The 130,743-nt window shown below is 44.4% G+C and overlaps 4 protein-coding genes across 7 annotated transcripts in view; 2 read left to right on the forward strand and 2 right to left on the reverse strand.

The window, feature by feature from the left end:
• LOC121537809 (serine--tRNA ligase, cytoplasmic) overlaps positions 1-5,472 on the forward strand; it is a 7,865-nt gene extending 2,393 nt beyond the window's left edge. Inside the window, exons 6-11 of the mRNA XM_041845409.1 lie at positions 1-57; positions 202-423; positions 665-794; positions 4,151-4,308; positions 4,431-4,560; positions 4,785-5,472. The exon at positions 1-57 is cut by the window's left edge and continues 99 nt beyond it. Coding sequence (XP_041701343.1) covers positions 1-57; positions 202-423; positions 665-794; positions 4,151-4,308; positions 4,431-4,560; positions 4,785-4,951 — 864 coding nt within the window. The 3' untranslated portion in view covers positions 4,952-5,472. The remainder of the gene's footprint in view (positions 58-201; positions 424-664; positions 795-4,150; positions 4,309-4,430; positions 4,561-4,784) is intronic.
• Positions 5,473-13,756: 8,284 nt separating this feature from the next.
• On the forward strand, positions 13,757-18,338 carry LOC121537810 (transmembrane protein 106C). Of its 3 annotated transcripts, none has more exons than XM_041845412.2 (8): positions 13,757-13,989; positions 14,904-15,159; positions 15,284-15,347; positions 15,500-15,659; positions 15,788-15,928; positions 16,102-16,151; positions 16,516-16,569; positions 16,701-18,338. In XM_041845412.2, the coding sequence occupies exons 2-8, from the start codon at positions 14,952-14,954 to the stop codon at positions 16,819-16,821; spliced, it is 798 nt and encodes a 265-aa protein (XP_041701346.1). In that variant the 5' UTR covers positions 13,757-13,989; positions 14,904-14,951; the 3' UTR covers positions 16,822-18,338. The 3 variants fall into 3 exon arrangements, with proteins under 3 accessions (XP_041701346.1, XP_041701345.1, XP_041701344.1); XM_041845411.1 differs by lacking the exon at positions 13,757-13,989 and adding an exon at positions 14,015-14,070; XM_041845410.1 differs by lacking the exon at positions 13,757-13,989 and adding an exon at positions 14,016-14,165.
• Positions 18,339-18,489: 151 nt separating this feature from the next.
• Positions 18,490-74,625, reverse strand: LOC121537812 (tensin-2-like). Of its 2 annotated transcripts, none has more exons than XM_041845413.2 (28): positions 74,269-74,625; positions 52,558-52,663; positions 52,192-52,229; positions 35,036-35,074; positions 34,662-34,703; positions 34,515-34,564; positions 33,116-33,299; positions 32,234-32,284; positions 31,722-31,844; positions 31,352-31,416; positions 31,021-31,104; positions 30,090-30,202; positions 29,663-29,723; positions 29,426-29,501; positions 29,146-29,275; positions 28,700-28,765; positions 28,484-28,600; positions 26,806-28,353; positions 26,498-26,660; positions 24,816-26,362; positions 24,588-24,719; positions 24,381-24,476; positions 24,106-24,183; positions 23,739-23,819; positions 23,195-23,363; positions 22,930-22,998; positions 20,784-20,813; positions 18,490-20,196 (listed from the first exon to the last, which is right to left on the reverse strand). In XM_041845413.2, exons 1-28 carry the CDS (start codon positions 74,620-74,622, stop codon positions 20,055-20,057), a joined length of 5,754 nt encoding a protein of 1,917 aa, XP_041701347.2. In that variant the 5' UTR covers positions 74,623-74,625; the 3' UTR covers positions 18,490-20,054. The 2 variants fall into 2 exon arrangements, with proteins under 2 accessions (XP_041701347.2, XP_045063274.1); XM_045207339.1 differs by lacking the exon at positions 74,269-74,625 and adding an exon at positions 66,173-66,319.
• A 16,076-nt stretch (positions 74,626-90,701) lies between these two features.
• On the reverse strand, positions 90,702-108,076 carry LOC121537813 (eukaryotic translation initiation factor 4B). Its single transcript, XM_041845414.2, has 12 exons — positions 107,688-108,076; positions 104,137-104,342; positions 103,477-103,593; positions 103,256-103,310; positions 97,738-97,887; positions 97,046-97,097; positions 96,880-96,964; positions 92,443-92,617; positions 92,103-92,334; positions 91,891-91,985; positions 91,467-91,675; positions 90,702-91,120 (listed from the first exon to the last, which is right to left on the reverse strand). Exons 1-11 carry the CDS (start codon positions 107,860-107,862, stop codon positions 91,488-91,490), a joined length of 1,530 nt encoding a protein of 509 aa, XP_041701348.1. The 5' UTR covers positions 107,863-108,076; the 3' UTR covers positions 90,702-91,120; positions 91,467-91,487.
• Between the last annotated feature and the right edge of the window lie 22,667 nt (positions 108,077-130,743).

Here is a 130,743-nt window from a genome sequence, read left to right on the forward strand (position 1 = left end):
AAAGAGGTCATGCAGGAGGTGGCCCAGCTCAGCCAGTTTGATGATGAACTTTACAAGGTATGATGGATTTGAAACGAATCCTCCTTCCATTCATATTGCGGGATAGGGCATGTTAAGACAAATATGTAGATTTTATGTTAATTTTGATATGTGGGTGTTTTTTGTAATGTATTCACTCCTCCTTCCCTGCTTGTCTCTCAGGTGATTGGGAAGAGCAGTGAGAAGTCTGAGGACACGGCCATAGATGAGAAGTACCTGATTGCCACCTCGGAGCAGCCCATCGCAGCCTTCCTGAGAGACGAGTGGCTGAAGCCAGAGGACCTGCCCATGCGCTACGCCGGCCTCTCCACCTGCTTCAGACAGGAAGTGGGTTCCCACGGCCGTGACACCCGAGGCATCTTCAGGGTGCACCAGTTTGAGAAGGTCAGTGGACATTTTCTCAAAGTAGACATGGTGGGTGTGTCAAGGTCAGTGTAGAAAAGGCCACAGCTTTGTTATAGTGCTTTGCATTTATAGGCCTAATTGGAGAAGGATAAAGTCCTGTTATTATTGATAATTTACTGATCATGTCAAGCGATACACATTTTCCAGAACAGGTCATTGTTTGTTTGGGTGGGCCTTTGCTAATGATTTTGAAATGCTAATCAACCCCCCCACCCCCCAGATAGAGCAGTTTGTTTTTGCCTCTCCTCATGACAACAAGTCCTGGGAGATGATGGATGAGATGATTGGGACTGCTGAGGAGTTCTACCAGACACTAGGGATCCCCTACCGCATCGTCAACATAGTCTCAGGTAGGTCCTGCAGATAGTCCTCCCCAACACGTCTCTTCCTCTCTGGGACAGAGGCTTAATGATCAATTGCGTATGGCAAATCCATACGCGGTTGGCCAAAATATATTTTTGTTTAGGATCTTCCTGAAATTAAATCCATAGAAAGGTCCTTTTTGGAGGAAGGATGATTGGCAGACCTTTTGGAGTCCAAAATGATTATTGAGAAATAATTGATTGAAGTTGGGAATTACCCAGGGTTTCTGTAAGACAACAAAACAATGAGGCTGTAGTTGCAACAAATCCTGTCTTGGTGTCATTTGAAACCTTACCGTGTGCTCTGAAATACGAGTTGTGTTAGATTAAAGGGATAGTGCAAGATTCTGTGTGCAGTTTAAAGGGAGTTGAGGGTAGTTTTGTGCGCCAATGCTAACTAGCGTTAGCTCAATGACTGGAAGTCCAGTGTTTCTCCTCTGAATTGTTTCCAGCAGTGGTGGCAAAGGTAGGGGGGCGGGTGGGTGCATTGTTGCTACTAGCGTTAGTGCAATGACATGTTAGCTGTTCCCATAGACTTCCAGTCATTGTGCTAAAGCTACTAAGCATTGGCTCGCGAAACCGCGTTCAACTTACTTCAAACTGCACGCCGGGCCATACCTAGTGTTCAAACCATACATTGGTATCCATAAGTCAATCTGACTCTGGGTAAGCAAAATAGGGCTTAAAAGTCCAATGCAGCTGTTTTTATCTCAATATCAAATAATTTCTGGGTAACAATTTAAGTACCTTACTGTGATTGTTTTCAATTAAAATGATCAAAAAGAAACAAAAGTAGCTTCTTAGCAAAGAGCAATTTCTCAAGCAAGAATTTTGCTAGGACTGTGGGAGTGGTCTGAGTGGGGACGGAAAAACTGAAACCTAGCTGTTATTGGCAGAGAGGTTTGAAACTCTTTCTTATTGGTCTAAACTAATTTACCGCCAAAGCTCCATCCCACCAAAACAGGCTGACATTTCAGGTAGTCTTTTCAAACAGCTCTTCCACTATAAGGCATAATTATTCTCACAATTTCACAGTATTATTCCAACCTCAATGTGTGTAAATATAGAAAAGACACAAGGAAATCACGTTTTTTGACTGCACTGGGCCTTTAAAGGGATACTTTGGGTTTTTGGCAATGAAGCCCTTTCTACTTCACCAGAGTCAGATGAACTCTGCATCCAGTATGAAGGAAGTTGGAGGTAGTTTCACGAGCCAATGCTAACTAGCTTTAGTGTAATAACCGGAAGCCTATGGTATCCACGAGTTCATCTGATTCTTGGGAAGTAGAGAAGGGCTTCATTGCCAAAATCTCTACGTATCCCTTTAATTGCCAGAATCTCTACGTATCCCTTTAATTGCCAGAATCTCTACGTATCCCTTTAATTGCCAAAATCTCTACGTATCCCTTTAATTGCCAAAATCTCTACGTATCCCTTTAATTGCCTGAATCTCTACATTTCCCTTTAATTGCCAGAATCTCTACGTATCCCTTTAATTGCCAGAATCTCTACGTATCCCTTTAATTGCCAGAATCTTACACTATTCATTTGACTAACCATCACTCATAAACGTTAACTTGCCGTTTTTAATAAGAACTTTCACATTGTAAGGTATTACAATGACCTTGTATCCTGTGTGATTTATGTGACACATAACAGACATTTCCCTTGCAAGCTGTTTTTGGATGTCTTACTAGTTACAGTGGGGAGAACAAGTATTTGATACACTGCCGATTTTGCAGATTTTCCTACTTACAAAGCATGTAGAGGTTTGTAATTTTTTATCATAGGTACACATCAACTGTGAGAGACGGAATCTAAAACAAAAATCCAGAAAATCACATTGTATGATTTTTAAGTAATTAATTTGCATTTTATTGCATGACATAAGTATTTGATACATCAGAAAAGCAGAACTTAATATTTGGTACAGAAACCTTTGTTTGCAATTACAGAGATCATACGTTTCCTGTAGGTCTTGACCAGGTTTGCACACACTGCAGCAGGGATTTTGGCCCACTCCTCCATACAGACCTTCTCCAGATCCTTCAGGTTTCGGGGCTGTCGCTGGGCAATACGGACTTTCAGCTCCCTCCAAAGATTTTCTATTGGGTTCAGGTCTGGAGACTGGCTAGGCCACTCCAGGACCTTGAGATGCTTCTTACGGAGCCACTCCTTAGTTGCCCTGGCTGTGTGTTTCGGGTCGTTGTCATGCTGGAAGACCCAGCCACGACCCATCTTCAATGCTCTTACTGAGGGAAGGACGTTGTTGGCCAAGATCTCGCGATACATGGCCCCATCCATCCTCCCCTCAATACGGTGCAGTCGTCCTGTTCCCTTTGCAGAAAAGCATCCCCAAAGAATGATGTTTCCACCTCCATGCTTCACGGTTGGGATGGTGTTCTTGGGGTTGTACTCATCCTGCTTCTTCCTCCAAACACGGTGAGTGGAGTTTAGACCAAAAAGCTCTATTTTTGTCTCATCAGACCACATGACCTTCTCCCATTCCTCTGGATCATCCAGATGGTCATTGGCAAACTTCAGACGGGCCTGGACATGCGCTGGCTTGAGCAGGGGGACCTTGCGTGCGCTGCAGGATTTTAATCCATGATGGCGTAGTGCGTTACTAATGGTTTTCTTTGAGACTGTGGTCCCAGCTCTCTTCAGGTCATTGACCAGGTCCTGCCGTGTAGTTCTGGGCTGATCCCTCACCTTCCTCATGATCATTGATGCCCCACAAGGTGAGATCTTGCATGGAGCCCCAGACCGAGGGTGATTGACCGTCATCTTGAACTTCTTCCATTTTCTAATTATTGCGCCAACAGTTGTTGCCTTCTCACCAAGCTGCTTGCCTATTGTCATGTAGCCCATCCCAGCCTTGTGCAGGTCTACAATTTTATCCCTGATGTCCTTACACAGCTCTCTGGTCTTGGCCATTGTGGAGAGGTTGGAGTCTGTTTTATTCAGTGTGTGGACAGGTGTCTTTTATACAGGTAACGAGTTCAAACAGGTGCAGTTAATACAGGTAATGAGTGGAGAACAGGAGGGCTTCTTAAAGAAAAACTAACAGGTCTGTGAGAGCCGGAATTCTTACCGGTTGGTAGGTGATCAAATACTTATGTCATGCAATAAAATGCAAATTAATTACTTAAAAATCATACAATGTGATTTTCTGGATTTTTGTTTTAGATTCCGTCTCTCACAGTTGAAGTGTACCTATGATAAAAATTACAGACCTCTACGTGCTTTGTAAGTAGGAAAACCTGCAAAATCGGCAGTGTATCAAATACTTGTTCTCCCCACTGTATATGTCTGAGCCTCTGTGTCTGTCTGCTCCAACCCAGGTGCTCTGAACCATGCAGCCAGTAAGAAGCTGGACTTGGAGGCCTGGTTCCCAGGCTCCGCAGCCTTCAGAGAGCTGGTCTCCTGCTCCAACTGTTTAGACTACCAGGCCCGTCGGCTGCGTATCCGCTACGGACAGACCAAAAAGATGATGGACAAGGTGAGAATGCCCAGTCTTTACATAGAATACCCCCCGGATTTGCTTCCATAATCAAAGTCGTGGTAAGATGGAATATTTGATATTTGAACCAGTTTTAAAACCACACTTCCTGTGTTCTTCAGGCTGACTATGTGCACATGCTCAACGCAACCATGTGTGCCACCACACGTGTAATGTGTGCTATCCTGGAGACGTACCAGACCGAAGAGGGTGTCATCATTCCAGAGGTACTCCGGAACTTCATGCCTCCAGGTGAGCCATAGTATTCTTTTTAACAGGTTTTGTGAAGGGGCCTGCAATACTTGTGCCCTATGCATGGAAGATGGCGGTCATGAAAGGTTGTCTTTCTCACAGAGTACTTATTTTACTAAATGTCCCTAGATTTATAGTTGTTTTTATGCGTATTTGATGACTAGTATTGCCATGAAAGCTGTGTGTGGATGTAATTTTCTTTCCTCTTCTATAAATGTTCTTAGGTATGACCGAGATGTTGAAGTTTGTGAAGCCTGCCCCTATTGACGTGGAGATGTCCAAGAAGCAGAAGAAGCAGCAGGATGGCGGGAAGAAGAAGAAGCAGGGAGGTGGAGACCAGCTCCAGAACCAAGTGGAGAACATGTCTGTCAATAATAATAATGATTCTTAGACGTCATCATCATCCCAGTCCTTATGCTCCCTTCACTTGTTATCACAGAGCCCTGTTCTACTGTAGAACCAGAGTACTAACTGAAAGATGAACTGGAAAAGGGAAAGAGGCTGTTAACAGCTTGGGGGGCAATGGTAATGTTAGGTCTGCTGCATGCAATTATGGTCAATGTAAGATCCAAACAATGTCTATCAAGTCAGATCTCTGGAATTCTGTGAAATTTCATTTGAGGCACTCTTGCGACATCTTGTATTCAAGTTGATGTATAAAAGGTGCTTTAAGAAAATACGGTTGCTTTCATGTTCCAAACTAAATTGTAATTATTTTACTGCATATCACCATAGATTACACACACTGGACTATGTCTGTTTTGGGCTTTCTGTGACCCCCTCTCCCCCAAACCTCCCCATTGTTGCTTGCCTTGAGGTCATTTGCTTCTAATTCCGTCTGTATCTACTATTGTAAGACGAGGCATTGATAAAGTGGTGCACTGTAACAATACAAGATCTGAATGACTCTTTCCTAATGTTTATTTTTTTCTCCAATGACATGAGAGATGTTAGTGCCTGCAATAGCGATATCTGCAAACCATCAGATAGCGTCTGAACTGAAGGATATAAGATGAATGGCAATAAGGGATAATTTCATTTTGGTTAGTCGTTTACCTCCCTAGACCTTACACGCAAAGCAAACTCCCCACCTGAAGTTGAACAACTACAACAGTGTGGAGTTATTTAAAAAGGGTAAGATCACACATTTAACAAGAGTTTTGTTATTGAGTAAAGGTGCTTTGCACGTCATTTATGCCCAGGGATCATGAGAACCAGTTGATTTAGTGGTGTAATATCCTGAAACACTCTACTTTCGTCTGTTGTTCAAGGAGCACAGCCCTGCCACAGCCAGAGTAAAGATGAGGGATATCTCTGACTGTGATAATGAAAGCAGTTAAAGTGCACACTTAGAGGTTTGAAACATAACTGACGTCAAAACAGCATGCATAATGTTATACTAATCAATGAATATATTTGTCCTAATGCAATATATATATCTATTAGTTGCTCTGCTATTGTTATTGAGGGTGGGAGAGAAAAAAATCTCAATTGATTTTGTGAATGTTTTTGCCCTCTGTGACTGGCACTTTTGGTGTGTGTAAGTTTCTGGGTCGTGTTGATGAAGCCGTTCAGAGCCTGAAGGTAAGCATTTTTCTTTGTCTAATGTTAGATTACTAGTGTGTCATTGAAGTACTGTATGACTTGACAAAGTACGATTGGTTTGTCAGTGGTGGAAAAAGTACTCAATTGTCATACTTGAGTAAAAATAAAGATACCTTAATAGAAAGTCACCCAGTAAAATACTACTTGAGTGAAAGTCTAAAAGTATTTGGTTTTAAATATACTTAAGTATCAAAAGTAAAAGTATAAATCATTTCAACTTTCTTATATTAAGCAAACCAGACAGCACAATTGTCTCTTTTTTTTTACGGATAGCCAGGGGCACACCAACACTCAGACATAATTTACAAACAAAGCATGTGTGTTTAGTGAGTCTGCCAGATAAGAGGCAATAGGGATGACCAGGAATGTTCTCTTGATGTGTGTGAATTGGACCATTTTCCTGTCAAAATGTAACGAGTACTTTTGGGTGTCAGGGAAAATGTATGGAGTAAAAAGTACATTATTTTCATTAGGAATGTAGTGAAGTAAAGGTTGCCATAAATATAAATAGTAAAGTACAGATACCCCCAAAAAACTATTTAAGTAGTACCAGGGACGGCCTGTTCAATAGGGCGATATGGGCGACGCACTGCCAAACGGGAAAAGGAAGGGATTTTTTTTCTAATCAATTATATCACGGCAACAGTAGTTATCAGTGTTCTAATCTGATCTGACTGCCACTAAATGTCAAATCAGGCTAAAGTCGTGCTTCAAATGGCCCCGCCCGTTTTTGGGGCGATTTCAGTCAGGTTGAAAATCGCCCAGAAGTCTCTCATAGCCTGTCATGTAAAATCTATTTTTTCAAATTTCAAAGCTTTCAATACAATCTCTATGGGTGTCTGTGGGCTTGCACTTACGCGCTTTCGTCATACGTGACGTAACCATGAACGTAACTAAGAAAATAGCGGCTAGCAGCGTCTCTGTTGCGACCTGCAGTGTGGCGTTATCTTATGTTTTTAATTTGTACACTTAGTGGCGTTATTTTATGTTTTTAATTTGTACACTTAGTTTACAAACATTCTGCCAACCATGGATTTCCAGTGGTGGGTTTTGGACTGATCTTGTTGATCGTGTACATACCCGCTACGAACGGACTAAATAATGAAAACGCTGCTGGCAGCGGAATCCAATACAGCTGGGAGACTTGGCTGGATGACAGAGTCCCGGACAGAGAAGTGGAGCCGGCTGGCTTCACCCTGGTCAGAGCGGACCGCGATCTGACAGTCACAGGGAAAATCGATCCTGGTAAGAGAGCGACTCTGTACCCCCGACATTGAACTGCTTTCTGTGTCACTGCGACCTTACTATCTGCCCCGTGAGTTCCCCCAATTGTTTGTTACCGTTGTGCAGGGACGGCCTGTTCAATAGGGCGATATGGGCGACGCACTGCCAAACGGGAAAAGGAAGGGATTTTTTTTCTAATCAATTATATCACGGCAACAGTAGTTATCAGTGTTGTAATCTGATCTGACTGCCACTAAATGTCAAATCAGGCTAAAGTCGTGCTTCAAATGGCCCCGCCCGTTTTTGGGGCGATTTCAGTCAGGTTGAAAATCGCCCAGAAGTCTCTCATAGCCTGTCATGTAAAATCTATTTTTTTCAAAGCTTTCAATACAATCTCTATGGGGGTCTGTGGGCTTGCACTTACGCGCTTTCGTCATACATGACGTAACCATGAACGTAACTAAGCAAATAGCGGCTAGCAGCGTCTCTGTTGCGACCTGCAGTGTGGCGTTATCTTATGTTTTTAATTTGTACACTTAGTGGCGTTATTTTATGTTTTTAATTTGTACACTTAGTTTACAAACATTCTGCCAACCATGGATTTCCAGTGGTGGGTTTTGGACTGATCTTGTTGATCGTGTACATACCCGCTACGAACGGACTAAATAATGAAAACGCTGCTGGCAGCGGAATCCAATACAGCTGGGAGACTTGGCTGGATGACAGAGTCCCGGAGAAGTGGAGCCGGCCGGCTTCACCCTGGTCAGAGCGGACCGCGATCTGACAGTCACAGATCGATCCTGGTAAGAGAGCGACTCTGTACCCCCGACATTGAACTGCTTTCTGTGTCACTGCGACCTTACTATCTGCCCCGTGAGTTCCCCCAATTGTTTGTTACCGTTGTGTACTGTTGATAATCACAAGTTTACTGGAGAACTGAGACCAAGTAGAGACTTTGGACAGGGTGGATATGGTATAATAAAGGCAGTTTATTCAGAGGTAAAGATATCTGGAATCGCGTGCACGGACTCGTTCGTCAAACTCTTAGGGAGCTATCTGAAGAGAGCCCCGAAAACATTGTGTGCAGACATTTTATACAATAAATGATGTAGGTTGAATCTGTAGTTCTGATCTTCTGATTGGTCCTGATGAGTTGGGCGAGGTCCCCTCCACTGTTGCATTGGCTCTGAGTCGGGTTCTCTGTCTTCAAATGTTCAGCCTAAAGAGAGGGGATTTTTGTTGTGTGTGTGTGTGTGTGTTTAACAGTGATGATGTGTGTGTGTGTGTGTGTTATCAGTGATGATGTGTGTGTGTGTGTGTGTGTGTGTGTGTGTGTGTGTGTGTGTGTGTGTGTCCTCAGAGCAAGAACTCGTGAGTTGGAAGAACTGAGAGACCTATGGCGTGGGTGTTGTCCTTGGCCACCTGCTGACAAGGCTGACAAGATAGGACTCTTTTGTCCATTGTTATAGGATAGGAACAGCATTGATTGAAAACAAACGCCCAACACAAAATGGGTCATGCACAAGATTTTAGTCAGACCAAGCTATAACATTATATATTTACTACGACAGTACATTCAACCAAAAGCTAATATAACAAAGGCATCAGAGATTATTTATAATCTGTCACAGAAACTGGAATCCATCTCCCCAGATCAGTCAATAAATGCTTCTGGTATTGACTTATATGCTGCCCCTGTCTTCATGTTGTTGCTGGACATATCTTTTTTTAAATGTGTGTAGGTCACCTAAATCATCAGAAAAATTGCCCCTCCTGAGAATTTTTTCAGGAGCCGCCACTGAGTAGTACTTAAAATTATTTTTACATAAGTACTTTACACCACTGGATTTTGTAGATAATATATTATCATTTTTCAAGGCACATGAAAGACAAGCAATTATATCAGCATCTTTAACTAACACGGTTTCAATGAACAGTGTTTCAAAAGATCAGATTGATTTAAATATTCATTTTCAGTGGTTGAGCAAGGCCCTGTCCTTTGCCCTCCATTAGATGCCTGACACGGAGTCGACAGAAAAGCTGCAGAATAAGAGCAAGTGTTTGTTTTTGTCCATGAGCGGGATTGACATTTTAGAGCACAAAACCAAGGTGAGAACCTAGGGTCCGAGTCCAACTCCAAGGGAAGAAGAACCTAGCGTCCAACTTCAAGGTAAGAGCCTACCCTGTAAGCAGAATTACGTAGAAAATACATAAATCAAGGCGGGGCCGGACCAGACCAAATCGGAACATCTATATTTGGGCCGGATCGGATGTCTGTGGACGTCAGTAATTGGTTCAGATTTGTTTCGGACCAGACCAAAAATCTATGTCCGTGGACGTTGACATCAAGGACTACACCAAAAAAAGATGCTGCCTGACGTCAAATGCTTAACATTTACATTTACGTCATTTAGCTGACGCTCTTATCCAGAGCGACTTACATTATTATTTTCATACTGGCCCCCCGTGGGAAACAAACCCACAACCCTGGCGTTGCAAACACCATGCTCTATCAACTGCGCTACCTCCCTGCCTGCAATTCCCTCCCTTACCCTGGACGACGCTGGGCCAATTGTGCGCCGCCCCATTGGTCTCCCGGTTGCGGCTGGCTGCAGCAGAGCCTGGATTCAAACCAGGATCTCTAGTGGCACAGCTAGCACGTGCCTTAGACCACTGCGCCACTCGGGAGATTCGGGAGACTTAATGCGTAGGGTCCAACTCCAAGGGAAGAGGCTCCAACTCCAAGGTGAAAGGCTCCAACTCCAAGGGAAGATGGAGGGAAACTGCTTCATTGTGAAGTCTAAAAAGGACATGTACACTTGGTTTACAGAAGTAATTGGGCCCCTTACATGTTTACGTGTTTCTATGTTGTGTAATACAACTGCACACTCCCCCATCCTCCCTCTTCCAATAATCTTCCATTCGCTTTCGCTTTCGCTTTTTATCACTTTCGTCTTGTGTTCCCTAGTTTATGCTGTACACATGCCCCCTCTCCTCTGTGTCCTTCTGTGCCGTCCTCCCGACCCCACCCAAAGGCCTTTGGCTTTGTGGCTAAACACCCAGCTGCAGATATGTACAACTTTTACCTGCTCCAGAGCAAGACATTTGTGAGTAGAGTGAAATCATTGTCTTGATTTCAGGGCACATCACTAAAAACATCCATGGGTTGGACATCTCTAACTTTTTTTTATTTTCTTGCTCCTCTCCCCAGTCTCACCTGCTGGTGTTCATTATCAGAGATGCGTTACGGAGAGAGAGGAGTCTCAGAGGAGAGCGGTAGGATCTGATTGTGGAGATGCTGAGCCACAAGATTGGATTGAAGAGACTTAGTTGGTATAAAACTAATAACAGTTTTTTAGTTGTGTCAACTGTTTGTTTTTATACGGTGTATTTCACAATTCAATATTTTTAGTCCTACAGAGGTAGAATGCTATGCTGAGGATGAGACTCAGTGCATCAGGAGATGTCAGTGAGGAAGCAGTAGACATATACACACACATCAAATCAAATCAAATTGTATTGGCCACATGCACCGAATACAACAGGTGCAGACATTACAGTGAAATGCTTACTTACAGCCCTTAACCAACAGTGCATTTCTTTTTAACAAAAAAAGTAAAAATAAAACAACAACAAAAAAAAGTGTTGAGAAAAAAAGAGCAGAAGTAAAATAAAATAACAGTATGGAGGCTATATATACAGGGGGGTACCGGTGCAGAGTCAATGTGCGGGGCCACCGGCTAGTTGAGGTAGTTGAAGTAATATGTACATGTGGGTAGAGTTAAAGTGACTATGCATAAATAATGAACAGAGTAGCAGCAGCGTAAAAGGATGGGGTGGGGGGGCAGTGCAAATAGTCCGGGTAGCCATGATTAGCTGTGCGGTAGCAGAGAGAACAGTCTATGACAAGGGTGGCTGGAGTCTTTGACAATTTTGAGGGCCTTCCTCTGACACCGCCTGGTATAGAGGTCCTGGATGGCAGGAAGCTTGGCCCCAGTAATGTACTGGGCCGTACGCACTACCCTCTGTAGTGCCTTGCGGTCGGAGGCCAAGCAGTTGCCATACCAGGCGGTGATGCAACCAGTCAGGATGCTCTCGATGGTGCAGCTGTAGAATTTTTTGAGGATCTGAGGACCCATGCCAAATCTTTTCAGTCTCCTGAGGGGGAATAGGCTTTGTCGTGCCCTCTTCACGACTGTCTTGGTGTGTTTGGACCATGATAGTTAATTGGTGATGTGGACACCAAGGAACTTGAAGCTCTCAACCTGTTCCACTACAGCCCCGTCGATGAGAATGGGGGCGTGCTCAGTCCTCTTTTTTTTCCTGTAGTCCACAATCATCTCCTTTGTCTTGGTCACGTTGAGGGAGAGGTTGTTGTCCTGGCACCACACGGCCAGGTCTCTGACCTCCTCCCTATAGGCTGTTTCGTCGTTGTCGGTGATCAGGCCTACCACTGTTGTGTCGTCGGCAAACGTAATGATGGTGTTGGAGTCGTGCCTGGCCATGCAGTCATGGGTGAACAGGGAGTACAGGAGGGGACTGAGCACGCACCCCTGAGGGGCCCCCGTGTTGAGGATCAGTGTGGCAGATGTGTTGTTACCTACCCTTACCACCTGGAGGCGGCCCGTCAGGAAGTCCAGGATCCAGTTGCAGAGGGAGGTGTTTAGTCCCAGGATCCTTAGCTTAGTGATGAGCTTAGAGGGCACTATGGTGTTGAATGCTGAGCTGTAGTCAATGAATAGCATTCTCACGTAGGTGTTCCTCTTGTCCAGGTGGGAAAGGGCAGTGTGGAGTGCAATAGAGATTGCATCATCTGTGGATCTGTTGGGGCGGTATGCAAATTGGAGTGGGTCTAGGGTTTCTGGGATAATGCTGTTGATGTGAGCCATGACCAGCCTTTCAAAGCACTTCATGGCTACAGACGTCAGTGCTACGGGTCGGTAGTCATTTAGGCAGGTTATCTTAGAGTCCTTGGGCACGGGGACTATGGTGGTCTGCTTGAAACATGTTGGTATTACAGACTCAGTCAGGGACATGTTGAAAATGTCAGTGAAGACACTTGCCAGTTGGTCAGTACATGCTCGGAGTACACGTCCTGGTAATCCGTCTGGCCCTGCGGCCTTGTGAATGTTGACCTGCTTAAAAGTCTTACTCACATCGGCTACGGAGAGCGTGATCACATAGTCATCCGGAATAGCTGGTACTCTCATGCATGCTTCAGTGTTGCTTGCCTCGAAGCGAGCATAGAAGTGGTTTAGCTCGTCTGGTAGGCTTGTGTCACTGGGCAGCTCGCGGCTGTGCTTCCCTTTGTAGTCTGTAATAGTTTTCAAGCCCTGCCACATCCGACGAGCGTCAGAGCCAGTGTAGTACGATTCAATCTTAGTCCTGTATTGACTCTTTGCCTGTTTGATGGTTCGTCGGAGGGCATAGCGGGATTTCTTATAAGCGTCCGGGTTAGAGTCCCGCTCCTTGAAAGCGGCAGCTCTACCCTTTAGCTCAGTGCGGATGTTTCCTGTAAACCATGGCTTCTGGTTCATACATACACACACATACACATACACACATACACACACATACACACACACACACATACACACACATACAGGCTCTGTCGTAGCCGGCCGTGACCGGGAGACCCATGGGGCGACGCACAATTGGTCCAGCGTCATCCAGGGTAGGGGAGGGAATGGCCGGCAGGGATGTAGCTCAGTTGGTAGAGCATGGCGTTTGCAACGCCAGGGTTGTGGGTTTGATTCCCACGGGGGGCCAGTATGAAAAATATAATGTATGCACTCACTAACCTTAAGTCGCTCTGGATAAGAGCGTCGGCTAAATGACGTAAATGTACGTTTTACAGCATGCTTCCCAGTATTTTGAGGAAGTGTACTTGTTGCTATGGCGTCTCAAGAGGGGCAAACAGTAATGCCGCCTTTTCTTTGTTTTTCAAGCGAATGTATATTAAGGGAGTATAAGAACGCAATGTTCACTTCGCCTAGCCGAGTTCTGCAAGAAGGAAACCAAACCTAGTATGCTGAAGCCTTTATGCAACACACGTTGAAGATGTATCGCATAACTCTAACTATAATGTCTGAATAAAACAGTAAATACTAGTTGGATATGTGTTGTCTTTAATATACTTTATTTTCCAAGGATCATGCACTTTCTCTCTACATTTAGTCTATGAATATACATCACAGGAGGCTGCTGAGGGGAGAACAGCTCACAATAATGGCCGGAACGGAGCAAATTGAATGTATTTGATACCATTCCACAAATTCCACTCCAGCCATTACCACGAACCTGTACCACCAATACCACCCCAAATTAAGGTGCCACCAACCTCTTGTGATGTACATTACTTTATTTCAATATTATTATATTTTTTTGTAGGGATGTGCAAAACGGAAACTTCTCAAACTTCTTCCAATATAAAAACTGTAGGCTTACGACCTGGGTTGCACTGTATCTTTAAGAACATTTTCAAGCGCCCACTAGAATGAAGCAAATCGCAAACTCATCAACAACAACCGGGGTGGAAACATTAGGCCAAACAGATTCAAAACGTTCCGTTTTCCAACTAAAACTATTGGACAAATTCAGGTAGGTCCCGCCCCGTTTAAGAAACGTTTTGCTGAATAATTGGCGGAATGAATACACCCCTGCACAAGAACGAACTGCAACGTGAGTGTCACGAACTACCGGCAAAACAACACGATCAATAACTTGATAGCCTTGCCTGAATGTTCTTAGAAATATCGTCAACCAAATATATATAGGTAAGACAACTATTATGTCTGAAGACGCAAGCCTAGTGCAGGTTGTGCACCTTGGTAAACGTTGACAGCTAGCTAGCTAACTTTGCTTGATAGCTAACAGCTTGATAGCTAACAGCTTGATAGCTAAGCTAGCTAGCTGGTTACCTTATGTAACTTTACCGCGCTAGCAATATAGCTCACAGTCTCAGCTGCAGTGGCACTAAGCTTGCTCTAGTTATTGTGTTTTGATTCGACTAACTAACTGCTAGTTACTTGTGCTGTTATTGGACAGACTACTTTACTAGCCAATGTGTAGCTAGCCATTGTATTGTGATAGTGTTCATAGCTATGTTCTTAATTTTTTTATGTTCATAACTATGAGCCTATCCAGATACTTCCACGTTTGACGTTTAGAGGCCACGCCCTACGCCATCTATTCCGATTGCCATATCTGTGCTATGGGGTATAGTAGGAGTGCCTGGGACATTATGTGCCCTGAGGCCGGACATACTGGCCAACATCTATCTAGTCTGGAAATCCCAGAACTAGGGCAACAGCACTGGAACATTGTTTATATTGTGAGAGGCAACCCGTCTGTAGTATGGAGACTAACCAACATCAATCGCCTTTGATCAGGGATTTCTCAGTAGGCTAATCATTTTAAATACAATTGCCAAACGTTGATTATTAGCCTAAATAAATATGTCCTGCCCTTTACTCAACAACTTTTTGCTGCGTGATCTTCTTGTTGTGCCCCAGGGTCTGTCCTTTGAAAAAAGGCTGGCTTGATTATCTGCCAGCCAGCTCATGGGCACTCAATGGTCCCGAAGCGAAAGCGACAGCAGTCTTCTGCTCGTCCCGGAGGTTGGGACAGGGTGGCAGAGGGAGGATGATGATGACTCGCTGGATGGACTGGACAGACAGGAGGACATTGCTCGGTTCCCTTATGTAGAGTTTACCGGCAGGGACAGTATTACCTGTCCAACATGCCAAGGCACTGGCCACATCCCCTCAGGTGAGGCATTTTCTGTCTGGATTCCTGTCGGCTGGGCATTGATTGCTGAACTGATGTGGTAGGGATCATTATGATGGTGTTCTCCCATTTGACTTGTCTCTCTCCTGTGGTCATTGTCCTTCAGAGCAGGTCAATGAGCTGGTGGCTCTGGTTCCCTACAACGACCAGAGACTCCAGCCCCAGAGAACGTAAGTTTTACTGCTAACCCTTTTTCTCACCAGCTCATAACTGGATTGGTCACATACATAACCATCACATTCTGTCATGTTTGGTTGCTACACAGTTTGTTCTTTGGGCAACATTGATTGTCAAAGTAAACAGGAAGTGCTATGTTTGACAGGAAGCTGTATGTGGTCCTCTCGGCGGTGCTATGTCTCCTGGCCTCCTCGCTGGTGGTCTTCTTCCTCTTCCCCCGCTCTGTCGTGGTGGAGGATGATGGGATACGCTCTGTCACCGTACAGTTTGATCACGTCAACGCTAAAGTCCTCATAAATATGACAGTAAGTCAATAAATCGCATGAAGATGTACTCTGTTAGTTGGACTTAAGATGGTCATTTGGCTCAAACTGTGCCTGCTGTTTATGGTGTGTTCTGCTGACTGTTCATTTTCACCGGTCCTGTTTGTCAGAGCTCCTTGAACTTCACCAACTCCAACTTCTTCACGGTGATGGTGGACAGTCTAAGCTGCCAGGTTCTCTATATGAAAACAGTCATAGGCACCATGCAGCTAGATAATGTCATCACCATCCAGCCCCTGAGCCAGAGACAGGTAAGGCCTGCTGTAGTCTCAGACGCAGTGAACCATCACTTGGGACACATTCATTCCATGTTACGTAGTTTAATGATTGGCTTGCTTCAAATATACCTGTTGTTTGCATTTCCTGCCTAAACTTCAGTTGACTTCTGGTCTTGATTCTTTTTAACATCTTTTTTTTGCTACAGGTGAACTTCACAGTCAGCGTTCAGATCAGTGGAAGCACCTCCTATGTTTAGTAAGTTAAAGGGACCTGTATTTAGTTGTTTTTGTTTCAAGTCCTGTCATTGTTAATATATCAAATCAAAATGTATTTGTCACATGCGCTGAATACAACAGGTGTAGACCTTACCGTGAAATGCTTACTTACAAGCCCTTAACCAACAATGCAGTTTGAAGAAAATATAGTTTAAAAAATATTTCGTAAATAAACGAAAGTAACAAAATAAAATAACGAGGCTATATACAGGGGGTACCTGTACCGAGTCAATGTGCGAGGTTACAGGTTAGTCAAGGTAATTGAGGTAATTTGCACATGTAGGTAGGGGCAAAGTTAGATTTGTGATTGTGAAGAGGTTCTAATCACTCTTTCCACCCTGCAGTGCCTTCTGCACCATGGCAAGCATCAAGGTTCACAATATCGTGGTTATCATGCAGTAAGTATATCCTACCTCCTTATTGTGAAACCGTATCACTTCCATTTCTACCTTTTGCCATTTTGTCTTTATGATATTTACTAGGTTTTTTAAATACAATTGTTAATCAGAACTGTGTTCTTTGTTCCCAGGACGTCTGTGAAAACCTCCTACATGATGCGCACGGCCCAGAATACCCTGGAAGCCTACCGCTACATTGACTGTGGTTCAAACTCCACGGTTCACCAGCCCCCACGCCGACTGTGGCAGTAACCCTCCCTCCCCCACCACCAGCCAGTGGTTAGGCCAAGAGTCCAGCAGCCAGGGACACAGGGACCAAGGTGCTGGGAGCCAGGCCACAAGAACTAGGGAATATTCCCAATAATTTCAGTCCAAGCATTTGTTTTGACTTCAGGATCATTAGGCTTCATCACTTGCCTACGTAAATGCAACAAACACCAGCTCCTCAGTAAATTATATTTAGCTGTTGTGCATTTGGCTGAAATTCAAAGGTATGACTAATTTACAGGCTGCTGAAGCTGCAACGATCTTGATTTTCCGTGGGAATTAGTTATCCTTGGCTTGAGCACAGTTACTGGCGTTACTACTGAGTTATAACTGTGTATCCTGCTGTGTTAGTCCTTGCATTTGTAACATTGAGAGCGTCCGCTCAAATTTTAAGTGTCCTTTGGTGTGGGTTCATGTGATTTCAGGGACTTGGCGTAGTAGGAATGTATAAAGTGAATGACATTTTATTTCGCAAAAAGGGAGATTTGCTCCCTGCTATTTATATCTGGGACTTGACAAGACTAGTCGAGGGATGTGCCTAAGACAATTTATTTGCACCTCAAAAATGCTACATAGGGCTATTGTTTGATATGTTTCTCTACGTCATTTATTTTCTGCTTTTAATAAGAGACAGTTACTGTCAGGAGGTACTAATATAAGTTATAACACTCTGTTTGGGAAATCTGGTTTAACTAATTTTTCCACTTACAGCCTGGTTTACTAAGCATTTATACCAGTACAAGATTAAACAGAAGAGTTATAATATAAGACGGTAACGTCCATAAAGGCAGGTTCATGTTTTTTATGGGATCGTACATTTTACTGCCCTTTAATTATGGGGGAAACTGCAAATGTTTTGCTAGAGCATGATCAGCTAGTAAATCCAACCCTTATGTCGGAAGTACAACGTTGTTGACATGATTGTAAAAAAAATTCCTACTAACAGCATGGTCTTGCCAAGTACGCAGCACACTAGCACAGTGTATGGACCTCTGTCCGGAGGTCCAACCTGGACTTAATAACTCCGTAATGACATTAACCAGGTCAGCATGACTAAAATGTCATTAACTCACTCACTGTCCTATTGTGTTGGGTATCTTCATAATGTCATTTTACATTCCAAAGCACAGCCTCTTGTTGTCATAGACCTTTATAATAAGCTGATGAAATGACTTGAAATTTGGTTTCAGAGTTTGGTATTTCGAGAGCGTTAAAAAGCAATAAGCTTGTGTGGCTTGACAATGACAGCAATGTGTTGGCAAGAGCACAACCAGATCTGAGACCAGGCAAAATGGAGAAAGGTGAAAGGTGAAAACAGATGGTGAGATGTAAAAAAGAAAAAGGAAAAAAAAAAAGTGATTTGTATGATGGAATATGACTGAATCATGCCTTTTAGTGGATGTGATTGAGGAAATGTATATATTTTTCAATGCCAAAATTCTAAAATGGGAAAAAATGAGGGTATGGTCAACTAATAAAGATGGTTACTTTTTTTAATGAGAGCTTGTCTGTGTGTCGCCTCTGTGTGACATTTTTGATTTCGGTCCTGATTCTTGCTCTTGAAAAGTACTTGTTTCTAAGCAAAATACACAAGGCTTTAAATTCTTGAGTACAGTTTAGAAACCTAGTGATAGTAAATCCAATGAGCAGAAGTCAGATTTGGTACCACAACTTTTATTATTTTTATTTGTGCATATAAAGCTTTCTTAAAAAATATCATATAACAGATTATTTTCCTTACAAATGTTTCCTTTTGACTTTCCCTTTCCTAGCTGCATGTGAGAAAATATATTACTACATATAAAGATGAATAAGAAAACAGACCACAATATATTACCGTTGTCATACAAAGTAGTGTCTTTCTGTCTTACAAAAACAATGCAAAACACTAAGAATACAAATACATGAAGCATAAAAATATGAACTATTAAAGCTTAATACAGGAGTGCTTTGTATTTGGTTAAGTACATAGGACCTTAGACAACTGTCTGATTGGTGTGAACTTTGTACATAAAGTCATTCAGGTAAAAAGATATGTGAGCGTTACATTGATGTTGTGGCAAAGACAGGACCTCATCCTTGTCTTGTTTTAAATGTTTGAATATATTTCTCAATAATATACAATATAATAAGGAATATTATTTGCCTCATAGTTTAGATAATTGACCCACAAAATATGTGTATAATAGAACAAAATGACTATTTGCAGCAATATTAATATTGTGTATATATCTTGACCAAAAAAATCTGTGGTTATACAATACATTGGAGAATACAATACCCCATGATCTCTGGTACTTGCCATATCTGTGCCCTAACCCCTAGCCTCCACATACTTTACCATATCTGTGCCCTAACCCCTAGCCTCCACATACTACCATATCTGTGCCCTAACCCCTAGCCACCACATACTTTACCATATCTGTGCCCTAACCCCTAGCCTCCACATACATTACCATATCTGTGCCCTAACCCCTAGCCTCCACATACTTTACCATATCTGTGCCCTAACCCCTAGCCTCCACATACTTTACCATATATGTGCCCTAACCCCTAGCCTCCACATACTACCATATATGTGCCCTAACCCCTAGCCTCCACATACTTTACCATATATGTGCCCTAACCCCTAGCCTCCACATACTACCATATATGTGCCCTAACCCCTAGCCTCCACATACTACCATATCTGTGCCCTAACCCCTAGCCTCCACATACTTTACCATATATGTGCCCTAACCCCTAGCCTCCACATACTACCATATATGTGCCCTAACCCCTAGCCTCCACACACATTGATACCCTAACCACATTCACTCTGTTGCTTGCACATTTTAGTTTGACTTACTCTTATGATTGTCGAAGGGAGAGTGACAGGGTTGAGGCAAGACCTTTGGTAGGCTAGGCTACTTATTGATACCTTAGATAACTGACTAACAAGTGACAACAAAGCTTTGGTAACTTGAAGGCAACTATCAATGGCGGCATTATAGACATTAGAAATATAAACAACGATTACATTTAGATTATCATTCAAAATGGCAGTCATGTTTGAAATGTTGAGGCTTTTGGGTCAAAACTCAGTCTTTGAAAAAGAGGCCACCACCACTGGTGCTTTGTGGGTCTGTAAAGCGTTTCTGTAGCCTCCTGACTCTCTTTAGGAGTTGTAACAGTGTTGTTGCGGTGACAGGTCCTTGGCTTGGTCCTTCTCTGTCTCTCTACCTGCGCTGCGGCCCTAACATCACCTTGTTGATGAAGTTAACGATGGCTGAGGCAGGCTGCTCCGGGTCGAGCTCGGCAAACAGATGACACATGTTCTCTGCCACGCTGCCTGGCTTCTTGGCTACAAACCCAAATACCCTATTGAACAGGAGGAGGAGGAGGACGAGAGGGAGAGGGGAACGGAAAGAGATATTAGAGGAGGAGAAATACACACTTACTCAGACATAGTGATACCCATTCTTACTGGTTTGATATGACGACTGAGACCTCTTTGATCAACTCTTGAGAAGGAAACAGGGTGAGACTGATGTATGGGCCAGGTAATTACAGTTACGGTAGTAGAAGGTAAAACCTGGAGGAATAATATTAGCCTTGTTCAACCATCCTGATCCATTCTGTTTCGCCACTCGGATTCAGTGAAGTGAAACGAAACGAGAGGCCAGCGGTCAGGATGGTGGATCAGGTTAGCGTAATATCTCCTAAGCTAAAATACGGTATTTTTTAATCATCATACCCCACAAATTTCATAAAGCCTATTGATTGGCATAAAACAGAAACTGTGAGCATAGGTATTTGTGAACATGAATTTGCGACTGTGAGCATGTTTACTGGGATGATGGCCAAGGCACAGAAGCAATAAGGTAATCAAACATCTTGTCAATACATATAAAGTGCAAACACATTACGCTCCCAAACCAACATGTACAGACACGTAGAGCACTTACTTAGACGTTGTGCTGTCTGAGTTAGTCCACCTGAAGCAAAGAGACAGACAGACCGGACTCAGACCCACACTGACAGACAGAGCTCTCAAACGAGCACAGGCATAGGGCCAGTCATACACATACCACACATTCTCTCCGTCTCACACAACACACAATTCAAGCTCATACAGATCCATGCGCAGGTTTACAGCAGGATTAATGAAATATGGTGATGATGGAAATCCCTGTGTTCTCTTGTTTAAATGGATGATTTAGATACACTGTGTGGTCAGAATGTTTCCATTACATTGAGGATATGGTACTGATGTGATGCTGCCTGGCACTGGTTTCAATGACATCTCAGTCGTCAGTGGGATCTACAGCCTATCTGTCATATCTGGGTTGACTGTGGTTGCAGTGGTGTAAAGTAAATAAGTAAAAATACTTAAAAGTACTACTTAAGTAGTTTTTTTGGATTCTGTACTTTACTATTTATATTTTTGACAACTTTTACTTTTACTCCACTACATTCCAAAATAAAATAATGTACTTTTTACTCCATACATTTTCCCTGATACCCAAAAGTTACATTTCTAACTGTCCCCCAGGGCTCAGTTCTAGGCCCTCTCCTATTCTCGCTATACACCAAGTCACTTGGCTCTGTCATATCCTCACATGGCCTCTCATTGCTACGCTGACGATACACAACTAATCTTCTCCTTTCCCCCTTCTGATAACCAGGTGGCGAATCGCATCTCTGCATGTCTTGCAGACATATCAGTATGGATGACGGATCACCACCTCAAGCTGAACCTTGGCAAGACGGAGCTGCTCTTCCTCCCGGGGAAGGACTGCCCGTTCCATGATCTCGCCATCACGGTTGACAACTCCGTTGTGTCCTCCTCCCAGAGTGCGAAGAGCCTTGGCGTGACCCTGGACAACACCCTGTCGTTCTCCGCTAACATCAAGTCGGTGACCCGATCCTGTAGGTTCATGCTCTACAACATTCGGAGAGTACGACCCTGCCTTACACAGGAAGTGGCACAGGTCCTAATCCAGGCACTTGTCATCTCCCGTCTGGATTACTGCAACTCGCTGTTGGCTGGGCTCCCTGCCCGTGCCATTAAACCCCTACAACTCATCCAGAATGCCGCAGCCCGTCTGGTGTTCAACCTTCCCAAGTTCTCTCACGTCACCCCGCTCCTCCGCACACTCCACTGGCTTCCAGTTGAAGCTCGCATCTGTTACAAGACCATGGTGCTTGCCTATGGAGCTGTGAGGGGAACGGCACCTCCGTACCTTCAGGCTCTGATCAGTCCCTACACCCAAACGAGGGCATTGCGTTCATCCACCTCTGGCCTGCTGGCTCCCCTTCCTCTGCGGAAGCATAGTTCCCGCTCAGCCCAGTCAAAACTGTTCGCTGCTCTGGCACCCCAATGGTGGAACAAGCTCCCTCACGACGCCAGGACAGCGGAGTCACTCACCACCTTCCGGAGACATTTGAAACCCCACCTCTTTAAGGAATACCTGGGATAGGATAAAGTAATCCTTCTACCCACCCCCCCCCCCCCCCCAAAAAAAAATAAAAATAACAAACATTGTAAAGTGGTTATCCCACTGGCTATAAGGTGAATGCACCAATTTGTAAGTCGCTCTGGATAAGAGCGTCTGCTAAATGACGTAAATGTAAATGTAAATGTAATGCTTAGCAGGACAGGAAAATGGTCCAATTCACAGACATCAAGAGAACATCCCTGGTCATCCCTACTGCCTCTTATCTGGCAGACTCACTAAACACAAATGCTTCGTTTGTAAATGATGTTGGAGTGTTGGAGTGTGCTTCTGGCTATCCGTAAATTAAAAAAATAAGAAAATGTCACCATCTGGTTTGCTTAATATAAGGAATTTGAAATGATTTGTACTTTTACTTTTGATACTTAAGAATATTTTAGCATTACATTTACTTTTGATACTTGAGTATATTTTAAACCAAATACTTTTAGACCTTTACTCAAGTAATATTTTACTGGGTGACTTTCACTTTTACTTCAGTCATTTTCTATTAAGGTATCTTTACTTTTTCTCAAGTATGACAATTGGGTACTTTTTCCACCACTGTGTGGTTGTGATTAGGTAGTGTTCTGTGCTGTCTGGCTCCAGCACCCACCTCCTGTCCTGGGGGTCGATGCTGCTGAAGGTCACACTGTTGACTGGGTAGTGTCTCCTGAAGAACACCCTATAGACAGACAGGCAGGCAGGCAGGCAGACTATTCAGTGGGACCATTGATATCACAATCATCTCCACTAATCTACCACAATTCATCCATGCAACCTTTCTTCCGGTTTTCTTTACTGATCGCTAATGATATACTGTATATGTGTGATGGGCCTCAGACAATTAGTCCATATGAACAGGTCATTGGTCATGTTACCTGCGCTGGCTGTCGGTCAGTGTGATGCCCTGTGAGGACACTTTGAAGTGGACCACTGTGGCTGCTGCCCGGGGGTTCTGTGCCAGGGTGGCTCCGGTTGCCTTAGAGATGGCCTGGGGTCCGGTCAGTGACTCAGTGTCCACAGAGTTCAGATAGAGCACGTTACAGGCTAGACAGGACAGGGCAGGAGAGGGACAGTGACTCAGTGTCCACAGAGTTCAGGTAGAACACGTTACAGGCTAGACAGGACAGGGCAGGAGAGGGACAGTGACTCAGTGTCCACAGAGTTCAGGTAGAACACGTTACAGGCTAGACAGGACAGGGCAGGAGAGGGACAGTGACTCGGTGTCCACAGAGTTCAGGTAGAACACACGTCAGGCTGGACAAGAGAGGGGTCAGACAAACAGGGATGGAACCATGCGGATCACTTTAGAGCACTGTGGTGATCATAGATGTCACACACTTCAGGGTCTCCCACCAACAACAGCAGGAATGCAGCCATTTGTGATTGAACATTATATGATAACTGATTCACGGGACTCACCTGCACCCTGTTTGAGCAGGTCTGAAGCTGTGCTCATGTTACTGGCAGTCGACTGCAGCTCCTGCATTTCTCCAATGGGATCTACAACATGGGGACGTAAACAAGAGATAAAGGCATCTGAGTCAATACTCTGTCTCCATCTGGAGGACATGGCTGGAAATGTTCCCACCAGGCCAGAAGTCAGTCATTCTATGCATTTTCAGCACAAATTGTCTAGTGATTTGATTGTGAGAGGGTACTTAGCATCAATGGTTATTAAACAGCTTATTTTTTACTTAGGTGTGGACTGGTTCCCATGACAATGACTTCAGCAGGCTAACTCATTACAGTCCATAATGGGTTGTTGGGATGTTGAGTTACTGCTGACCTTTCTCTGGGATCCGTAGGGAACAGGGCAGGGAGATGGGAGTGATGGAGTGCTGGTATACTAATGCAGATAAACTCCCTGTGGAACACACACACACACACACACACACACACACACACACACACACACACACACACACACACACACACACACACACACAATTAGGCTAAATGCTCCATTGGGCAGAGCAACTATAGAACATATCGCTTTAAATGACTGAAAACTAACAATGTAGCCCAAAACTGAGAGTAGACTATTCTTTATGAACAGCTCACCAAAATGGGGCTCATTCTGACACCCTTTGATATTCACTCCACGGGGGCCAGTCTCAATCAGGAAGTGTCGCACCAGCTGCTCCAATGGATCGACCACTATGTGTGTGTTACGGGAAGAACATGATTAGCTAGCAGAAATTGAAGTGCTTTGTGTCGAGGAGATATAGGTTGCAGGATGTAGGTTCAGGGGCAGTTGTTGAGTCATACCTTTGCTGCTGTGGTTGTTGAGGTTAGCGGGCGGAGTGGCCACCTTCAGCGCCAGGCCATAGGCTCCCTGGAAGGAGTTGCTGTCCCGGATAAGAAACGCCCCTGGTTCTCTCTCCTTCAGCGCAGCTATGGCTACAGGAAAAGAGAAAATTGACATAAAATAATGTTCATGCATATTACATAACAGTCAGCTTTCTTTATGAAAAGTAAAAAAGTAACTGAAGTTACCTTGGTCCCTGGAGATGCCAGGCTTGTACCAGAAGCGTGAGCTGTCCTGGACAAACTTAACACTGACTCTGCCTGCCATCTGCCCCTCCAGAGAGAGCGCTCCCTCTCCTTGGCCTGCAGGGGGCGCCATCTCCCCCACCGTTGGAGAGAAGGTCACATGGTGCTGTGAGGGGGTTGGCCTCAGGGTCCTCACCCCGCAATTGGGCGACCCTGGCTGGGCAGACTGCACTCGTTTCTCTGGGAGTGGGCGCTGGGGGATGGTGACAGCAGTGTAGCCCGAGTATGGCACATGCGGGACATATTGGGGACAGCAGCCTGTGGCAAAGGTGGGGAATGTGGGGGTGGTGTGTCCCTCAGGGGCTGGCGAGTGCCCGCTGGTGCTGCCCTCCATGCCAGGGTAGTGCTGCAGGGATCCTGGGGGCTCAGTGCCCAGCATCAACCTCCGGCCCAGGGTGGCGAAGCCGGGCACAGGAGGTTCTGAGGAGGGGGAGCCCTCCAGACTGCTGATGGGAGGATGGGGGGAGGAAGGGGCCGAGGTGGGGGTGGAGCTGGATTTAGGGACCTCTGGGGTCAGCTTCCTGGGGGGACATGCTCCGTTCAGCTGGCCCTGGGCTGGGATGGGCCCTGGTGAACCAGGTACAGGGTTGGAGTTGGGGGACTGGGACTGGGGCTGGGCAACAGGAGGCAGTACAGCAGTCTCTGTAGGAAGGGTGGTCTTTGGACTAGTTGGAGTAGCTTTCTCAGTGGGGGTCTGAGTGGGTGTAGTGGGGTGGCAGTGGTTGCTGGGCTGGCTGGTTGTAGGTGAGGGTGAAGGTGTAGTATTGTGGTTTAGGGGCGGGTGGGGTGAAGGTGTAGTATTGTGGTTTTGGGGCTGGTGGGGTGAAGGTGTAGTACTGTAGTTCTGGGGCTGGTGGAGTGAAGGTGTAGTATTGTGGTTTAGGGGCTGGTGGGGTGAAGGTGTAGTATTGTGGTTCTGGGGCTGGTGGGGTGAAGGTGTAGTGCTGTAGTTCTGGGGCTGGTGGGGTGAAGGTGTAGTGCTGTAGTTCTGGGGCTGGTGGGGTGAAGGTGTAGTGCTGTAGTTCTGGGGCTGGTGGGGTGAAGGTGTAGTGCTGTAGTTCTGGGGCTGGTGGGGTGAAGGTGTAGTACTGTAGTTCTGGGGCTGGTGGGGTGAAGGTGTAGTGCTGTAGTTCTGGGGCTGGTGGGGTGAAGGTGTAGTACTGTAGTTCTGGGGCTGGTGGGGTGAAGGTGTAGTGCTGTAGTTCTGGGGCTGGTGGGGTGAAGGTGTAGTACTGTAGTTCCGGGGCTGGTGGGGTGAGAGTGGTTGTGTTGCTGTCGGTGTGGTGCAGTGGCTGTTGGGTTGGGTGGGGGAAGGTGTGGGTGTGGGTGTCACGGATGTAGACTGTAAAGGGTCAGGGATGTGTTGCTGGTTGATCTGCGACCCCTGAGCAGCAGCACTGCTGGGCCTATCCTGAGACTGGGCAGACTCACAGTCACTGTTGACTATGTCAGTCGATCGAACTTCATAATCTTGCACACCTAGACTGAGGCTGAAACAAACAGAAAGTCATATTAAAGAGGTATGCAATATATTCTTACATGTAATGTTGGAATGTTTATTTCATCTACACACAAGACTGATATGTGACTTGCAGATGTTAAAAAGAAGACAACAGAATAGGCACCTTTCTTCTGTGCACAGAGGGCTGCTGGTGAGAACAGGGGTGGGCGGCCCAGAGAGGTCAGAGGGCGTGGAACACGGGACATCTCTTGAAGGATGCATCCTCTTGAAGGAACCCTGGGAGATGTAGTCCCGCCAACTCACGTTCTCACTCATCCCTCTTCCATCTCATGGAAGACAGAGAACAGAGAGAATTACTTTATGTGACAGAACTGACATTTGAATAATTATTTCCTACATTGGTTTAAATGTATTTCATGAAATCATCTTATATGTTGTAGCTAATAAATAAACCAGTGGGAGTTGTCTCACCTGTCTGTCTCTCGGAGGGGTACTGCTGAGGGTGGGCTTCGGGGTGGTGGTCTGCTGGCCCTCTGGTGTGGCTACAGGGGCCTGACAGGGCGGAGGGAGGGGGCAGAGGGGAGGTGGACTCAGACTGGTAGCCTGAGGCGTAGCCCCTGCTCTCAGAGGGGGAGGGCTGGTAGGGGGAGCAGAGGCAGGCCTGGTGCGGGGTCTGGTAGCCACTGCTGCTGCTGTTGCTGTACTTCAGGTCCAGGTGGGAGTGGCCGTGGGAGCGAGACGGCTCCGGGTACGCAGGGTGGCCGGACGGCAGGGGGTCAAAGGTGAAAGCAGGTAGCTCGTGGCCCTGAGGCCCGTAGGCCCTCCGGTGCCAATAGTCGGCCTCTCTCTCCCTCTCCCATTGGAGCTCTGCCTCCCTGTCCCTCTCCCAGTGCAGTGACATCTCCCTTCCTCTTCTTAGTCCTGCTGCCTCCCTCTCCCAGTGCATCTCTGCCCCTCTAGGCAGCTCAGACTCCTTTCCTCTCCTCAGCCCTGCTTCCCGATGCTGTAGTTCTGCCTCTCTGTCCCAGTGGAAGCTCTCTCCTCGCTCCAGCCGCAGGCCGTGGAAGGCTGAGTCCTCCCTCCTGATGAGGCAGTCCCGGCAGGGGCAGCCAGGGGGTGGCAGGCCGTCCAGCAGCAGCATGTCTTGGTAGGACCCGGAGGACTTGGGGTGGTGAGGGTGGTGGTGGGTGTGTGAGGGAGGGTGGTGGTACGGACCATAGTCATCACTTCTATAGAGCAGGCGCCCAGGATGAAGGGTGTGAGGGTGGGAGTGGGCGTGAGAGGACAGGTCCTGGGATGGATAGGGGTACAGAGAAGGGTGATGAGAGGGGTGACGAGAGGGTCCCTCACGGTGCAGGTAGTGTGGAGGGCCCTGCTGGCGATCCCATACCAGGTCAGGGGGAGGCAGGGCCTGATGAGGGTGAGGGTGGGGGCTGTAGTTCTGGCACAGGTCTATGTGTGAGGGGACGGTGGCAGGGTTAGCCAAGGGCGGTGACCCAGGATGGCCGTTGGTGCCCAGGGCTCTGTCCCGGCAGTAGCCACTGGACATGAGGTGCAGTCGGTCACAGTCGGGCTCAGCACAGCGCTGGGAGTGGTAGCCCAGCCGGCAGGAACAGGAGCGGCCCAGTCTCAGGGTACCTGTACGCTCAGAGGGCGAGGACGAGGACGAGTCCCCATCGTCCAGGATGGCAGTCTCCCTCTCTCTGTCCAGGCCGTCCCTCTCCCCCTCGATGCCCCCCAGCAGTCGGTCCAGGTCCTCTCTCTCCTGCTGCGTGGGGGGCGGGGGCCCTCTGAGCTCCTCTGGATGCTCTGGGATGGCAGACGAGTGGCCGGAGTGGCCGGAGTGAGTGAGAGAGTCAGAGCTGGGGGAGAGCAGCTGGCTCTGACTGGGCCTTTCCTCGCTGGTGCCTACTGGACTCCCATTGGTGGAGGTCAGGGAGCCGGAGCCTGGGGCTGAGCGATGCTTCTTTATCTGGGCGTACAGACTTCCGTCCACTGGACCCCTGGTGTGGGCTATGTCTGAGAGGGGGAGAGAGAGCAGAGATTTAACATAGCTTCAGAGTACAGTATCGACAGCACAGTATTAACTGCGGGCTGAATGTATTATTGAGAGTGTCTCCCTGGTCCTCTGTACTGCTCTGTACGGTACCATCGAGGCTGTCTTGATAGCGCTGGTTGAAGTTCTCATAGGAGTCCCGGCGCACCACTGGATCAGCTGTGTTGTAGTCCACTGTGACAGCGGGGTCATTCCTCTGGTACTCACGCCCTGAGGAGAGAGTTCATGTTATTAGACAAGCACATCAATACAAACTTGTTATTGTGTTCCCTGGCACTGTTACACTGTAAATGCATAGTTCAAACAAACCTTTCATCTTCTCTGGTCCAGTGGAGAAGACAAACTCCACAGTGGCATCCGAGGGGAATCGTTCATCTGAGAAAATACATTTTACTGTTTTCCTTTAAATTGTGTCAGTAATAATCCGATTGGGATCATTACTGCCACATAATCTCCTGGTGCTTTTTCAGTACAGGGCACAACTTTTCAGCTGGGAGTAATTTAACATTTCACAGAACGTAATCACATTAGGGGAATTAGGAAATTATTGTGTTCAATATACAAGGAAGCAATGGACCACTACACATTCAGTGTTGTTGAGGGATTGATTCATTTTGACACATCTGCTGTATACAGGCATTTCTACTGAGCACTTCTCTTAACCACCGACCTAACAAAACAGATACCTCTGGTTAGTCACCCAGGCCCTGTACAGAGAGACCCTTTCCTCTCCCAGAACCCCCGCTAGTTCGTACCAGTACAGGCCTCATCCAGCTCCCCCTTGCCAAACCATAGCTGCGTCCCGTGGATGGTGCAGGTGTGGAACTGCAGTCTGAACACTGTGTCCCTCTCTGCACCCCGGGCCCGTCTGTGGTAACACTTCACCTGCAGGGGGAGACAGAGAGGTAGGGGAGGGAGCAGAACAACAGATCAGTGAGATGAAGAAGAGGAGAATCATATTACTTGATGGACTGCCAGTGGCAAGGCGGTGACTTCACTTGAGAAATAGTGTACTAGTCTAGTGGTCTCACTCACCATGATGTCTCCCTTCAGCAGCAGTGCTGGCTCAATGGTCACACATAGTCTTCTGCCCCCAGAACCCTGCAAGTCACTGTGGACAGACAACAAACGACATATGAATACAAACAGATAGGTACACACAGACAAGGAAATGTAGGCCTAAAGGCACATCCTGTCCAAGTTAGACATTAGTATTTTCTGTCAGTGGTGTTGGTTGATAATACTGTATGACATGAAGTGATGCAGACTCACTATATCCCTGAGGTGTAGACCAGCTGCATGGACTGGTAGAGCTTCAGGAAGGGGAAGTAACCTGGGCAACGATAAAGAGAGGTGGTGTTCAGTGTTACACAGTGGAATGTGCTGACTGTCTCTGTCCCTATCCGTCAAACAATTAAAGATAAACAGCCCAGTGTGTAGTGTGGAGGGTGAATTTGACCATCTGAAAACACTGCTATCATTCAAAGGGCCATATCTCAGAGCCTTCTGCACAGACAGGCATTCACAGACACACACACACACCTGGCGCATGCACGCACGCACACGCACGCACACACACTACTATAAAGACAGACTCAGACAGACTCAGCACCCGAGTGTAGCGGTCTAATCTGAGGATGGGAGGAACCAAGTGTCAGTCAGGGGAAACAAGTCTGTGGTGCCCCTCACACGGCCTCACCTCCTTCGCCCTGGAAGTTAGGAAGCGTGGGGATGAGGACCTGGTGGAGGAACAGCGGACTGCTGTTCATCTTGATCGCCCCAGAGAGGAGCCCCCCAAAGTAGTAGATATACCTGAGAGAGAGAGAATGGGAGTGAAGGAAGGAAAGAGGGAAAGAGACAGAGAGAGGGAGAGAGAGAGGGAGGGGTGGGGTGATTAGTAAAGGCTACATCACAAAAGGCAACATAAAAAACAACAACAAAAAAACACTGAATCCTGGTGAAAAAGATGCATGAAGTAATATATACACTGAGTATACCAAACAGGAACACCTTCCCTAATATTGAGATGCACCCCCCTCTACAAGGTGTCAAAAGCGTTCCACAGGGATGCTGGCCCATGTTGACTTGAATGCTTCCCACAGTTGTGTCAAGTTGGCTGGATATCCTTTGGGTGGTGGACCATTCTTGATACATACAGGAAACTGTTGAGCGTGAAAACCCAGAAGTGTTGCAGTTCTTGATCCAAACTGGTGCGCCTACTACCATACCCCGTTCAAAGGCACTTCAATCTTCTGTCTTTTCCAATCAACCTCTGAATTGCACACATACACAATCCATGTCTCAATTGTCTCAAGGTTTAGAAATCCTTCTTAAACCTGTCTCCTCCCCTTCATCTACACTGATTGAAGTGGATTTAACAAGTGACATCAATAAGGGATCATAGCTTTCACCTGGATTCACCTGGTCAGTCTATGTCATGGAAAGACCAGGTGTTCTTAATGTTTTGTACACTCAGTGTATACCTCAGAGAGCGGGAGGGAGGGAAGGATGAGGGAGGGAGGGAGGGAGGGAAAGAGCGAGAGAGACATACATTTACAAGAGCTTTCACAGCACTCATAAGGGGCGTACTTGTTGGTTAGTAATATAGACAAAATGTAGATGGTGTTTACCTGTTTTGTGATGGTTGGAGGGAGGAAGATACCTTATCCTCGCAGAACTTCCTCATGGCCAGGGTGCTGAGGGCCTGGTCTGCCCTGCTCAAACACAAAAACACAGAATTAAAGCGACACACTGCACAACAAGAATACACACTTCATATAGAGAATTATACAACATGTACATAACGTTCCCATTATGGGCTTAAAACCAGGCTCTCTAAGAGCCAGAAGTACATGAATGCAGCTGGGTTGAGCCAAAGAACAAGCCAGTTTCCACTTCTACAGCATTTAAACCATGCTCAGCCTGGAAACTGTGGCTTTGGATGCAGGACAGGACACTCACCCTGCAGAGATCTTGCTATAGTGCATGTAGGCTGCAGTAATCACTCCTGTCTTGCCCTTGTTGCCCTGAAGGAGAAAGATCAGTGCCGAAAGAACATGAAGTGCCAACTGTTTTTAGCCTTGAGGAATAACCTGATTATTATTGTTTTAAAGATATGAATGTCACCCCTTACAAGATCTCATAGCAATTTCAACACTTCACAGTGAAAAAAAACACAAAGATTACATATTGCACTGATCAAAGAGCCTCTGTGAGTGAAATATGCGAGTCATCTATGTGAAGCCAGCAGTCTGGTTTTTAGTGTTTCCTTCAAAAGCCCCTAAAAAACTAAACAACACTTTAAAACCTAGTCAGAAGCCTGAACCCTGACCTTGCAGTGCAGGACCACCACATGCTGGGGGTCAGAGGTCAGCCAGGTCTCCATGGCCTTACACATGGCACATATCTTGTCCAGAGGAGGGGCATGGAAGTCAGGCCAGCCAAAGTCATGGACCTGGACCACATGGGAAAATAGTGAGGAAAAGTACATTAATATACTTAGTCTCAGAAACTGATACAGTATTAATATTATTTTTTGAATATTTTTTCCCAATTATTTAACAACAGAACACTACAATACAGCAAGAGTAAGTACTACAACAAAAGGTAATTCAACCCTCCCCACCCCCCAAAATAAAAAATAAATTAAAACAATGACAAATTACAAGAAATACCAACATATACACAAAGCAATACAAACAGTACATTACAGAGAGACAATAGCTACATTGATCTACAAGCTCACATCCACCAACCCCAATGGAAGTGTTTCCATATAGTCCAGGAAGGGTTGCCATATTTTCACAAGGTTGTAGTATTGATACAGAAAATAAAAAATGATACCTTTGGATTCATGCGGGTGATGTCATGGTGTCGTTCAGAGAGGTTGAAGAGCTGAAAGGAAAATTCATATTCAAATGAATGATGTGTGTCCTCAACAATCAGCCCAGCAAGCAGAGGTGTCATGTCCATTGGGGGGCACAGGGGCACGTGCCCCCTCAAATGTGTCCTTATATATAAAATCATATTTTTTTGTGGTTATTTTGTTGTTGTTGTTGTTTCTCTGTAATACAACTAGCCACCTAGCCATTTTATGTTGGATTTGGCTAACCCAGCTACGTTCCCAATCTCATCTCCCAACTAGCTACCAAGAATCCATTTCAGGCTTTCAATGTTAGTTAGAGTAGCTAGCTTGTCTAACTATCTTAGCTGTCCTGTCTGCTGGCAAGGTTGGTAGACTTTAGAAAAGCAAGCAATTACTAAATGTACTGAATAAGACTCACATTCCTTTCAATCTTTTATCCAGATTTTAACAGAGATGCAGAGAAGCATATTTAGTTTCTTTAGAAAAAAGAACCACCAGTCAAACAGACAGCAAGGAAACAAAATGATTATGGCTCTAGATTGCAGGAAATGGTTGTTTCAGGTGTTTGAAAAATGCAAAAATTCTCTAACTTCCGAACAGGGGGTCCTAGCCCCCCGCCGGACCACCCCCCAGCCATCCTCACGCACTTTGTGCCCCCTCAGATTTTTGGGGTGCATGATGCCCCAGCCAGCAAGTAACACATAAAACCCCATATGAAAGCATCACTGAGTGTATAGCTATCCATACCAGCATACCACTTAGATGCCCAATGCATTCCTTCATCTGAAGTGCTATGCTGGTAGTGTGGATATTGGAACCTAGCCCATGTCTACATCAGCGGCAGGATGTACTGTACTCACCAGAAACTTGTCCTGGTGCTTGGACTTGAGCATGGTGGTCACCTCCTTGAGGTTGAGACGGTAGCGCTGCTCGTCCAGCAGAGGGGGGAAGAAGACGGAGATGATCCTCTCTGTGATGTACGTCAGGTCAAAGTCATAATGACGCTCCATGACTCTCTCCATCACACGGTCCACACTGACACTCCTGATCAGGGAGAGGGAGATTGCCGGGGGTTATGCAGTGGTCTATAGATTTATGTTCTGTTACTGCTTTGAGCTCTAAAACAACACTGAAACCTTTCATTTTCAGACTCCCTTATATTAATTAACCCAGCGTTCACCAAACTAGGGGCCGCGACTGATTTGAAGAATGGGGTCAACAGAGAAACTGAAAAATATGTAATGCACCACTGACAGACCACACTTAGGCAGTGCAGTTGGAGAATGAGAGGAGATGGAGAAAGAGAAGAGGTAGAGAAAGAGAGGAGGTGGAGAATGACAGGAGACAGACAGACAGAGAGACAGACAGAGAGATAGAGAGAGAGAGACAGAGAGACAGAGAGACAGAGAGACAGACAGAGAGAGAGACAGAGAGAGAGAGAGACAGAGAGAGAGAGAGAGAGAGAGAGAGAGAGAGAGAGAGAGACAGAGAGAGACAGAGAGAGAGACAGAGAGAGAGACAGAGAGACAGAGAGAGAGACAGAGACAGAGACAGAGACAGAGACAGAGACAGAGACAGAGACGGAAAGAGAGAGAGACAGAGAGGAGAGAGAGAGAGAGAGAGAGAGAGAGAGAGAGAGAGAGAGAGACTGGGGAAGAGAAGAAGAATGAGGAGTAAGAGTTAGTGCTCCAGTACATCCTCCTCCTCCTCCTCCTCCTCCTCCTCCTCCTAATGCTCCAGTACATCCTCCTCCTCCTCCTCCTCCTCCTTCTCCTCCTCCTCTTCCTCATCCTAATGCTCCAGTACATCCTCCTCCTCCTCCTCCTCCTCCTCCTCCTAATGCTCCAGTACATACTCCTCCTCCTAATGCCCCAGTACATCCTCCTCCTAATGCTCCAGTACATCCTCCTCCTCTTCCTCATCCTAATGCCCCAGTACATCCTCCCCCTCCTCCTAATGCCCCAGTACATCCTCCCCCTCCTCCTAATGCCCCAGTACATCCTCCTCCTCCTCTTCCTCTTCCCTTCATCCTCCTCCTCCTCCTCCTCCTCCTCCCCCTCCTCCTAATGCTCCAGTACATCCTCCTCCTCCTCTTCCTCTTCCCTTCATCCTCCTCCTCCTCCTCCCCCTCCTCCTAATGCTCCAGTACATCCTCCTCCTCCTCCTCCTCCTCCTCCTCCCTCCTCCTCCTGATTTGAGAGAGAGAGAGAATGTGTGAAATTATGAATTGAATTAGGGTATGATAGAGAGCTGAGTTACCTGGAGAGGGTGCTCCTCTGTTTGTGGTAAGTCAGAGACCTTGTGGAGCCCTAAAGACAGAGATAAATTAAATTAGCACCATTCTGACACTGATAAGAGGAACAGCATCAGCATTAATTTGTGGAGAGGAAGAAAGAACACTCTTACCAGGTGTTGGATGTGTCGGGATGGAGCAGTCCCTTTGCGCTGCTATAGGCAACAAGAAGAGACATACGGTAATGTAACAAGAACAGGCATACGGCAATGCAACAAGGAGACATAAGGTAATGCAACAAACAGGCTTCTTCCCTGATGGCCCACCTATACTACTTCCTGTTACAACCTACTTCTAGAAAACGCTCTCCTCATTCGAGAACAAACCAAGCCCACTCTACTAGCCAAGGAAAAGAGAAGCTTCTGCCATTTTCCAATATCACTGCAGATTTAGGGATGGTTACAGCTGGTTGTTTTCAAACTGAAACTGAAGGAATGAAGTGGACTATAAAAGAGAGAGAGAGAGTGAGAACGAGTGGTCAACTTACCAGATCAGACGGGAGAGCTGGAATGCAAGCTGTGGTCACCTGAAACAGAACAACAGACCATTTTTCCAACGAGAAACAAGATTGAACCAAACACACAGTCAAACATACACATAGCGTTCTGAGGCTATCCGTTAAGTCTCGCTTTTCCGCCGGCGGTTTTTGTTGTTGTTGTATTTTCCTCCAGGAAAGAGGGAAGGGAGTAGTGGGACCACCGAGGATGATGGGCCGGAGGAAATGCTCTCTCGCTCAGACAGACGGAGAGATAAAGAAAGAGAGAAAACAGAGAAGAGAGAGAGAGAGAGCGAGAGAGAAAGAGGGAGAGAGAGAAAGAGGGAGAGAAAAAGGGAGAGAAAAAGGGAGAGAGAGAGAAAGAGAGAGAGAGAGAGAGAGAGAGAGAGAGAGAGAGAGAGAGAGAGAGAGAGAGAAAGAGAGCCCTGTCATCCCACGAAGATATGTTCCCACCTGAATGTAGATTACAGTAGAAATACCAGGGAAGTATTGTATGCAAGTCCCAACACTCTCAGAGGCGTTTGGTGGGACGGTCTGAGGCTGCATCATTTATCTTGCTAATATACTTCTCCTTGGTGTCACTCACACAATGGCACAGTTGTAGCCTGGGAGCATGTGCACATAATCACAAGTGCACCAATGCGGTCATACCCATACTGATTCACACAAACAGACAAAGGGCTACGAAGTACAACTAATATCCTGGTCAAAAACCATGCATTAGAAACTTTTGCTTTGACATCACTACAGCCTTTGCTGTCTTGCATGCACTCAAGCACACTCGCATGCACGCACACACACACCCACACACACACATGCACACACACAATTTCCCATGTGCAGTGGGCTCCAGATCTTGACCTTTGACCCAGAGGAAGTGGAAACGCTGTGGCAGCGGTGGTGGGGCTGAGGCAGGGTGGAGGTCCACATTCATGCTTACGTAATGGCTGAGCTCACTGCCGGCCAGTGTGTCCCAGCGTTTCCGCTCTCCAACCCTGTTGCGCCTGTTTGTTTGGCCACAGGAAAGGGCAAGGGCTTGTACATCTCATTGTGTACAAAGGGAAGTGACAGACTTGGATAGGAGTGTGTTTGAGTGTGTGGGTCAAATATAACTAGTGTTCTTGTGTGCATCTCTAAGAAAGTGTGTGGGTCTCAAACCTCTTGTTGTCATACAGAAGATAGAATAGGCCAAGCAGGGTGGAGGGGTCAACAGACAATGTGCTGAAACGAGACACACGACTACATCAGAGAGCTTGATTCAGTCAACTTCATGTAAACACCACTGCTATATTCTGTCAATTCTTTTTTTATTCAAGAATCATAGCAGATCTTACCCAGTGAGCATATTTTAAACGTCTTTTCAACCCCAAAATAAATAGTCTCCCGAGTGGCGCAGTGGTCTAAGGCACTGCATGTCAGTGCTAGCTGTGCCACTAGAGATCCTGGTTCGAATCCAGGCTCTGTTGTAGCCGGCCGCGACCGGGAGACCCATGGGGCGGCGCGCAATTGGTCCAGGGTAGGGGAGGGAATGGCCGGCAGGGATGTAGCTCAGTTGATAGAGCATGGTGTTTGCAACGCCAGGGTTGTGGGTTCGATTCCCACAGGGGGTATGAAAAAAAAATAAAAATAATAATGTATGCACTAACTGTAAGTTGATCTGGATAAGAGTGTCTGCTAAATGACTAAAATGTAAATGTAATAGTGTCCTGGCTATAGGGTCCTGGCTGCAAGGGTCCTGGCTGCAAGTTAGGCTTGTGAAACTGAGAACACGTAACTAGAAGGAACAAGAACCATGTACAGTTCTGCTGCTAACATGAAACCAGTTTGAAAGATCAACATAGAAAGCCAACCAGACAGCACTCTATTTTTCTCTCTCCAACTGTCCCTCTCCTCTACCTCAACCTTTTCTCTCCCGCCACATCCTCTCTTTCTCTCGTTCTCTTCCAAACTGGCTCTCTCTCCCCCCTCTCTTTTCCCTGTCAGACTTTCCCTCTCTCCGGCAGCATCCCCCCCGTCCCTCCCAGCCTGCTACACTCTTCTCTCAGAGCGAGCGATTGGGCCTGCAGCAGGGGAGCGTTATGCCAAAAAACACACCAGATTCCATCTCCTTGGCCAACACTTACGAACACGCTTCCTGCAAGTGCTCTCCCCTTCCCCTCTCCTTACTCCCTCTCTCACACTGTGTACCTCTCCCTCCTCTCCCACTATATCTCTCTCCTAACAGGCCCAGCTGGTAAGGCTCACGGTGCTAACTCCTCTCTCCCTCTCCTAGATGTGCCACTGGTCCAACCAATGTCTTTGAACCATCAAAGCCAGGAACCATGGCTAATGCACTCACTGTGAATGCATGTGCAGTGCTATGAGAGACTAGCTGGTGATGAGGTAACATTACTGGTATGTTATTAGAGTGAGTGATGAGTGAGTGAGTGAGTGAGTGAGTGAGTGAGTGAGTGAGTGAGTGAGTGAGTGGGTGGGTGGATGGGTGAGTGATTGGGGGGAGAGAGCCTGGAGAACAGGGGATAGAGCCTGGAGAACAGGGGAGAGAGCCTGGAGAACAGGGGATAGAGCCTGGAGAACAGGGGAGAGAGCCTGGAGAACAGGGGATAGAGCCTGGAGAACATGGGAGAGAGCCTGGAGAACAGGGGATAGAGCCTGGAGAACAGGGGAGAGAGTCTGGAGAACAGGGGATAGAGCCTGGAGAACAGTGGATAGAGCCTGGAGAACAGGGGATAGAGCCTGGAGAACAGTGGATAGAGCCTGGAGAACAGGGGATAGAGCCTGGATAACAGGGGATTGAGCCTGGAGAACAGTGGATAGAGCCTGGAGAACAGGGGATAGAGCCTGGAGAACAGGGGATAGAGCCTGGAGAACATGGGAGAGTGCCTGGAGAACAGGGGATAGAGCCTGGAGAACAGGGGAGAGAGTCTGGAGAACAGGGGATAGAGCCTGGAGAACAGGGGATAGAGCCTGGAGAACAGTGGATAGAGCCTGGAGAACAGGGGATAGAGCCTGGAGAACAGTGGATAGAGCCTGGAGAACAGGGGATAGAGCCTGGAGAACATGGGAGAGTGCCTGGAGAACAGGGGATAGAGCCTGGAGAACAGGGGTGAGAGTCTGGAGAACAGGGGATAGAGCCTGGAGAACAGGGGATAAAGTCTGGAGAACAGGGGAGGAGGCAGATAGGAGTAATGAGGATGTGAACATCATGTAAACAATGTCATTAGTGAGCAGAACTGGGGCCAATTCCACTTCATCAACTCTGACTCCACTCAACCCATTCATTCATGTTTTATTCAAGTGTTGAGCCAAATCCTGGTAGTCTCTTTTACTCCATCAAGCCCATCACCAAACAGAAATCTAAAACAGTTTTTACAGCATAATAAAGCTGTATGTGTAACCATAGAAACTTCACTGGATTTGTACACTCTGTATCCGCCATAACTCTGTGGTAACCAGAGTGGTAACCAATGATGTATATAAACTCTGGTTTGCTGATGGTATGTATTGGCCAATGAGAGGGTTTGAAGCCACCGGTCGGCCTAATTGGACCTCCCCTGAAGAAGCAGTCCTCCATAGGAATGAATGGAATTCTACAGTATTGTTTCAGGGACAAAATTACATGTATTGAATTATTTTTGTTGTTGTAGTGGGGCAGTAACATTAGAACTTTCAAAAAAGTATACTTTACGGAAAATGTTTGTATATATTTTTTCATTTTTATGTTTAGCTCACATAATTTTAAAGTATGCATTAAGGTGTTTTTAATAGAATAAATGTGGCAAAAACAAATGTAGACATTAATAAATGCCTTTCTATACCTTCCAAAATATTTTTTTAAATTGGTGGGGTAGTGCCAAGATGGAGGCACAAAACAGCGCCCCCTGTTAGTCATCTAGTGTATACACTATCGGTCAAAAGTTTTAGAACACCTACTCATTCAAGGGTTTTTCTTCATTTTTACTATTTTCTACATTGTAGCATAATAGTGAAGACATCAAAACTATAAAATAACACATATGGAATCATGTAGTAAGCAAACAAGTGTTAAACAAATAAAAACATATTTGAGATTTGAGATTATTCAAATAGCCACCCTTTGCCTTGATGACAGCTTTGCACACTCTTGGCATTCTCTCAACCAGCTTCACCTGGAATGCTTTTCCAACAGTTTTGAAGGAGTTCCCACATATGCTGAGCACTTGTTGTCCTGTTGAAAAACAAATGATAGTCCCACTAAGCCCAAACCAGATGGGATGGCGTATCGCTGCAGAATGCTGTGGTAGCCATGCTAGTTAAGTGTGCCTTGAATTCTAAATAAATCACAGACAGTGTCACTAGCAAAGCACCCCCACATAATAACACCTCCTCCATGCTTTACGGTGGGAAATAGACATGCGGAGATCATCCGTTCACCCACACCGCGTCTCACAAAGACACAGCGGTTGGAACCCAAAATCTTCAATTTGGACTCCAGACCAAAGGACACATTTCCACCGGTCTAATGTCCATTGCTCGTGTTTCTTGGCCCAAGCAAGTCTCATCTTCTTATTGGTGTCCTTTAGTAGTTGTTTCTTTGCAGCAATTCGAGCATGAAGGCCTGATTCACAAAGTCTCCTCTGAACAGTTGATGTTGAGATGTGTCTGTTACTTGAACTCTGTGAAGCATTTATTTGGGCTACAATTTCTGAGGCTGGTAACTCTAATGTACTTATCCTCTGCAGCAGAGGTAACTCTGGGTCTTCCATTCTTGTGGCGGTCCTCATGAGAGCCAGTTTCATCATAGCGCTTGATGGTTTTTGCGACTGCACTTGAAGAAACTTTCAAAGTTCTTGAAATGTTCCGTATTGACTGACCTTCATGTCTTAAAATAATGATGGACAGTCGTTTCTCTTTGCTTATTTGAGCTGTTCTTGCCATAATATGGACGTGGTCTTTTACCATCTTCTGTATACCCCCCTACATTTTTATATTTTAGTCATTCAGCAGACGCTCTTATCCAGAGCGACTTACAGTTAGTCAGCGCATATATTTTTCATACTGCCCCCCCCCCGTGGGAATCGAACCCACAACCCTGGCATTGCAAGCGCCAAGCTCTACCAACTGAGCTACAGGAGGCCTACCTAGTCACAACACAACTGATTGGCTCAAACGCATTAAGAAGGAAAGAAATTCCACAAATTAACTTTTAAGAAGGCACACCTGTTAATTGAAATGCATTCCAGGCGACTACCTCATGAAGGTGGTTGAGAGAATGCCAAGAGTGTGCAAAACTGTCATCAAGGCAAAGGGTGGCTATTTGAAGAATCTAAAATCTAAAATATATTTTTATTTGTTTAACACTTTTTTGCTTACTACATGATTCCATATGTGTTACTTCATAGTTTTGATGTCTTCACTATTATTCTACATAGTAGAAAATAGTACAAATATAGAAAAACCTTGAATGAGTAAGTGTTCTAAAACTTTTGACCGGTAGTGTATATAAGTCATTGGTGGTAGCACTGTTCCACATTGAGTCATAGAACCTCGTGACATATCAAAACAGACAGCGGTCTAATGGAGCGGTCCTTGAGAACCACATGGCAGGAATTTCACAACCAGATTCTGGTCATCTCATCACCAGCCCAAACCATCTGGTTCTTCTCAGCTTTTCAATTAGCATAGGAGAAAATCACACACAGAAATGGCACTTGTACATTCCTATGACTTCATCGATGTGTTATGCACATACAGTGGGGAGAACAAGTATTTGATACACTGCCAATTTTGCAGGTTTTCCTACTTACAAAGTATGTAGAGGTCTGTAATTTTTATCATAGGTACACTTCAACTGTGAGAGACGGAATCTAAAACAAAAATCCAGAAAATCACATTGTATGATTTGTAAGTAATTAATTTGCATTTTATTGCATGACATAAGTATTTGATACATCAGAAAAGCAGAACTTAATATTTGGTACAGAAACCTTTGTTTGCTATTACAGAGATCATACGTTTCCTGTAGGTCTTGACCAGGTTTGCACACACTGCAGCAGGGATTTTGGCCCACTCCTCCATACCTTCTTCAGATCCTTCAGGTTTCGGGGCTGTCGCTGGGCAATACGGACTTTCAGCTCCCTCCAAAGATTTTCTATTGGGTTCAGGTCTGGAGACTGGCTAGGCCACTCCAGGACCTTGAGATGCTTCTTACGGAGCCACTCCTTAGTTGCCCTGGCTGTGTGTTTCGGGTCGTTGTCATGCTGGAAGACCCAGCCACGACCCATCTTCAATGCTCTTACTGAGGGAAGGAGGCTGTTGGCCAAGATCTCGCGATACATGGCCCCATCCATCCTCCCCTCAATACGGTGCAGTCGTCCTGTCCCCTTTGCAGAAAAGCATCCCCAAAGAAAGATGTTTCCACCTCCATGCTTCACGGTTGGGATGGTGTTCTTGGGGTTGTACTCATCCTTCTTCTTCCTCCAAACACGGCGAGTGGAGTTTAGAAACAAAAAGCTATATTTTTGTCTCATCAGACCACATGACCTTCTCCCATTCCTCCTCTGGATAATCCAGATGGTCATTGGCAAACTTCAGACGGGCCTGGACATGCGCTGGCTTGAGCAAGGGATTTTAATCCATGACGGCGTAGTGTGTTACTAATGGTTTTCTTTGAGACTGTGGTCCCAGCTCTCTTCAGGTCATTGACCAGATCCTGCCGTGTAGTTCTGGGCTGATCCCTCACCTTCCTCATAATCATTGATGCCCCACGAGGTGAGATCTTGCATGGAGCCCCACACCGAGGGTGATTGACCGTCATCTAGAACTTCCATTTTCTAATAATTGCGCCAACAGTTGTTGCCTTCTCACCAAACTGCTTGCCTATTGTCCTGTAGCCCATCCCAGCCTTGTGCAGGTCTACAATTTTATCCCTGATGTCCTTACACAGCTCTCTGGTCTTGGCCATTGTGGAGAGGTTGGAGTCTGTTTGATTGAGTGTGTGGACAGGTGTCTTTTATACAGGTAACGAGTTCAAACAGGTGCAGTTTATACAGGTAATGAGTGGAGAACAGGAGGGCTTCTTAAAGAAAAACTAACAGGTCTGGGAGAGCCAGAATTCTTACTGGTTGGTAGGCAATCAAATACTTATGTCATGCAATAAAATGCAAATTAATTACTTAAAAATCATACAATGTGATTTTCTGGATTTTAGATTCCGTCTCTCACAGTTGAAGTGTACCTATGATAAAAATTACAGACCTCTACATGCTTTGTAAGTAGGAAAACCTGCAAAATCGGCAGTGTATCAAATACTTGTTCTCCCCACTGTATGTAAATATGATTATATTGGTACAGGAACCAATTGTTGTCTTCACATAGCGTTTATCCACGACAATTATAATTTATGCTAATTAGCCAACTGTAAGGCCCTATAAAATCGGTTAAATTTTTTGCCTAATTCTGTTTTTTCCCCTCAAAATTCAGTTTCTCTGTTTTGTTTTTCCAGGTTTCCAATTGTCCATGTTTTTTCAGGATTTCGCTCTCAAAATCACACTTGTTTTATATAAAAACAACAAACTGGATGTTCTAAGTCCACAACAATGCTTAAACCACTTCAGACCTTTGAGGTCTGGGAAAAATCTAGACATTTTCATTTTTAGGTATGGATACCCTTTAATTCAAGTGTGCACCAGCAAGACACTTGTTTGGTTAGCGGTGTTTCTGTAGCGCTCATGTGATTGCAGAGTTTGCTAAACAAATGGCCACTGGATTGATGCAAATAACCATGATATCATTCTGCGACCCTCTGTGATGAAAGGGAAGCCAATCAGCATTGAGAGCTGATGCCAGATGACCTTGTGCTTTCATCACAGAGGGTCTCGTCAGAGCGTTGGTGATGTCATAGTGCCCAACAGGCATGGGGCTGGTTAGTGTCCCTCAGGCAGCTGTCCATTCTCATAGACTCTCCTGATAGAGAATATAGTGGGGTGTGTCTAAGGTCAAATGATCAAGTTCCATTGGAGGTACCTGACTGAATATCTCCAAGCTAGGTTCTCCCTTCAAACACACCATCCCCAACCCCCAGTCAATCCTTTTTACTAAGCTGGTATGAGCATTCTGAAGCAGACCTAATGAACGTTCTGAAGCCGACCTAATGAATGTTCTGAAGCAGACCTAATGAACGTTCTGAAGCAGACCTAATGAACGTTCTGAAGCAAACCTAATGAACGTTCTGAAGCAGACCTAATGAACATTCTGAAGCAGACCTAATGAACGTTCTGAAGCAGACCTAATGAACGTTCTGAAGCAGTCATAATGAACATTCTGAAGCAGACCTAATGAACGTTCTGAAGCAGATCTAATGAACGTTCTGAAGCAGACCTAATGAACGTTCTGAAGCAGACCTAATGAACGTTCTGAAGCAGACCTAATGAACATTCTGAAGCAGACCTAATGAACGTTCTGAAGCAGACCTAATGAACGTTCTGAAGTAGTCCTAATGAACATTCTGAAGCTGACCTAATGAGTGTTCTGAAGCTGACCTAATGAGCGTTCTGAAGCTGACCAAATGAACGTTCTGAAGCTGACCTAATGAGTGTTCTGAAGCTGACCTAATGAGCATTCTGGGATGGGGACCTAATGAGTGTTCTGAAGCTGACCTAATGAGCATTCTGAAGCTGACCTAATGAACGTTCTGAAGCTGACCTAATGAGTGTTCTGAAATAGACCTAATGAGCGTTCTGAGGCTGACCTAATGACCGCTCTGAAGCTGACCTAATGAGCGTTCTGAAGCTGACCTAATGACCGTTCTGAAGCTGACCTAATGAGCGTTCTGAAGCTGACCTAATGAGCGTTCTGAAGATGACCTAATGAGCGTTCTGAAGCTGACCTAATGAGCGTTCTGAAGCTGACCTAATGAGTGTTCTGAAGCTGACCTAATGAGCGTTCTGAAGCTGACCTAGTAATGCCCCTTAATCATTGCAAGGTGTGCTCTCTCATCCCTCCCTCCCTCTCTCTCTCGCTCTCTCTCTCTCTCTCTCTCTCACTCTCTATCTCTCACTCTCTCTCTCTCTCTCTCTCTCTCTCTCTCTCTCTCTCTCTCTCTCTCTCTCTCTCTCTCTCTCTCTCTCTCTCTCTCTCTCTCCCTCGCTCTCTTCCATTCACTCACTCTCTCTCTCCCTCCCCCTCTCGCTCTGTCCAAACAGCTGAGGGTGGGTACAGGACAGAACAGAACAGATATGACAGAGGTCACATGTGTCCCTCTGGTATTTGTAATTACTGTGTGGGACTTCCAGTCATGGAGCCAGTGTCAACAGTGACCACAACAACCCCTCTCCTCTCCTCTCCTCTCCTCTCCTCTCCTCTCCTCTCCTCTCCTCTCCTCTCCTCTCCTCTCCTCTCCTCTCCTCTCCTCTCCTCTCCTCTCCTCTCCTCTCCTCTCCTCTCAGTCATGGAGCCAGTGTTAACAGTGACCACGACAACCCCCCTCCTCTCCTCTCCTCCACCCCACCTCCTCCATGTGAAACAAGTATTCAAAGAGCAATGCTGGACAAAAATAAACAGTGGTAAATAAACAGAACTGAAAAAATCTGCAAGGCAAAATTGCCAGAGATCAACAAAGGAAAAATCCCATAGTAGTCTGTTCAATGTCTTTATGAACCTACCAAATGGCAATAACCTGGACGTGACTCCACGGCAAAGGACACATTTCCATGGTCTGCCTCTGACTGTGGCGGAGAGAGGTAGAAGACATTCTTGGGATGATAGGGAGACTTTTCAGCACTCAGAACAGAAAATAACAGAACAGTGGCCAATTACCCTGGCCTATTTCCCCTCCACCAAGGGTCATCTGGCAGAGCCCCAGACCTGCTAAGTCAGCTGTCATGCTTATGGTTTTAACGCTGATCAGCATCACACTGACTCACTCATTAGTATGCCCACATTAAAAACAAGCCACGCTATCTACCCCGGCAATTACCATGACTCTGTGACAAGGTGGTGACTCCGACTCCCTAACGATGATGAAACAGACATTCTATTTCTATTTTACACTTCCTGTCGTTGATTTTAACATAAACTAATTTAGAATATTCCTCCCAAAATAGCAGAAATGTATCTTCCTGCCTATTTGGGCAGCTCATCATGGGCAACATTACCCAACCCTTAATCCTGGAACCCCCCTCCCTCCCCCTTCGCTCCCTGTGGACAACTCCAGCTCACAGAGAACTACACAGAGAACACACTTTTGGCGTATATAGTTGAAGTCGGAAGTTTACATACACCTTAGCCAAATACATTTAAACTCAGTTTTTCACAATTCCTGACATTTAATCCTAGTACAAATTCCCTGTCTTAGGTCAGTTAGGATCACCACGTTATTTTAAGAACGTGAAATGTCAGAATAATAGTAGAGAGAAAAAAGTAGAGAAAAAAATAAATATAAATAAAAATAGAGAGAATTATTTATTTCAGCTTTTATTTCTTTCATCAAATTCCGAGTGGGTCTGAAGTTTACATACATTCAATTAGTATTTGGTAGTATTGCCTTTAAATTGTTTAACTTGGGTGAAACGTTTCGGGTAGCCTTCCACAAGCTTCCCACAATAAGTTGGGTGAATTTTGTCCCATTCCTCCTGACAGAGCTGGTGTAACTGAGTCAGGTTTGTAGGCCTCCTTGCTCGCACATGCTTTTTCAGTTCTGCCCACACATTTTCTATAGGATTGAGGTCAGGCCTTTGTGATGGCCACCCCAACACATTGACTTTGTTGTCCTTAAGCCATTTTGCCACAACTTTGGAAGTATGCTTGGGGTCATTGTCCATTTGGAAGACCCATTTGCGACCAAGCTTTAACTTCCTGACTGATGTCTTGAGATGTTGCTTCAATATATCCACATAATTTTCCTTTCTCATGATGCCATCTATTTTGTGAAGTGCACCAGTCCCTCCTGCAGCAAAGCACCCCCACAGCATGATGCTGCCAACCCCGTGCTTCACGGTTGGGATGGTATACTTCGGCTTGCAAGCCACCCCCTTTTCCCTCCAAATATAACGATGATCATTATGGCCAAACAGTTCTATTTTTGTTTCATCAGACCAGAGGACATTTCTCCAAAAAGTACAATCTTTGTCCCCATGTGCAGTTGCAAACCGAAGTCTGGCTTTTTTATGGCGGTTTTGGAGCAGTGGCTTCTTCCTTGCTGAGTGGCCTTTCAGGTTATGTCGCTATAGGACTCGTTTTACTGTGGATATAGATACTTTTGTACCTGTTTCTTCCAGCATCTTCACAAGGTCCTTTGCTGTTGTTCTGGGATTGATTTGCACTTTTCGCACCAAAGTACGTTCATCTCTAGGAGACAGAACGCGTCTCCTTCCTGAGCGGTATGACGGCTGCGTGGTCCCATGGTGTTTATACTTGCGTACTATTGTTTGTACAGATGAACGTGGTACCTTCAGGCATTTGGAAATTGCTCCCAAGGACGAACCAGACTTGTGGAGGTCTACAATTTTTTTTCTGAGGTCTTGGCTGATTTCTTTTGATTTTCCCATGATGTCAAGCAAAGAGGCACTGAGTTTGAAGGTAGGCCTTGAAATACATCCACAGGTACACCTCCAATTGACTCAAATTATGTCAATTAGCCTATCAGAAGCTTCTGAAGCCATGACATCATTTTCTGGAATTTTCCAAACTGTTTAAAGGCACAGTCAACTTAGTCTATGTAAACTTCTGACCCACTGGAATTGTAATACAGTGAATTATAAGTGAAATAATCTGTCTGTAAACAATTGTTGGAGAAATGACTTGTGTCATGCACAAAGTAGATGTCCTAACCAACTTGGCAAAACTATAGTTTGTTAACAAGATATTTGTGGAGTGGTTGAAAAACAAGTTTTAATGACTCCAACCTAAGTGTATGTAAACTTCCGACTTCAACTGTAGGTGTATTTTTTAAGTGGGATCGTTCATGAAAGACAAGAGATGAGCCAGCTGTAGGTTGTTGACTTCGTGGTTGGATGACCGACAGCAGGAAGTACAAAATGGGAAGCCATAGGGAGAAACAAGAGAGGAAGCCACAGACAGAAGCACACAAAATTCTTCATTCTGGTCACTTTATTTTCCAGGAAATGCTTTATTCTGGGAAGAGAAGACCAACTGGTCCTGAGGGAGCACTGACAGGACAGTGAAGTAACTGTTCTGGACGACTGTGTGATCTCGCTCTCCATAGCCGATTTGAGTAAGACCTTTAAACAGTTTAACATTCACAAGGCCATAGGGCCAGATGGATTACCAGGACGTGTACTCAGAGCATGTGCTGATCAGCTGGCAAGTGTCTTCAATGACATTTTCCATCTATCCCTGACACAGTCTGTAATACCAACATGTTTCAAACAGTCCACCATAGTCCCTGTGCCTAAGAACACCAAGGTAACCTGTCTAAATGACTACCGACCTGAAGCACTCACATCTGTCGCCATGAAATGCTTTGAAAGGCTGGTCATGGTTCACATCAACACCATCATCCCAGACACCCTGGACCCACTCCAATTCGCATTCTGCCCTAACAGATCCACAGATGACACAATCTTGATTGCACTCCACACTGCCCTCTCCCACCTGGATAAGAAGACACCTATGCGAGAATGTTGTTCATTGACTACAGCTCAGCGTTCAACACCATAGTCCCCTCCAAGCTCATCACTAAGCTTAGTACCCTGGGACTGAACACCTCCCTCTGCAACTGGATTCTGGACTTCCTGACGGGCCGCCCCCAGGTGGTGAGGGTAGGAAACAACACATCCGCCAAGCTGACCCTCAACACGGGGGCCCCTCAGGGGTGTGTGCTTAGTCCCTCCTGGGGTAGTGCGTACGGCCCAGTACATCACTGGTGCCGAGCTCCCTGCCATCCAAGACCTCTATACCAGGCAGTGTCAAAGGAAGAAACTTAAAATTGTCAAAGACTCCAGCCACCCTAGTCATATACTGTTCTCTCTGCTACCGCACAAAAAGCGGTACCGATGCACCAAGTCTGGAAACAACAAGACCCTGCACAGCTTCTACCCCCAAGACATAAGACTGCTAAATAGTTAGTTAAATAGTTAACCAAATAGCTACCCAGACTATCTGCATTGACCCCCTTTTGCACGAACTCTTTTGACTCATCACATACACTGCTGCTACTGCTTCTGCTATCCTGTTGCCTAGTCACTTTATCCCTTCCCATATGTACATATCTACCTCAACTACCTCGTACCCCTGCACATCGACTCGGTACTGGTACCCCGTGTATATAGCCAAGTTATCGTTACTCATTGTGTATTTATTACTTGTGTAATTATCTTTATTTTATTTATTTCTCTCTGCATTGTTGGGAAGGGCCCGTAAATAAGCATTTCACTGTTTGTCTACACCTGTTGTTTACAAAGCATGTGACAAATAAAATACCATTTTATTTATTTTTTTACTTTGTCACAAGCATTATGGCAACACTTGTCTGTTAAAGGTTGTCAATTCAGTCATAATGAGAGCACAGTGGTTCACAGGTGCCTAGTGAATGAGGATTCCTACAGATTTATGAAGAAATTGCGTGACAGGAGGTAACTGAGGTGTTACATACCCCAGTCAGACATTCAGGATTACAGTGAAAAGCAGCCAAATATGTTCAAGGTCTTGTAGAGAGCAGCTTAACAGTGTTTAATGTCTTGTAGAGAGCAGCTTAACAGTGTTCAAGGCCTTGTAGAGAGCAGCTTAACAGTGTTCAAGGTCTTGTAGAGAGCAGCTTAACAGTGTTCAAGGTCTTGAAGAGAGCAGCTTAACAGTGTTCAAGGTCTTGTAGAGAGCAGCTTAACAGTGTTCAAGGCCTTGAAGAGAGCAGCTTAACCGTGTTCAAGGTCTTGAAGAGAGCAGCCTAACAGTGTTCAAGGTCTTGTAGAGAGCAGCCTAACAGTGTTCAAGATCTTGAAGAGAGCAGCTTAACCGTGTTCAAGGTCTTGAAGAGAGCAGCCTAACAGTGTTCAAGATCTTGCAGAGAGCAGCCTAACAGTGTTCAAGGTCTTGCAGAGAGCAGCCTAACAGTGTTCAAGATCTTGTTCTAATTACAGAAAACAAGGTGAAGACAGCAAGATCAACACAAAACAGATCTGGCCAGATACTTACCTGCACGCTCAGGTCACATCTCTCTCTCTCTCTCTCTCTCTCTCTCTCTCTCTCTCTCTCTCTCTCTCTCTCTCTCTAACTATCTCTCTCTCTCTCTCCCCCTCCCTCAATGACTGTGGTAAAGGTAAGGTTATTACAATAGCTGCTGTTGACTAGCGTAACATAGTGGCATGTATTTTTATTGAAATCAGACAGATTTTCATGGACAATAATTTATAAAACACTCAGGGCCAGACGGATGTTGTAGCATGTGTATTTGGGGATTGTGTTTGCACTTCTGTATGTGGTTTGAATGAGCCCCAGGCAGCTGCCTTGGATCAGAGCTTCCTAAATCACAACCTTTCATGGGTGAGCCCCCTCAGCTCTTAAGGCCAGTTGAGAGGACAGACTCCCACACCCCCGAAGGCTGGCCTGGCCACTCCCTTCCTGGGCAGGACCGATGGCTATCACTGCCTGGGCAAGGCACCGGCCACCACCAGTCAACAGGCCAGCCTCAGCTATTCAGCTATCATCTCCAGACCCAAACACAACCAGGCCACAAACAACAGAGCCTATACAAAACACAACCAGGCCACAAACAACAGAGCCTGAACAAAACACAACCAGGCCACAAACAACAGAGCCTATACAAAACACAACCAGGCCACAAACAACAGAGCCTGAACAAAACACAACCAGGCCACAAACAACAGAGCCTATACAAAACACAACCAGGCCACAAACAACAGAGCCTGAACAAAACACAACCAGGCCACAAACAACAAAGCCTATACAAAACACAACCAGGCCACAAACAACAGAGCCTATACAAAACACAACCAGGCCACAAACAACAGAGCCCATACAAAACACAACCAGGCCACAAACAACAGAGCCCATACAAAACACAACCAGGCCACAAACAACAGAGCCCATACAAAACACAACCAGGCCACAAACAACAGAGCCTATACAAAACACAACCAGGCCACAAACAACAGAGCCTATACAAAACACAACCAGGCCACAAACAGAGCCTATACAAAACAAAACCAGGCCACAAACAACAGAGCCCATACAAAACACAACCAGGCCACAAACAACAGAGCCTGAACAAAACACAACCAGGCCACAAACAACAGAGCCCATACAAAACACAACCAGGCCACAAACAACAGAAACTATACAAAACACAACCAGGCCACAAACAACAGAGCCCATACAAAACACAACCAGGCCACAAACAACAGAGCCCATACAAAACACAACCAGGCCACAAACAACAGAGCCTATACAAAACACAACCAGGCCACAAACAACAGAGCCCATACAAAACACAACCAGGCCACAAACAACAGAGCCCATACAAAACACAACCAGGCCACAAACAACAGAGCCTATACAAAACACAACCAGGCCACAAACAACAGAGCCTATACAAAACACAACCAGGCCACAAACAGAGCCTATACAAAACAAAACCAGGCCACAAACAACAGAGCCCATACAAAACACAACCAGGCCACAAATAACAGAGCCTGAACAAAACACAACCAGGCCACAAACAACAGAGCCCATACAAAACACAACCAGGCCACAAACAACAGAGCCTATACAAAACACAACCAGGCCACAAACAACAGAGCCCATACAAAACACAACCAGGCCACAAACAACAGAGCCTATACAAAACACAACCAGGCCACAAACAACAGAGCCCATACAAAACACAACCAGGCCACAAACAACAGAGCCTATACAAAACACAACCAGGCCACAAACAACAGAGCCTATACAAAACACAACCAGGCCACAAACAACAGAGCCCATACAAAACACAACCAGGCCACAAACAACAAGAGCCTGAACAAAACACAACCAGACCACAAACAACAGAGCCTGAACAAAACACAACCAGGCCACAAACAACAGAGCCTGAACAAAACACAACCAGGCCACGAACAACAGAGCCTGAACAAAACACAACCAGGCCACAAACAACAGAGCCTGAACAAAACACAACCAGGCCACGAACAACAGAGCCTGAACAAAACACAACCAGGCCACAAACAACAAGAGCCCATACAAAACACAACCAGGCCACAAACAAAAGAGCCCATACAAAACACAACCAGGCCACAAACAACAGAGCCCATACAAATCACAACCAGGCCACAAACAACAGAGCCCATACAAAACACAACCAGGCCACAAATAACAGAGCCCATACAAAACACAACCAGGCCACAAACAACAGAGCCCATACAAAACACAACCAGGCCACAAACAACAGAGCCCATACAAAACACAACCAGGCCACAAACAACAAGAGCCTGAACAAAACACAACAGTGTGGAAATAGTATCTTCCTGACCAACAGCATTGTTTTGAGGAAACACAGCCAGACCTTTACAAACCACAGGACAAGAGTGGCCTACATACTATGCCAGGTCTACTGCAGACCAGTTTGTGCCCATTCCTTGATAGAAATCATCAAAGATGAAACTGATATTAAAAACCCAACTGGCTTTGGACTTGTATTGGCTTGCTACTTTTCAAACCCATCCCCTTATCCTCTTGGGCTATTTCCTCAGATGGAAAAGATGGTACGAAGACTGGAAAGCAATCTCTGCCACATGCCTTCTTCCATAACGCATGGCGCCAGCCGCTGCAGTCTGCCAAGTCTCTCCCTGCCCCTGGCCAAAGCTGGCATTCACTCCTCCATCAATGACCCTTTCAAATAGGGCTTGGGTGCAGTCGGTCACATCAATAGCTGCTGGCTCATAGCAGGGACAGGGAGGATACGCTCTTAGAAAAAAGGGTTCCAAAAGGGTTCTTTGGCCGTCCCCATAGGAGTAACTTTTTCTGGTTCCCTGTAGAACCCTCTGTGGAAAGGGTTCTACATTGAACCCAAAAGGGTTCTACCTGGAACCAAAAAGGGTTATTCAAAGGGGACAGCTCTGGATAGCACCTTTTTTTCTAAGAGTGTAGAACAAGTTGGGCAAGTTACGCAGGAGTGAATAGGTTAAGAATCTTACCTTTGCCTCGCATTTCTTGTGAGTGGCTGTTTTACACACTGGAGAGAGAAGGATGGCAACAGAGAGGGGGGTAGGGAGACAGAAGGGAACAATTAGTCAGCTTCCATCATCCAGGTTCATTTGGTGTATTCGATGTAGCATGTTAGCTGATCTGAAGGTCCTTGAAAACGAGCAGCTTACAGTGAGTCTGCAGCATGAGGGCTCTGACAGAGAAAGAGAGAGCTAGAACTGACAGCTGAACAGGATCCTCTATGGAGGAGGAGGGTGGAAAGAAAGAGAGAGAGAGAGAGAGCGAGAGAGAGAGAGAGAGAGAGAGAGAGAGAGAGAGAGAGAGAGAGAGAGAGAGAGAGAGAGAGAGAGACTCACCTCGGCAGAAGGACCCCGTGCTGTCCACACTCTGACGACACACCCCACACTGACGGTTCTTCTTAAAGGTCTTCACCTTGAAGAAATGGGGCTCCCCCTTCCCTGTCTACCAACACACAGGTACACACACAGTCAGAAACCCAGTACGTAGGGAGTCGCGCACACACACTCTAGGGTTGTTGGTGTGTTGCTCCAGAACCTCTATGGTTGGTTGTGTAATGGAGGTAATCATCTAGTAACACGCCCACGATCCTACTGTGTTTCACGACATGAAATTGGCTTTGAACATGAGACTGCAGGGGGTTGGGAGTTGCATGTTTCATGGCATGGTAACTAAGAAAATGTCAACATACACTACCGTTCAAAAGTTTGGGGTCACTTGGAATTTTCCTTGTCTTCGAAAGAAAAGCAATTTTTTTTGTCCATTAAAATAACATCAAATTGATCAGAAATACAGTGTAGACAGAGTTGCAAAGAAAAAGCCATATCTCAGACTGCCCACCTTAATCTTTTCTTTTTATTGGCCAGTCTGAGATATGGCTTTTTCTTTGCAACTCTGCCTAGAAGGTCAGCATCCCGGAGTCGCCTCGTCACTGTTGACGTTGAGACTGGTGTTTTGCGGGTACTATTTAATTAAGCTGCCAGTTGAGGACCTATGAGGCGTCTGTTTCCCAAACTAGACACTCTAATGTATTTGTCCTCTTGCTCAGTTGTGCACTGGGGCCTCCCACTCCTCTTTCTATTCTGGTTAGAGCCAGTTTGCGCTATTCTGTGAAGGGAGTAGTACACAGCGTTGTACGAGATCTTCAGTTTCTTGGCAATTTCTCGCATGGAATAGCCTTCATTTCTCAGAACAAGAATAGACTGACGAGTTTCAGAAGAAAGCATTGGAACACAGTACTGATGGTTGCTGATAATGGGCCTCTGTACGCCTATGTAGATATTCCATAAAAAATCAGCCGTTTCCAGCTACAATAGCCATTTACAACATTAACAATGTCTACACAGATTATTATTTTATTTTTTTATATATTTCTGATCAATTTATGTTATTTTAATGGACAAAAAAATTGCTTTTCTTTTGAAAAAAAGGAAAATTCTAAGTGACTCCAAACTTTTGAACGGTAGTGTATGTGAACACATGGTTGGTCTGCTCTTACACACAGACACACCCCCTCTCTCTGAGTCATGAACTGAGGTAAGAAATAAGTAAAAAAGACCACTCAGATATACTGAGGGCAAATCCACCAGGTAATGTAAACCCTCAGAAGTGTCCATGCTTGGCCGTGTGTCCGTGTGTCCATGTCCATGTGTCCCTGTCCATGTGTCCCTGTCCGTGTGTCCTGTCCATGTGTCCATGTCCATGTGTCCCTGTCCATGTGTCCCTGTCTGTGTGTCCATGTCCATGTGTCCATGTCCATGTGTCCCTGTCCATGTGTCCCTGTCCGTGTGTCCTGTCCATGTGTCCATGTCCATGTGTCCCTGTCCGTGTGTCCCTGTCCATGTGTCCATGTCCATGTGTCCCTGTCCGTGTGTCCCTGTCCATGTGTCCCTGTCCGTGTGTCCCTGTCCGTGTGTCCCTGTCCGTGTGTCCCTGTCCGTGTGTACCTGTCCGTGTGTCCCTGTCCGTGTGTCCCTGTCCATGTGTCCCTGTCCGTGTGTCCCTGTCGTGTGTCCCTGTCCGTGTGTCCCTGTCCATTTGTCCCTGTCCGTGTGTCCCTGTCCATGTGTCCCTGTCCGTGTGTCCATGTCCATATGTCCATGTCCGTGTGTCCCTGTCCGTGTGTCTCTGTCCATGTGTCCATGTGCGTGTGTCCCTGTCCGTGTGTCCATGTCCATGTGTCCCTGTCCGTGTGTCCCTGTCTGTGTGTCCATGTCCATGTGTCCCTGTCCTTGTTTCCCTGTCCGTGTGTCCATGTCCATGTGTCCCTGTCCGTGTGTCCCTGTCCGTGTGTCCATGTCCATGTGTCCATGTCCGTGTACAGTACACTGCCTCAAAGCCAGTCTGTTTTCATGGGTCTGGAAATCAGACTGATAAACATCAAGAACCTTTGTTACGGCGTTGTGTGCTTTCCCTCTTCAGTAAATGGGCTGTTTGAACACTTTTCCAATCTCCTCTCCCGCTACGACTGTGCACTATTTGACAGCTGACATGAGACTGTGCTTACTTGTTCAATACGCCACTGTGTGGACAACCAGGGCAGGCACCATCCGCCTGCCTCACCACCCCCATCCACGGCCCCCCTCACCACTGACCCCAAGCATGCCAGGCATGAGACTAAACCACTGGCTCTCTGACAACTGTCTGTCTGTCTGTCTGCCACCATGAAGTGGACCGGGAACACAGTTTAAATAGAGACGGTGATTAACTGCAATCCTATCAGTAGAATGATACTGAGTAAAATACTGTGGACAGTTTCACAGAATGGGCATGGTTTCACCTGACAGACAGATACTGGGCATGGTTTCACCTGGCAGACAGACACTGGGCATGGTTTCACCTGGCAGACAGACACTGGGCATGGTTTCACCTGGCAGACAGACACTGGGCATGGTTTCATCTGGCAGACAGACACTGGGCATGGTTTCACCTGGCAGACAGATACTGGGCATGGTTTCACCTGGCAGACAGACACTGGGCATGGTTTCACCTGGCAGACAGACACTGGACATGGTTTTTCACCTGGCAGACGTACATTGCGCATGGTTTCACCTGGCAGACAGACACTGGGCATGGTTTCACCTGGCAGACAGACACTGGGCATGGTTTCACCTGGCAGACAGACACTGGGCATGGTTTCACCTGGCAGACAGACACTGGGCATGGTTTCACCTGGCAGACAGACACTGGGCATGGTTTCACCTGGCAGACAGACACTTGGTATGGTTTCACCAGGCAGACAGACACTGGGCATGGTTTCACCTGGCAGACAGACACTGGGCATGGTTTCACAACATTTCTGCTGAGGACACTATCACCACTTGGCAGACAGACAGACTGCAGCTCCTGCATACCCTGGCACAAGAGGTTGGTGTCACCTTAATTGGGGAGGACGGGCTCGTGGTAATGGCTGGAGCAGAATAGGTGGAATGGTTTCAAATACATCAAACCCATGGTTTCCATGTGTTTGATGCCATTCCATTTGCTCCGTTCCAGCCATTGTTATGAGCCATCCTCCCCTCAGCAGCCTCCTGTGTACCCTGGGTTGCGTTCAGAAAGGTGCAATGTACTGACTGTCGCAGAGCTAAAAAGCTGACACGATTCCTTACTTTACTTTTCATAGAGAAATCTCTGTCATTGGGAACATTTCACAACATTGTGCCATAGTGAACGCGGTCCTGGATACTGACATAAGCATCAGCATCCAGCCACTGCTGGTTAGCACTCAGTCAAAAACAATGTGCAAGAAGGGCCCCTGATAGCAATGAGGTGTAATTAATGAAAATGTCCCCCCATGCAAGACATGTCTCATGAAATCCTTACATTTATGTCATTTTGCAGACACGCTTTTCCAGAGTGACTTACAGGAGCAATTAGGGTTACATGCCTTACTCAAGGACACATCGGCAGATTTTTCACCTAGTCGGCTCGGGGATTCGAAGCAGCGACCTTTCAGATACAGGCCCAACGCTCTTAACTGCTAGCCTACCTGCCATCCTTCTGTATGAGATAATAGGAGGGATTGGCTCTCGTTGGATAATCAGCTGCCAAAATATAGATGTGAGGAGAGGGGGGAGGAAAAGAGAGATGTATTCATTTTTATTTAACCTTTATTTTGACAGGGAAGACATATTGAGAGTTAAGTATCTTTTCCAAATGTGCCCTGTATAATACAATATAAATACACATTAAACACAAAATACAGTACCAGTCAAAAGTTTGGACACTGGTGAAGACATCAAAACTATGAAATAACACATATAGAATTATGTACTAACCCAAAAATATTATTCAAAGTAGCCACCCTTTGCCTTGATAACAGCTTTGCACACTCTTGGCATTCTCTCAACCAGCTTCATGAGGAATGCTTTTCCAACAGTCTTGAAGGAGTTCCCACATATGCTGAGCACTTGTTGGCTGCTTTACCTTCACTCTGCGGTCCAACACATCCCAAACCATCTAATTTGGGTTGAGGTCGGGGGATTGTGGAGGCCAGGTCATCTGATGCAGCACTCCATCACTCTCCTTCTTGGTAAAATAGCCCTTACACAGCCTGGAGGTGTGTTGGGTCATTGTCCTGTTGAAAAACAAATTATAGTCCCACTAAGCCCAAACCAGATGGGATGGCGTCTCGCTGCAGAATGCTATGGTAGCCATGCTGGTTAAGTGTGCCTTGAATTCTAAATAAATCACAGCAATTCCACCATGAAGGCCTGATTCACACAGTCCGCTCTGAACAGTTGATGCTGAGATGTGTCTGTTACTTGAACTCTGTGAAGCATTTATTTGGGCTGCAATTTCTGAGGCTGGTAACTCTAATGAACTTATCCTCTGCAGCGGAGGTAATTCTGGGTCTTCCATTCCTGTGGCGGTCCTCATGAGAGCCAGTTTCATCATAGCGCTTGAAGTTTTTTGCGACTGCACTTGAAGAAACTTTCTCTTTGCTTATTTGAGCTGTTCTTGCCATGTTATGGACTTGGTCTTTTACCAAATAGGGCTATCTTCTGTATACACGCCCAACTGATTGGCTCAAACGAATTAAGAAGGAAAGAAATTCCACAAATTAACTTTCAAGAAGGCACACCTGTTAACTGAAATGCATTCCAGGTGACTACCTCATGAAGCTGGTTGAGAGAATGCAAGAGTGTGCAAAGCTGTCATCAAGGCAAAGGGTGGCTATTTGAAGAATCTCAAATATAAAATATATTTTGATTTGTTTAACACTTCTTTTGGTTACTACATGATTCCATATGTGTTATTTCATAGTTTTGATGTCTTCACTGTTATTCTACAAATTAAAACATAAAAATAAAGAAAAACCCTTGAATGAGTAGGTGTGTCCAAACTTTTGACTGGTACACTCATTAAAATACAAAAACACAGTCATGCTAAGCACAAATAAAACATCACAAATCACCCAGAAAAACAGTTACATTCCTCCACAAATAAATCCCCAATCAATACTTTAATTTGCTCGAACGGCACAAGAACATCAAGATTAAATGTATTTTTAATTATGTTCCAGCAATACGGTGCATTAAAACTAAAAGCAGATTTACAAAACTTGGTGGAGACCCTAGGAACCTCAAGCGTTAACCAATCCTCAGCTGTCTATAAGTCAACAGCAAAGTTAGATAAGACAGAAGTTTATGAAGTAGCCCTTGTAAACAAAAAGGGAGTAATGTAGAGATATACAGGTCTTTAGTGAAGTCTAGCCAACCTTGTGATACAGGATACAGTGATGAGATTCAAAACGTTTACCTGAAACAAAACGAAGGGCAATATAGTAGATGGCATCCAAAGATTTAAGAGTAGTAGCAGTTGCACTTTGATAAATAATATCACCATAATCAAGAACAGATAAAAAGGTTGACTGAATAATCTGCTTCCTACTGCTTAGAGAATGGCACGATCTGTTTCTGTAGAAAAAGCCACATTTAAATCTTAGCTTCTTAACCAGCTCATCTATATGTTTTTTAAACGTCAAATCCATATCAATCCAAATGCCGAAGTATTTATATGCAGGAACACGTTCGATTGGAGAACCATCTAATGAGTGAACATGGAGTTCATCTGAAACATTCTTGCGAGAGTTTAAAAACAACATGTATTTCATTTTGCCCGTATTAAGCGTTTCACTGTAATGTCTACACCTGTTGTATTCGGCGCATGTGGCAAATGAAATTTGATTTGATTAAGCACAAGTTTTAAATCAGCAAGGGATTGCTATGTATAGGCCTAAACCCTGATTGGTTTACATTCAAAATAGATTTCTCAGATAAAACAAGCAAAGTTGTAAATATACCAAGGATTCAAGAATCTTAGCTAGACAAGGAAGCCTTGAAATGGGGCGATAATTATTAAGATCACTACTATCCCCGCCCTTATGGAGTGGCAGCACATGAGATGATTTCCATACTTTTAGAATATTTTCTGATAACAATGTTAAATAAAAAATGTGGGTTATTGAGCCAACAATGATGGGCGCTGCACACTTAAGCAGACCAGGATCCAATTGGTCGGCACTTGTGGATTTCTTGTTGTCTATTGCTAGCAAAGCATCCAGGATTTCTAAAAGAAAAGCTTTGACTATGATTTATCTGATCATTCAGCAAATTTCCCCTATCAACATCCAGCCCAATATCATTGTGAATAGGCTTAGAAGTTATTTCAAAGAGATGGCCAGCTGAAATAAAATGGTGATTAAATGCATCAATGATGGCATTTTTTTTCCATAATGAGGCCCATGTCTGAATTCATTTGTTGTGGCAGAGAGGAGGAAGTAGAACCCTTCAGGGATTTGACAGTTTTCCAGAATTTAGCCGGGTTCCCACTACAATTTGAAAGAGAGGTTACATAATAATCAGATTTAGCCTTTCGGATTTGTTTTACACAATGATTCCTTAGTCGCTTACAAGCTTGACAGTCCGGGCCTAAGCCTGTGTTCCTGGCATTGACCCAAGCACTATCTCTTTTGTGAATGACTCTTGATAATTCCAGAGTGTACCAGGCATTAGACCTACCTTTAAGCCTTAATTTTTGGAAGGGAGCATGATTATCCACAATAGTATTGAAGACATCTGCAAAGAGGCTCAAAGCTAAATCAGGTTCAGGGATAGCTGAAATACAATCAAGGTCCCTAAAATAAAGATCATGTAAAAAAGGCTGTTCAATTAAGTTTTTTAAGTTCCTCTTTGTTATGACACGAGGCTTAGATATTTGTATTCTAACTTCTCTAATACAAACAACTGGGCAATGGTCACTAATGTCTTGGGCGAAGACACCAGTAGAAATATATTTCTCTGGTGTATTCATTAAAATAAGATCAATCAGAGTTGACTTTGAAGGATCTCTAGGGTTGGGCCGTGTAGTCACCAGCTGGGTTAGGTTTAGATCATTACACATGTTTATTAGATTGTCTGAAGCCTGCATTTCCCAATCATAATTTAGGTCACCCAGGATAATAACTTCTGATTCAGTAAAAGAAGACAACAAACTAGTTAACTCCTCGAGTGCACAAAGGTTAGCAGAGGGAGGACGGTAGACCCCTATAATTATGGAAACATTTTCCCCAGACAAAGGCTTAAAGATAGTAGCTTAAAATGTTTGGCAAGGGAAATGGATTTCAGTAAAGACAAAGATACATTATTTTGTATAGAAATGGCCACTCCACCATGTCACGCCCTGGCTCTGGGGACACTGTTATGTTGAGCCAGGGTGTGTAGATCTAGGTATTTCATTTCTATGTTGGCCAGTGTGGTTCTCAATCAGAGGCAACGAGTGTCAGCTGTGGCTGGTTGTCTCTGATTGGGAACCACATTTAAACAGGCTGTTTGCCCACAGTGGTTGTGGGATCTTGTTCGTGTTGGTTTGTGTTTGACCATTGACTGTCACGTTATCGTTTTGTTGTTTTGATCGTTTATCATAAATAAAGAGTATGTTCGTCTGCAACGCTGCGCCTTGGTCCTCCTCTCTTCCCGACGATCGTGACAGAAGATCCCACCCAGACTGGACCAAGCAGCGTGTCCAGGAGCCATCGCCAGGGAGATCTCTAGCAGATCTCCTTCGCCTCCTCGACTGGGTCAAGCCGGGTGAGGAAGAAAAGGGCTGGACTTGGAAGCAGAAGGGCGAAAGTCTGGCGAGGGACATGGAGACCTGGTCCACGGGTAGGAGAGACGCCCAGAAAATTTTTAGGGGGGGCTAACGCCGTGGACGACGGGCCAGCAGGAGACCGCGACAGAGCGGCCCAGCGGGTTGGCAGAGGAGGCCGCCAGGTTACGGGGGCCACTGGTCGAAGAGGGGATGGAAGGTGTAGAGGCACGGCGAGAGGTACTGGGGTGTGTTACCAGTCCGGTCCGGCCCATTCCAGATCCCTGCGTGGGGCCAGTGGTGTGTGTCCCCAGTACGGTCCGGCCTGTTCCTGCTCTCCGCACCAGGCCAATGGTGCGAGTCTCCAGCCCGGTCCAGCCTGTTCCTGCTCCACGCACCAAGCCAGGGGGTGCGTATCGTCAGCCCGGTCCGGCCTGTTCCTGCCCCCCGCACCAAGCCTATGGTGCGCGTCGCCAGCCCGGTTCGGCCTGTTCCTGCCACTCGCACCAAGCCAGGGGTGCGAGTCGTCAGCCCGGTCCAGCCCGTTCCTGCTCCACGCACCAAGCCAGGGGTGCGTATCGTCAGCCCGGTCCGGCCCGTTGCTGCTCCACGCACTAAGCCAGGGGTGCGCATCGTCAGCCCGGTCCGGTCCGTTCCTGCTCCACGCACCAAGCCAGGGGTGCGCATCGTCAGCCCGGTCCGGCCCGCTCCTGCTTCCCGCACCAAGCCAATGGTGCGCGTCGCCAGCCCGGCACGGCCCGTGGCTGTTCTCCACACCAAGCCAGTGGTGGGCGTCGTCAGTCCGGCACGGCCTGTGCCTGTTCCACTGGTGCCTGGTCCGGCACCGGTCAGATGCGTTAAGCCGGAGCTAGAGCAATCCGCTCCATCAGTGTGCTGTCCAGCTCCGGCCAGCGGGGCCAGACCGGACCAGGGGTACTTTGGGGGGTTGGAGAGGGAGTGGGGATCAGGCCCGGAGCCGGATCCGCCGCCAAGGCGGAGTGCCCACCCGGTCCCTCCCCTGTGGTATTTAGTTGGCGCGGTCGGAGTCCGCGCCTTTAGGGGGGGGTACTGTCACGCCCTGCCTCTGGGGACACTGTTATGTTGAGCCAGGGTGTGTAGATCTATGTATTTCATTTCTATGTTGGCCAGTGTGGTTCTCAATCAGAGGCAACGAGTGTCAGCTGTGGCTGGTTGTCTCTGATTGGGAACCACATCTAAACAGGCTGTTTGCCCACAGTGGTTGTGGGATCTTGTTCGTGTTGGTTTGTGTTTGACCATTGACTGTCACGTTATCGTTTTGTTCGTTTATCATAAATAAAGAGTATGTTCGTCTGCAACGCTGCGCCTTGGTCCTCCTCTCTTCCCGACGATCGTGACACACCACCTCTACCCTGTCTGTCAGCTCGGAACACATGATAACCCTCAATATTATTTTCAGAGCCCAGAATGTCCCCAGAGATCCAAGTTTCAGTCAATACTAGAATGTCCGAATTCGTCTGCATAGCCCAGATTTTAATGTATTCCAGCAACTACACTCCTAATGTTCAGATGCATCAACCCAAGTCCTTTACAATTTTTAAAGACACATGGAAACTCCAACTCAAACAAGCTACGTTCAATAGGCAGTTGCAGGCCCTGTCTGATGGTTGATATATATATAGTTGGTATGGCATAAGATTGCATAGAACTGCACCATTTGGTCTATCCCTATTAGTAATAGAGGAAGGAGAAGAAATTTGAATTACTTTTCCAAAGTTAGCACCATAAGGCCTGAGGCCGCAGCCAATGTCAATATGAGGAATTCTCATAATAACCAATGACGGAATGTTATAAACTGACTTACATGGGCTTTGGTTGCTATCGTGCAACATCCCAAGCCTTCTACGTGATTTGAAAACCGAGGGGGTTTTCAAGTTTATGGAATTCACATTTGAACTAAAAGCACTGGGTGAGCAGACCATAGTGGGCTTCTCTTTTGAGCTAACAATAGCAGATCTAAAAGTGGAGTTCAAAAGAATGGGTAGAAGATTACAACTGACAACACCCCTGGCAGTATAGACAACAGTACGAAGATAACGCGTAGAGGATGGGAGGTATTACCTGAGCTTGGTCTGGAGAGGAAGGAAGAAAAGAGAGATGTAGACTAGCGTGTTTAGTGAAACTAGAGTTGATTCAAATCAACTACAGTATCTTGGTTTTCCCTCTGTCTTTACAATGTTTGTCTAACTCTCTGTGATTTTTATGATTCTTTAGTTTACGTATTTGTTGAAAAACATGCTTACATTCCTGCAATGCTCCTCATACTGTACTTCCTCTATGCAAACTTTTGTTTTACAAGTTTGCGATTTTCACCAGCAGGCTATATCCCATTTACCTTCATGGTAAAGTAGGCCTAAAATGGGCATGATAACGTCTTACCTCGTCAGCCGACCAAATAGAACTTCAAACTGGGCCAAAAAAAAATGCAGACAGTCACCTGTGACAACCCCTCCTCTTTTAAAAATACCCTTCAAGTACACACCGGTGAGTTTCTACCTCACAAACCAGACTGTATGTGTAGTCAGTCAATGTAACGGGACAAACCTTACCGCCAACACCCTGAGTGTCCCGTCTGCTCTGGGACAGCCCCCATCCCCCTACCACCTCACCCCTCAGGAATCAACAGCAGTAAAGCACACAAGAGGGTCCTGTTCTCTTATTTGTTGTCGTCCGGCTCAGAGAACCAGAAGTTCTTCAGTCAAATAACCGCTTTTTGAAAATAATAATATAATAATGATAATAATAATAATAACAATAATAACAATAATAATAACAACAATAATAACAATAAGAATCCTATTATAATAATAACATAATAATAATAATTATTATTATAATAATAGTAAATATAATTATAATTATAATTATAATTATAATAAATGTATGCATTGGCTGGATATGGGGCCTAAACAGCAGTGATGACTGGTCTGTGTAGGTGAGTCCAGAGAGAGAGCATCATACTGTGCATGAAATCTGGGCCTGCATCCACAAAACGTCTCACAGTAGGAGAGCTGATCTAGGGTCTGTGCATACAATCTTATTAATTATGGTCTAAAAGTCTAAACTGATGCTAGGTCAGCACATCTAGTCTGATAAGCTTTGTGGATACAGGCCCTGGTCTCTGACTCTGACCATTACAACTGACTGTTGTCTTTGTGGATACAGGCCCTGGTCTCTGACTCTGACCATTACAACTGACTGTTGTCTTTGTGGATACAGGCCCTGGTCTCTGACTCTGACATCATGTAGTCATCATGTAGTAAATTGATTCCAGTAGCATAATACCGTTTGTAATACGCCATCCCCCCTCCACTATGCATCTGTGTGACACATACTGTTAGTGTGTGTGTGTGTGTGTGTGTATGTATGTATGTGTATGTGTGTGTCTGAAATACAGCCCTTCTCCCTCCATTAAAAGCCAGTGTGTCACAGATGGAGATCAAGTGTGTGTGTGTGTGTGTGTGTGTATGTGTGTGTGTATGTGTGCGCGTATTTGTGTGTGTATTCCCATTCCCTTACAGTAATAGAAAGTCTACAGATGCGGGTGTGTGTGTGTGTGTGTGTGCATGTGCACATGTTTGTGTGTGTGTTCTCTGTGCAACCCCCCTCCACAGAAGGACAGCGTGTCTCAGAAGGACAGCATGTCTCAGAAGGACAGCGTGTCTCAGAAGGACAGCGTGTCTCAGAAGGACAGCATGTCTCAGAAGGACAGCGTGTCTCAGAAGGACAGCGTGTCTCAGAAGGACAGCGTGTCTCAGAAGGACAGCATGTCTCAGAAGGACAGCGTGTCTCAGAAGGACAGCGTGTCTCAGAAGGACAGCGTGTCTCAGAAGGGTGGGACAGGCAGCAGAGGGAACGGAGAGCTTGTTCCTGTGTAGAGGTCAGTGTTGCGCCACGACACACTTCCTGTTTTCTGCTCCCTGTTTTCACCACATGATTTGTTGGGAGAGTTGTCTGTCTGAAGAGGACCCTCCTCCCCAGAAAAGTTTTTTCTCCTCCTTTCGAAATGTCAGAGAGAAGACAACATCCTCCCCAGACCTAGCTTACAATGTTCTGGGATATCCAAGACGACTTACCATCCCCATCCTGATCCTACTGCTCAGGGGCCGTATCCATATCTCTCAGGGTAGGACTGCTGATCTAGGATCAGCTCCCCCCTGTCCACTGTAATCTTAATCATTATGATCTCAAAGGCAAAACGGATCCTAGATCAGCACTCCTGGGGAAAAACGGATCCTAGATCAGCACTCCTGGGCAAAACGGATCCTAGATCAGCACTCCTGGGAAAAACGGATCCTAGATCAGCACTCCTGGGCAAAACGGATCCTAGATCAGCACTCCTGGGAAAAACGGATCCTAGATCAGCACTCCTGGGAAAAACTGATCCTAGATAAGCACTCCTGGGAAAAACGGATCCTAGATCAGCACTCCTACGCTGAGATGCTTAATAAATACTGGCCTTGAGATGGTTCTACTGTGTCTCTGCTCCTTTCTCCTTCTAAGTCTGAACGGCAACACTGCTGCTGGAACTGGGCCCTACCAACTACTGATAAATGACGTGCAGGTCACTGCAGTAGACAGCAGCGCAAGTCTTTTAGCAGTAGGCCTAACACTGTTATCACCGCCAAAGGAAAGATTGGACAATGTTATCGTGTTACTTATCCACTGTGGTTTCCCTCATGTTATTAATACTTTTGACATGGTAACATGATATTGGAGGAGATTGATTGGATGATACGTAAAGCACAAAAGCACACATCCACATCTCCCCTTGTCACACACACATGCACGCGCACATGCACACACACACACGTGCACACACACACACACACACATAAACATATACACAGGCAGACACACACACAGACTATATTGGTCAAGCCATTGTTTGCAGCATCCTCTTACTCATCTGGTAATCCCAATGCCCTCTCCACAGCATAGGACAAACACACACACTCACACACAACACGTGCACAAAAGCATGCACACACACACACACCTTTAAGGCGATCACCAAACACTTTCACAAATGTATGCTATTGGTAAAGGATGGGAAATTGCTATGACGCAGTAATAAACACAGAACACCTTGGAGGTGGAGAGACAGGAATGGGAGGGGTGCGCATGGAGCCATAGGTTCATTTTACCACTTAGTTGTAGTTGTATCTATCAGCTCTGCAAGAATACCGCGCAATTATATCGGAATATACGGTAATTGGGCACATAGACAAGACTACACTGAGACTATGACGACCTTTATCTCATTGCAAAACCACATTATTAGTAATCTGCTTTAGGAGGAATTTCACTTAAGTGTACTTTGCCAGAGGATAATTATCATGTGGCAGAGTCTCGAACATCTCATTCAGTCGGACAAATGACCTTATGTCGGATGTGCTGGTGATACAATGTAACGGTAGCTTTTGACTAGTGGGGTATTGTCAGATAACAAGCAAGAGCCGTGTAAAGAGTTTGATTTTGGAAAGATGACAAATCAACTTATCTAACCGCGCAATAACATTTAAAGAAAACGTTTATAAAAATCAAAACAGCACAAGAACATTAGACAAACAACTATAAGCTATTTGTTATTTCAGCATGATAACATTTTGACGGAGATGGCACGCGCAGTGTGAGCAACTGAATGGGGTGAATATACAGTCAAATACAGGATGCTTGCGCGCTCCCCCCCCACACCCCCCGATGTAACACTTTGATTCCATCACGAACCTATGCATTATTTGAAGGATCATACTATTTAATAGTAGGCATACAATAAACAAGTACATTTCAATAATAACAATGACTTTCCCATTATTTTCTTACCTTATTCATTTCTTTTTCTTTTAAGTCTTTGCCTCAAGGCATAGGTCCGAGTTACGATTTAAGTTCAAAAGTTCTCTTACATTCCCAAAATAGTCCTCAAAACATATTTTGCGACTGAAAGTTATCTTGTTTCCTTTGGTATCCTTCTGGTCTGTGGCTATGGGTGGAGACATTAAAGGAAAGGCAATTGTGGAATTGTATTACTGGAATTCCACTCTGTGATTGGTCAGATCTGGGAGGGGAGAGTTAAGATATTTCCCCAGGATTGGCCAGGAATGGGAATTAGATATGTAATTTCTGGGGGCAAGTCAAAGTGGTCTGCAACATTACACATTAACCAGCATGAGTTTTCTGTTATTGGTAGTGGTTGCTTTGGTAGAATTGTGGTAAGATAATTATAGATCCAAACTTGTAAATACTCTCCAAACACAATCCCCCCAAAATACACTCTCTCTCTCTCTCTCTCTCTCTCTCTCTCTCTCTCTCTCTCTCAGACACCGACACACACAGACACACACACTTTTAATGTATCTACACAAGTTGTAAGATTAGACATGGGCATAATTAAATGAGATAGGAGCCTAAAGACACCCCCCATCTTTTGAAATAAACTCACTTGGATAGACAATTTACAGTTGAAGTCGGAAGTTTACATACACCTTTGCCAAATACAGTGGGGAAAACAAGTATTTGATACACAGCCGATTTTGCAGGTTTTCCTACTTACAAAGCATGTAGAGGTCTGTAATTTTTTATCATAGGTACACTTCAACTGTGAGAGACGGAATCTAAAACAAAAATCCAGAAAATCACATTGTATGATTTTTAAGTAATTAATTTGCATTTTATTGCATGAGTATTTGATACATCAGAAAAGCAGAACTTAATATTTGGTACAGAAACCTTTGTTTGCAATTACAGAGATCATACGTTTCCTGTAGGTCTTGACCAGGTTTGCACACACTGCAGCAGGGATTTTGGCCCACTCCTCCATACAGACCTTCTCCAGATCCTTCAGGTTTCGGGGCTGTCGCTGGGCAATACGGACTTTCAGCTCCCTCCAAAGATTTTACATTACATTTACATTTTAGTCATTTAGCAGACGCTCTTATCCAGAGCGACTTACAGTTAGTGAATACACACATATATATATATATTTTTTTTTTATACTGGCCCCCAGTGGGAATCGAACCCACAACCCTGGCGTTGCAAACGCCATGCTCTATCAACTGAGCTACATTCCTGCCGGCCATTCCCTCCCCTACCCTGGACGACGCTGGGCCAATTGTGCGCCGCCCATGAGTCTCCCGGTCGCGGCCGGCGGCGACAGAGCCTGGATTCGAACCAGGATCTCTAGTGGCACAGTTAGCACTGCGATGCAGTGCCTTAGACCACTGCGCCACTCAGGAGTACTTTTCTATTGGGTTCAGGTCTGGAGACTGGCTAGGCCACTCCAGGACCTTGAGATGCTTCTTACGGAGCCACTCCTTAGTTGCCCTGGCTGTGTGTTTCGGGTCTGGAGAAGGTCTGTATGGAGGAGTGGGCCAAAATCCCTGCTGCAGTGTGTGCAAACCTGGTCAAGACCTACAGGAAACGTATGATCTCTCTAATTGCAAACAAAGGTTTCTGTACCAAATATTAAGTTCTGCTTTTCTGATGTATCAAATACTTATGTCATGCAATAAAATGCAAATTAATTACTTAAAAATCATACAATGTGATTTTCTGGATTTTTGTTTTAGATTCCGTCTAAACTCAGTTTTTTCACAATTCCTGACATTTAATCCTAGTAAAAATTCCCTGTATTAGGTCAATTAGATTCACCATGTCAGAATAATGAAATGTCAGAGTAATAGTAGAGGGAATTATTTCTTTCAGCTTTTATTTCTTTCATCACATTCCCAGTGGGTCAGAAGTTTACATACACTAAATTAGTATTTGGTAGCATTGCCTTTAAATTGTTTAACTTGGGTCAAACGTTTCGGGTAGCCTTCCACAAGCTTCCCACAATAAGTTGGGTGAATTTCGACCCATTCCTCCTGACAGGTTTGAGTCAGGTTTGTTGGCCTCCTTGCTCGCACACACCTTTTCAGTTCTGCCCACAAATGTTGTATAGGATTGAGGTCAGGGCTTTGTGATGGCCACTCCAATACTTTGACTTTGTTGTCCTTAAGCCTTTGGAAGTATGCTTGGGGTCATTGTCCATTTGGATGACCCATTTGCGACCAAGCTAACTTCCTGACTGATGTCTTGAGATGTTGCTTCAATATATGCACATCATTTTCCTTCCTCATGATGCCATCTATTTTGTGAAGTGCACCAGTCCCTCCTGCAGCAAAGCACACCCACAGCATGATGCTGCCACCCCCGTGCTTCACGGTTGGGATGGTGTTCTTCGGCTTGCAAGATCCCCCTTTTTCCTCCAAACATAACGATGGTCATGATGGCCAAACAGTTCTATTTTTGTTTCATCAGACCAGAGGACATTTCTCAAAAAAGTACGATCTTTGTCCCCATGTCCAGTTGCACACCGTAGTCTGGCTTTTTTATGGCGGTTTTGGAGCAGTGGCTTCTTCCTTGCTGAGCGGCCTTTCAGGTTATGTCGATATAGGACTCGTTTTACTGTGGATATGGATACTTTTGTACCCGTTTCCTCCAGCATGTTCGCAAGGTCCTTTGCTGTTGTTCTGGGATTGATTTGCACTTTTCGCACCAAAGTATGTTCATCTCTAGGAGACGGAACGCGTCTCCTTCCTGAGCGGTATGACGGCTGCGAGGTCCCATGGTGTTTATACTTGCGTACTATTGTTTGTACAGATGAACGTGGTACCTTCAGGCATTTGGAAATTGCTCCCAAGGACGAACCAGACTTGTGGAGGTCTACAATTTTTTTTCTGAGGTCTTGGCTGATTTCTTTTGATTTTCCCATGATGTCAAGCAAAGAGGCACTGAGTTTGAAGGTAGGCCTTGAAATACATCCACAGGTACACCTCAAAATGGACTCAAATTATGTCAATTAGCCTATCAGAAGCCATGACATCATTTTCTGGAATTTTCCAAACTGTTTAAAGGCACAGTCAATTTAGTGTATGTAAACTTCTGACCCACTGGAATTGTGATACAGTGAATTATAAGTGAAATAATCTGTCTGTAAACAATTGTTGTAAAAATTACTTGTGTCATGCACAAAGTAGATGTCCTAACCGACTTGCCAAAACTATAGTTTGTTGAAAAACAAGTTTTAATGACTCCAACCTAAGTGTATGTAAACTTCCAACTTCAACTGTACTGCAGGAGCCAAACTATTTCCATGTTACCATTAGCACAAGAACTACACCATGTGGAGGGAAGACGGAAGTGCAACAAGTTTGAAAGTGCGTCAGTGTTGTGGCGTAGCACATTTTCACACAATCCAGAGGTGGTATTATGAGTTCCAAATTGACTCTTACATATATATATATATTTTTTTACATGTTTTAGTCATTTAGCAGACGCTCTTATCCAGAGCGACTTACAGTTAGTGAGTACATACATTTTCATACTTCTTCATACTGGCCCCCCGTGGGAATTGAACCCACAACCCTGGCGTTGCAAACGTCATGCTCTACCAACTGAGCTACACGGGACCTATTAACCCCTATTCCCCAGCCACGTCTGTCAATCTGAGAGGATTGGATAGGTGGAAGCAAGATGTCGATATTTCTACCCAGCCAATCAGAAGCCAAGATTAAACTATTTATTACCATAATGCTCAAGAGAATAGTGATAAATACCAATAATCTGTGCTATTTGCCAACCCATGTATCCATACCATTTCCACAACCATGCCATACATGCAAAACTATTCATAATAACATGATTTAGGACTATTCGTCAATAGGAGAGTAAACCCATTCTCACAGAAACATGACTCTAATGACTGAGTATCCGTGTTCTAGACCTATGTCTACATAACCCACACATCGTTTGAGTGTAACTCATAGGAATCCCAGAACAACACATGGAGTAATTCAGTTCAGTCTTTAAAAAAAAACTAAACGCCATGGAATTTCCGCTCGTATTAAAACGGAGGGACCGGGGACATTTATTTGTCTGCAACTTTTTTTCTGTTGGACCGTGGAGGGGAGTGGAGGAGAGGGGGAGACAGGGTGAGAGAGGGGAGGAGCAGGCAGGCCACAGGAGAGTTTAACAAAATACAGGGGTACCTCCTCCAGCTGACAGGATGCTGGGAATCTGGGACTTGAGCTTGGGGGATGGGGGACAGAGGAGGGATTGGGGATTTGATTACAGCTGTTGAATTGGCCGTAGCACAAACATTCTTGTCACATCCTCCAATGCACATAGACATTTATAAAGAAAGATACAAGGACAGAGGCAACTACAAGAGGGGGGGAGCAACAGCTTTTTAACCTCTAATAGGAGAGCGGCTAAGCCTGTGTAATAGCAGATCAGGCAGAACTGCCTCCCCACCATCACAACTTTAACTGTGCAGAGATACTGAGAAACGGAGTCCCAGTGAGCCAGACCGATCCTCATCAACACGGAACAGAATAATACCTCTAAAGTAAGATAGACATCAAGTGCTTTTAGCTTAAGTTCACAGAGCATAGCACTTTGGGGGATAGGGGAAAGGCATGGAGCAACATGGAGGTAAATGAGAAAGGTTTAGAGAGTGGGAACATCGGCCAAGAGGAAATGGGGGTGGGGGAGAGGGGAGCTGTATTGCTTGAGGAATGATTGGGTAAGACAGCGCTAAGCCAAAGGTTGATAAGGTACAGCTGTGCAGACAGAGAGAGAGAGAGAGGCAGAGAAAGACAGACAGAGTGAGAGGGGGAAGAGAGAGAGCGAAGGAGAGAGAGAGAGACGATAATTATATATACGCACGTGAGAAAATAGAGCTAGTCTGAGAGGTTCTCTGTGGGGTTGTATGTACCTTGGGAATATTTACATTTATTCTACATGAGAGATTAATAAAATGCTGAATCATATCCCACTTACTTTCCGTGCTCTGCCTACTCTCCCTGCCAAGTTCCAGCTCATTCCCAGAACATGTCCTACTCTTTCAAAACACTATTTTGGATAGACATCAATAAATTATTTGAGAAGAAAATAAAATACTATTTTTGGGGGTTCATTTTTTTTATTTTTATGGGTGGATCTGCTTGCATCTCATACTCTGACCCATACACGCATTCCTCAAATACTGCTCAAAGTTTTGGACAGATTAGAGTTCCAAACCAATCCAGTGTAGTCAAAGCTTCCTGGGGTTTGACCACAGATAACAGGATGGTGTGGGTGGACAGCGTTAGTCTCCATGTGATTGTGTTTGTGGTTATGTGTGTCAGTGGAATGGTGTGTTTACGTGTATTTGTGTCTGTGTAAGAGTATCTGAGTGCGTTCGATAGGTCATAGAGGCTATTTTTACCCATGACCCGCCAATGCTCTTTCCTGTGGTGGGTGTGTAGAAAATGCCTGTGGAATATGGTCGCCGTAAGGCAGTGCCGGTTAAAGCATCGTTGGTCTGCAAGGAATTCTACATCTGTAAACCACAGTAACCTGTCCATGGTAACCTGTCCATGGTAACCTGTCCACAGTAACCTGTCCATGGTAACCTGTCCATGGTAACCTGTCCATAGCCTAATGATCAGACAACCTGTTGGCTTCCAGAGGGATATCTGGTCATCTACGCTACAAGACTGCAGTGCTGTTCTACTCTAATCATTACAACTCAAGAGACGGAGAGCTGCCCAGCTCTGGTTTAGGATGAGGGGATCAGAGGCCAATATCACAATTCTCCGGAGATCAAGATAGGCTTTGAAAGAGAGTGAGTATCATATCAAGATAGATTCAATTGCCAAGCCGAAATTACCCCTCTGGCTATGATCCCTGTTGTGCATTTGGCTACAGCAAACTGTGTTTTCTTTTGCCTGCCAAGTCATTTAATTATATTAGCCATTAAATGGAGCTTCTCTATGATAACAACACAGCCAGCCCACTCACAGGATGTACTGTAGATAAAAGCCAGCATAACAGAGCAGTGACGCATCATGACTAGTACCACATGACCTGTGAGGCTGAAAAACAATGACCAGTAGAACCAGCACCTTGGTCGCGTTCCCCTGCTCAGAAGTTGCATGCATCAACCAATGGTTGCGTGTCACGTCATCGACTGTGTCATCGACTGACAGATTGCTATAACATATGATGTGTTTAGCTGATACGTGAAATACCTACGCACCCCTTGTCTTTGGCACCCATTCTACCAAACAGGAAAACAGGAATCCCCAGAAGGACACTAATAATATATCTTCCTGTATCTTCCTGTATCTAATTCCTATATCTTATCTGTTCATGGAGCATTTTTGACATTAACAGCTGGAGCCAAACCAGTCAAAATGAAATAAAGTTCCCAGAAGGCCAGTACTGTAGATTAGCTCTGTGACAGATTAGTAATAACACGAGAAGAAGGCCAGTACTGTAGATTAGCTCTGTGACAGATTAATAATAACACAAGAAGAAGGCCAGTACTGTAGATTAGCTCTGTGACAGATTAATAATAACATGAGAAGAAGGCCAGTACTGTAGATTAGCTCTGTGACAGATTAATAATACCATGACAGATTAGTAATAACATGAGAAGAAGGCCAGTACTGTAGATTAGCTCTGTGACAGATTAATAATAACATGAGAAGGCCAGTACTGTAGATTAGCTCTGTGACAGATTAATAATAACATGAGAAGAAGGCCAGTACTGTAGATTAGCTCTGTGACAGATTAGTAATAACATGAGAAGAAGGCCAGTACTGTAGATTAGCTCTGTGACAGATTAATAATAACATGAGAAGAAGGCCAGTACTGTAGATTAGCTCTGTGACAGATTAATAATAACATGAGAAGAAGGCCAGTACTGTAGATTAGCTCTGTGACAGATTAATAATAACATGACAGATTAGTAATAACATGAGAAGAAGGCCAGTACTGTAGATTAGCTCTGTGACAGATTAATAATAACATGAGAAGAAGGCCAGTACTGTAGATTAGCTCTGTGACAGATTAGTAATAACATGAGAAGAAGGCCAGTACTGTAGATTAGCTCTGTGACAGATTAATAATAACATGAGAAGAAGGCCAGTACTGTAGATTAGCTCTGTGACAGATTAATAATAACATGACAGATTAGTAATAACATGAGAAGAGAATAACCCATTTTGACAGTAGACTCCAGTTCCCATTCTGACAGTAGACTCCAGTTCCCATACTGACAGTAGACTCCAGTTCCCATTCTGACAGTATACTCCAGTTCCCATTCTGACAGTAGACTCCAGTTCCCATACTGACAGTAGACTCCAGTTCCCATTCTGACAGTAGACTCCAGTTCCCATACTGACAGTAGACTCCAGTTCCCATTCTGACAGTAGACTCCAGTTCCCATTCTGACAGTAGACTCCAGTTCCCATACTGACAGTAGACTCCAGTTCCCATACTGACAGTAGACTCCAGTTCCCATTCTGACAGTAGACTCCAGTTCCCATTCTGACAGTAGACTCCAGTTCCCATACTGACAGTAGACTCCAGTTCCCATTCTGACAGTAGACTCCAGTTCCCATTCTGACAGTAGACTCCAGTTCCCATACTGACAGTAGACTCCAGTTCCCATACTGACAGTAGACTCCAGTTCCCATTCTGACAGTAGACTCCAGTTCCCATACTGACGAGTCAGCTGGATGCAATAGCCTGGCATCGTCCAAGGGGCTAAGCATTCCCACGCTGGATAGCATGTGATGTAACCATGGGGATTTGCCCAACGTCCATATCTTTGACAATTTCTTTTCTGATGAGGGGGCCCTGATTTGTTATGGGGGAGCCCAATCCTCCCAAGCCCCACTGTAATTCGAACCCTGCACCCAATCATGGGCACAGACACCACACACAACTCAAAGTAACAAGCGCATGCATATACACAGACCAAACACATTCATTGATGAAAATATGTAAATATCAAGCATGATGTGAAAGGTTCTTAAAACCCAGCTCTATTGCATTGGACCACCTGTGGCCCCATGCATGCCCCTAGATAAGCCCATCCAGAGACTCACCTTGGTCAGCCTCATCCTGCCGTTGTTGGACCTCTCTGGACCTCGGCGCTTCAGTGACCCTCTCACCACGGGCACAGGCTCTGCTTCCTCCCCACACAAATCCGCACTCAGGGCGCAACCCATATAGAGATGTGGGCCCTGGCTCTCTCTCTCTCTCCTGTCCTCTCTCTCCCTGTCCCCCTCTCCCTTTACTCTACCAGGAACTGTTTTCCTGCATACTCTCAGGCAGCTGTTTTTGTTGGCTGACGCGAGGCCCTTCCCCTTTTCCTGGCTCCCATTCAGCCTCACGCACACTCGCCAAGGGCCAGAGGATATACGTTCTCTCCCTCCTCTCTCTGTCTCACACAGACACATGCATCCCCCCTCTCTCAAATACTCTAATATGGAAATACTTTACATATATGGTCCCTCTCTCCCTCTTTCTTCTCTCTCCCTCCCTCTCTCCCTCCCTCTCTCCCTCTGAAACCCTCTCTGTTACACCTTCCCTCTCTCACTCTGAAACTCTGTTTCTCCCTCCCTCTCTGGCTCTGAAATCCTCTGTTTCCTGCTCACACATACACAGTAATCTTGCTAGACATTGTCTGCATTGTCTGAAATGGGAACATAAAAACCAACACAACCACAACAGTTGGAGTTTGGATGCTCTAAATCCACAGACCGCTTAGCATGGAGCCAGTCTCCTCTCCCTAGATACTTACAAACGTGCAACATCAGTTCCAGATACTGCCGGCAGAGTTGCAGCGGTGCTTCGGACGTTCATCTATCATTTTGTCTACACCTCAGGGGCTAGACAAAGTTAACTTAAACCTGCTCTGACACTTTGCTACTGCTCCCAGAAGTGGCCCCTCAGTACTCCCGATCCTAGAGTGAGAGAGCAACATTAGTATTTTCTTGCATTGTTTCCCCTGTCTTTTTGTTGTTGTTCGTTTCTCCTGTCTTTTTGTTGTTGTTTGTTTCTCCTGTCTTTTTGTTGTTGTTTGTTTCCCCTGTCTTTTTGTTGTTGTTTGTTTCCCCTGTCATTTTGTTGTTGTTTGTTTCTCCTGTCTTTTTGTTGTTGTTTGTTTCCCCTGTCTTTTTGTTGTTGTTTGTTTCTCCTGTCTTTTTGTTGTTGTTTGTTTCTCCTGTCTTTTTGTTGTTGTTTGTTTCTCTGGTCTTTTTGTTGTTGTTTGTTTCTCCTGTCTTTTTGTTGTTGTTTGTTTCTCCTGTCTTTTTGTTGTTGTTTGTTTCCCCTGTCTTTTTGTTGTTGTTTGTTTCTCCTGTCTTTTTGTTGTTGTTTGTTTCTCCGGTCTTTTTGTTGTTGTTTGTTTCCCCTGTCTTTTTGTTGTTGTTTGTTTCTCCGGTCTTTTTGTTGTTGTTTGTTTCTCCGGTCTTTTTGTTGTTGTTTGTTTCTCCTGTCTTTTTGTTGTTGTTTGTTTCCCCTGTATTTTTGTTGTTGTTTGTTTCCCCTGTATTTTTGTTGTTGTTTGTTTCTCCTGTCTTTTTGTTGTTGTTTGTTTCACCTGTCTTTTTGTTGTTGTTTGTTTCCCCTGTCTTTTTGTTGTTGTTTGTTTCTCCTGTCTTTTTGTTGTTGTTTGTTTCTCCTGTCTTTTTGTTGTTGTTTGTTTCATTGTGTTTTAGCTGCTGCATGTGAGTTCGCAGGGCGACCATGCCTCTTAAAGGGATACTTCAAGATTTTGGCAATGACGCCCTTTATCTACTTCCCCAGAGTCAGATGAACTTGTGAGTACCATTTAGATGTTTCTGGGTCGCTCTGGATAAGAGCGTCTGCTAAATGACGTAAATGTAAATGTAGTTCCGTGAGCCAATGCTAACTGTTAGCAGATACCCAGAGACATAAAAATTGTACACACGAGTTAATCTAACTCCTGGAAAGTAGATAAAGGGCCTCATTGCCAAAATCCCGAAGTATCCCTTTAAAAGGCAAACTCTTGATATGCCTCCAAAACCCCCTCTCACTCCCTCACTCCACCCCCTTTCCTCTCTCTCTCCCCTCCTCTTTCTGCTGACTGAAAACAGCAGTTGGCCAGGCTACGTCTCCTTGTTGTAAATGTGTTGCTCCCTCCAGACAGCCCTTGCAGGTATTCAATTCAATTCAAAGGGCTTTGTTGGTATGGAATCAAATGTTTACATTGCCAAAGCAAGTGAAATAGATCATAAAAAATAAACAGTAAACATTACACGCACAAAAGTTCCAAAGGTATAGAGACATTTCAAATGTCATATTATGGCTATTTACAGTGTTGTAACGATGTGCAAATAGTTCAAGTACAAAAGATAAAATAAATAAACATAAATATGGGTTGTATTTATGGTGTTTGTTCTTCACTGGTTGCCCTGTTCTGTTCTGTTTTTTTGTTAATTCTTTCCAATGTGTCAAGTAATTATATTTTAGTTTTCTCATGATTTGGTTGGGTCGAATTGTGTTGCTGTCCTGGGGGTCTGTGGGGGTCTGTGGGGTCTGTTTGTGTTTGTGAACCGAGCCACAGGACCAGCTTGCTTAGGGGACTCTTCTCCAGGGTCATCTCTCTGTAGGTGATGGCTTTGTTATGGAAGGTTTGGGAATCGCTCCTTTTAGGTGGTTGTAGAATTGAACGGCTCTTTCCTGGACCTTTTTTGGAACACCATTATTTTTGTCTTACTGTGATTTACTGTCAGGGCCCAGGTCTGACAGAATCTGTGCAGAATATCTAGGTGCTGCTGTAGGCCCTCCTTGGTTGGGGACAGAAGCACCAGATCATCAGCAAACAGAAGACATTTGACTACAGATTTTAGTAGGGTGAGGCTCCCACCCCTACCCCCAACTCTCTTTCCCTAACTCCCTCCTCTATCCCCAACTCTCTTTCCCTAACTCCCTCCTCTACCCCCAACTCTCTTTCCCTAACTCCCTCCTCTATCCCCAACTCTCTTTCCCTAACTCCCTCCTCTACCCCCAACTCTCTTTCCCTAACTCCCTCCTCTACCCCCAACTCTCTTTCCCTAACTCCCACCCCTCCTGCTTTAACCACAGTAAAATTAACTCCTATTAATCAACTTAGTCATTAGATCCTGTGTGGAGAAGACTGATCACAAGGAGAGGGTTTGGATAAAGCTGAGGATCTGGAGCTGGGCTTCCAGACACGTAGTACTGGTTATCAAAGCATACCAAAGTTAAGAGAGGTCGTTGGAGCCAGAATACTACATTCATTTCATAATCAGTTCAGATACAGTGACACATATGAGTCATTCCACGAAAAGAGTGCATTTTGTGTATCTTTGATATTTTAAGTAGAATATTGAATTTGAAAAGCCTGCTTGCTATATTACACATTAGGATCATAGCTTTCACCTGGTCAGTCTATGTCATGGAAAGAGCAGGTGTTCCTAATATTCTGTACACTCAGTGTAGACACATGGACAATTCTTTAAATCTGATTTTTGATATAAATAAAGGCTTGCTAAAGTGCCAGGCTTCGGCGTTCGTCGTCACCGGCCTTCTAGCCACTGCCGGTCCTCATCTCATCATTCCATTTGTTTTGTCTTGTTTTCCACACACCTGGTTCATATCCCCCTCATCAGTACCTCTATAAGTGTTCCCTCTGCCTCCCATGTCTTTGTGTGTGATTGCTACTTTGTGGAGGTATCGTTAGTGCGGTTGAGCATTTTGTTATTTTATCGCCGGGAATATTTACCCGTGTATGTTTGGTTCCCAGTACGCATTTAAGTCGCACTGGGATCGTGTTTACGCATTGTTGCGGACTACTTTATTGGGTTCATTAAAGCATATTCCTTCTTCACACTCCTGCGCCTGACTATGTCCATCCCATCACCACAACAAAGTCATTTCGGGAAGATTATTTATTTCATGTGATTAGTGATTCATTTACGTCCGTCCCTCATTTTAAGGTCAATCCTGTTACGTGAACTGAACTATCGTTTTAATATAAAACTATTCCTTTTAAAATATTTTTTTCTAAAGAAACATTGAACATCTTATAGTCAAATCATAGTGGAAAAGCAGGTGAGCTGGTTGTACTCTATTTGGCCCTTTTGTGGTGGAAAACTGAGCGGGTCGAGCATAACACGTCAACCCTGTTACCCATAGATAGACAGGCTAGAAATATTTTAGCAATTTCATTTTTTTGGGGTGAAGCTTGCATTCAATTGCCACTCCCTGTTGCATACATCAAGCTTCCATTCCCCCTGTCACAAGGGGATTCATGGCTGATTTAAGAAGAAAACGTCAACCCTGTTACGGTCAACCCTGTTACTTTATTTGGCACTTAATAGACACTTACTATAGTAATTATTAATATATATTTTTTACATGTTTACACGTCTCAAAAGGCACCTAATTAGTGGAATTACCCCATATAGCCATACTGGAAAAAAACACTCACCATCTCTAGAATGGAGCCCCTTTTGGCAGAGAGCAAAAGAGCGAAGTCTCAGAGAACCTAATATCTGCCTCCTATGCCGGCTTAGCAGCAACTGTTTGAGACTAAGGCAGTAAGTGATGGGTTCCTATAAATTGAAAAATACTTTTTAGTAGAATAACACTTAGGAGAATAATTAGGAGGACTATTGAGAGCATGACAGATAGGAAGAGGACAGACAGACAGACCAAATATAAGGCTGAGAGAGAGAGAGAGAGAGAGAGAGAGAGAGAGAGAGAGAGAGACAGAGAGAGAGAGAGAGAGAGAGAGAGAGAGAGAGAGAGAGAGAGAGAGAGAGAGAGAGAGAGAGAGAGAGAGAGAGAGAGAGAGAGAGAGAGAGAGTCTTCTGTTTGCTGATGATCTGGTGCTTCTGTCACCAACCAAGGAGGGCCTACAGCAGCACCTAGATCTTCTGCACAGATTCTGTCAGACCTGGGCCCTGACAGTAAATCTCAGTAAGACAAAAATAATGGTGTTCCAAAAAAGGTCCAGTTGCCAGGACCACAAATACAAATTCCATCTAGACACCGTTGCCCTAGAGCACACAAAAAACTATACATACCTCGGCCTAAACATCAGCGCCACAGGTAACTTCCACAAAGCTGTGAACGATCTGAGAGACAAGGCAAGAAGGGCCTTCTATGCCATCAAAAGGAACATAAAATTTGACATCCCAATTAGGATCTGGCTAAAAATACTTGAATCAGTTATAGAACCCATTGCCCTTTATGGTTCTGAGGTCTGGGGTCCGCTCACCAACCAAGAATTCACAAAATGGGACAAACACAAAATTGAGACTCTGCATGCAGAATTCTGCAAAAACATCCTCTGTGTACAACGTAAAACACCAAATAATGCATGCAGAGCAGAATTAGGCCAATACCCGCTAATTATCAAAATCCAGAAAAGAGCAGTGAAATTCTATAACCACTTAAAAGGAAGCGATTCCCAAACCTTCCATAACAAAGCCATCACCTACAGAGAGATGAACTTGGAGAAGAGTCCCCTAAGTAAGCTTGTCATGGGGCTCTGTTCACAAACACAAACAGACCCCACACAGCCCCAGGACAACAACAACAACAACAACAACACAATTAGACCCAACCAAATCATGAGAAAACAAAAAGAGAATTACTTGACACATTGGAAAGAACAAACAAAAAAACAGAGCAAACTAGAATGCTATTTGGCCCTAAACAGAGAGTACACAGTGGCAGAATACCTGACCACTGTGACTGACCCATATTTAAGGAAAGCTTTGACTATGTACAGACTCAGTGAGCATAGCCTTGCTATCGAGAAAGGCCGCCGTGGGCAGACCTGGCTCTCAAGGGAAGACAGGCTATGTGCACACTGCCCACAAAATGAGGTGGAAACTGAGCTGCACTTCCTAACCTCCTGCCAAATGTATGACCATATTAGAGACACATATTTCCCTCAGATTACAGCGATCCACAAAGAATTCGAAAACAACCCAATTTTGATAAACTCCCTTATCTACTGGGTGAAAAACCACAGTGTGCCATCACAGCTGCAAGATTTGTGACCTGTTGCCACAAGAAAAGGGCAACCAGTGAAGAACAAACACCATTGTAAATACAACCCATATTTATGTTTATTTATTTTCCCATTTGTACTTTAACTATTTGCACATTGTTACAGCACTGTATATATACATAATATGACATTTGAAATGTCTTTCTTATTTTGAAACTTCTGAGGGTAATGTTTACTGTTAATATGTATTGTTTATTTCACTTTTGTTTACTATCTACTTCACTTGCTTTGGCAATGTTAACACACGTTTCCCATGCCAATAAAGCCCTTAAATTGAAATTGAATTGAAATTGAGAGAGAGAGAGAGAGAGAAAGAGAGAGAGAGAGAGAGAGAGCGAGAGAGAGACAGAGAGAGAGAGAGCGAGAGAGAGAGCGAGAGAGAGAGAGAGCGAGAGAGAGAGCGAGAGAGAGAGAGAGAGAGAGCGAGATAAAAGTCTGGGGGGATTGGTGAGCAAACAAAGGAGAGAAATACACCATACATTTACTGTGATGATGTCAGAGGTCACAGAACTCTGGGATAAATATTTATTTTCACTACAATGTACATGATATATTAATATATTAACTGTATTTTGCATTGTTTGTCTTTATGCATTGCTTGAGTGATGTAAATAAATAAAAAGCTAGAAAAGTGATTATTTTGTTAAGGGGCCCCTCCTATAGTCTACCACTTGTTGGTTGTTATTTCCAAACATACAGTACCAGTCAAAAGTTTGGACACACCTACTCATTCAAGGGTTTTTCTTTATTTGTTTTACTATTTTCTACATTGTAGAATAATAGTGAAGGCATCAAACCTATGAAATAACACATATGGAATCATGTTGTAACCAAAAAAGTGATAAACAAATCAAAATATATTTTATATTTGAGATTCTTCAAATAGCCACCCTTTGCCTTTATGACAGCTTCGCACACTCTTGGCATTCTCTCAACCAGCTTCATCTGGAATGCTTTTCCAACAGTCTTGAAGGAGTTCCCACATATGCTGAGCACTTGTTGGCTGCTTTTCCTTCACTCTGCCGTCTGATTCATCCCAAACCATGTCAATTGGGTTGAGGTCGGGGGATTGTGGAGGCCAGGTCACCTGATGCAGCATATCATCACTCTCCTTCTTGGTAAAATAGCCCTTACACAGCCTGGAGGTGTGTCCTGTTGAAAAACAAATGAGAGTCCCACTAAGCCCAAACCATATGGGATGGTGTATCGCTGCAGAATGCTGTGGTAGTCATGCTGGTTAAGTGTGCCTTGAATTCTAAATAAATCACAGACAGTGTCACCAGCAAAGCACCCCCACACCATAACACCTCCTCCTCCATGCCTTACATGCAGAGATCATCCGTTCACCCACACCGCGTCTCACAAAGACACGGCGGTTGGAACCAACAATCTCCAATTTGGACTCCAGACCAAAGGACACATTTCCACCAGTCTAATGTCCATTGCTCGTGTTTCTTGGCCCAAGCAGGTCTCTTCTTCTTATTGGTATCCTTTAGTAGTGGTTTCTTTGCAGCAATTCAACCACGAAGGCCTGATTCACACAGTCCCCTCTGAACAGTTGATGTTGAGATGTGTCTGTGACTTGAACTCTGTGAAGCATTTATTTGGGCTGCAATTTCTGAGACTCGTAACTCTAATGAACTTATCCTCTGCAGCAGAGGTAACTCTGGGTCTTTCATTCCTGTGGCGATCCTTATGTGGACCTCTGTAGCTCAGCTGGTAGAGCACGGCGCTTGTAACGCCAAGGTAGTGGGTTCGATCCCCGGGACCACCCATACACAAAAAATGTATGCACGCATGACTGTAAGTCGCTTTGGATAAAAGCGTCTGCTAAATGGCATATTATTATTATTATGAGAGCCAGTTTCATCATAGCGCTTGATGGGTTTTGCGACTACATTTTAATAATCTTTCAAAGTTCTTGAAATTTTCCAGATTGACTGACCTTCATGTCTTAAAGTAATGATGGACTGTCGTTTCTCTTTGCTTCTGTATATCCCCCCTCACAACACAACTGATTGGCTCAAACGCATTAAGAAGGAAAGAAATTCCACAAATTAAGAAGGCATTCTAGGTAACTACCTCATGAAGCTGGTTGAGAGAATGCCAAGAGTGTGCAAAGCTGTCATCAAGGCAAAGGGTGGCTATTTGAAGAATCTCAAACATAAAATATATTTTGATTTGTTTAACACTTTTCTGGTTACTACATGATTCCATATGTGTTATTTCATAGTTTTGAAATCTTCACTATTATTCTACAATGTAAAAAATAGTAAAAATAAAGAAAAACCCTTGAATGAGTAGGTGTGTCCAAACTTTTGACTGGTAGAGTACATTTAAGCATTAATTCAAATAGAACATTGTTTCTGTAGATGGTAAACCCATAGACTTAGATAGACATCGCATCATTGTATCTGCCCCATTATGGCGTCTGCGAGCACATGGGCAGCGCCATTAAGGCCATCTCCATTTTGATGTAGACAATCTTTTTCTTCTACTACTTCTATGAGTTGGTAAACAAACTGAAAGTGTGCACATTGCCACCTAGAGTGTGATGTTTGAACTGGTATAAAGCCAAGGTTGGCGATTTACTGCAACCTGCAGTTATGAAACGTTTTTTCACAAGTATAATTCATTGGCTGATCCCTCCTTGTGACCTGTATAGAATGTGATCCTTCCTTAACCCATAGGAAGTCCCGTCCAGCTGACTACTTAAAAATGGTAAAAGTCCATGCTAAAATGGCTTTTGGGCACTATAGTCCTCTATCTATCTCTATGGGTAAACCTCTTTTTATTTTTTTATATTTTTTTTATATTGACCAAGCACAGATTTGCACCAAGTGTGGGCATGATCCATAAACAGGAAGAACAAAAACATGGGCCATATCACAGACCACAAGACAAAAGTAACAAGCTAACCAGAAACAATATGTGCTGTATTTTACAATATTTCGACCTTACCAACATCTTCCCTTCAGGAAGGTTGCTCCTAGTAAAAGGCAAAGCGAAAGCTGGTTATATTTAAAGGAATAGTTTATGCATGTCATGTCCAAATCATCCTAACCTACAGTCCTACAAATGGATTGTGTAACTCAAAGAAGTTCCTTATAGATGATTTGGACATTAAGCGTGGAAATGAGAATATAGGTACCCTTGACTTGCATTGGATTTGTGCCACAAATGCATTTGAAAGAGTGGCCATGTAAGCACAACCAAAGCATGGATTGCTGTGATACCTTGTCCATAAACTGCTTACAAGGTAAGGAAATCAATATTTAAATTTGTAATTTGGGTGAACTATCCCTTTAATGTCTAAGAGTCAGTTATCCAGGAAGTAAACGAACAAATACATCTGGACACCTCTTCAAATTAGTGGATTTGTCTATTTCAGCCACACCCGTTGCTGACAGGTTTATAAAATTGGCCATGCAATCTCCATAGACAAAAATTGGCAGTAGAATGGCCCGTACTGAAGAGCTCAGTGACTTTCAACGTGGCAATGTGGCACCGTCACCTTTCCAATAAGTAAGTTTGTCAAATTTCTGCCTTGCTAGAGCTGCCCTGGTCAACCGTAAGTGCTGTTATTGTGAAGTGGAAAAGTTTAGGAGCAACAACGGCTCAGCCGCGAAGTGGTAGGCCACACAAGCTCACAGACCGGGACTGCCGAGTGTTGAAGCGCGTAATAATCGTCTGTCCTCGGTTGCAACACTCACTACCGAGTTCCAAACTGCCTCTGGAAGTAACATCAGCACAATAACTATTCGTCAAGAGCTTCATGAAATGGGTTTTCATGGCCGAGCAGCCGCACACAAGCCTAAGATCACCATGCGCAATGCCAAGCATCGGCTGGAGTGGTGTAAAGCTCACCGCCATTGGACTCTGGAGCAGTGGAAACACGTTCTCTGGAGTGATGAATCACGCTTCACAATCTGTCAGTCCGACGGACAAATCTGGAACGCTACCTGCCCCAATGCATAGTGCCAACTGTACATTTTGGTGGAGGAGGAATAATGGTCTGGGGCTGTTTTTCATGGTTCGGGCTAGGTCCCTTAGTTCAAGTGAAGGGAAATCTTAATGCTACAGCATACAATGACATTCTGTGCTTCTAACTTTGTGGCAACAGTTTGGTGAAGGCCCTTTCCTGTTTCAGCATGACAATGTCCCCGTGCACAAAGCGAGGTCCATACAGAAATGGTCTGTCGAGATCAGTGTTGAAGACTTTGACTGGCCTGCACAGAGCACTCAACTCAACCCCATTTTACACCTTTGGGATGAATTGGAACGCCGACTGCAAGCTAGGCATAATCGCTCAACATCAGTGCCCGACACAACTAATGTTCATGGCTGAATGGAAGCAAGTCCCCACAGCAATGTTCCAACATCTAGTGGAAAGCCTTCCCAGAAGAGTGGAGGCAATTATAGAAGCAAAGGGGGGACCAACTCCATATTAATACCCATGATTTTGGAATGAGATGTTCGACGTGCAGGTGTCCACATACTTTTGGCATTGTAGCGTATCAATACTCAAATGTAGGATTGTCGTGTTGGTTACTTGGGGGGAAAAAATGTTATTCTTTGCCCCCAGATACAAAGGCCGGAAATAAAACATAGTAGTGGCAAAAGGTTGAGGTCATGGAAAACACAAGAGGAAATAGGAACAGAACAGGCACTGTGATGGAAATGTGCTAAATAGGAGCCATCTTCATGACTTCAAAGACAAAACATCCCTATCAAGAGTTCAACTTATTTTTGTGTGTGTGTGTGTGTGTGTGTATGTGAATCCCAAATCATTGGCTGTTACAGAGGTGGGAGATTGGATAGTGTCACATAAAAAAATTATCATTCAAGTCGATTTAGTGGGAAGAAAGTTAAACTGTGACTGCTCACAGCTGTGATGAGCTTACTACCTTGTAAAATTCCTTCAATTGAACCTTGAATTCAGATCTGAGGCCATTACTGACCACCCTTAACCTTGACTGAACACAGCCCGGGGCTTCGTCTCTCCTTCCCTGGACAGGACATCTAGATTTCCCCTGGGGGCGGAGGGGCCTGCCTGCCTCTGTGTCCAGGAATAGACCATATGGGAGACAAGCAGGAAAAGATGCTGGGAAAATGTCAAGAGTTTAACAGTGACTCAGAGCACATGCAGCTGTTCCGGCCTCAGACTACAATATACTCCTCTGGTACCCCGTCTCCCTCAGACTACAGTATACTCCTCAGGACCCCCCACCTCCCTCAGACTACAGTATACTCCTCAGGACCCCCCACCTCCCTCAGACTACAGTATACTCCTCAGGACCCCCTCCCTCCCTCAGACTACAGTATACCCCTCAGGACCCCCTCCCTCCCTCAGACTACAGTATACTCCTCAGGACCCCCTCCTCAGACTACAGTATACTCCTCTGGTACCCCGTCTCCCTCAGACTACAGTATACTCCTCAGGACCCCCCACCTCCCTCAGACTACAGTATACTCCTCAGGACCCCCCACCTCCCTCAGACTACAGTATACTCCTCAGGACCCCCTCCCTCCCTCAGACTACAGTATACCCCTCAGGACCCCCTCCCTCCCTCAGACTACAGTATACTCCTCAGGACCCCCCTCCTCAGACTACAGTATACTCCTCAGGACCCCCTCCTCAGACTACAGTATACTCCTCAGGACCCCCTTCTCAGACTACAGTATACTCCTCAGGACCCCCCTCCCTCCCTCAGACTACAGTATACTCCTCAGGACCCCCTCCCTCCCTCAGACTACAGTATACTCCTCAGGACCCCCCTCCTCAGACTACAGTATACTCCTCAGGACCCCCCTCCCTCAGACTACAGTATACTCCTCAGGCCCCCCTCCTCAGACTACAGTATACTCCTCAGGACCCCCTCCTCAGACTACAGTATACTCCTCAGGACCCCCCACCTCCCTCAGACTACAGTATACTCCTCAGGACCCCCCCACCTCCCCCAGACTACAGTATACTCCTCAGGACCCCCCTCCTCAGACTACAGTATACTCCTCAGGACCCCCCTCCTCAGACTACAGTATACTCCTCAGGACCCCCTCCTCAGACTACAGTATACTCCTCAGGACCCCCCCACCTCCCTCAGACTACAGTATACTCGCTCAGGACCCCCCACCTCCCTCAGACTACAGTATACTCCTCAGGACCCCCTCCTCAGACTACAGTATACTCCTCAGGACCCCCCACCTCCCTCAGACTACAGTATACTCCTCAGGACCCCCCTCCCTCCCTCAGACTACAGTATACTCCTCAGGACCCCCCCACCTCCCTCAGACTACAGTATACTCCTCAGGACCCCCTCCTCAGACTACAGTATACTCCTCAGGACCCCCTCCCTCCCTCAGACTACAGTATACTCCTCAGGACCCCCTCCCTCCCTCAGACTACAGTATACTCCTCAGGACCCCCACCTCCCTCAGACTACAGTATACTCCTCAGGACCCCCCCTCCTCAGACTACAGTATACTCCTCAGGACCCCCTCCCTCCCTCAGACTACAGTATACTCCTCAGGACCCCCCACCTCCCTCAGACTACAGTATATTCCTCAGGACCCCCTCCCTCCCTCAGACTACAGTATACCCCTCAGGACCCCCCTCCCTCCCTCAGACTACAGTATACTCCTCAGGACCCCCCTCCCTCCCTCAGACTACAGTATACTCCTCAGGACCCCCCTCCTCAGACTACAGTATACTCCTCAGGACCCCCCTCCCTCCCTCAGACTACAGTATACCCCTCAGGACCCCCTCCTCCCTCAGACTACAGTATACTCCTCAGGACCCCCTCCCTCCCTCAGACTACAGTATACTCCTCAGGACCCCCCTCCTCAGACTACAGTATACTCCTCTGGTACCCCCGTCTCCCTCAGACTACAGTATACTCCTCAGGACCCCCACCTCCCTCAGACTACAGTATACTCCTCAGGACCCCCCACCTCCCTCAGACTACAGTATACTCCTCAGGACCCCCTCCCTCCCTCAGACTACAGTATACCCCTCAGGACCCCCTCCCTCCCTCAGACTACAGTATACTCCTCAGGACCCCCTCCTCAGACTACAGTATACTCCTCAGGACCCCCTCCTCAGACTACAGTATACTCCTCAGGACCCCCTTCTCAGACTACAGTATACTCCTCAGGACCCCCCACCTCCCTCAGACTACAGTATACTCCTCAGGACCCCCCTCCCTCAGACTACAGTATACTCCTCAGGACCCCCTCCTCAGACTACAGTATACTCCTCAGGACCCCCCTCCTCAGACTACAGTATACTCCTCAGGACCCCCACCTCCCTCAGACTACAGTATACTCCTCAGGACCCCCCACCTCCCTCAGACTACAGTATACTCCTCAGGACCCCCTCCTCAGACTACAGTATACTCCTCAGGACCCCCTCCTCAGACTACAGTATACTCCTCAGGACCCCCTCCTCAGACTACAGTATACTCCTCAGGACCCCCACCTCCCTCAGACTACAGTATACTCCTCAGGACCCCCACCTCCCTCAGACTACAGTATACTCCTCAGGACCCCCCCCCTCCCTCAGACTACAGTATACTCCTCAGGACCCCCTCCTCAGACTACAGTATACTCCTCAGGACCCCCCCCCCACCTCCCTCAGACTACAGTATACTCCTCAGGACCCCCTCCCTCCCTCAGACTACAGTATACTCCTCAGGACCCCCCACCTCCCTCAGACTACAGTATACTCCTCAGGACCCCCTCCTCAGACTACAGTATACTCCTCAGGACCCCCTCCCTCCCTCAGACTACAGTATACTCCTCAGGACCCCCCTCCCTCCCTCAGACTACAGTATACTCCTCAGGACCCCCCCTCCTCAGACTACAGTATACTCCTCAGGACCCCCTCCCTCCCTCAGACTACAGTATACTCCTCAGGACCCCCCTCCCTCCCTCAGACTACAGTATACTCCTCAGGACCCCCCTCCTCAGACTACAGTATACTCCTCAGGACCCCCTCCCTCCCTCAGACTACAGTATACTCCTCAGGACCCCCTCCCTCCCTCAGACTACAGTATACTCCTCAGGACCCCCCACCTCCCTCAGACTACAGTATACTCCTCAGGACCCCCCTCCTCAGACTACAGTATACTCCTCAGGACCCCCCTCCCTCCCTCAGACTACAGTATACTCCTCAGGACCCCCTCCCTCCCTCAGACTACAGTATACTCCTCAGGACCCCCCCCCCTCCCTCAGACTACAGTATACTCCTCAGGACCCCCTCCCTCCCTCAGACTACAGTATACTCCTCAGGACCCCCTCCCTCCCTCAGACTACAGTATACTCCTCAGGACCCCCCTCCTCAGACTACAGTATACTCCTCAGGACCCCCCCACCTCCCTCAGACTACAGTATACTCCTCAGGACCCCCCACCTCCCTCAGACTACAGTATACTCCTCAGGACCCCCTCCCTCCCTCAGACTACAGTATACTCCTCAGGACCCCCTCCCTCCCTCAGACTACAGTATACTCCTCAGGACCCCCTCCCTCCCTCAGACTACAGTATACTCCTCAGGACCCCCTCCTCAGACTACAGTATACTCCTAAGGACAGCACCCCTCCCTCCCTCAGACTACAGTATACAGTCGTGGTCAAAAGTTTTGAGAATTACACAAATACTAATTTTCACAAAGTCTGCTGCCTCAGTTTTGATTATGGCGATTTGCATATAGTCCAGAATGTCATGAAGAGTGATCAGATGAATTGCAATTAATTGCAAAGTCCCTCTTTGCCATGAAAATGAACTTAATCCCCCAAAAAACATTTCCACTGCATTTCAGCCCTGCCACAAAAGGACCAGCTGCCATCATGTCAGTGATTCTCTTGTAAACACAGGTGAGAGTGTTGACCAGGACAAGGCTGGAGATCACTCTGTCATGCTGATTGAGTTAGAATACATTTACATTTTAGTCAATTAGCAGACGCTCTTATCCAGAGCGACTTACACATATCATATAACTAAACATTATAATAATATATATCTATCTAAACCATAATTTTATATATCCATCTAACACATAATATATAAATATATACAGTTGAAGTCGGAAGTTTACATACTCCTTAGCCAAATACATTTAAACTCAGTTTTTCACAATTCCTGACATTTAATCCTAGTAAAAATTCCCTGTCTTAGGTCAGTTAGGATCACCACTTTATTTTAAGAATGTGAAATGTCAGAATAATAGTAGAGAGAATGATTTATTTCATCTTTTATTTATTTCATCAGAATAACAGACTGGAAACTTTAAAAGGGGGGTGGTGCTTGAGATCATTGTTCTTCCTCTGTTAACCATGGTTACCTGCAAGGAAACACGTGCCGTCATCATTACTTTGCACAAAAAGGGCTTCACAGGCAAGGATATTGCTGCTAGTAAGATTGCACCTAAATCAACCATTTATCGGATCATCAAGAACTTCAAGGAGAGAGGTTCAATTGTTGTGAAGAAGGCGTCAGGGATCAAGGCACCACCAGTGCAGAGCTTGCTCAGGAATGGCAGCAGGCAGGTGTGAGTGCATCTGCACGCACAGTGAGGCGAAGACTTTTGGAGGATGGCCTGGTGTCAAGAAGGGCAGCAAAGAAGCCAATTCTCTTCAGGAAAAACATCAGGGACAGACTGATATTCTGCAAAAGGTACAGGGATTGGACTGCTGAGGACTGGGGTAACGTAATTCTCTGATGAATCCCCTTTCCGATTGTTTGGGGCATCCGGAAAACACCTTGTCCGGAGAAGACAAGGTGAGCGCTACCATCAGTCCTGTGTCATGCCAACAGTAAAGCATCCTGAGACCATTCATGTGTGGGGTTGCTTCTCAGCCAAGGGAGTGGGCTCACTCACAATTTTGCCTAAGAACACAGCCATGAATAAAGAATGGTACCAACACATCCTCAGAGAGCAACTTCTTCCAACCATCCAAGAACAGTTTGGTGACGACAAATGCCAGGCCCCCCTCCTCAGTCTACAGTATACTCCTCAGGACACCCCCCCCCCTCCCTCAGACTACAGTATACTCCTCAGGACCCCCTCCCTCCCTCAGACTACAGTATACTCCTCAGGACCCCCCATCTCCCTCAGACTACAGTATACTCCTCAGGACCCCCCCTCCCTCAGACTACAGTATACTCCTCAGGACCCCCCCTCCCTCAGACTACAGTATACTCCTCAGGACCCCCCATCTCCCTCAGACTACAGTATACTCCTCAGGACCCCCTCCTCAGACTACAGTATACTCCTCAGGACCCCCCATCTCCCTCAGACTACAGTATACTCCTCAGGACCCCCCCCCTCCCTCAGACTACAGTATACTCCTCAGGACCCCCTCCTCAGACTACAGTATACTCCTCAGGACCCCCATCTCCCTCAGACTACAGTATACTCCTCAGGACCCCCCCCCTCCCTCAGACTACAGTATACTCCTCAGGAGTATTTTAGAATGACTTAAATTCAACCTCACACCTCTGTTTAATTAAAAACCTGTCCAGCATTTCTCTAGCCTGGTTGCCGTCTCTATTTAACTATATTACATTCCACTCCTTGCCAAAGATTTGGCAAATTGTCAGGAGTGGCAAGAAGTGGAATGTTAGGTAAAAAGACTGGTACCCAGACTAGTATTTGTCCTTGTTTAGGTCCAGTCCTGAAGGTGCAGCCAGCCGGCAGTGGGGTGGGTTTCTCTTCAGCAGGTTAGCAGGAAGGGAGCTGTAGAGCTGCTCCAGCCAGGTTGTTGTGCAGAGCATCTTCCATCTTCTTTCATTCACCCTCCCTCTGCATTCTCCTCCATATTGTCATGTTGGTCTGCTTCCATTATATCAAGGCTGCATACTGTGCCTATTCGCTGCGATCGACCTCTGAACAGAATTGGGGAAAAAGTAGATCAGTTTTTCAATTGAAACGTTTGAAAATCCCTAAAACCTGAATATAGCAGTTAGTCAGCGATCAATGTTTACCTTCTTTATCTGCCTGAGGCACTTCACCATCAGCTAAGCTGGTGGTCAGATGTCAATGGAATATGCATACGGAGAGTTGAACTTCTGAAACATGGTCGACTAAAGCAGTTTCTACACTGTGCAATAAAACAACCATCAGTTAGGTGGATTGCTAGAATAACAAACAAACAGGGTTGGGCCTCCCTTGTCTAGGTGTTAGGGGCCTGTGGATTGTAGGGTGGGGTTCATCTATGGGATGACCTCTAACCTGGTGAGCTGTAGGAGTGTGTCACTGCTGGGGGAGACGGTGGTTGGGCGTGGTCCTCTTGGCCCAGGCGTTCTCCTTGGGGGGTGGGGCGAGCACCACCTTAAGGGGCGAGACGTCCTGTCTGGGAGGGGAGGGCTGGGTCACAGGGGAGGATGGCTCCTCTTCACGACCACTGTCCACCGAGCGCTCGCTCTCCCTGCGCTTGGAGGCTGGGAATGGGACAGGAAGAAGAATACTTTTTTTTGTACACTTTGTTGTCCTATGTCTACAAATGTCCAACAGGAAATAAGTGTTCTGCTTTTATGCCAACCCTGGGAAAGGAGCCTGCTTAAACCACAACATTACCCTCTGAAGGTGTCTAACTGACTACAGTACTGATATCATGGCTGACTCAATTACCCATCATAGCCACTAAACTGCTTACCTCTGCCAGACTGGCAATAGCTGCCTGGTTGGGAAGACTCACTGCCAGTCCGAGAGCGTCCTGCAGGTTGGTCCTCACTGCGCCAGCTGGGGTGCCTGAGGGACGGCCAGGATCAATGAGTCAAAGATAACATACTATATATTAAATTTATTCTACAGACATACTCCATTTCCTCATGTTAGCCTATGCTGTTCTTCACTTTCGTAACATACCTCTCTCTGGGCTTGCGGTCTGGGATTCTGTCCTCTAGCTGTCGCTGCAGTTTTTCCTGTTCCCTCTTCAGCCTCTCCTCCACTTCTCTCTCCTTGGCAGCTGTGTCCACTGGCTTGGCACCGCCGAAGATGGAGGCAGCCCTGCCCGAGGGGGCAGACGGGGCGCTGCTCTGCTCCACCTCTTTAGGTACGCTACGGGGTTTCAGGATCAACTTGGGCCTCTCGACAGCACCTGGGTATGACCATAGAGGAGAGAAAAAGGAGAGAGGTTTTAAATGTACACCCTGGTACTGTGCAGGTGTGACTGGCCCAGTGGACATTAAGTTTGAAACTTTCTCACCTCTATCACCACAGCTTTCCTCCCGTCTCTCGTATCGGTCACCACCACGGTCACCATAGCGATCCCCACTACCCCGGTAGTCATCCCGTCTGTAGCTATCCTGCCGGTAGCTATCCGGTCCTCCCTCGTCACGCCTGTAACCAGTGCAAAATGCCCTGCGACCACCACCGCGACCACCACCGCCACCACCACCACCACCGCCACCACCACCACCACCGCCGCGACAGTCAAAACTACCTGAGGGAAGCGCCAAAAATACAATATTAGTCACACTAAGACAATTTGTTTTTTAATTGTTTTTCTACAGGACTTCACAAACAACATAACACAAAAACACAACACCCACTATACAAAACATTATTTCATGTGATCAACATATATTTTCCAAAGTTAGTCAAATATTTTCAAGTTTTGTTTAACATTATAATATACCAAATCTAAAAAGGGATGTTACTAGATCAATCCTCCAGTTTGGTATTGATGGTGAGCATGAGGCTTTCCAATTGATGGCTATACATTGTTTTGCAGCAATTACACCTAGATGATAAAACTTTCTCTGATATTGATCACCAATATTTACATTTCCCAACAGTCATAATCGTGATAACACATGATAACACATACAGTACCAGTTTGGACACACCTACTCATTCAAGGATTTTTCTTTATTTTTACTATTTTCTATATTGTAGAATAATAGTGAAGACATCAAAACTATGAAATATGGAATCATGTAGTAACCAAAAAAGTGTTAAACAAATCAAAATATATTTTAAAATTGAGATTCTTGAAATAGCCACCCTTTGCCTTGATGCAGCATTGCACACTCTTGGCATTCTCTCAACCAACTTCACCTGGAATGCTTTTCCAACAGTCTTGAAGGAGTTCCCACATATGCTGAGCACTTGTTGGCGGCTTTTCCTTCACTCTGCGATCCGACTCATCCCAAACCATCTCAATTGGGTTGAGGTCGGGGGATTGTGGAGGCCAGGTCATCTGATGCAGCACTCCATCACTCTCCTCCTTGGTTGAAATAGCACTTACACAGCCTGGAGGTGTGTTGGGTCATTGTCCTGTTGAAAAACAAATGATAGTCCCACTAAGCCCAAACCAGATGGGATGGCGTATTGCTGCAGAATGCTGTGGTAGCCATGCTGGCTAAGCGCGACTTGAATTCTAAATCAATCACAGACAGTGTCACCAGCAAAGCATCCCCACACCATAATACATTTACATTACATTTATATTTACGTCATTTAGCAGACGCTCTTATCCAGAGCGACTTACAGTTAGTGCATACATTATTCTATTTTTTTTTTGCATTGCAAACGCCATGCTCTACCAACTGAGCTACCTCCCTGCCAGCCATTCCCTCCCCTACCCTGGACGACACTGGGCCAATTGTGCGCCGCCCCATTGGTCTCCTGGTTGCGGCCGGCTACAGCAGAGCCTGGATTCGAACCGGGATCTCTAGTGGCACAGCTAGCACTGCGATGCAGTGCCTTAGACCACTGCGCCACTCCTCCTCCATGCTTTATGGTGGGAAATACACATGCGAAGATCATACGTTCACCCACACCGCGTCTCACAAAGACACGGCGGTTGGAACCAAAAATCTCAAATTTGGACTCCAGACCAAAGGACAAATTTCCACTGGTCTAATGTCCATTGCTTGAGTTTCTTGGCCCAAGCAAGTCTCTTCTTCTTATTGGTGTCCTTTAGTAGTGGTTTCTTTGCAGCAATTTAACCATGAAGGCCTGATTCACACAGTCTCCTCTGAACAGTTGATGTTGAGATGTGTCTGTTACTTTAACTCTGTGAAGCGTTTATTTGGGCTGCAATTTCTGAGGCTGGTAACACTAATGAACTTATCCTCTGCAGCAGAGGTAACTCTGGGTCATCCATTCCTGTGGCGGTCCTCATGAGAGCCAGTTTCATCATAGTGCTTGATGGTTTTTGCTTTAAAAGTTCTTGAAATGTTCCAGATTGACTGACCTTCATGTCTTAAAGTAATGATGGACTGTCGTTTCTCTTTGCTTATTTGAGCTGTTCTTGCCATAATATGGACCTGGTCTTTCACCAAATAGGGCTATTTTCTGTATAACCCCCTACCTTGTCACAACACAACTGATTGGCATTAAGAAGGAAAGAAATTCCACAAATTCCCTTTAAAGAAGGTACACCTGTTAATTGAAATGCTAGGTAACTACCTCATGAAGCTGGTTGAGAGAATGCCAAGAGTGTGCAACGCTGTCATCAAGGCAAAGGGTGGCTATTTGAAGAATCTCAAACATAAAATATATTTGATTTGTTTAACACTTTTTTGGTTACTATATGATTCCATATGTGTTATTTCATTGTTTTGACGTCTTCACTATTATTCTACAATGTAGAAAATAGTAAAAATAAAGAAAAACCCTGGAATGAGTAGGTGTGTCCAAACTTTTGACTGGTAGTGTACATGGACCACCACGTGTAATAGGGTTCCTTTGGGCCCACAGAGATGTAAACATTTCTGGGTGCATTCTGGCAGGAATGTAGTAAGTCCTATGAATTGTCTTAAATTGCAGTAGTTTATGTCTTAGGTTGTAGGAGCAGGTATGAACATTTTCACTCATCTGTTACAAATGGTTCTCCTCAATTTCTTCCTTTAGATCTGTTTCCCATTTTTTCCTTCTAGGTTCTGAACTCAGGTAGAGTTTTAATCAACCCTTGATATAACTTGGCAATTTGCTTATTTTAGTATTTTTTTTATATGCTAGATGCCTTTGGTTCATCCAGTCTGAATAAGATTTCTGAGTTGTAAGAACTTAAAACAAATCGGCCTTGGATAATCCAAATCTTTCTTGTAATTGATTGAATGACAGTAGAGATCCGTCATAGTACACATGCTCAAAATTCCTAATGCCACTTTGGAACCAGGACTTAAAGGTGTTGTCATTTAACACTGGAGGTAAGGTTGGGTTATTCCAAATAGCCTGGTGATATTGGCTCTATCCACTTCATGAATTTATGTACGTTTTCCCAAACACAAACGGAATTGAGAATCATTGGATTGTCCGTTTTTTTCTTCAACACCTTGGATCTGAAGTAGTGAATATATTTTAGATCATTAAGCATTACATTTATGGCTTCGGTACTCCTCCATGCACAAGGATAGTCTACTGTCCATTGTTTAAGTTGAACACAGTTGTGCAGCCCAGTAATACATCTTCATATGAGGTAGTCCCAGACTTCCAGCTTTATAGGGGAAGTGGAAAGCAGTCAATTTGACTCAAGGTTTTTCCATTCCAAATATAGTTGGAGAGTAGGCCATGTATTTTATAAAAAAAGGTTGGATGGAATTGAAACGGTCAGGGCCTGGAATAAATACACCAACCTTGGTAATATGTTCGTTTTGATTATGTTAACCCTACCTAACAGAGGTAATATGTTCGTTTTGAGATATTCAACATCGGATTCAATCCTATCTATTAAAGGAGAGTAACTGATTTTATATGGTTCCTCCAGATTGCATGGCATCAGTACACCCAGGTATTTCATGTGTCTTTGTCCATTTCCACTTAAATGTCCTTTCTAAGCTTGAGAAGTCATTTCAATTTGACTCCTAATACAGCATGTGTCCAACAGTAGTCAAATAAATGACTAGTTCAGATAAATAAAGTAAAATGTAATCTGCATACAATGATATCACATGTTGATCTCTACCAATCTCTAAGAAAATAAAGAACTAAACAAAGGACATCCCTGTCTGGTCCCTCTTGATAACTTAAACGATTCAGAGATCTGCCCATTTGTTCATATACATGCTTTGTACAATAGCTCAATCCAGGAAATAAATACCGGACCAAAACCATACTGTTTTAAGACAGACACCAAATATGCCCATGCCACCCTATCGAATGCTTTTTTAGCATCTATTGATACTGCCACTTTTGGAGCAATCAAGTTCTTGGGATGATGGATTATACAGGGCTCTACAGTGTGACCATTTTACTCGCATATGTGCCTAAATATTTTGTTGTGCGACCTGGAATTTTAATTTAGGTGTGCCTAGAAAAATTAAGGATTCTAGCTTTATTTCCTCAAACATTTATAATTTTGCTCCTAAAAAAATGTCAGCGCAGAGCTCTGTTATATTGAAAAAATGGCGGCGATTGTCTGTAGACATTCTGTTCCGTATAAACCCTGTTTGATCTGAGGGAATCAACTTTTTTATTACTATTTCTACGCGAAAAGCCAATACCTTAGCAATGGTTTTGTAATCCACAATCAAGAGCGATATGGGGCGGAAATATCCGCATGACAATGGATCCTTATCTTTCTTTTTAAGTAGAATGATTGTAGCCAAACATAGTGACTGGGGAACTTCACTAAGACTTCTCACTAAAATGCAGAATGTGTACAGGTGTAGTAGCCTAAGACCAGGTATTCCAACTGACCTCCTCTGTCATCTCTGCGATCCCTGTCGTCATATCGATCCCTGTACCTGTCCTGGCCCCCTCCGTAGCGGTTATCTCCTCTGGACCGGTCTGACTCGTAGCGGTTATCTCCTCTGGACCGGTCTGACTCGTAGCGGTTATCTCCTCTGGACCGGTCTGACTCGTAGCGGTTATCTCCTCTGGACCGGTCTGACTCGTAGCGGTCCCGTGACCCTGGAGCAAACAGCAGACAGAGGGGTTAGGGGTCTCTCGTCACACATAGAAGACCTGTTTCAGACCTGTACTGTACCAGTGGTGTGAAGTACTTAAGTAAAAATACTACTTACGTATTTTTTTCGGTATCTGTACTTTAATATTTATATTGATGACGACTTTTACTCCACTACATTCCTAAAGAAAATAATACACTTTTTACTCCATACATTTTCCCTGACACCCAAAAGTACATTTTGAATGCTTAGCAGGACAGGAAAATGGTCCAATTCACACACTTATCAAGAGAACACCCCTCATCATCTTAAGTACATTTAAAACCAAATACTTTTAGATTTATATTTTAGTCATTTAGCAGACGGTCTTATCCAGAGCGACTTACAGGAGCAATTAGGGTTAAGTGCCTTGCTCAAGGGCACGTCGACAGATTTTTCACCTAGTCGGCTTGGGGATTAGAACCAGCAACCTTTCGGTTACTGGCACAATGTTCTTACCCACTAAGCTACCTGCCGCCCCAGACTTTTACTCAAGTAGTATTTTACTGGGTGACTTTCACTTGAGTCATTTTCTATTAAGGTATCTTTACTTTTACTCAAGTATGACAAATTGGGTAATATTTCCACCACTGTACTGTACTTACGTTCTCCAAAGGCGTCATCTTTCTGAGGAGGCCCGTCGTCACTCTGTCCTCCACTGGGCCGCGGTGCCCTCCAGTCAGAGTCTGTCCTGTCTGGGCCAAAGTCTCCCCCATGGTCACGGTCCCGACCCCCCATGGAGTGATTATCCCTCCCTGAGAGAGACACATAGACGAGTCAGAAATAACGTGGAGACAAACTCTTCAGAATCAAGTTAATCTGAACTGCGCAAGTGTATTTAGAATGACATTACGTGGTACTGTAGCTACACATATAACATCTAAAGGAAAATGCGGCTGCTGTTCATGCTCCCAGGATTTTTTGTCTCACCTGTCCGTATATTGCTGTGGTGCTCACTGATCCGGGTCTTAGAGCTTCTGCAGGTTTCCCCTATGGAGGACAGACCACAGGGATATTTCAACATGTAAACAACATTGGTGGACATGCAGGTAATAAGGCCTTTTATCTTAAATGTCTGTCCTGTGTGGGGGTGGTTGAATGAGTCACATTTATACCTGAAACTACATTTAGGACATTGGCCACATTTGTAAATCCCCTCCGGGACCTCGTCCAAGAAGGTTTCCCTTTTCTCTGGGGGAGAGACTGTGGTCAAATCTGTAATCAGATTTGACCACAGTCTCTCATGTTTGGGGGTCTTTTAAAAACCATCCGTGGGGGATGTTTAAAGATGGGTTTCAGTTGAGGGTCAGTGTCAACAATGTACCAGTGTTTCGTTAAAATATCCTTAAATGGCTTCCCCAAGGGTGAGTATTGGGCGAAGGATGCATTCTGCTTTTTCTTTGGTTGAAGGCTTTCCAACTGTGTTAGCCTTTCAAAACGATCATTGGCATGTTTTACCCAATTGTCTTTATACCCCCTTTCCTTAAACCTCTGTGTGAGGTCCGTGGTCTGTTTCTGGTAAGAAGCATCCGAGTTACATACATTACCCTTCTAATGCGGCTGAAATGATTTACAGGGAGTCTTTTAATGAGTGGACATGGATGGAAGCTGTCACATCTAAGGAGGGTGTTCCTGTCCGTAGGTAATCAAATTCAGCTTCATTAAAAGGATATGTAGCTCGGATGCTTCTTACCAGAAACAGACCACGGACCTCACACAGAGGTTTAAGGAAAGGGGGTATAAAGACAATTGGGTAAAACATGCCAATACTCACCATTGAGGAAGCCATTTAAGGACATTATCAGGAAGCACTTGTACATTGTAGACACTGACCCACAACTGAAACCCATCTTTAAACATCCCCCACGGATGGTTTTTAAAAGACCCCCAAACGTGAGAGACATTGTGGTCAAATCTGATTACACACCAGATAAAAGGGAAGGTCCCGGAGGGGAATTACAAATGTGGCCAATGTACTCGATGCAGTTTCACATATAAATGTGACTCAATCATTCACCCACCCATGCACAGGAAAAACATTTCAGATCAAAGGCATGATTTACCTGCATGTCCACCAATGTTGTTTACATGTTGAAATGTCCCCATGCACTGTCTTACATAGGGAAAACCCGCAGAAGCCTTAAGACCCGGATTAGTGAGCACCACAGCAATATACGGACAGGTGAGACATTGCTGTTCATTTTGCACAAGCTGGACATCCTATTAGTTCTCTGAGACATATTGGAATAGAAATGGTAAAGATGTGATGCAAGGGAGGGGACATTGAGAGGAAACTTCTTCAAAGGGAATATTTCTGGATCCACATGTATGTATGTATGTATGTACAGTGGCATGCGAAAGTATTCACCCCCCTTGGCATTTTTCCTATTTAGTTGCCTTACAACCTGGAATTAAAATGGATTTTTGGGGGGTTTGTATAATTTGATTTACACAACATGCCTACCACTTTGAAGATGTAATTTTTTGTGTGTGTGTGAAACAAACAAGAAATAAGACAAAGAAACAGAAAACTTGAGCGTGCATAACTATTCACCCCCCCAAAGTCAATACTTTGTAGAGCCACCTTTTCCAGCAATTACAGCTGCAAGTCTCTTGGGGTATGTCTCTATATGCTTGGCACATCTAGCCACTGGGATTTGTGCCCATTCTTCAAGGCAAAACTCCTCCAGCTCCTTCAAGTTGGATGGGTTCCGCTGGTGTACAGCAATCTTTAAGTCATACCACAGATTCTCAATTGGATTGAAGTCTGGGCTTTGACTAGGCCATTCCAAGACATTGAAATGTTTCCCCTTAAACCACTCAAGTGTTGCTTTAGCAATATGTTTAGGGTCATTGTCCTGCTGGAAGGTGAACCTCCGTCCCAGTCTCAAATCTCTGGAAGACTGAAACAGGTTTCCCTCAAGAATTTCCCTGTATTTAGCGCCATCCATCATTCCTTCAATTCTGACCAGTTTCCTAGTCCCTGCCGATGAAAAACATCCCCACAGCATGATGCCGCCACCACCATGCTTCACTGTGGGGATGGTGTTCTCGGGGTGATGAGAGGTGTTGGGTTTGTGCCAGACATAGCGTTTTCCTTGATGGCCAAAAAGCTCAATTTTAGTCTCATCTGACCAGAGTACCTTTTTCATATGTTTGGGGAGTCTCCCACATGCCTTTTGGCGAACACCAAACGTGTTTGCTTATTTTGTTCTTTAAGTAATGGCTTTTTTTCTGGCCACTCTTCCGTAAAGCCCAGCTCTGTGGAGTGTATGGCTTAAAGTGGTCCTATGGACAGATACTCCAATCTCCGCTGTGGAGCTTTGCAGCTCCTTCAGGGTTATCTTTTGTCTCTTTGTTGCCTCTCTGATTAATGCCCTCCTTGCCTGGTCCGTGAGTTTTGGTGGGCGGCCCTCTCTTGGCAGGTTTGTTGTGGTGCCATATTCTTTAAACATTTTTATAATGGACTTAATGGTGCTCCGTGGGATGTTCAAAGTGTCAGATATTTTTTTATAACCCAACCCTGATCTGTACTTCTCCACAACTTTGTCCCTGACCTGTTTGGAGAGCTCCTTGGTCTTCATGGTGCCGCTTGCTTGGTGGTGCCCCTTGCTTAGTGGTGTTGCAGACTCTGGGGCCTTTCAGATATGTCACTGAGATCATGTGACAGATCATGTGACACTTAGATTGCACACAGGTGGACTTTATTTAATTAATTATGTGACTTCTGAAGGTAATTGGTTGCACCAGATCTTATTTAGGGGCTTCATAGCAAAGGGGGTGAATACATATGCACGCACAACTTTTCCGTTATTTATTTCTTAGAATTTTTTGAAACAAGTTATTTTTTTCATTTCACTTCACCAATTTGGACTATTTTGTGTATGTTCATTACATGAAATCCAAATAAAAATCTATTTAAATTACAGGTTGTAATGCAACAAAATAGGAAAAAACGCCAAGGGGGATGAATACTTTTGCAAGGCACTGTGTATATATATATAACAATCAAAGGATCAGAGGATAAATCTTTATTTTTTATTTTTTTTACTGTAAATATTTATCTATTGCCAATATACCACGGCTAAGGGCTGTTCTTAGGCAAGACGCAACGCGGAGTGCCTGGATACAGCCCTTAGCGGTGGCATATTGGCCATATACCACAAACACCTGAGGTGCCTTACTGCTATTATAAACTGGTTACCAACCTAATTAGAACAGTAAAAAGTAACTTTTTGTCATACCCATGGTATACGGTCTGATATACCATGGCTTTCAGCCAATCAGCATTCAGGGCTCAAACCACCCGGTTTATAATTTGATGTATACCATGGCATAATACCATACTTCTTTCTGATTGGCTTGAAGGACATTCTAGAGCGTGCATTATTTCCCTATAACGCAAGGTATATTTGCACCAGTGGCGGTCGGTGCCGTTTAAGATGAGGGATGACTTTCTTTTTCTTAATGAGCATGGCCTTATTTCTATTACAGCATATTGGATGACTGTCATCCATATTCCATTCACCCAGTTCAATGTAACATCGATAGGTTTAGGCTACTACATGAATTTTACCTATACCCATCATGAGGTTGCTACAACCTAGCCTATGAATGAAAGTTTACAACGTAGGTGCACACAGGTGAGATAAAAATGTGAGTTGACAAACAGTGACACATGGACAGACAGTGACACGTTCAATACCGCCTTGCACACTCTTGCCTGCATCTAGCTGATCTAGGATGTAATCATTAGTCCAACAGTTGCAAACAAGAGTTTCTATTAGACAAATTCAGGTATGTTTATCCCTGTTTCGTTCCGTTTAAGAAACTTTTTTCAACAGAATCGGCGGCATGAATACACCCTGGATCACACGTAAACACAGCTGACTTTCATAGCAGCCAGCATCTATGCGCTCTCCTCCTCTCACCTTTTCCTTTCGCTTGTGAACTTCAATGCACAAAAAAACAGGCGAAAAAACCTTTCCAAGCCAACCCATATCATAACCGCTTACACACAGCCTACATCGTTGTCCCCATATTAGCTAAAGTAACGTCTTAGTCAACATAGCTAATAGAACTAACGTGTTAGTAAACCCGCTACAATTATGCAGTAACGTTACAGTGTACAGTCAGTAAGCAGTTTAGCACTTACACAGGCGGGCCCCGGTGGCAATAAATTAGTAAAACCAAAAGCTTACCTTGACTTGGAAGTTCCAGGGTTGTGTTGGATAGTCATAGCCAGCTAGCTAACATAGCATCCCTCGGTTTGAGAAGGGTGTTTGAGTAGGCTAAACTAGCAAGCTGCATTTGCTAGCTAAGTAAGTAGCTAAGTGAAACTGAAAGTGAAAAAAATGATGCAATCTCTCTCTCTTCTCCTTCATTTTGGAAGAAATTAATTTGTTCAAAACTGTTCAACTATTGTCTTTCTCTCTCTGAGTCAACTACTCACCACATTGTATGCACTGCAATGCTAGCTATCTGTAGCTTATGCTTTCAGTACTAGATTTATCCTCTGATCCTTTGATTGTGTGGACAACATGTCAGTTCATGCTGCAAGAGCTCTGATAGGTTGGAGGAAGTCATAATTACTGTGTAAGTCTATTGAAGGGGGTTAGAACCATGAGCCTCCTAGGTTTTGTATTGAAGTCAATGTACCCAGAGGAGGACGGAAGCTAGCTGTCCTCCGGCTACACCATGGTGATACCCTACAGAGTGCTGTTGAGGCTACTGTAGACCTTCCTTGCAAAACAGTGTGTATTAATCAATTATTTGGTGACGTGAATATATTTAGCATAGTTTTATTTAAAAAGGATAACTTTTTTAATGTTTTACAATTGTTATTAAATTCACTGACGAGGATGGTCCACTCCTTCTTCCTCTGAGGAGCCTCTATTGATTTGCACGGTAGAATTCAATGGCTTTAGTTCATTTTTACATGTTTTGTTTGAGCTACTTTTGAAAGCAAAAGTCGAATTGAAAACAGCTGAACAGCATTGTGCAGCGTTTTCCTTTAAATTTTTTGTGAGTTCACCTATAACTCCAGCACCTGCAAAAAAGTTCCTGGATGTGCGTGTATTCTTCAGCTTTTGTACTGCAGCTACACAAACATAAGATTCACACCTTTGTCATTAGACTGATCTGCAATGTCCACAAGGATCCTTCTGTTTCCCAAGTTCTGCATGGAGGAAGAGGAAACAATTTTTTTTTTAAACGAATGGATGACGTGCCAATCTAGTGGCTAAACCTATTAACTAGTGTTTTCACCATCCAGCGGCTAAACCTATTGAATGGTGTTTTTATTGAGTATTTTCCTTGTAGCTCTCGTTGTAAAATGGACTAACCTCTTCGTTAAGACTCAAGGCACTCAGGAGGGATTCCACATCATCAAACTCAGCATAGCCAAAACCCTTCAGCCTCTCTGGGTTACTGGGCTCTCTAGGAAGACGCACTGCACTGATCTACACACACACACACACACACACACACACACACAGAGACAGACAGACAGACAGACAAAGAGACAGGGTCAAACAAAGATACAGTATGTCTGGGTTTGGATGAACAAATACTAGCAGCAACTTGGCAAATACTTTATAACAGGGGTATTTAATTCTTACCCTACGAGGTCCGGACTACTGCTGGTTTTCTGTTCTGCCTGATAATTAATTGCACCCACCTGGTGTCCCAGGTCTAAGTCAGTCCCTGATTAGAGGGGAACAATGGAAAAAAGCAGTGGAACTGGCTCATGGTCCAGATTTGAGTTTGAGGGCTTTATAATATAATAATGTATCCCATTTAGCAGATGCTTTTATCCAAAGCTCTTACAGTCATGCGTGCATACATTTTACGTCCTGGGAATCGAACCCACTACTCTGGAGTTTCGAGCGCAATGCTCTACCAACTGAGCTGCAGAGGAATTAACTGTGTAACACAACAGATTTAGGCCTAACTGTTATGTTTTGGGTAGGGCCAAAAATGCGCTAGAGTTGAAGTGCACTTACCCCCACGCCTCTGAAGAAGTCCTTGATGGAGTCCTCAGTCACGTCGTAGGGCAAGTTGCCCAGGAAGGCGGTGTAAGGGGGACCGCGGGGAATACGAGAGCGGTCAACGTTTGGCTCCCGGGCTGAATGGGGCGCTGTGGGCAGGATGGAGCGGTCGATGGCTGGGGCCCGGTACATATCCTCCTCTGTATGCCAGGAGGTGGATACTGGAGGGATGAGAGGGGAGAGAAATTAGAGGGATTGGCGGTTAAAGGGTCAATCTACGATTTGAACATTATTTTTTTAAACTTTCAAATTAATAATATACAGTGCCTTCAGAAAGTATTCACACCCATTGACTTTTTGTTGTGCCTGAATTAAAAATGTATTAAATTCAGATTTTGGGTCACTGGCCTACACACAATACCCCTTAATGTCAAAGTGGAATTACAGTGGGGAAAAAAGTATTTAGTCAGCCACCAATTGTGCAAGTTCTCCCACTTAAAAAGATGAGAGAGGCCTGTAATTTTCATCATAGGTACACGTCAACTATGACAGACAAAATGAGAATTCTTTTTCCAGAAAATCACATTGTAGGATTTTTAATGAATTTATTTGCAAATTATGGTGGAAAATAAGTATTTGGTCAATAACAAAAGTTTCTCAATACTTTGTTATATACCCTTTGTTGGCAATGACACAGGTCAAACGTTTTCTGTAAGTCTTCACAAGGTTTTCACACACTGTTGCTGGTATTTTGGCCCATTCCTCCATGCAGATCTCCTCTAGAGCAGTGATGTTTTGGGGCTGTCACTGGGCAACACAGATTTTCAACTCCCTCCAAAGATTTTCTATGGGGTTGAGATCTGGAGACTGGCTAGGCCACTCCAGGACCTTGAAATGCTTCTTACGAAGCCACTCCTTCATTGCCCGGGCGGTGTGTTTGGGATCATTGTCATGCTGAAAGACCCAGCCACGTTTCATCTTCAATGCCCTTGCTGATGGAAGGAGGTTTTCACTCAAAATCTCACGATACATGGCCCCATTCATTCTTTCCTTTACACGGATCAGTCGTCCTGGTCCCTTTGCAGAAAAAACAGCCCCAAAGCATGATGTTTCCACCCCCATGCTTCACAGTAGGTATGGTGTTCTTTGGATGCAACTCAGCATTCTTTGTCCTCCAAACACGACGAGTTGAGTTTCTACCAAAAAGTTCTATTTTGGTTTCATCTGACCATATGACATTCTCCCAATCCTCTTCTGGATCATCCAAATGCACTCTAGCAAACTTCAGATGGGCCTGGACATGTACTGGCTTAAGCAGGGGGACACGTCTTGCACTGCAGGATTTGAGTCCCTGGCGGCGTAGTGTGTTACTGATGGTAGGCTTTGTCACTTTGGTCCCAGCTCTCTGCAGGTCATTCACTAGGTCCCCCTGTGTGGTTCTGGGATTTTTGCTCACCGTTCTTGTGATCATTTTGACCCCACAGGGTGAGATCTTGCGTGGAGCCCCAGATCGAGGGAGATTATCAGTGGTCTTGTATGTCTTCCATTTCCTAATAATTGCTCCCACAGTTGATTTCTTCAAACCAAGCTGCTTACACATTGCAGATTCAGTCTTCCCAGCCTGGTGCAGGTCTACAATTTTGTTTCTGGTGTCCTTTGACAGCTCTTTGGTCTTGGCCATAGTGGAGTTTGGAGTGTGACTGTTTGAGGTTGTGGACAGGTGTCTTTTATACTGATAACAAGTTCAAACAGGTGCCATTAATACAGGTAACGAGTGGAGGACAGAGGAGCCTCTTAAAGAAGAAGTTACAGGTCTGTGAGAGCCAGAAATCTTGCTTGTTTGTAGGTGACCAAATACTTATTTTCCACCATAATTTGCAAATAAATTCATTAAAAATCCTACAATGTGATTTTCTGGAGAAAAAAAATCTCAATTTGTCTGTCATAGTTGACGTGTACCTATGATGAAAAGTACAGGCCTCTCTCATCTTTTTAAGTGGGAGAACTTGCACAATTGGTGGCTGACTAAATACTTTTTTTCCCCACTGTATGTTTTTAGAAATGTTTACAAATTAATTACAAATTAAAAGCTGAAATATGTTGAGTCAATAAGTATTCAACCCCTTTGTTATGACAAGCCTAAATAAGTTCAGAAGTAAAAATGTGCTTAACAAGATACATAATATGTTGCATGGACTCCCTCTGTGTGTAATAATAGTGTTTAACATGATTTTTGAATGACTACCTCATCTCTGTACCCCACACATACAATTATCTGTCAGGTCCCTCAGTTGAGCAGTGAATTTCAAACACAGATTCAACCACAAAGACCAGGGAGGTTTTCCAATGCCTCGCAAAGAAGGGCACCTATTGGTAGATGGGTAAAAAAACAAAACATGCAGACATTGAATATCCCTTTGAGCATGGTTAAGTTATTAATTACACTTTGGATGGTGTATCAATACACCCAGTCACTACAAACATACAGGCGTCCTTCATAAATCAGTTGCCGGAGAGGAAGGAAACTGCTCAGGGATTTCACCATGAGGCCAATGGTGACTTTTAAACAGTTAGAGTTTAATGGCTGTCATAGGAGAAAACTGAGGAGGGATCAACAACATTGTAGTTACTCCACAATACTAACCTAAATGACAGAGTGAAAAGAACAAAGCCTGTACAGAATACAAATATTCCAAAACATGCATCATGTTTGCAATAAGGCAATAAAGTAAAACTGCAAAACATTTGGCAAAGAAATTAACTTTATTTTCTGAATACAAAGCGTTATGTTTCGGCAAATCCAACACAACACATAACTGAGTACCACTCTTCATTTTTCAAGCATGGTGGTGGCTGCATCATGTTATGGGTATGCTTGTCATCGGCAAAGACTAGGGAGTTATTTTTGGGGGGGGTAAAAAGAAACGGAATAGAGCTTGGCACAGGCAAAATTCTAGAGGAAAACCTGGTTCAGTCTACTTTCCAACAGACACTGGGAGATGAATTCACCTTACAGCAGGACAATAACCTAAAACACAAGGCCAGATATACACTGGAGTTGCTTACCAAGTCAACATTGAATGTTCCTGAGTGGCCTAGTTACAGTTTCCACTTTTACTCCAATTGTTTGTAAACAAACACTGTATAGCCTCAAAACATGGTTGAAAGTATAATTTTGATCACATGGATGATGAGTCGTTGCATCCATAGCTCTGTCTATGAATTTGAGAGTGGTTACATTTATCCAGCCCCATCCCTCAGCTAGTTACCATAAACAGTGGCGGGGGTCTCAATTTTTGTCATTGTTTGAACTGCAGATTTCGCCTTTAAGATCATGCTACCTGGGTATGTATGAATCCTTACGATAAGATGTGTCAGATCTGTTCTAGACACGTTGACTATGAATAACAAAACACAGGTGCACTGACACCAGAGGTGAATGTTACAGAACAGGATTGGACCTACATGAGTTACAGCAGCCAAATCTTTAAAACATTTATCGTGGTTGAGAAGACTCAACGTATAGGCCTAGGCAGGAGAAAAATAACTATGGTGAAGAATCTCACCCTCTGTTTCCAGGTCATCCATCTCGTCGGCCCAGCTGCTAGTGGGCTTGGTGGGGGGGTAACTTGCATTACCCCCCTTATCCTCTGCCAGGAAGTTAGTCAGGGATAGGGTCTTCAACTTCTTATTCCCCTTCTTCTTAGCTGCTGTGAGGAGGAGAGGATGACATTTTATCATGGTCAAACAGCTCTTTGGCAAGTCTCTGACAAGACTCACTGTGACGGGAAAATGTTTTTGCTGCTACCAGAGTGCCTGTTTCAGAGCCTGAAAACAGAACTAATGCAACCTAGGCCTAATGCATCATTTGGTGTGTGACACACACACACACACACACACACACAGTGACACACAGACACACACACACACAAACACACACACACACACACACACACACACACAGTGACACATACACACACATACCTCCTGGTTAAACTGCCAAAGCCTTACCACAGACTTTTTAAACCCAGAGGCCAACATCACGAGACTTCCGGGAATGCTTGTGAAACAGACCAAACAGGGGTTTGGGGTTTGAGAAGTGAAAATTAACCACCAAGAAATAATTTTCCTCTAAATCTAAAGGCACAACCTAGATTCGAGCCAATGTCTTAAATAGTTGAACATGTTATTAATCCAACCTCGTGAAAGTGACGAACTGACACGTTTTAATTTTTGTCAAAAACAACTTTATTTTGAAGGAGTGCCTTTGAGTTGACGGCCTGCACATGCGCAGTTCGGCGCTAGACCCAATTACGCGTTTCCACGCATGAATTTAGCTAGCCAACATCGCCATGACGTTTTTCTTTTTACGCCTACAAGTGTGATCGGGGATTTCTATTGGAGAAGCAGATTTAGCATATCTTCATACTGTCTTTGGCCTTACTGTGCTGGCTTCGATATTTTCTTTTTACACTGTCCTTTCCAATATGATTCCAGCAACAATGGTGGAAGGGTAACCAGGCCATCCCAGTACAACTCGGCTTGGCTTGCTTTTGGGCCAAGGGAGTGAATCACCAAAAGTGTTTGGGTATGTTGCGCTGGATCGATGGTCCCTTAGCAGTGAGGCAGGTGACGGGAAATAATAAGCCTGCAAAGAGACTAACAGAGGCCAGATTTTTAAGGGTCATTCCAAGCCCGCCATATGGGTCACAGAACCGTGTGGAATGTGGATGTTCTTACAGACTTGCAGAAGAGCATGAAATGAGGCCATCACCATCTCAACATCCCCTCCTCCATCAGATGTTGACGCACCCCAAAAACATAAAATACCCCACCCTGGTCTACTGCGCATGCCCCAAACACTGTCAAGTCTTTGTTTACATAGATGTGAAGTGTCTATATAGATAACTACCTCTAAAACCCGGCAGATACAACTCACTGTGTCAACATAGTATGCGACTGTCGCAGTCCCAAACAAACTATATATGAAGGCGCGTGATCATTCCTGTGCACAATGACCAGCTGGTCTTCGGAGAAAAATAACCTGTAAAGTGCGTTGTTTACATGGTTCCATGCCCACTCCCTCCCTGCAGCGTCCGCCATGATACAGCCCCTCATGACACAAAGCATGTAATGCCTACACACCCGGAAAAAGTATGCATTTCAAACGGTGAATCCATCCCTTTCTAAATTGTTTAGTCGATGCTACAGAATGCATATCTCCACGCTGGCTACACACCAGAATTTAGCTACCATAATCCTCACCTGACGTCGCCATGTTGGAGAACGACTGCCAGGATCCCGGATGGAGACGTGGATACACAAGTATCCGCATTCATGCTTCGAATCGTGTTTCCTTCATCGCAATGGTGTAGTTCACTCTATCACCACTGGAGGGCGGTTTAGGCCTAGTTGACGGAATGAGAGGTTCTCAAAAGTTATTAATGAGAAGGGAATCTGTTGCCCAATTGAACATTTTGTACATTTGTATGCCTATGTTCACTGTGTTAATCCCATTGCATGATGACGCTAATATGATGCCATATATTTGGTAGATAAAGGTGTAAAGGTGTTTGTTTCATTCTGAGTGGAGGGGGTTTATTGTGTGCGTGTGTGTGTGTGTGTGTTGGTTCTTCTATCCTTGTGGGGACCTAAAATCCCTGTGGTAGAAAATGTGTTTGTTCCATTCTGAGTGGAGAATATCCATCCACAAGCAAAAGGTAAGTGGAAATATTACTTGGTTCAAGCATATATTATAATAACTATGCACATGTGTTGGCTACAGTATGACTGTCTGCTCAAGACTTCCCCTTTTTGCATTGTCTGTTTGCCCTAAACTTTGGAGCTACTGTGGCAACAGCTTCTCCATGCCTTATAACTTCTGAAGGACAAAGCCAGTATGTTGGATGAGTTTATTGTGTGTGTGTGTGTGTGTGTGTGTGTGTGTGTGTGTGTGTGGCTGGCTGGCTGCGGATGTAGAGTATCACACAAGTCAGAGGTTAGGGCCAAGGGGAGGTCTTAACTCTCTCACTCATTTCCTTGGTCACCGAAACCAAGGTCTGAAATACTTAGTAACTCCAAAACACTTAAATCAGTGTTTTGACAACTGGCTCCCACATGCATTCCACACAGTAGCCTGTAGACTTAGACTTGGAAGTACAATGTCACTGTGATACGACTTTGTAATGAAAACCTTGTTCTTCCACTTCTATCTTATTTGGTTTGACTTAACTTGCTAGTTTGACATTATTAGGTTGTGCTGGACAAATATGTCATGATATCATTTCTATCTGTCAAGTGAAAAGATACTGCTGTTATAGTGGAGGACATTTTGACCGTTCACTTGCGAAACCATTTTATTGTACATGTTTGCCCATGATTGTTATCTGTTTGTCCAATGGCAAAGTATCGGGAGGGAGCAGGAGTAGGCGTGACAATGCCATACAAATAAAGGCATTTTAATTAATTATATGAAGAGTGCCTTGGGCCTCCTTTGTTTCTGATGACCAATTTACCACTTTTACCAAAGAGCACCTTATGTCTACCAAAACCTACTATTGTGTACCTTAGTAACACCTTCTGTCTACCAAAACCTACTATTGTACCTTAGCAACACCTTCTGTCTACCAAAACCTACTATTGCACCTTAGTAACACCTTCTGTCTACCAAAACCTACTATTGTACCTTAGTAACACCTTCTGTCTACCAAAACCTACTATTGCACCTTAGTAACAACTTCTGTCTACCAAAACCTACTATTGTACCTTAGCAACACCTTCTGTCTACCAAAACCTACAATTGTGTACCTTAGCAACACCTTCTGTCTACCAAAATCTACTATTGTGTACCTTAGCAACACCTTCTGTCTACCAACATCTACTATTGTGTACCTTAGCAACACTTCCCTTCCTTATTTTTTTCGACATATTGTAGACCTCCATTTGATATACTGTACACATATTTTCCATTCGTTTTTGCATTAGGCTAACCCTCATGACGGTCAAAAGCACCAGTGAACGTCAGAGTTTCTGCTCAATGACAAGGCAGGAAATTAGTTATTCCGGTCTGGGGCCTGGCCTGATTGTGTGTGTGTGTGTGTGTGTGTGTGTATATAGAGTATTTTTTTTGTCTTTGTGAGTGCTGCTTATTAGATCATAGATCAAGTCAAATTAATTGAACAAACACTGTTACAATTTACATTGGACACAATACAACTTTGTGTTGTCCGACTCATTTTTGGTCAGATTGTTTTTAGTGGACTTATAAGACTGCGCCATTGTATGTTACTAAGCTTGGAGCTGCTGGTGTATGACAGAGTGGAAAACCCAGTGAGCCAAGCTTATGCTCTCTCTTCCATCTCTCTCTTCCATCACCATCACAGGGTCATTGTTACAGCACATGGATGCCAGTCTGGTTGGTTGGACTCGGCTCAACTAGTGGGTTTCCCGTTCCTTTACAGAGCCTATTTAGAGTTTTACTGGTGCTGACATGTCTTACTGGAAATCATTTCAGTATGGTTGATGTGTGTGTGTGTGTGTGTGTGCAGGGGTGTTAATTGATGACAGATATGTTTTTGTACAATACCAGCAGTACAGTGTATATCCACAAGACATATGGGTACCATTTTTACAGAACAGGTGGAATGTTAGAGAATTATTCAGTGTTTCAGATTTGTTTGATTGTTGGGAAAATTATTTTTTAAATGTAGATTCTTGTCACTAAGTGAGTTCTTGTCCTTTTGCCTTTGGTTCTCTTGGTTCACCGAAAGCAACAGTCAGCACCTGCCAAATGACTACTGTGCTGTAAGTACCCTTTCAACAGCATCTCATAACACTCATATAAATAGAACATTTCTCAATTGATTAATAATAACAAATTGGACTTGTTCAAGGACATCTCATCAAGTGATGAGTGCAAAGTTCCATAGATCTGTCAGTTGAACCGATGTCTCATTTCACTGCGAGCTCCACCAATATATGATCTAAAGCTCTCCTGAGAGATGCGTTTTCTGTGTAGTTATGACGCTCTTGACCAATGATATTACATTATGATATTTATTACATTCCATGGGTGACGTGTGTTCCCCTATTCACTCGGAGACGGCCTCATGTTGTCATCTGCTGATTGTGGCTTCAAAGTGCAACACCACCAGCACACTTGTTATAGGTCTCACTTCATCAGTTTTCAGATGGTATTATAATATTAAACCATAGTACTTACCAATCTGTTTACCGGGAGCCTGTAGAATCAACTATTTGTAAAGCAAGCTGTGTTTCACTCGAAATGTGTAATTGGCATGTAATAACCAACACGAATGAATCACACTAAAAAGCTTAAAAAGCCAAGATGATCTCCCTTGGGAACAGCGTGACCAGGTACACCCAAGATTATTCTGTGGTTATTGGCAGGATCATTTATTAAATTTTTCGGCACAGGAAGCAGAAGGAATGCTGGCTCAAGCTCATTACGTACATAATCATAAGATTTACTTGACCACACACTGTCTCTTTAGAAAGAACCACACTGATCATGCTTGGACTATGTGCTTTGACCAAATTCTCTAATAATTGTATGTAGTCCAAACCTTGCTCAGAGTATTACAGCTGGACTTAGTTAAATGCTATTGTAGGTTTGAAAGAGAACTAAATTCTTAATTATACTATTTCATTGTGAGCAATCAAGTCAAACAAACACAATGTTTTCTTATATGACTTTTTTCAACTTGTGTTTCTGCTGTCTTGAGAAAATATGCAATCGCAGATGTCAGAGTGACCTGTAGAAAGACATTGAATAGGTCAGAAAATGTGTTTAAACCTGCAGGGGGAGGTCGGTAAAGCCATAACTGCAGTGGCTGTGCATCAACGTGTGAGCTCCACAAAAGGCAGGTCTGTCACCATTGCAAAAGGTATGCAGACGAACTGCATGATTGAGTAAAGATCTGTTCTCTCAAACCCCTTGCTTTGCAAACAACAGAGCTGAGAAAAGGGCTGGTAAATTAGTTTAATATGATTTTACAGAGATAAGGGGGATGTTTGCTGTGGATCACGCTCCATCTGAAACTATTCAAGTGTGTGCAGTGGTAGCAGTAAAGAGTGCAGGGGTGGCAGTAAATCACAATGCTAAAGCTCCATTTTAATGACACCACTCTCTCTCTTGGCAGGCAAACTAGTCTCCTGAGGTTTTACAGATGCCTGTATCACGAAAATGTCAGCTCTCCTCATCCTTACTGAGGAGCACTGATGAGGAGAGACTAAGGGGAGACAGAGGAATCTAGGTTGGGAATCTAAGATACAGGACTTTGTTAACTGACCTGGGTTTGTTTTTACCTTAGATGGGATTGATACGGACAACCTCAAACTCTTCCTAGAATACTTTCTGTCATTACCGCCTTCGACACTAGCAACATGAAAAGACAGACAAAACATAGGCTGCAACACAGGAAGGTTTTAGGCACACATAATGAACCCTGACAATGTGAGGAAAGAGATTATGTCATGAACAATAACATTGACATCACCTCGATGAAGTTTGGACCAGCTCCAGGCATAAAAGACATAAGCGGTTGCTTAGGGCCACAGGCCGCTAGGTAGCCCCAGACCAAAAATAAATATATACAGCGCCTTCGGAAAGCATTCAGACCCCTTGACTTTTTCCACATTTTGTTAGGTTACATCCTTATTCTAAAATTGATTAAATTGTCCCCCCCACACACACACACAATCTACACACAATACCCCATAATGACAAAGCAAAAACAGATTTTTAGAATTTTTTACATTTACATAAGTATACAGACCCTTTACTCAGTACTTTGTTCAAGCACCTTTGGCACCAACTACAGCCTCGAGTCTTCTTGGGTATGACGCTACAAGCTTGGCACACCTGTATTTGGGGTGTTTCTCCTATTCTTCTCTGCAGATCCTCTCAAGCTCTGTCAGGTTGGATGGGGAGCGTCGCTGCACAGCTATTTTCAGGTCTCTCCAGAGATGTTCGATCAGGTTCAAGTCCGGGCTCTGGCTGGGCCACTCAAGGACATTCATAGACTTGTCCCGTAGCCACTTCTACGTTGTCTTGACTGTGTGCTTGGGGTTGTTGTTCTGTTGGAAGGTGAACCTTCACCCCAGTCTGAGGTCCTGAGCGCTCTGGAGCAGGTTTTCATCAAGGATCGCTCTGTACTTTGCTCCGTTCATCTTTCCTTTGATCCTGACTAGTCTCCCAGTCCCTGCCGCTGAAAAACATCCCCACAGCATGATTCTGCCACCACCACGCTTCACCGTAGGGATGGTGCCAGTTTTCCTCCAGACGTGACACTTGGATTTCAGGCCAAAGAGTTCAATCGTGGTTTCATCAGACCAGAGAATCTTGGTTCTCATGGTCTGAGAGTCATTAGGTGCCTCCAAGTGGACTGTCATGTGCCTTTTAATGAGGAGTGGCTTCCTTCTGGCCACCATAATGACCTGATTGGTGGAGTGCTGCAGAGATGGTTGTCCTTCTGGAAGGTTCTCCCATCTCCACAGAGGAACTCTTGAGCTCTGTCAGAGTGACCATCGGGTTCTTGGTCACCTCCCTGACCAAGGCCCTTCTCCCCCGATTGCTCAGTTTGGCCGGGCGGAGAGGTCTAGAAAGATTCTTGGTGGTTCCAAACATCTTCCATTTAAGAAAGATGGAGGCCACTGTGTTCTTGGGGACCTTCAATGCTGCAGAAATGTTTTGGTACCCTTCCCCAGATCTGTGCCTCGACACAATCCTGTCTTGGAGCTCTACGGACAATTCCATCGACCTAATGGCATGGTTTTTGCTCGGACATGCACTGTCAACTGTGGGACCTTATATAGACAGGTGTGTGCCTGTCCAATTAATTTAATTTATCACAGGTGGACTCCAATCAAGTTGTAGAAACATCTCAAGGATGATCAATGGAAACAGGATTCACCTGAGCTCAATTTCGAGTCTCATACCAAAGGGTCTGAATACTTATGTAAATAAGGTATTTTTTTTTTTTATTCGTGATACATTCGCAAATATTTCTAAAAACCTGTTTTCACTTTGTCATTATGGGGTTTTGTGTCTAGATTGCTGAGGAATTATTTTAATTTAATCCATTTTAGGATATGGCTGTAACGTAATGAAATGTGTTAAAAGTCAAGGGGTCTGAATACTTTGCGAAGGCACTGTTATATATATATATATATATATATATATATATATATATATATATATATATTTGTTGCAGTAACTCAGTCGGGTCTGAATTGTTTAGAGTTTGAATAGTAGTATAAAAAGGTGGTTGTGCATCACCATATTGTCTCTTGTTATGTCAGTCACTGACAGTCACTCAGTGAACCATGTCAGCTAAGACTTTTTAGATTGGTAAGTTAGTCAAGCCAGCTATCTAAACCTGTAATCATGGCTGAATACCGACCGCTCACGCAGGGCACGTTTCCAGGGGCCCTGACCTCCAGGGGGCCCCCATTGATTTTGTTAGTCACTCTCACTCAGATATCATTAACATGGCATAAATCATGCAAACTGTGTAGAATTGCAGGAAATTAGCTTTAAAACAGAAAAAATGTCTCTCCACCCCATGGCAAAATGGGTAGAATTGCAAGAAATTAGCTGTAAAACTGCAACGACAACAAATCTCTCCCCCATGGCAAAATGAGTAGAATTAGATAAAATTTGTAATAAAATCGAAACATTTTTCTCCGCCCCATGGCAAAATGTGTATAAGCCCTTTAGGAATCCCAAAACATTATACAAAATAATCTGATAAAATATTGAAATTGGCCTTTACTACATTTTACTCATTTAGCAGACGCTCTTATCCAGAGCGACTTATAGTTAGTGAGTGCATACAATTTTGTCAACTGGCCCCCCGTGGGAATCGAACCCACAACCCTGGCATTGCAAGCACCATGCTCTACCAACTGAGCTACACGGGACCACTACTACTATAGCCCATAGAAACGCATTGAATAACACATTCATAAATTGCAAAAAAAGACAGAAACAAATAAATCATAAGTAATAAGGTTTTGAAGCGTCTGTCCTATGTCTAGGAAATGTAAGAACGTTTTTTTTTTAAAACACGTATTTAACCCCATATTTTCGGGGGTGCAAAACTACCTCCATACTGCACTTCCATTTGTTTTTATGGGTTACCTTCAGACGAGTCCAGTGACACTTTTGGTGGTCATAGAGCAAATTAGAGAACACCTTCGTGTTCGTGAGTCTCCCCTTTCCAGAGAGTGATATGCGGAAGGCCAACATAGGCGGATGCGGTGGATTGAGCCCACGCAAAAAATCTGGTATCTCTAGCTTAAACTGGCAGATTTTGATAGGGATTTTTGTATTATGTTACGCATGGCTGCGTCAATAGACTCTTAAGGAATAACTGCAGAAAACTCACTTTAAAACTGCAACATTTATTTGCATTTATTTTTGGAATTCTGCGTCTCAACTTACTGTTGAGAGTTAGAATAGTAGAATTTACAAGGTGCAAGTTTGAAATTTGGTTGTGCATCAGAAATGTTTATCTTGTTATGTCAGTCACTGACAGTCACTCAATTAGCCCATGTCAGCTAACAATTGTTAGATTGGTAAGTTAGTCTATCCCCATGGCAAAATCAGTATAATCGCTTAGGGCCCCCAAAAGGCTAGATTAAGTATTGTTTTATCCAGGGATAAAACAATACCACACGAGGGAGTGGTGATCTGGATCCATTCAAAACAGCCGTTTTTACATCTTGTTCTCAGCAGTCGTGTCAGCTTTGGTAGTTTATAAGTTCTCTTAATTATCTTAATCCTTCAGATTTCACATTAGTCTGTGTGTATGGGTACAGAAAGGATTTCAACGTTCCGCTCAAGATAGCTAGTATTTCTCAGTGTGTCGGTCCGACCTGTCTGGGCCTTGATGATTAGTGTGTTATCTCAGCTGTAATGTCTACAGTCAGGAGATAATATGGGCCAACTATGGACATGTGGTGCAAGAAACATAGCAGGCTTCAAATAAAGGGCCCACTTGAGGTCATAATTTGACCCTTGTGATATCTAGGCATCATCATCTGATGATTGGATAAAGCATAACAACGTCATCCTCTATGATTCTCATAGTTGTGAAAATAAAGAAAAGGTACCAAGGAAGTTTATATTATTGTTGTGCATTTGATTGTGTAGCTTATGAGTCAGCTTTACAACAATACCTGTTTTTGTTCCCACGGGGCATGTTTTGTATAAACAGACCAAATATGACTTGATCTGAACATCCTGATCCTACCAAACTCCTGACTCAAATAGAGACAATTCAGTTTTTCCTGTTTAAATAAGGAGCGTTTGGCTGGGTTGGCATTTGATAAGTAAGCCGGTTTATTTGCACAGGGAGGATAAACAGCCAATGGCGTACAGAAGGTGAGACGACTCCTCTGCAGAAACGCCAGATTTTGTAATGTCAGTGAAACAGTTTCGGGTGAACTTGGCGGAGATCTTTCCAACAAATACCTTTCATAATACTTAGCCCACCCCTTGTGTCCAGCTCACAGCTCACCCCACACAACAGGCTGCCAGGGAAGCCCTGGGAGGAGGTCAGAACATCTAGTCAACACAACAGGCTGCCAGGGAAGCCCTGGGAGGAGGTCAGAACATCTAGTCCTGTTAAGCAACACCAGGGTTAACTGGCTAAAAGTGGTATTTCGAGGTCTATTATAACTGAGCCATGAAGTGCAACTCAAATCGTATCGGTTGAATTCCTACTGTGTCAGCTGACCAGTGTTGGGGAGTAGTGAACTACATGTACATTTTGCAGTAGCTTGGTGGTAGTTCAACTAAATTCCAGTGTTGTAAAGTACTTAAGTAAAAAAACTTTAAAGTATTACTTAAGTCGTTTTTTGGGGTATCTGTACGTTACTTTACTATTTATATTTTTGACAACTTTTACTCCACTACATTCCAAAATAAAATAATGTACTTTTTACTCCATACATTTTCCCTGACACCCAAAAGTACTCGTTACATTTCGAATGCTTAGCAGGACAGGAAAATGGTCCAATACACAGACATCAAGAGAACATCCCTGGTCATCCTACTGCCTCTTATCTGGCAGACTCACTAAACACAAATGCTTTGTTTGTAAATTTAAATTATGTTTGAGTGTTGCAGTGTGCTCCTGGCTATACTTAAGTATATTTTAGCAATCACATTTACTTTTGATAATTAAGTATATTTAAAACCAAATACTTTTAGACTTTTACTCAAGTAGTATTTTACTGGGTGACTTTCACTTTTACTTGAGTAATTTTCTATTAAGGAATCTTTACTTTTACTCTAGCACTCCCACTCCCAGACTCCAACATTCCTAACATCAGACTCCAACATTCCAACCCATACCCCTAGACTCCAACACTCCCACCCCCTACACCTAGACTACAAAAACGCCCACACCTACCCCTAGACTCCACCACTCCCACCTCTAGAGTCCAACACTCCCACCCCTACCACTAGACTCCTCCACTCCCACACCTAGTCCTACCCCAAGACTCCACCACTCCCATTCCTACCCCTAGACTCCAACACTCCCACCTCCACCCCTAGACTCCACCACTCCCATTCCTACCCCTAGATTCCAACACTCCCATCCTACCTCTAGACCCCACCACTCCCACCCCTAGTTCTACCCCTAGACTCCACCACTCCCACCCCCAGCCCTAGACTCCCCCACTCCCACCCCTAGACTCCAACACTCCCACTCCTACCCCTAGACTCCACCACCCACCCCTACCCCTAGACTCCTCCACCCACCCCTACCCCTAGACTCCACCACTCCCACTCCCACTCCTATACTCCACCACCCACCCCTAGCCCTAGACTCCACCACTCCCACTCCTAGACTCCACCACCCACCCCTACCCCTAGACTCCACCACCCATCCCTACCCCTAGACTCCACCACCCACCCCTACCCCTAGACTCCACCACTCCCACTCCCACCCCTAGACTCCAACACTCCCACTCCTACCCCTAGACTCCACCACTCCCACCCCCAGCCCTAGACTCCCCCACTCCCACCCCTAGACTCCAACACTCCCACTCCTACCCCTAGACTGCACCACCCACCCCTACCCCTAGACTCCACCACCCACCCCTACCCCTAGACTCCACCACCCACCCCTAGCCCTAGACTCCACCACTCCCACTCCTATACTCCACCACCCACCCCTAGCCCTAGACTCCACCACCCCCACTCCTACCCATAGACTCCACCACTCCCATTCCTACCCATAGACTCCAACACTCCCACCCCTCCAACACTCCCACCCCTCCGACACTCCCACCCTCCGACACTCCCACCCCTCTGACACAGCCACCCCTTCCGGACTCTCCCACCCTCCAACACTCCCACCCTCCAACACTCCCACCCCTCCGACACTCCCACCCCTCTGACACTGCCACCCCTTCCGACTCTTCCACCCCTCCAACACTCCCACCCCTCCAACACTCCTAACACACCAACACTCCCAACACCCCAACACTCCCACCCCTCCAACACTCCCAACACGCCATCACTCCCAACACTCCAACACTCCCAACATTCCAAAACTCCCACCACTTCAGTCCCAAAGCTGCTGTGTGAGATACTTCTGACACTGCAGTAATCTGCACTACTCAAACTGCACAATGCTCAAGCCGATAATACAGTGTAATAAGATATGATGATTCAACAGATTGATATCACTCTCAGATAGCAAGTGTCTTACAGTCAGGTAACTCATCCCTGGGTTCTAATAGATCCTTGGCATCGTCTTTTATGAATATTAGTGCCACTGCCAAGTAGCGATTTGCAACATTCCTCCCCTCTGCCCCACAACTACATAGTTATTTTCCACTGCTGTCTAAGGGAGAGATAGTGCCTGATTCCCAGCGGTAGCAGAAATACCCTTTTTTGGTCTTATCTGACTGGAATGACAGGCCAAAAGCCAAGTAGTCCAAAGGGAGGAAGACAGTAGACTCAGCAAAGCTGCACGATTGCAGCTTGGCTTGGACTGCTACTGTTTAGTTTCACAGTCAGAGCTGTCATGCCAGGGAATTTCAGATGAAGTACTCAGATAAGACAAGAAATTACGCATGCAATTAGATTCATGCATAGCCTGCTGGTAATTATATATCATGAAAACTTATTTTTCTGTCGTATTCTCAAATGGTCCAATGGCTCTTATCTGTAAATACTGGTAGTGATCTGATAGTATAACTAGGATACAAGCCAAGGCATTCCAATAGCAATAGGTTCTGTTGTGGATTAGTCATTGGTAAAGGGGTATCCCATGTTGATCACCATCTTCTCCCGAGGAGCAGGAATTAACTAGGAGTAAAGCAGCAGTTCTGCATGACTGCTTTGACCAGCCATGCCTGGGGCCTGACAAGTAGAGGTCCTGTGACCAGCCATGCCTGGGGCCTGGCCAGTAGAGGTCCTGTGACCAGCTGTGCCGGGGGCCAGGCCAGTAAAGGGGTGTGATGGTGGTGACAGTCTCTTGATGACCCTGTTCTCACTGTGGCCCTGTTACATCCGTGTGGTCACAGCCACTGTGGCCCCTTTTACAGCTGTGCGGTCACAGTCATACACTCCCTGATGACAGGTGTCCAGGCCAGGCAGACCAGCCATTTCTCACAGCTAGAGCTATGGTGCAGAATATTACTCATGTAGAATGCTACTTTATGATCTATTATATAGTATAAAGATGGTTTACTCAGAGGCCATTAGTGTGTTTGCCCTGTTGCTCTGGCAAAATTCACAGAAAACTTTTATGTGAATGTTACCAGAACAACTGGGCAAACACAGTGAAGCAAGTATTCTAATGCCTTAAATTACCTGATGACCTCTATGTAAACCAAACGTCATGCCAACCTGATGGATGTAGGCTAATTACCTCAGTTAAACTCGGTCAATAAACACAAACCTCTCCTCTCAACATTGTCTAGGAAGCAAATGTCTTTGCAATGGAGTGTCATGAAAGAAGGACTTTACACAAAACATCCAATGTGTTACAAGAGAGATGCCAAGTCAAGTCAAAGGCTTGACACAATGTCCTGAAGACCAAGGACCTTCACAACAAATAGACCAAGGGTGGGAGAGATATCTCTAAGGGTGTGTTCATAAATTCAATCTGGAGTGGCAGAGTGCGCTCAGAGTGCGCTCTGGTCGTTCAGAGTGTTCCCAGATTGTCCATTCGTAAATTCAGAGCATTTCGCTCTCAGAGCGTTCAGAGCGCACACTGGACGCTCTGGCCGAGGAGTAGAGTTGATACAAGCGTTCTGACCTCACAACGGCAGTCAAGCACCCAAGCTAACTGGCTAACGTTGGCTAGCTTGCTAGCTACTTCCAGACACAAATGAGAGAACACCTCACTCTGACCATTTTACTCGCCCTACCAGAGCTGGTTAGGCTGTTTTCATGTTATCCAGAGCGTTGGTGACTGTAACTGTGCTGCTGGCAACAATTTAATTACACTTTTTTGCCGACGTTTACTGACAACGGCCATGTTCAACAGGTATTGAGCGTAAATTCAACAGTTATTCTGCGCTCTGGCATACTCAGACGAGAGTGCTCTGAAATCGGAGTAGATAGCCAGATCGAATTTACAAACGCACCCTAAAATGGATTCCCAGACAATTAGCACTTTGACAGGGCTGTGGACAGGGCTCTGAGGGAATGTCTGACCTAATCATCAAATGGCACCACTGTTGGCTTGAATGATAGGGCAAAATTTAGATTTTAGCCTAAATAGACATACCCAAACGTAATTATTTTTCATGAGATGGCTATACACAATAACTGGTAAAGTTGCATAGTTTTAGAAAGGTCTGGAACTCACCTTTCTAGTAAAAAAAATAGTTATCAATTGGTGAGGACACAAGCTCAAGTAAAAATATGATGAAAATATTAAAAATGATGTATGATTTTTTTCCCTATTCAACAAATAGGGTTTGAAATGACTGAAATGCTTTTTTCTAAATATAGTAACAATCAAATATAAACTACTTACTATAAGATTTCACCTTTTTTATAACTGTAAAATAAATATGATCATACTTAGCGACAGTACAATATTGGCACCATTTCATATAACTGACGACAGATAATATTTCTCCTAAACGTCCACAGAGCAGCACAGAGACACCATTTAAATGTGTGCAGACTTGTTAACGATTGCAACTCCGTCACTCAGAGAAAGAAGAGCATTGATTCTTCGTCTGGATTGGCCAGAAAATGTGACACGCCACTCCCTATGCAAATGAGAGGTCTGTAGCCTCCTGTAGCTCAGTTGGTAGAGCATGGCGCTTGCGACGCCAGGGTTGTGGGTTCGATTCCCACAGGGGGCCAGTATGAAAAATGTATGCACTCACTAACTGTAAGTCGCTCTGGATAAGAGTGTCTGCTGAATGACTCAAATGTAAATGAAACCTGACACTTCAAGTCAGCTCTCCTGAGAGAGTGGAAACAGAGAGCAGACAGATGGGGTTTTCTGGTGCTATAATGGCGCTCACAGAGTGTTTTGTACAAAGAAATGTCAGTCGGAACCGGTCCAGAACTGCTCAAACTCCCACATATAGGGGACTTAACATTTAACCCCACGCCTTGTTCTCCACTCTTCACTCCCTACATTCCTCTGGTCAGATAAGCCTGACTTGCCCCTTTGTATCAGATACAAAGGAATGTGAATGGGGTGGACAGGACTACCCTGACCATTTTGTCCACTAGTAACGGTAAACAGGAACTAGCTGTTTTCCAAGGTCTTGTCCAGAACAGGTTGATAAAGTGAACCTGACATGTCTATTGGCCTTTCATGTTGGAGGAAAGACTTGTTGATGAACTCAGCAGGTTTGTGGGTGGTTTGTTTTAATTGTGGGATCATTTTAACCTTTGTTCACTATACATGTTGTCTCTACCTTCCTGCTATAAAATTCCTTTCTCTACACAGAATTCACATAGCAAAGTACAGCGGTCTTTGTTCACAATGAACTACAGGATCCTGAGCTGCTCTAGTCAGACACCATTACCACTTGTTCTAATAATTTAGCTTCAATTGTGGAATTTGTGTTAGTTACTCATTCAAAGAATGCCAAGCTTAGGTTTTAGATGAGCTTACATTTGGTACTGGTGTAGAATAATACCTTCCTTTTTCTTTAGTTTGATTTCGTAATAGTGGGTGAATTATTTCTGAGTTTATTTCAAAACTCATTTTACTCCCAGATGTGTTTTCACGGTAACTCCTCACAGATGTACTGGTAGAATTAATGGCAGACTGTGAAATCTTACAGCAAGAAGTAGAAGTTTGCTTACTCCTGCACACCAGGGAGCTGTATTTTTAGCCGAATGTAGTCAGTCGTACTATACTGTGTTGCTCTCTGTGACTGGTCGTTCAGTTCTCTGGTTAGAGTTTCCACTAGGACAGACCACTGGGACCAGACCACTGGGACCAGACCACTGGGACCAGACTACTGGGACAGACCACTGGGACCAGACCACTGGGACCAGACCAGTGACTCATGCGCCACTGGAGCAGCCAAAATACATATTTTGTGCGGTTCGCCTGAAATGTCCAGCTCTCTACCCACGCACCAGAAAGGAAAGATAAAAAGGAGAGCGAGACCGACGGCTAGCTGAACACAGACCTCTTTCACACTTCTATTCTTACTTCATCCACCCCTCTCCCTCCCCTTGCCTCCCCCTGCCTTCTCCCTCCCCCCTCCCAACCCCTGCCTCCCCTCTGCCTCCCCCTGCCTGCTAGAAGTCAGTTCATTATTTAGTGCTGCAGGGTTTTTTCTTTACTTTTAAATTAGGTTTAAAAAAAGGCTGAGATAACCTTTGAACTGGCGGATAGGCTTTCTACTAAGTACTTTACTGCACTGTCTAGTCTTTGGCTATCTCTTCATTGCACAGAATTTCTTTCATTCCATTCCATTTTATAGTACTTTACTGGTTCTAAATCTCATTCCAGTCTGGTTGTAACACTGATCATGACTGGCCTCAAACAGCCCAGAGCGAAGCCAAATATATGACCAAGCAAAGACAGTAGCCGAGACGGCATTACCTCCCTCCAGTTGTAATATATTACTGTATGACACCTCCCTTCTACTGTAATATATTACTGTATGACACCTCCCTTCTACTGTAATATATTACTGTATGACAACTCCCTTCTACTGTAAAATATTACTGTATGACACCTCCCTTCTACTGTAATATATTACTGTATGACACCTCCCTCCTACTGTAATATATTACTGTATGACACCTCCCTTCTACTGTAATATATTACTGTATGACACCTCCCTTCTACTGTAATATATTACTGTATGACACCTCCCTTCTACTGTAATATATTACTGTACGACACCTCCCTCCAGTTGTAATATATTACTGTATGACACCTCCATTCTACTGTAATATATTACTGTATGACACCTCCCTCTTACTGTAATATATTACTGTATGACACCTCCCTCCTACTGTAACTGTAATATATTACTGTATGACACCTCCCTTCTACTGTAACTGTAATATATTACTGTATGACACCTCCCTCCTACTGTAACTGTAATATATTACTGTATGACACCACCCTGCTACTGTAATATATTACTGTATGACACCTCCCTCCGACTGTAATATATTACTGTATGACACCTCCCTCCAGTTGTAATATATTACTGTATGACACCTCCCTCCAGTTGTAATATATTACTGTATGACACCTCCCTTCTACTGTAATATATTACTGTATGACACCTCCCTTCTACTGTAATATATTACTGTATGACACCTCCCTCCAGTTGTAATATATTACTGTATGACACCTCCCTCCTACTGTAATATATTACTGTATGACACCTCCCTTCTACTGTAATATATTACTGTATGACACCTCCCTTCTACTGTAATATATTACTGTATGACACCTCCCTTCTACTGTAATATATTACTGTATGACACCTCCCTCCAGTTGTAATATATTACTGTATGACACCTCCCTTCTACTGTAATATATTACTGTATGACACCTCCCTCCTACTGTAATATATTACTGTATGACACCTCCCTTCTACTGTAACTGTAATATATTACTGTATGACACCTCCCTTCTACTGTAACTGTAATATATTACTGTATGACACCGCCCTGCTACTGTAATATATTACTGTATGACACCTCCCTCCTACTGTAATATATTACTGTATGACACCTCCCTCCAGTTGTAATATATTACTGTATGACACCTCCCTTCTACTGTAATATATTACTGTATGACACCTCCCTTCTACTGTAACTGTAATATATTACTGTATGACACCTCCCTTCTACTGTAACTGTAATATATTACTGTATGACACCGCCCTGCTACTGTAATATATTACTGTATGACACCTCCCTCCTACTGTAATATATTACTGTATGATACCTCCCTCCAGTTGTAATATATTACTGTATGACACCTCCCTTCTACTGTAATATATTACTGTATGACACCTCCCTCCAGTTGTAATATATTACTGTATGACACCTCCCTTCTACTGTAATATATTACTGTATGACACCTCCCTTCTACTGTAATATATTACTGTATGAACCCTCCCTCCAGTTGTAATATATTACTGTATGACACCTCCCTTCTACTGTAATATATTACTGTATGACGCCTCCCTTCTACTGTAATATATTACTGTATGACACCTCCCTTCTACTGTAATATATTACTGTATGACACCTCCTTCTACTGTAATATATTACTGTATGACACCTCCCTCCAGTTGTAATATATTACTGTATGACACCTCCCTTCTACTGTAATATATTACTGTATGACACTCTCCCTTCCTACTGTAATATATTACTGTATGACACCTCCCTTCTACTGTAATATATTACTGTATGACACCTCCTTCTACTGTAATATATTACTGTATGACACCTCCCTCCAGTTGTAATATATTACTGTATGACACCTCCCTCCTACTGTAATATATTACTGTATGACACCTCCCTCTTACTGTAATATATTACTGTATGACACCTCCCTTCTACTGTAATATATTACTGTATGACACCTCCCTTCTACTGTAATATATTACTGTATGACACCTCCTTCTACTGTAATATATTACTGTATGACACCTCCCTCCTACTGTAATATATTACTGTATGACACCTCCCTTCTACTGTAATATATTACTGTATGACACCTCCCTTCTACTGTAATATATTACTGTATGACACCTCCCTTCTACTGTAATATATTACTGTATGACACCTCCCTTCTACTGTAATATATTACTGTATGACACCTCCCTTCTACTGTAACTGTAATATATTACTGTATGACACCTCCCTTCTACTGTAACTGTAATATATTACTGTATGACACCGCCCTGCTACTGTAATATATTACTGTATGACACCTCCCTCCTACTGTAATATATTACTGTATGATACCTCCCTCCAGTTGTAATATATTACTGTATGACACCTCCCTTCTACTGTAATATATTACTGTATGACACCTCCCTCCAGTTGTAATATATTACTGTATGACACCTCCCTTCTACTGTAATATATTACTGTATGACACCTCCTTCTACTGTAATATATTACTGTATGAACCCTCCCTCCAGTTGTAATATATTACTGTATGACACCTCCTTCTACTGTAATATATTACTGTATGACGCCTCCTTCTACTGTAATATATTACTGTATGACACCTCCCTTCTACTGTAATATATTACTGTATGACACCTCCCTTCTACTGTAATATATTACTGTATGACACCTCCCTCCAGTTGTAATATATTACTGTATGACACCTCCCTTCTACTGTAATATATTACTGTATGACACCTCCCTCCTACTGTAATATATTACTGTATGACACCTCCCTTCTACTGTAATATATTACTGTATGACACCTCCTTCTACTGTAATATATTACTGTATGACACCTCCCTCCAGTTGTAATATATTACTGTATGACACCTCCTCCTACTGTAATATATTACTGTATGACACCCTCCCTCTTACTGTAATATATTACTGTATGACACTCCCCTTCTACTGTAATATATTACTGTATGACACCTCCCTTCTACTGTAATATATTACTGTATGACACCTCCCTTCTACTGTAATATATTACTGTATGACACCTCCCTCCTACTGTAATATATTACTGTATGACACCTCCCTTCTACTGTAATATATTACTGTATGACACCTCCCTTCTACTGTAATATATTACTGTATGACACCTCCCTTCTACTGTAATATATTACTGTATGACACCTCCCTTCTACTGTAATATATTACTGTATGACACCTCCCTCCTACTGTAATATATTACTGTATGACACCTCCCTTCTACTGTAATATATTACTGTATGACACCTCCCTTCTACTGTAATATATTACTGTATGACACCTCCCTCCTACTGTAATATATTACTATATGACACCTCCCTCCTACTGTAATATATTACTGTATGACACCTCCCTCCAGTTGTAATATATTACTGTATGACACCTCCGTCCAGTTTTAATATATTACTCTAGGACATCCCCCTCCTACTGTAACTGTAATATGTTCCTGTAAGACAACTCTCTCCTATTGTAATATATTACTGTGAGACAACTCTCTCCTATTGTAATATATTACTATATGACACCTCTCTCTCACTGTAATATATTACTCTAGGACATCCCCCTACTACTGTAATATATTACTATATGACATCTCTCTCCAACTTTAATATATTACTATATGACACCTGCCTTCTACTTTAATATATTACTGTATGACACCTCCCTTCTACTGTAATATATTACTGTATGACATCTCTCTACTACTGTAATATATTTCTGTATGACACGTCCATTCTACTGTAATATATTACTATATGACATCTCTCTCCAACTTTAATATATTACTATATGACATCTCCCTTCTACTGTAATATATTACTGTATGACACCTCCCTTCTACTGTAATATATTACTGTATGACACCTCCCTCCTACTGTAATATATTACTGTATGACACCTCCCTCCTACTGTAATATATTACTGTATGACACCTCCCCCCAGTTGTAATATTACTGTTACCTAACGTAATATATTACTGTATGACACCTCCTCCAGTTTTAATATATTACTCTAGGACATCCCCCCTCCTACTGTAACTGTAATATGTTTGTAACGATTCCGGCAGTCTGAGTCGGTTCCTGTCTGTGTATTAGTTTTTCTGCTCGGGATCTCCAGTTTCCGAGGGTTCTGGAACGCTCCCTGCCTGGTTGCCGGGCTACGTTGCTAGGCGGGAGCTCTCCTGATTTCCACACCTGCATTCCATCAGCAATCTGCACACCTGGCCCTGATCATCACCTTCATAAGCTCTGACCTGACATCCATTCCCTGCCGGATCGTTAGCCATGAACAGTATGTTTATCAGTGGATCAGCCTTAGAGCATGTAGCGTTAGTTTTGTTGTTTTGCACCTTATTTGCTTGTTTTGTACTTACCTCCGTTTTGTTCCATCTGCAGTCACTCATCCGGAACCTTCACCCAACCTCTGCCTGATGGTCGGCGGCTGCCGAGCCATTACTGGACCTACCACTGCACCCTCAACAACCCATCCACGCCACCCGCTCTGTTCCCTGGATTATTCAGCCTCACTCGTGGATCTATTAAATAAACACTCACCTTTGTTTCAACCTACCTTGTCCTGGTCTGCTTCTGGGTTCTGGCTTAGTAAACCGTGACAATGTTACTGTAAGACAACTCTCTCCTATTGTAATATATTACTGTGAGACAACTCTCTCCTATTGTAATATATTACTATATGACACCTCTCTCTCACTGTAATATATTACTCTAGGACATCTCTCCAACTTTAATATATTACTATATGACATCTCCCTTCTACTGTAATATATTACTGTATGACACCTCCCTTCTACTGTAATATATTACTATATGACATCTCTCTCCAACTTTAATATATTACTATATGACATCTCCCTTCTACTGTAATATATTACTGTATGACACCTCCCTTCTACTGTAATATATTACTATATGACATCTCTCTCCAACTTTAATATATTACTATATGACATCTCCCTTCTACTGTAATATATTACTGTATGACACCTCCCTTCTACTGTAATATATTACTGTATGACATTCTCTCTACTACTGTAATATATTTCTGTATGACACGTCCATTCTACTGTAATATATTACTATATGACATCTCTCTCCAACTTTAATATATTACTATATGACATCTCCCTTCTACTGTAATATATTACTGTATGACACCTCCCTTCTACTGTAATATATTACTGTATGACACCTCCCTCCTACTGTAATATATTACTGTATGACACCTCCTCCTACTGTAATATATTACTGTATGACACCTCCCTCCAGTTGTAATATATTACTGTATGACACCTCCCTCTAACTGTAATATATTACTGTATGACACCTCCCTCCAGTTTTAATATATTACTCTAGGACATCCCTCCTACTGTAACTGTAATATGTTACTGTAAGACAACTCTCTCCTATTGTAATATATTACTGTGAGACAACTCTCTCCTATTGTAATATATTACTATATGACACTCTCTCTCACTGTAATATATTACTCTAGGACATCTCTCTCCAACTTTAATATATTACTATATGACATCTCCCTTCTACTGTAATATATTACTGTATGACACCTCCCTTCTACTGTAATATATTACTATATGACATCTCTCTCCAACTTTAATATATTACTATATGACATCTCCCTTCTACTGTAATATATTACTGTATGACACCTCCCTTCTACTGTAATATATTACTGTATGACACCTCCCTCCTACTGTAATATATTACTGTATGACACCTCCCTCCTACTGTAATATATTACTGTATGACACCTCCCTCCAGTTGTAATATTTTACTGTATGACACCTCCCTCTAACTGTAATATATTACTGTATGACACCTCCCTCCTACTGTAACTGTAATATATTACTGTATGACACCTCCCTCCTACTGTAACTGTAATATATTACTGTATGACACCTCCCTTCTACTGTAATATATTACTGTATGACACCTCCCTTCTACTGTAATATATTACTGTATGACACCTCCCTCCAGTTGTAATATATTACTGTATGACACCTCCCTCCTACTGTAATATATTACTGTATGACACCTCCCTTCTACTGTAATATATTACTGTATGACACCTCCCTTCTACTGTAATATATTACTGTATGACACCTCCTTCTACTGTAATATATTACTGTATGACACCTCCCTCCAGTTGTAATATATTACTGTATGACACCTCCCTTCTACTGTAATATATTACTGTATGAAACCTCCCTCCTACTGTAATATATTACTGTATGACACCTCCCTTCTACTGTAACTGTAATATATTACTGTATGACACCTCCCTTCTACTGTAACTGTAATATATTACTGTATGACACCGCCCTGCTACTGTAATATATTACTGTATGACACCTCCCTCCTACTGTAATATATTACTGTATGACACCTCCCTCCAGTTGTAAT

Source organism: Coregonus clupeaformis, chromosome 24 (assembly GCF_020615455.1).
Source record: "Coregonus clupeaformis isolate EN_2021a chromosome 24, ASM2061545v1, whole genome shotgun sequence".
In the NCBI taxonomy this organism is placed as follows: domain Eukaryota; kingdom Metazoa; phylum Chordata; class Actinopteri; order Salmoniformes; family Salmonidae; genus Coregonus; species Coregonus clupeaformis.

Bases quoted from the DNA above. Each gene is read 5' to 3' on its own strand.
- LOC121537810 (XM_041845412.2), top strand. From the start codon at position 14,952: ATGGGCACTCAATGGTCCCGAAGCGAAAGCGACAGCAGTCTTCTGCTC. The intron at 16,152-16,515 runs GTAAGTTAAAGG...TCCACCCTGCAG, and splicing joins GGAAGCACCTCCTATGTTTA to TGCCTTCTGCACCATGGCAA. The intron at 16,570-16,700 runs GTAAGTATATCC...CTTTGTTCCCAG, and splicing joins AATATCGTGGTTATCATGCA to GACGTCTGTGAAAACCTCCT.
- LOC121537812 (XM_041845413.2), bottom strand. From the start codon at position 74,622: ATGTGTCTGTGTGAGACAGAGAGAGGAGGGAGAGAACGTATATCCTCT. The intron at 52,230-52,557 runs GTGAGTCTCTCT...TTCTCTCTCCAG, and splicing joins CACGGGGTCCTTCTGCCGAG to TGTGTAAAACAGCCACTCAC. The intron at 24,184-24,380 runs GTGAGCTGTTCA...TGTGTTCCACAG, and splicing joins TCAGAATGAGCCCCATTTTG to GGAGTTTATCTGCATTAGTA.
- LOC121537813 (XM_041845414.2), bottom strand. From the start codon at position 107,862: ATGATAAAATGTCATCCTCTCCTCCTCACAGCAGCTAAGAAGAAGGGG. The intron at 103,594-104,136 runs GTAAGTGCACTT...GTGTGTGTGTAG, and splicing joins ACTTCTTCAGAGGCGTGGGG to ATCAGTGCAGTGCGTCTTCC. The intron at 103,311-103,476 runs GTTAGTCCATTT...TCCTCCATGCAG, and splicing joins CCTTGAGTCTTAACGAAGAG to AACTTGGGAAACAGAAGGAT.